The sequence below is a fragment of the Capricornis sumatraensis genome, chromosome 18 (genome assembly GCF_032405125.1).
Source record: "Capricornis sumatraensis isolate serow.1 chromosome 18, serow.2, whole genome shotgun sequence".
NCBI lineage: Eukaryota > Metazoa > Chordata > Mammalia > Artiodactyla > Bovidae > Capricornis > Capricornis sumatraensis.
In genome coordinates, this window is record NC_091086.1 from 42495049 (window position 1) to 42621944 (window position 126896).

A 126896-nucleotide genomic window follows, 5' to 3' on the forward strand; every position below is an offset into this window, starting at 1 on the left:
AAATCCTTCTAGGAGAACTTGCTTTTCTCTCTCAGTGCCTTGAAAGCAGGGCTCTCAGAAACATTTATCTTATCTAGATCATCTCTAAGTCTTGAGATTGAAGGGGGAAATGAGGAGAGGAGCCTTTTAAACTTTAACTTATTCCATCTGTTATTTATAAACTGTGAGTTTTATATTATACTACCTGATTCATGACTAAGTTTAGAAAATGCAGCTATGAGATCTCTGGTTGTGTCTATTTATATGTCTATGTGTAAACTATCTTTATATGGTATTATCAAAATTAATTTGTCAATAGACTCTACTTCACTTGCTTAAAGGAAATTCAGTGCTTATATAAGTTTACCTGAGGCTTCCCTGAAAGCTCAGATGGTAAAGAATCTCCCTGCAATGCAGGAAACCCAGGTTCGATCCCTGAGTCAGGGAGATGGAGAAGGGAATGGCTACTCACTCCAGTATTTTTGCCTCGAGAATTCAATGGACAGAGGAGCCTGGCAGGCTGTAGTACATGGGGTCACAAAGAGTAAGACACAACTGAGTGACTAAGACTTTCACACATATAAGTTTAACTAGGATTATTTATGTTAAATTATATGGAGTACATTATTACCTGAGTGATAAGCCTTGTGGTATATGGATGCTATTAATAGAAACATTCTGGAAATGATATAAAGTTTCTAAAATTTGGATATGTCATGGTATAATGTTATAATTTTATTTGTTATCTTAGTTAAATATTTCTTTCTGGGAGGCCTCAGGGATCCTCTAAAGCATCCCACAGTTAGTGGGAGATTTAAAAAAACTTCAAATAAATTGGATATTTGGGAAGTTTGTCAAAAGCTTCAAAACATTTAGTCAAATAAAATCAAAGGTCACCGTGAGACAATCATTATTCCTTGAACTAAAGTGACAAAAGATATTAAAAGCAAATTCAGATGACTGAAAGGCCCTCACAGCACAACTACTGAGCCTCCAAACCACAGCTACAACTAGAGGGTCTGTGCACGATGAAAGATGCCGTGTGGTGCGACAAAGATCCCACACATCATAACTAAGACCCGAGCAGCAGCTCGCTTCCCAGGTAGCTCCTTGCTGTTATGTTAGATTATTGCAATGTTTAATTGAATTGTTAAAGGAATACTCCAAGTATTCTGAAGCTTATCTGGTAATCTATCTTTGGATGGAGATCAGATGCCCCATGACTTGCAACCAGGAGATTAGGCATACTGTGTGCATGCTAAGTCGATTCCGTCATGTCTGACTCTCTGCGACACCATAGCCTCCTCTGTCCATGGGATTCTCCAAGCATGAATACTGGAGTGGGTTGCGATTTCCTCCTCCAAGGGATCTTCCCCCGACCCAGGGATCGAGCCTGTTTCTCTTACATCTCCTCCATGGGCAGGCGGGTTCTTTACCACTAACACTACCTGGAAAGCCCTATGCATGCTAGGAAAGACATAATGTAAAGGACTGACACCAACCTTGATGAAAAGACCTTTATTCAATACTATTAACTAGCTCATGGGCTTCCCTTGTGGTTCAGTGGTAAAGAAACCGCCTGCCAATGCAGGAGATGTGGGTTCGATCCCTGGAACCAGAAGATCCCCTGGAGAAGGAAATGGCAACCCATTCTATTATTCTTGCTGGGAAATCCCATGGACAGAGGAGCCTGGGAGGCTACAGTCCGTGGGGTCACAAAGAATTGGACATGACTGAGGCACTAAGCAACAACAAACCAGCTCATGCAAGCAAAACTGAGGGGAATTGACTCCCATGTTAACATTTCCACTTAAAAGGGGCCCCTGCACTGGACTGGCCTATAGAGAGGACTGCCAACCTCAAAGTCATCTTAGAACAATGTTCAAACTGAGGGGAACCTACCAGACCAGGATGAGAAGATGGTGACATCTGAAGTGGACAGTTGATCCAAAATGCCAGATCAGGCCTGTGTACCAGTTACTCTGATAACTGCTTATACTTTGCTTATGAACCAAATGTATTTCACAATATTATGCAGAGTTAAAACAAATCCAGTTGTCAAGTTTATGGTCAATTACCTATATCCAGTACTTCTGGGTTACCTTGGTGAATTTCTCTACTCCAAGGCCCTTAAGAAATTTATTCTTGAAGAAAGAAATTATACCTCTGCTCAGATGACTATTGATATTATTACTAGATGAGATCCCCTCTCCTGACCAATTAATAATACCTTCTCTGACCTTGGCCATAACAAAGTCCTCTCACAGCTATGGGATGGGCTTATGTGGTTAACACCAGGCTATGGTCATTTAAGCTTAAAGGCTCCCTTATGTTGGGAATAATTAAGCCATAGTAAGGATAGCCAGTCTAGTAACATGGGGAAATTGGGCTGAGTGCCTTATGTACAATGCCAATACATAATTTCCCTTAAAGATTAGGATTGATACAGACAAGGCTAAATCAGATGGCTTAGGAATTGTACTGGACTATACCTGATGGAAGCTCTTGACTTAAATTCTTATTTATGATCTTACTAATACTACTAACTTTATTATTAATATATTGCCTGTTTTGTAAAATTGTTACTGCTTGTATCACCAGATGTGTGATTGGGCCTCTGACAAAAATAATGATGATTAGAAGACTTGAAGCATTTGGTCAGATAGGTAGTTCCATATGAGATCAGTGATTGCAGTAGTGTAACTCTAGATTTGGAAAGAAGAGACAGGAGGCAATATCTTTCCTGGACTATAACAGACTGGTAAGACAGGTGACCCAGAGACTTTTGGCCACTGTTACGGCCTCCTAGGTGGCACAGTGCTAAAGAACCTACCTGCCAATGCAGATGTGAAAGATGTGGGTTCGATACCCTGCAGTAAGAAATGGAAACCCAGTCCAGGATTCTTACCTGGAAAATTCCATGGACAGAGGAGCCTGGCAGATTACAGTCCATGTATTTGCACAGAGTCAGACATGACTGAGAGACTGAGCGCAAGCACATAAAAAGTCCTAGTCCTGACCTTGGAACAAGCATTCCAAACACCATGGTACAAAACGGTTATGAAATGCCTCCCGAGTCATGATTGAATTTATGACCATTTGGGGGCCCTGCCAACTAAAACTTGGCACTTGCCATCTACCTCTACGAGGATTAAGTCACAAATTACTGCAGTCGTTGACCTTCAACACACCCTGAAAGGAGTTCAGGATGGAGATCAGTGTGCTGAGAAAAACTCTCAGGATAGATCTTCAGATTGTTAGATATTTCCAAGAGATGTTATGGACCCAAATTCTTGCACCTCTTCCCCTAGAGAAGCACTGAAATCATTAACAGTGATATCAGTTTTGGTCATCAAAGAGAAAAATGCATTTGAAAGTCAAAGTCAGGTAGTGGTTCAGACATCCAAGGTAAAACTAGGTGGCCATTGTGGATATGCTTTCAGTACTTTCTGGGATCGCTGAGAACTTGAATTTTCTGAGCTGTATCAGACTCGGATGCTACCAGTAATCCTCAAAGCTGCACAACACAGGGAGCTCAACTCAGTACTGCGTGACAACCTCCCCAGGTGGGATGGGGTGTGGGATGGGATGGTCATTACTGTCTCCAGATGGCATTTCTGCCTGCCCCCCAAGGCTTCCATCTCCACTATTACTCCTCTGCCCAATGGACTCTGCACTTGGGCTGGTGAGCCTGTTAGTACTGGGGCCAGAACACTTACAGTCAAACTATGGGCCACTTTACCAAAAAATGCTTACCTTAGCTCTAAGATTTCAAGGCAATGATTTCAATGCACCTCTTAAGTGGCATGGCCCTTCGTGTCTCCTCTCAGTTCAGTTCAGTTCAGTTCAGTCGCTCAGTTGTGTCTGACTCTTCGTGACCCCGTGGACTGCAGCACACCAGGCTTCCCCATCTGTCCATCACCAAATCCCAGAGCTTGCTCCAACTCATGTCCATCGAGTCAGTGATGCCATCCAACCATCTCATCATCTGTTGTCCCTTTCTCCTTCTGCCTTCAGTCTTCCCCAGCATCAGGGTCTTTTCTGATGAGTCAGTTCTTTGCACCAGGTGGCCGAAGTATTGGAGTCTCAGGTGGCCGATGTATTTGTGTCTCCTCTAAAAGGAGTATTAAAAGGCTGTGACTTTGTAAAACTCCTACCCCTGACTCACTTTCTGTCCTTGTTCTTGGTTCTATCTGTGACCCATTTCTAAGTGATGCACTCTTGCTGGAAGCACAGCTCTGGAGAAGCCTGCCGTGCATCTCTGGACCAAAAGTGAAAGTGAAAGTTGCTCAGTCATGTCCAACTCTTTGCAACCCCATTGAGTGTAGCCTGCCAGGCTCCTCCGTCCATGGAATTCTCCAGACAAGAATAGTAGAGTGGGTAGCCATTCCCTTCTCCAGGGGATCTTCCCAACACAGGGATCAAGCCCAGGTTTACCACATTTCAGGCAGATTCTTCACCATCTGAGCCACCAGGGAAGCCCAGGAATAGTGGAGTGGGTAGCCTATCCCTTCTCTAGGAAATCTTCCCAACCCAGGAATAGAACCAGGGTCTCCTGCATTGCAGGCATATTCTTTACCAGCTGAGCTACCCGGGAAGCCCCTTCTTGGCCAAGGTCTAGGTGAAGCTGAGGACCCAGAAAGTGGCACGAAAGGGCACACCCGTTCCTTATCTGGGAAATCCAGATGCCACTCTGTTGGATGAGGATGGTCACTGCTGCCTCAAAGTGAGTAGTGAGCGCAAATTCTCTCGTGTTTTAACCAACAGGTTAAACAGGTTTGGAGGGTCCATGGGCTTGCAAGAGTTGGACATGACTTAGTGACTAAACAGAAAATTGAGGGGCCACTATGGACCAGGCATTGCGTTGGGTGCAAATGCCTGCCATTGAGGCAGTGAATTAGTACAATAAAGTGGAAACGATGCTGCAATAGGAGTAAAGTACTGTTCTTCCCTAGGGAAGCATGGAGAAGCGGCAAGCAGCCAAGGGTTGCGGGAGTTAGAGTTGCTGTCAGTCCTCTGTCCTTGGTGGAGGAGCTGGAGTTAGCCACTGAGAGATGCTCGGGGAAGGAGAGGAAAGGACCTGGGAGGGGCGAGCAGTGGACGAGTGATTCACTGTGGTTGAGACCAAGAGTGCTGGGTTTCGGTGTGGTGGGGCCTGGTGGAAAGCGTGCCTTCAAGCACAAGGCTCTTTATATTTTATCTCTAAAGCAAAAAGAAACCAATCTTCAGTCCTGGAGCCACTGCTGCCGATTCAGCTCTTAGTAAGATCCCACCACGTGATTCCTGGATGCAGCTGGAGAAAGCGTTTCAGTCTTGATTCTAATATAGACCAATGGCTCTCTGTCTCTCAATGTTTGTTTCATTATCATCTCCCTAAGGAGCCTTTTGAGACATTTTTTTTCCCAATCACTCTGCTGCCTCCTATGAAATTTTAATATCACAGAAAATATTCATGTGTTTAAGTGCCATGGACATATCTGTGCTTTATACATAAATGATTCTGTGTTTTGAACCAGTTTTCACCTGGGAAGTGATGACCTCAAGTTTCAGGTTTAATAAATGCTTGCCTACTCTTCCCACCCCTTCCTCCCTCCTGCCACCTCTTACCTCCTCTCACTTCTCATGCTCAGTATCCAGCTTGTCATTTATCAAGATCCTATTTGGAGTCCCTCGTAACCACCCCAGCACAGGTGTTCTCAAGTATTTTCATGCATGCGTGCATGCTCAGTTGCTCAGTTGTGTCTGACTCTTTGCCACCCCATGGATGTAGCCCCTCAAGCTCCTCTGCCCATGGAATTTCCTGGCAAGAATACTGGAGTGGGTTGCCATTTCCTCCTCCAGGGGATTTTCCTGACTTGGGGATCAAACCTGCATCTTCTGTAGGTTCTTTACCAGGTGGATTCTTTGCCACTGAGCCATCGGGGAAGCCCTCTCAAGCATTTGGAGCTGGATAATCCTTTGTTGGAAGTGGGAGTCTGTCTTGTGCATTGTATGATGCTGAGCATCTTCCCTGGCCTCTGCCCTTAGATGCTAATAGCACCCTGCCCCCACCAGTTGTGACAACCAAAAATGTCTCTGCTGCTGCTGCTGCTGCTAAGTCACTTCAGTTGTGTCCGACTCTGTGTGACCCCATAGACTGCAGCCCACTAGGCTCCTCTGTCTCTGGGATTCTCCAAGCAAGAACACTGGAGTGGGTTGCCATTTCCTTCTCCAATGCATGAAAGTGAAAAGTGAAAGTGAAGTCACTCAGTCGTGCCCGACTCTTAGCGACCCCATGGACTGCAGCCTACTCGGCTCCTCCGTCCAGGGAATTTTCCAGGCAAGAGTACTGGAGTGGGGTGCCATTGCCTTCTCCAAAAAATGTCTCTAGATACTGCTAATGTCCCCTGATTGAGAATCACTTCTTTAAGGCTTTAGCTTCTGGTTCTTCTGCTTCTTCGAAGCAGTGTTTGCAATCACACTACTTTTTCAGCCCAGGAGAGAGGGCATCCCTGGTCCAGCAGGTTCCAGGAAGGGAAAGACCCTGCCCCTTGCTTTGTCATCCTCTCACCCTACAAGCTACTTCTGTGTCTTTCCTTCGTGCAACACTGAACTCTCCAACTCAGACCTCCAGGTCCTGAGTTGATAATCTCATTACAACTAATCCTGTTTACAGCCACTCTCTTGGCAGAACAATCTTGCCAGGACCGAGGCGCTTTTCCTTGCCACCTACTGTTGTTGCTGTTCCATTGTTTCTGGGGATGGTGGCCTGGCTCCATATATGCTTTCATTGATAGAGCCTATCCTGTTTACGAGGAGTCTGCCGAAGGGCCCCATCAAATACTTCCATCCCTTCCTTCAGTAAATGGCTCTCTTTGATCTGTGAGAGGCCAAATAGTGCTTATCAGAAGCGGAGCTTCCTCTCGCTAATGATGGGGACATCCTGTCCCAGAAGACTCCCCAAAATAACACTTTATGAATTTCAGAATATTTTCAGGTTTCTCTTTTTTGTTTTTTCATAAGCGTTTTTTTTTTAATTTATTTTTTGTTTTGTTTTGTTTTGCAGCTTATCTCTTTATGGCAAGTAAAGAAAAGGATTGATCTGAGTTGCTGAAGTCCAGAATAACACAAAGCTGAGTGATTTTCTGCAGGTCTCCGCCAAACAGGAGGAAAGGACGGGGTTGGTGATAATATAAATATTTGGAAGCAGGACAAGAGACAAGATGAGGGCTGGCCAGGTGAGATCCCTTTTCATGTTGTCAGTTTACAGCTTCAAGTTATCTAACAAGGTGAGAAAGAGGTCATGGGTATTAGTCATCTGAATACCGAAGTGGTAGGAACTAGCTCAGCTATGCAGATGAATGATTAATGGAGTTTTATACTTTTCATAGCTTTTAAGAAATTTCCAGGTGAAGAGATTCTCTCTGTGTTGTAGTGGTTCTCAAAGTGCAGGCCCGAAAGCCGGCAGCATCACCTGGGAACTTGTTAGAAATGTTGATTCTCTAGCTCCATCCCAGATAGTGAATTTGGCACCTCTGGAGGTGGGGCCAGCATCTGCAGTACCCAGCCCTCCCGGTGATTTTAATGCAAACTGGGAAACATGTCTCTATCCGTACGTAACCCTCAAAATGCCCAGTACCTATAGGGACCTGATGAAAATGCAGGTGTCCAGAGCCCCATCCTTTAAGACACAGCTTCACTTGGTCCAGATTGGGCCCTGGGAAGCCTGCCTTGTTAATAAGTATCCCAGGGTGATTTGAATGCAGAGTCCAAAGCCCAAGCTTAGGGAAGCCCTGATCTCTCTTCCCAGGGGCAGTAGAAATTTTCTACAGTGCTCCAGTTCTCTTCCGGAGAGACTCCCCTGAGTCCTGTGAATGAAGTGGGTATCACAATTCAGCTTCCCTTCCCAGTCATTCCATGAAGCTGGCTGCTAGGGTTACCTATTGTGGCAGGTAGTTCTTTTCAGGATTACTCAAAATACTAGAAGGTCAGCCTGGCCCCATCATTTCCTTTCACTCTGCCATCTGAAGCACTTTGCTAACTCCTATCCTGCCCTGGGCTCACGCCGCTAGCCTGGAAGGAAAAGCTTTGTATCCCATTACTAGTTCCTTGAACCACAATCCAAGACACAGCTTGGTTTTCCCAGGAGTTTTGGTTTGCACAACTGATGCATTCCAGGCATTGTTGGGAAGCATTGTTTTCTCCTCTTTTCCTCCACCCCCCGGCTTATGCCATATGAGTAGTATATATAGCCTCCTGGAGTGACCATCCTCAAATCCTAACCCTTCTCAAAGTCATCTCTCCCACCAGATACCCTGCCTTTCACCGTGCAGAACTGCCAAGACCACTATCGGCTCTGAATTCCAGCTCCGAAAGGGAGCTGTGGCTGCTGCTGTATCTAGGCTTCCAGGTACAGTATTGCTGTGGTTGGGCTCCTGTCTTCCTGCTTTTGTTTCTCTCATCCTTTTTGACGTTTTACCACTCAACTTTTCTGCTGCTTCTGAATGTCAGGTTCTTTTTTTTTTTTTTTTCTTATGTGGTTTACTATGATCTCGTCTTGACAGACTCTTCCTTCAGTTTGGCACCCTAGACATAGGGTCCTCCTTTGTCCCCAGTCACTGTTTGGAACCCCATAATAGCAATGGCTGGGGTCCCCTAGAGCGCTGTGTACAGTTGTGCAGTTTGTGCACTGCACAAAGACACCCGAAGAAGGCAGCAAGTATGGACTTAAATCCAGCTCGTGCTCACCAAGATGAGTGCCTGACACTGTGCTGTGGAGAGTTGCAAGAAGGTACCCTCTTTTGTTTTCTTTCTATATGACAAGTATGTATATACATATATCTCTTTCTGTATGAACACATAATTACAATAGATTATCAGCTGAGACGAGGTTAATGTGTTTTATTGTCATCTCGTGTTTATATGTAAATGAAGACTTTGAGAGGGCTTGAAAATGTTTTAAGAGAAATAGTTAACTCATTAGTTTTATTTCTTAGGGCCATTTTAGGTTTACAGAAAAACTGAACAGAAAGTACAGAGCGTTCCAGCATGTTCCCACCCACCGCCTCCCACCCCACCTCCCATTTCCTCTATTATTAACATCTTACACTAGTCGGGGTGCATTTGTTATGATGGATGGGCCACTATTAATCCATTATTATGAACTGAAGTCCATAGTTTACATTAGGTTTCCCTCTTTGTAGTTGTACAGGTTTTGGCAAGTATACAATGTCTTGTAGTCACCACGTTTGTAACACACAGAAGAGTTTCACTGCTCTAAAAACCCCCTGTGTTTCACTTCCCATAACTCCCTCCCTTGCTTCTCTTCCCCAGGCCCTAGAAACTGTTGATCTTTTTACTGTTCCATAGTTTGGTTGAAGGTATACTTTTCTTTGTACAGAGGAATATCTACCAGCTAAAACCACAAGGTTGCTTCTGCCCAGAGACATACCTTAAAACAAAAAAATTAGTCAATGCCTTGAATCAGAGAGGAAATCTAGTTTAAGTTCTTTCTCTGGATCCATTCAGTGTATACCATTTCCCTCATTTCTTCTTATCTAGTACCACTCTTTTGAATTACTTTATGGTCCCCTTTCTCCATTTAGCCATCCCTCCCCTTCTACGATGCATCTTCTGTGTCAGTATTGTCCCAAAGACCTTTCGGCAGTGATGAAAATGCTCTACATCTCTGCCACCCAATACAGTAGCCACTAGTTTCATGTTACTTACTGAGCACTTGGAAGTGGCTAATGCAATTTTTTCATTCTATTTAATGTTAGTAGCTTCAACTTACATAACCCCTGTGGCCAATAGCTACTGTACTGGACAGCACAGATTGACGTTTTTGCATCAGCCAGATCACCCATCCTGATAGCATTCATTCAGAATTTCCCCTTCTTCATACTTGAATCCTCCCTGTCCTCTTGAATCCTCCCTGACAAATTAGAAAAGTAATTGAATTCTGCCTGACCCTATTATTATTTAATATTATTTAGTATTTTTGTCACTAAAATACACGGCTCTCACATCAGCCACATTTATCACCATCAAATATATTCTTTTCTTACCCAGAATATTAAGATGCCTTATAAAATGTACTTAATGTATGAGGCTCTCCCACATTCCTTGTCTATGCCTTTTTATGGCTCTCTCTGTTCAATGTTTTCTGTTCAAGATTCCATACCCCGAGAAGACAGAGTAGAATTACATAACTCATGCTTTAGATGGCAGTCACGATAAGCCATTGTAAGTGGGCTAATACATGCCATTTTAGAAGATTGTAACATAACTTTGAAGGGTTGAAAGGGAAGGAAGAGAAGAAACAACAACATCAATAAAGGGAATTAAGAGTTTCGTCTCGGTGTCAGCATGGTGTGAGTCAGGAGTTGTGGCTGGGGGTTCTCAGGAGGCTGGCTTTTTGTGCCACCAGCAGGCCTATGACCTTGGTCATCTTGGAGGCTCAGCTTTCTCCTTCACAGAATGAAGGGTCTGGACCAGAGGCTCTGGTTTGACCTGCCTCCCACATTAAGATGTTCCTTAGGTCAACAGCAGCCTGGGAATGACTAGGGCACTGGAAACAGGCTGTGATCACATGGAATATTTCACACAATCTCACCCCCACCTCTGCTTCCCCAACTAGCAGTGTCGGTGATGAACACGTTAACTGTGCTAAGGACAAGACTGAAATAATATTTTAAGAACCAACGGAACCCAGTTCAGAGTGAGTCATTGGTCCTGACTCTAGTGGCTCAACTGACCACAAAAGTTTGTGACTAGTCTATATGGTGTCCTTAAAACATCTGCACAGACCTTTTATTTCCAGTGCTTTGGACAGAGATAAACACAGTCTTTCATCCAAAGCCTACATTCCACAAAACAGATGAAAAGTTGCAGTATAAGCACGGCCTCCCTGGCTGAGTCTGCCTTGCCTGTATGCCCATGTGAGTGGTCAGTTAAATGCCTGGTCTCTGTTATATAAGCAGTAGGAAGTCTCTGCCTTTAAAAATAGGGTGAGTTGTGCTAAAGTAAAACTCATGTTCTGGAACTCTTAATGTGCATGTAATTACCATTTAGGATTCCAAGTTAAATGATTTGCTAATGGCCTCTAAATGTGACATACCCCTGAGTAAAATAATTGATTCCTAACTTGGGAGAGTTTGAGTCAATTGTCCCCAGCCAAGTGCTCAAGCATGTTTTCTTTCTCTCCCTAAACCTTGCTTCTGCGGTGAAGAATAGGAATAGCAGTGTCGTGATGACTACAGGAGACCAGGTCATAGCACTGTATAAACCCTTCAGAGGCTTCAGCGCCATTGCAGTGACCCATCTGTTGATATCACTTGCCTACTGTCTCTCCCTGCTAAAATGTAAGTTCCAAGAGAGCAGGGATTGTGTCAGCTTTGCTCAGAGCCTGGCCTGGGAGATGGAGTCAACACAAATCTTTTGAAGGAAACATGTAAATCATGAAGAGTCCCTGGAGTCAGGTCCCTGGGCTTGGCTCCTGGGTTCCTGGACAAGCAGCTTTCCTGCCTGTGTCTTTGTTTCTTCTTCTCTAAAGGAAGATAGTGATGGTATCTACTTGATTGAGTAATTGTGGGAATTAAGTGAGATGATATATGCAAAGATCTTAGAACAGTGTCTGGTATATAAGACCCAATAAATGTTAATAATTTTTAACAATGATGTGTAATAAGTACTTCATAAACGACATTTCTTCTTCCTATTTGCTATCATTATTGAAAGTGTTTTTCCCCTTTGGAGTAGCAGTTATATGCAGGGCCCCAGTTCTGTGTATTACTATAATAGGATGGCTGCTTTCCCTTTGTAAGCTATGCCCAGCACAAGGGTGGAGACATCATGTCAAAGGAACACCAAAATGCTGTTCACAATAGTACATGGGTCTTTAGGGTCCAAGGAAAAGTTACAAAATAATTCACCTCCCTACATCACATCATTCCTCTCTCACCTCCAATACCCTCCTCTCATCTCTATTTGACCAATTGTCCCAGAAAGTCCTGAGTTTGCAAATCAGCCTCCCCCACAGGATCTGTCTCTACCCATCAGAGTTAAAGGATCCTTTTTAGCAATCTGTTCTCTCATGGAAATAATTTATTGCCAGAAAGTAAGCGATAAAAGTCTGTATCTTTGTATTTAGGACAGAAAGGGAAAATAAGAAACAATACTTGAAACTAATTCTAGATCTTGCTTTTACTAAGTCACTTAGTAAAGTCACTTAATCATCCAGAAGGTAAGTTACTAGATGGAATGTGTCTCAGAATAATATCAGATGGTACTAATCAATATGTGATCCACCTCTGGGCTTCTGAAAATTAAATGAGAAAAACATGCAAAAGTTCTAATTAAGAGCAGAGAGTTTCTAAATTGTGAAAAGAACAAATTTTACCACCCCCACCATAGTTATTCTAAGTTTCCACAGTGATCTGGAAGATTTAGCTAAGGGCTTTTTCCTTTCCCTAGGGATCCCGTTTTTAAATGGTGGGGCTACATCCTGCCTGAGGACAAAGGAGGGGCGGGGAAGGACACAAACACACGCACACACACTTTCTTTTTCCTTCTGACTTCTATTGCAATTCGTAAGTAAAACTTGAATCATGCTGTAATTTCATTCCGATATTTTCTACATGGTGTTCTTTAATCAAATAAGGCAAATCATATCCTTACCCTCTCCCCTAATTTGCTAGATTTAATGACACCAGTTTTAGATTGTATAGCATTCCAAGAACAAGCTTTTTCCCATACAATGTGGGATTCAATTTCACTTATTTGAGAACTGATTGTTGTTAAAAATCTAATTATTTTTAATAAGCAAAATCATTTTGATCCATTTTATTCTATTTATGATTAAGGAGCATGCACTTTAAGATTTGTGGTTCTTTGAAGTGTAACACTATGCATTACTAGTTCAGGTTTAAACATGATCTAGCAAGATCAGTACTTGTAAAAAAAATGGGGGAGGGGTTAGCTCAACACTTTAAGAAGGCAGTATTCTAAAGAACATAATTGTGATAAATTACAGTCATATCATAGATCTCCTCAATTTAAATTAATACTAAGAAATATGTGCATAATCTGATCCATTTAATTCTGATAAATAGAGTATATAAAAATGTTGCTAACCTATAGACAGATGGTTTAGACTGGGTAAATAATCTGGAAAACAAAGTGAAAAGCTTGAAGCATTTTATAAAATTTGCCAAAGCAAACCTAGTTCTAAAGAAAAACATTCAGGCAAGTTCCCCAGTTCAGGTCTTAATATACCTTTTATCCTATTAGAAGCTATTCCTTTCTTGAGCTTTGAAAGACAAAATCTGAGAGGTGCTTGATTAATCCTCAGGGATCTAAGGCCTTTTTAAAAAGGTACTCAAAGACCTAAGCAAATATTACCTCTGAATTTTATATTTTATTCCTTATTTATCTGAGCAAAATCATATGTCCTACTAACAATTCTAAGTGGATACAACTTCTAACCTAAAAGAAAAAAAAATGGAAAGTTGAAAATGTATTTTGGGATTTAGCGAGAATTGAAAATCCATTTTTTTTCTATGAAGTAATGACTTTTATGGGGCTTTATAACAATAAGTTTGGTTAAAAATATTTAAAGCCAAGGGGACTAATTGGAGAGTCTCATATCATGCTTTGGCTTTCCTAGTGGCTCAAATGGTAAAGAATCTGCCTACAATACAAGGGTTCCATCCCTGGGTGGGGACGATTCCCTGGAAAAGGGAATGGCTACCCACTTCAGGATTCTTGCCTGGAGAATCCCATGGACAGTAGAGTCTGGCGGGCTACAGTCCATGGGGTCACAAAGAGTTGAACAAGACTGAGCAACTGAGCATGCACGCACCCTGACTGGCAGAGAGCTGGTGAAGTTAGAAGATGGTAGAGAATGATGGGTAAAGAGCAAAGGGTGGGAATCAAGCACACTGAGATCAGGTTCTAGCTTTGGAGTGACTTTGGACAAAGGTGGGAATTTCTCTGAATCTGCATTTAAATCTGATTATTCTTCTCCCTACTCACCGCACGGTCTTTACTCCCCCCTCTACACACATTCACACTCACACAAAACTGTGACAATTACCACTCTAGATGGCTTCACTTTGCCTTTAGGATAAGTCCCAAGCATGCTCCCACAAAGTAGTGTCCCTCTCACATCTGTCCCTGATTCCCTTAGATCCCCCAGCAGTGCCCCTTTTCAGTCCCCCAAAAGTGCTCCTGGCCCTTTCTTGAACCCGTGCTATCCAACCACGTCTTGTCTCATCTGCCTGGAAATAGTTCATCCCCAGTGCCAGTACCTCTTCTCCAGTTAAGTGAGTAACCCTGAATGTCTAGGTTTAAACATCATTTTCTCAGTAAGATTTTACCTCCTGTCCCCCTCTAAGTTAGGGCTTGTCATTATGCTCCTAGTTTCCCTCTTTCTTCCCTCTTGTTGCACTGGGATACCTCTTCCCCCAGCCCTCTGTTAGACTGCATGAGACATCTGTGTATATGCAGAAAGTGGGGCCCAGCATGGAGTGGGGAGCAGCAGGTTTGCCTTTTTCTCTACTGCGGTCCCAGAGTCCAGCCCAGAGGCTGCTTTTAACATGCACTGACTGGATGCATGAAGCACTTTGTATCGGTAGACTGAGATCTCCTCCCAGATGTGTGAGGGCCAGATGTCTGCACAGAGTTCAGAACCTCTCTCAGCACCTGGTAAATATCTCAGCCAATGGTGGCTATTATCATTAATAGAAATGTTTAAGTGATGAATTCGTTTCATTTCTAAATTCTTCAGTGGGCACCTCTCCAATTGGGAGAGTTAAGAGTAGATTAGCAAGTTGCCCATTTCTATCCATTTTTTCAATACTATTGCAGACTTTTGGAGCAGAACAAGATGAAACAACGTGCCAAACCAAAATTAGAGCCAGGATAGAAAATGGCTTTGATGTGATGGATCGAGTGTAATTGTATGTTTGCATGGGCCTGGCTGTACTCCAGGTGCACACATCCATAACCCAGGCCATCAACCAGATGTTACCAGTTTTTTTATATTAAAAAAATACAGAAATATGATCTATGCCTATAGAAACCTACATGTTAGCACTTGGAAAATGATGGCAGTGAATATCATATAAAAACATAATTTGCAAAAGATAATTATAGAATCCACATGAAAGTCTTATACCTGAATCTTACACTTGAGTAATAAAAGGGTAAATTCCCACTGGAATTTAAAGAGAGAATTTTCCTAAAAGAGATGTGATTATGTAAAATTTGATGGGATAAAGCCATATCTTCTTTTATTTAAAATTATAAATAAGTGTAAGACTTCTACTGTTTTCAATCAACTAAGCCTCTAAAGTTACAAACTCTGCTGAAATCTAAAAAGGAAGGATAGATGCTAATGATTCTTAGTACTGGAAGAAACTTTATGATTCAAAGCAATGAAGTCATAATATTGGTACATCATATATCAGGACTGATATTTTAAAATGGGAACTTTTAATTCCATCTTCTATGACTGGTCTGGGGCTTCCCAGGTGGCTCAGTAGTAAAGAATCCACCTGCCCATGCAGGAGATGCAGGAGATGTGGGTTCCCTCCCTGGGTCAGGAAGATTTCCTGGAGGAGGCAAGGGTAACCTACTCCAGAATTATTTCCTGTAAAAAAACCATGGACAGAGGAGCCTGATGGGCCTCAGTCCATAGTGTTGCAAAGAGTTAGACACCACTGAGCAACTAAGCACGAGCAAGATGACTGGTCCAAAATTTCATGAGGATGTTGCAGGGGAAATGAAGGGACATTTGGAAATGGAGAGTAAAATCTGACTAGCTTCTACCTCTTCTAAACTGTTATCTCTCTACTGCTAATAGCCTGAGACTGGCTTTCCTCTGAGAATCCTTAATTGAGCTCTGTTAATAGACTTGGTATATAAAGTTAAAGATATCTTAGACTGCAAATAATAGAAAACCCAAGCCATAGTAGCTTCAATGAATAGGGGATTCACTCATTACAAAAATCCAGAGTTAAGTGATTGCTGGAGTTGTTTATAGTTCACAATGCCATGAGGTACCCAGGTCATTGTATCTTTCTGCTCTGTTATCCTTAGAGCCTCATGTTTCAAGATGTTCCAAGATGTTTGCTGTAGTTGACATCATATGTGCTATGAAAGCAGGAAGAGAATGTTATCTCTGTCTCCTTCTAACAGGAAGGCAAAGGCTTTATCAGAACTCCCAGGCAAACATCTCCTTGTGTTTTATTGGCTGGAAAAGAGAATATTTAGCTGGACAAGTGTTAAGTGTGGAAAAAGAGGGAAGTGGATATTGGATAAGCAACTGAACATAATGCTTCCCTTGGTTTGGCCTCACACTATCCTGGTTGCTGATGGGAGGTAAGAAAAGGTTTTAATTGGCCTGTGTGATCTGTCCTTCTCTCTTGGTAGGGAGTGGGTGAATGAGTGAAGATTTGACAGGCCATTTCAGGGAGCTTCCAAATCTGAGCTTAGCTAGCAAAGGAAATCACTAATAATATTTTGCTCTTAACTTAGACTTCAAAAATCATAATGTTGTTTAGATTCAGGTAGATAGCAATTCTGAGTTGAACTAGATGCTTTCCTGTCTGGAAAAGGAGGAAGTAAGTAACTATTTGCAGTGGTTCCTAGGTGTCGCTATGGCTGTGTGCCCCTGTACTCTAGAAATAGCTGGGCCTTCCTGATGTCCAGACTGGCATCTCTTGCCAAGTCGGAAAGAGATCTGAAAATTCCCATTCCATTCCCTTTGCGGAAGACACCACAGCATTTCTTCTTCCGACCCTAATGGGAAGCACATGGAGATCGCTGAACATTGGGAACCCTTCTTTGCTCAAATTATGTTTTTTGAGCAAGGGCTATGATAAAGTAACCTCTAAACATGACCCTGGCAGAAGTCAGTAGCCTTGCTTATTCTGGCCACGTTCCTGGTGCAATCCAGGGTTCTGGGAAGATTTACTTTAATTACAACTTCTTTTGCCCTTTTTCTCTCCCTCTTATACTCATGATCTCTTACATAACATGTGTTAGAGGTACCAAAACTGAAAATTTCATTCTCGAGCTAAATTAGATAAACGTAATTTGCACTTGGCTTCTTTTCTTTCATGAGATCTGGCCAAATTAGCATGTCATACTGTTTTTCTAAGGCACACATAACTTAAATTCTCTTTCTTTCTTTAGTTTTTATATCTCAGTAAAAATTTCATTTTTTGTTTTCAGTGGCAAGGATAATAAAGAGGCATTGTATCTACTAAATTTTCCTTAGCCATACAAGGTTTTATGAAGGGTAATTTTTATAGACTTTTTTCTTAGTCTACTAAAATTCTCATGAGAATTAGTTCATTTCCAAAAAGTTTTGCACAGAGCTTATATATAAAAGTTAAAATTTATATAAATTAAAACATAAACACTGCATTCTTCATAAATCATGAAAATCACACATTAAAAGCCCAGATCAAAATCTCCTTTCAATTGTACTGTATTATTTAGCTCAAAATGTGTAAGCTGTAATTTTTGCCTTCAGTTCAACGGGACCTCAAGGTACCAAACATTAATTGAGCACCTTATGTGTGTTCAAAGGCACTTTGCTCTGATTAAGAGATGAATCTTACACCACAATACTTACTCTCAGAAAACTCTCATTCCATTAAGAGGAAACAGACATATAAACAAACTATTACAATGTGATGTGATAAAACATGATGATAAAAAGATATATAGGGAGAAGACAACCCTATTGGAGGACATGTAAACAGAGGGCTGATGTTGAAGCTGAAATATTTTGGCCACCTGATGCGAAGGGCTGACTCATTTGAAAAGACCCTGATGCTGGGAAAGATTGAGGGCAGGAGAAGGGGACGACAGAGGATGAGATGGTTGGATGGCATCACTGACTCAATGGACATGAGTTTGGGTAAACTCCAGGAGCTGGTGATGGACAGGGAGGCCTGGCATGCTGTGGTTCATGGCATCACAAAGAGTCGGACATGACTGAGCAACTGAACTGAACTGAACGGAAAGAGAGGGCATTGGAAAGAGTGTAGAAGGAAGGTGATGCCTAACAAAAATGCTTCCTTCATCAATTAAGTCATGCTTGATTAGAGGAGGGTATCCTGGGCAGAGAGAAACCAAGAAGGAGTTTGTAGTCAAAGTGCAGGTAAGGAGTGACGAGGGCTTCCCAGGTGGCTCAGTGGTAAAGAACCTGCCTGTCAGTACAAGAGACATATGAGATGCCAGTTCAATCCCCGGGCTGGGAAGATCCCCCGAAAGGGGGAATGGTAACCCACTCCAGTATTCTTGCTTGGAGAATCCCATAGACAGAGGCGCCTGATGGCCTATAGTCCATAGGGTTGCAAAGAGTCAGACATGACTGAAGCGACTTAGCACGCATGTGTGCAAGGAGTGATAAGAACCTGAACTAAGACGGTGCCAGAGAAGAGAGATGACAGAGAATGAGTCTGTAATACTTAGGAAGTAAAACTGAATACTTTGTCAGTTTGATTTAGTATCTTCCCAAAAAGCTGCCGAAGATAAGACTTATTGATAGTTCATCAAGACAGTTTTACTGGCACAGTCTTTTCAGTGGATAACTGGATTTGAAACAAAGTTTTAGCAAACTATATAGGCACAATCTGCTTTTGTTTGAATATTGCATGTGTATAAATTCCCAAGGCTACATGCACAGACAGTATATTGCCAAAGCATTTTGTCTTGGTACATAACCATGGAAAGGGCAAAATAAGAAAATGACATAATGTTTGGTGGGCATAGAGGGAAAAAAGCACATGTGTTTTTCACTGGTCTTTAAGTCTCCTTTCTGCCTGCATAAAGGAGTTACTTACTTACTTGGCCACCTCCAACTGCGTATTAGCAGAAAAGCTTAACCAACCTTGCCTATAAATGGCCAAGGAACAAACTGCCTCATTCATTCATTCTGTTGACATGTTCTGAGTCCTAGGATGTTTAGAGCCAGGGATAGAGAAATCGGGAAGTTGTAGCCTTTGCCCATGAGAGAAAAGGGGATGTAAACACATACTTTTAATAACAGCTTGACAAGCACTTTATTAAAAATGGGGCTGGAGTCCTGAGAGAATGATGAGAAATGAGCTAACTGTCTGGTGCCAACAGAAAAATTCCATAAGGGAAGTGATAACAAGGCTTAGAATATTTTGAAAAATGGGGAAAGCAGGGACATGTGAGGGTGTTTCAAATATAGGGAATGTTGGGAGACTATATTATTGCTTCTTTGTTAGTTTCTTCTTCCTAATATAGGGAGAGATATGTAGGGACCGGAGAGGTTGTATCTCCCCACCCTAATTAAGGTCATGCTTAGCCAAGTTACTTACTTTGGCCAATAAAATCTGCATAGAAGTGTTTTGTGCCATTTTTGAACAAAACCTTTAAGATCTGTCATAACATTCCAAGGCCACTCTTTCCTCTCTGCCACATGAAGAGCCACTTTCAGAAAGGGACTGCTTATTCAGTGTAGATCTTGGAGTAAAGGAGACTTCTGGAGTAGAGTTGAAGCTGCCCTGCAGACAGCCTATAATTTAAGTAAGAAGTAAATTTATGTTGTTGAAAACCATTGAGACCTGGGGATGGTCATTAAGGCAGCACAACTTAGGAAAGCTGACAAGCATGGAAGTAGCACATGCAAAGGCGCAGAAGTATCAATGGATATAGAGTGAGAAATGGTGGGACGTTTAGCGCAGACCCGGCATCTAAAGCCTCATGTGGCCAGAAATACACCCAAAAGGGCAGTTAAGAAGAGATTTTTGAAGGGTCTTACATGTCCTGCTAGGAAAGTTAACTTTATCCTTTAAATGGTAGAAAGTCAGCAGAAGGTAAGGAGTGACATGATGAGATTTATCTCTTAGGAAGGTGATTCTAATGAGAACAGAAAAATACTAGAACCGGTGAAATGAGCCAAGATGTTGTTATGATACTAGTAACTAACACTCAGTGTGCATTTATAATGTGCTAGACATTTCAGATATATTTACCAAAGTAATCCTCAAACAGCCCCAGTTAGTGACTAGAAGGATCCTTATGCTTCCCAGTGGAACAGTGGTAAAGAATCTGCCTGCCAATGCAGGAGATGCAGGTTTGATCCCTGAGTAGGGAAGATCCCCTGGAGTAGGAAACGGCAACTGATCTAGCATTCTTGCCTAGAAAATTCCATGGACAGAGGAGCCTAGCAAGGTACAGTCCATGAGGTCACAAAGAGTCAGACATGACTGAGCGGCTGAGCACAGCATGACATAATGATCCTTCTTTGTAGAAGAGGAAACTCAGGCCCAGAGAGGTTAAATAACTTGGCTTCATCAGTCTATAAGAAGTGGTTAGAGTCAGAATTCCATCCCAAGCTGTCTGGATGCCAGAACCCATACTTTATACCACGATACCACACTCTCAGTTTGCAAGCAGATGGGATCGGCATCTGAATCAAGACAGTACATGGAGAGGAAGTACATAGAGAGGAAGTCTCAAGTCTCATACTTCTAATATTGCACTGAAGATGGGCATGAGTTGGAGTCTTGGGTAGAAGAAATGGAAGGGTCAGAGATAATGTCCCATTCTTAATCAGGAGACTAAATAAGTAGTGAAACAATGAATGGGAAACGGAATATTAGAAAAAGTTTAGGAAGAAAAGGAAGAGTTTTGTTTGGGATACATTCACTTTGAGGCAGATATGCAGCACCAAGTGGAGATCATCTCTCTGCAATTAGAATATGATACCAAAGCTCAGAGAGGGAGGTATCTCCGGTCGTTCAGATGACAAAGAACCTGCCTGCCAATGCAGGATACGCAGGTTCAATCCCTGGGTCAGGAGGATCCTCTAGAGGAGGAAATGGCAACCCACTCCAGTATTCTTGCTTGGAGAATTCCATGGACAGAGGAGCCTGGTGGGTATAGTCCATGGGGTTGCAAAGAATCAGACATGACTGAACAACTGAGATAGATCCAGGTGGGGCCCAAGCCTAGAAAGTGGGCTCATTCACATTGGCAGGCATATGCAGAGTGAGTTGAGAAAAGGTCAAGGGACTAATCAGAAGAACTCCATTATGTGATGAACAGATCAGGGAGAGGAGCCAGGGAAAGACCGAGAGGCAGTGATAGAGCAGAGGAAAGCATCAGAGAACAGAGCATGGGTTTTCAAAAATGGTGTCACCAGCAGTGACTTAACCATGGAAAAACTGGGCAATGACCACAACCACCTCTGTCTGTGGCATGCTCTAGCCACATAGTAACTTGAGAAAAAACACCCTCTACTTACACAGCAGCAAAAACATTGTACATCACCAGCATCCCAGCAGGGATACAAGGATGTGTTGGGTGGAGGTAGAGAAAAAGTAGGAAATGACCTCCCCCATCATGATGCTGATAGATTTGAGTACTTTCATGTTTATTTGTAACTACAGAACTGCTGATCAACTTGTAAAATGACAAGTTCCCATAAATGGGGGGAAAAAAGTGCATTGCTTCAATTTACAGGAATTGCCTAATCCCAAACATGGTAATGGGGAAGATTTTAAAGTAAAATCTTTTCTGGAATACTCTCATCATACCTGGAAGAACCGGTTTATTAGATTTACTTCTTAAGTGCTCTCTAATAATGCTATTAAATTTCAACAGACTTTAACTAGTTAGAATAACAAGAAAGATATTTGCATAGAGTTCCCCAGGCTTTTTTGATGACTTAGTGGAATATCAGAATTTTTTTTAAACACATGAATAGCTTGAAGCTACACAAAATTTATGCAATATTCTACTAGGAACATCCCATATGCCTGCTTTGTAGTTGTAGAAGAAGAAAATATTATTTTGTCTACAGCACAAATGATGTCTTTGTCCAATGTCAAATTGTTGACATGTGTTGAGGTGGTGTTTGAAAAGACCATGGAAACAAACCTTGGAAACTTGGGGTTAATAAATTAGTTGTGTTCTATTGCAGGACTTCTGAGAGCCTTTAGTATGCTGGGTTACATTGTGCAGCTCCAGAAATGGCTAGAGTAAGCAGCAGTCCCCAAACTTATCTGACCATACACCCCCCCCATGTTTTTCAAGAGCGCATAACCTTCTTGATCGAATGTCCTATGCAGTAGATTTTATTTCCATTCAAAACGTTTGCTGCTCTTCCCTTTAGTATCCTATTCTATAGGATTATCCCTCCCTACTCCACTGAACCGGAGGGCGATGGCACCCCACTCCAGTGTTCTTGCCGGGAGAATCCCAGGGATGGGGGAGCCTGGTGGGCTGCCGTCTATGGGGTCACACAGTCGGACACGACTGAAGCGACTTAGCAGCAGCAGCAGCAGCAGCACTGTTGCTGAACACAAGAACAGTGATGTGACCTGCTTTGGTCAATGGAATATGGCTGCAAGTAACATGTATCACTTCTGAGCAGAGACTTTAAGAGCCAGCCTGAGGTCCCCCTATTCCCTTTACCCTCCATTACAGGACCAGCTATGTCCCAGAGAAAGATGGTTCCAATAGTCATGAGTTCTGGAGTGTTCTGTGATGGATATGTAGATACATAAAAAGTCAACCTTTGATGTTGTAAGCCATTAATACTTTAGGCCGCTTGTCACCACAGAGATTTTCAAAAATGACAGAATGATCTCTGTTTGTTTCCAAGGCAAACCATTCAATATCACGATAATCCAATTCTATGCCCCGACTAGTAACACTGAAGAAGCTGAAATTGAACAGTTCTATGAAGACCTACAAGACCTTTTAGAACTAACACCCAGAAAAGATGCTCTTTTCATTTGGGGGACTGGAATGCAAAAGTAGGAAGTCAAGAAACACCTGGAATAACAGGCAAATTTGGCCTTGGAGTACAAAATGAAGCAGGGCAAAAGCTAATAGAGTTCTGCCAAGAGAACACACTGGTCATAGCAAGCACCCTCTTCCAACAAGACAAGAGAAGACTCTACACAGGGACATCACCAGATGGCCAACACTGAAATCAGATTAACTATATTCTTTGCAGCCAGATGGAGAAGCTCTATACAGTCAGCAAACACAAGACCAGAAGCTGACTGTGGCTCAGATCATGAACTCCTTATTGCCAAATTCAGACTTAAATTGAAGAAAGTGGGGAAAACCACTAGACCATTCAGGTATGACCTCAATCAAATCCCTTCTGATTATACAGTGGAAGTGAGAAATAGATTTAAGGGACTATATCTGATAGACAGAGTGCCTGATGAACTATGGACAGAGGTTTGTGATATTGTACACAAGACAGGGATCAAGACCATCCCCATGGAAAAGAAATGCAAAAAAGCAAAATGGCTGTCTGGGGAGGCCTTACAACTAGCTGTGAAAAGAAGAGAAGCGAAAAGCAAAGGAGGAAAGGAAAGATATACCCATTTGAATGTGGCGTTCCAAAGAATAGCAAGGAGAGATAAGAAAGTCTTCCTCAGCAATCAGTGCAAAGAAATAGAGAAAAATAATAGAATGGGAAAGACTAGAGACCTCTTCAAGAAAATTAGAGATACAAAGGGAACATTTCATGCAAAGATGGGCTTGATAAAGGACAGAAATGGTAGGGACCTAACAGAAGCAGAAGATATTAAGAAGAGGTGGCAAGAATACACACAAGAACTATACAAAAAAGATCTTCACGAACCAGATAATCATGATGGTGTGATCACTCAACTAGAGCCAGACATCCTGGAATGTGAAGTCTTTAGGAATTGGAGTGGAGTCCTTAAGAATGTAAAATGGGCCTTAGTAAGTATCACTACAAACAAAGCTAGTGGAGCTGATGGAATTCCAGGTGAGCTGTTTCAAATCCTGGAAGATGATGCTGTGAAAATGCTGCACTCAACATGTTAGCAAATTTGGAAAACTCACCAGTGGCCACAGGACTGGAAAAGGTCAGTTTTCATTCCAATCCCAAGGAAAGACAATGCCAAAGAACGTTCAAACTACCACACAATTGCACTCATCTCACACGCTAGTAAAGTAATGCTCAAAATTCTCCAAGCCAGGCTTCAGCAATACGTGAGCCGTGAACTTCCAGATGTTCAAGCTGGTTTTAGAAAAGGCAGAGGAACCAGAGATCAAATTGCCAACATCTGCTGGATGATGGAAAAAGCAAGAAAGTTCCAGAAAAACATCTATTTCTGCTTTATTGACTATGCCAAAGCCTTTGACTGTGTGGATCACAACAACTGTGGAAAATTCTGAAAGAGATGGGAATACCAGACCACCTGACCTGACTCTTGAGAAACCTGTATGCTGGTCAGGAAGCAACAGTTAGAACTGGACATGGAACAACAGACTGGTTCCAAATAGGAAAAGGAGTACATCAAGGCTGTATATTGTCACTCTGCATTGTAATTTATATGCAGAGTACATCATGAGAAACGCTGGGCTGGAAGAAACACAAGCTGGAATCAAGATTGCCAGGAGAAATATCAATAACCTCAGATAAGCAGATGACACCACCCTTATGGCAGAAAGCAAAGAAGAACTAAAGAGCCTCTCGGTGAAAACAAAAGAGAAGAGTGAAAAAGTTGGCTTAAAGTTCAACATTCAGAAAACTAAGATCATGGCATCTGGTCCCATCACTTCATGGCAAATAGATAGGGAAACAGTGGAAACAATGGCTGACTATTTTTCTGGGCTCCAAAATCACTGCAAATGGTGACTGCAGCCACAAAATTAAAAGATGCCTGCTACTTGGAAGGAAAGTTATGACCAACCTGGGCATCATATTAAAAAGCAGAGACATTACTTTGCCAACAAAGGTCCATCTAGTCAAGGCTATGGTTTTTCCACTAGTTATGTATGGATGTGAGAGTTGGGCTATACAGAAGGTTGAGTGCTGAAGAATTGATGCTTTTGAACTGTTGGAGAAGACTCTTGAGAGTGCCTTGGACTGCAAGGAGATCCAACCAGTCCATCCTAAAGGAGATCAGTCCTGGGCGTTCATCAGAAGGACAGATGTTGAAGCTGAGACTCCAGTACTTCGGCCACCTCATGCGAAGAGCTGACTCATTTGAAAAGACTCTGATGGTGGGAAAGATTGAGGGCAGGAGGAGAAGGGGACGACAGAGGATGAGATGGTTGGATGGCATCACCGACTCAATGGACATGAGCTAGGGTAAACTGCGGGAGTTGGTGATGGACAGGGAGGCCTGGCATGTTGCAGTTCATTGGGTCGCAAAGAAAGACACGACTGAGCGACTGAACTGAACTGAACTGAACAGAGAACTTAGCCTGAGCTGACTATATCCTGCCTCTAAGCCTTTATAAGTTACCTGAACCTTACTGCTTTTTATAGGTGTGCCAATTCAGCTTCACTCTTATCAATAATGAGATGTTCTTAAAAGTATTCTTTAGATTCAGACAGTGACACTTGAAGGTTTACCAAAATATATATATATATGAAGCAGGACTTAGAAACAAATTGTGCTCAAACTCTTGTAAGCCTAGAAAATGCCCTGGAATTTTATCCAAAATGAACATTCTCACATCCAGTTCCCAGAGATGCTGATTCAATGAGTTTGGAATGGGTCCAAGAAATCTGAATATTAAACCATCCTCCCAAGAAATTAGCAGTGCAGGTGGCCTGTCAGCCATATTTGAGTGTGTTACTCTAAAGCTATTCACTTATTTACCAATCTTATGATAATATGTATTTAAATACCATTTCAATTTATAGAGGCACCATGGAGACTCCTCTTTGGAATTACTAGAAGCATGTATAATCAGTTTCACATTTTAGTTCATATTAATTATATTTTCTTATATTTGACCGCAAAATTTTTCATGCACACAATGGTACTCTCTGCTTGAATGCCTATCACATTCAAAAAACCTGATTTTCGATGACCCTTGACTCTTCCAAAATAACCAACATGCTTGAAAAAAATTATCTGCTATCTATGATGATTAAGGACGTTCAGTTGCAAGTGACAGAAACTGAATTTGAGCCACCCAAAGCAAAATAGATTTATTGGTTACAGAATTAAATGTGCGTGGTTTTGAGGGAATGAGTTTAGTTGCTGGTTGAACAAGCTGGACATGTTAAAACTGGAGGCCAGACCTATCTATGGGATGGTTGGGAGTGGGGGAGGTTGTACGTGAGAGGGCAAAATGAGGGTGGTGTGCAGGTTCTCATGGGAGGAAGACTCTGGAGGTGGGTCTCCAGGGTGCTACCTGGAGTATCGGGGGCCGGGAGTGGAGTCTAGGCAGGTAATTTGTACCAAAGAAGTTTGACAGGATGGGATCAAGTAGAAGTCCCAAACCCGAGCAGGTAAGGAACAGAGTTAAGAACGTCAGTTAGCCAGAATCAAGGCTTCACCTATAGCTGGATGTAGATGCTCAGAAGACAACTTCAAGGGACTTCCCCGGTGGTCCAGTAGTTAAAAGTCCAGGCTTCCAATGCAGGGGTGCGGATTCGATCTCTGGTCTGGGAAATTATATCCCATATGTCTCATGGCAGGGCCAAAATATTTTCTACAAGATGGTTTCAAGTATATTTTGTTTTGTTTTGTTTTCCATCTCTCAGCTCTGCTTTCTTCTGTGTTAGCTTTCCTCTCAGGAAGATTCTCCTATGAGAAGCAAGATGGCAGTCACCAGTTTAGTTATCCCCAAACTGGAGAGGCATCATCGGCCTGGCTTGGGTCAGGGCCAATCTTTGACTCAATCGCCGAGGGCAGAGATTGATCTTTTGAGCCCTGTGTTCATCTCTGGAGACAGGAATGGGTTACAGCTACTGAATCACAAAGGTTTCCCAAAAGGAAAAAGGTTCATGTTATTCCCAGCAGAAAGAGGCCGCTGAAGACATGGCAGGGAAAATTCAGTCTGTCTACTGTAGCTGATGCCACTTCTGCTCTGGATCAGCAATCTGACAGGGGAGGAAACTCACACACTGGATTCTCCTTTCCCGAAAAGAGGATCTTTTTTTTTCTTCCTAAAATGAACAAAGCAAGCAATTATATTCCAAAGTGTTTAAATTAAGCAAAGTGCCTATTCTTTCTTGGAAAATATCTGCAAGGAACCCAATGTTATAGATTTCAGTTAGGTCTAATGGCAGTCATAGGAACCTGTTTTTTCTACTTCAAGGTTGCATGTTAATGAATATTTTTTTCCCACTAGATATGTTGAGCCTGCATACCTATTAATTTTGCTTGAAATTCATAATTATTTAGTTTCCATGGGGGCCAGATTGTCTATAGATGCATAAAGTTAAGGGTCAAAAAGTGCTGGCAACCTTTTGTCTCTTAAGTCAATTATTTAAAGGCTGAAATCAGAGCTGTTTGCTACAGAGTTCTCAAAATATCACAGAGAAAAGCAATTCGGTCTTCATTATGGCCTTTACTGACTCACTTATGAGTGTTAGCCAAGAGGCTTCACATCAAATTTCTTGACAAAAACAGGTTTGGAGTTTGCTGTGTCTATTTATAGTTCATTTTTTCACTTATTTATTATCAGGAAACAATGTTAAGGTAAGGAGTTTCATATATAAAGTTGTTTCTCCATTATCCTATTCCTTTTATCTAAAAAAAGGCAGCCTTTGCTTATTGCCTTAGTATAATTAGACTCCCTTTCTCATATTTTTGTTTGTATATTGCATTAATATGATGCCTTGTATACAATGAGTGTTCAATAAATGTCACTAATTAATGACTCAACACAGGCTCAACATGTTTTGCATTATGCCACCATTCACTGAAGTACTGTGGAGTCATTTCTGAGATGACTTGGAACTCTGCCAAGATTTAGATATTTGGGCATTTTAGCAGAGACTTGGGAAATTCCAAACCTGAGATTTTTTTAAAAATATGGCTTCCTTTTTTTTAGAAAAAGAAAAATGTAACTGTCACTTTTATTTCTTAAAGTTCAAATGTAAAGGGAGTGCAATTAATAAAATGAGGTATATTTAGGAAGACTATTAAACTCTATGCAGATCTTGACAACCTTGGCACTCAATATTTCAACATCTGACTGTAGAGAAATAGATCTGGTGCATACAATCCATACATAACTTGTGTGATCACGCAGATTGAGCTATTTCTGCCCTTTCCCATGTCACATTTCCTCCTCGGCAGGGCTGATATGATAACAAGTGTATTTATCATTTTCAGACCATTGTAGAAAACAGAACCAACCAGGAAGCCAGACTCCTGTCCTGTCCCTGCAGCCTCCTGGCCATTGTGAAGGTGATAAATGGCTGTCTTCCTCCATAGCACTCAGGCATTGAAAAGTTCAAGGGCATGGAGGACTTATCTGTCAGCTCCTTCCTTGGTAGCTCATAGGAAAACTGTTAGAAGTCAGCATGGGAAGACAGAGGAGGGAGGAGAGAGGAGGGTTGGCTGGATCCCATGGCCAGATGTCCAGAAACCAAATCATAATCATCTTTTCAACTAGTGTCCTTGAATTCCTTGAGCTAGCCATGAAATTCTCAAAATCTTGATTATCTGTTTATGCCATCAGTGTCAGTTCAAATCACGGATTCTGTGGACAGTTTGATAAATGATCTTCAGTTTTAACACAAGCAAATGCATTATGGTTCAATCAGTTGTTTTGTTTATTGAGCACTTTGGGATTATGTCCACAGATGTATTTCTAGGTAAAAATTGAAAGTGTTGCTTTGCCAATTTTTCTAGGTTTGTGCATTGGGTGTATCTGGATTTTGGCCCAAATGCCTTCCCACAACAGGCATACAAACAAACCTTATGTAGAAAGATCATGTGTCTGGTTATATGATTCTTACTTATCACAGGCAACTAACTACCATATCTAGAGAAGTCCCTGCTGACATTATTGTGATGTCTGCTAAAGAAACTGTCTATTGTCACATTAATGCAACAAAAATGATGACCAACCTTGACTCCAAGTTCCCCTTCACTTGAGGCATCTCGACTCTTGGCTTTTACAGCTGCTTGCTTATTGAACAGTGTCAGGTTTCTGTGGCTCTGAACACTGGCTCATATTATAGTCAAGTGGAAGCAAGAAAACTCAGGCAGCCTTTCATGGAAAGACAAGCCAGCCACAATTTCAGGTTTCATGGTAAATGAACAGAGGAAAAAGAGAGACATCATGTCTTGGAAGTTATAGAGTTGGGGACGTAAGTAGGTTGTGTTAGAGCTGGAGATCAGAACTGTGTCCACTTCTGGGACGGTGGTGCAGGGTGAGGGTTTTCTGGGACAAGAGGAGGGATGGGGACAGTGTGCAGGGGCAGGGAGGGAAGGAGAGAAACCAAAGGATCACAGCCCTGGGAGACTCTAGGGACAGGAAGGTGGTGGTCCAGACAGGTAGCTGCACTAGGGCGGTGGAGGTGAGGGAGGGACAGGTGAACCTCCTGGAAGGTGGGCTAAGCATGACCAGAGGAGGTGGGGAGGAAGGAAGTGGTCACAATCAAGAGTGCTAGTCGACCAAAGTCACAGTGCCATGTGGAGGTAAGGAGTAGACCCTAATCTTGGGGGGATGACGGTTACAAGAACAGTAAGACAGTGGTTAAATCTTAAATTAATCTGAATGTCATATGTATGTCAGACATTGAACTGGGCTCTCGACTGTATTCATTCATTTATTCAACAAATTTTAATTGAGCATCTGCTATGTGTCAAGCACTAGTTGTAGGCATAGGGGACAGAACAGTGAAGAAAACAAAATTTTTGCCCCTTTGGATCTTATATTTTCTTAAGGGAGACAGATATCAAATGAAATAAGTTTTATGCTAGATGATCAGGTTATAAGTGCTCTGGATAGAAATAAAGCAAGCTAGACAGATAGAGAGGACAGAGGATTCAAATTTTACAGAAGGAGGCCAGGGAAAGCCTCACTGAGAAGGTGACCTCTCAGCAGATCCTTGAAGGAGGTGAGGGGGTGAGACCCCCAGATACCTGGAGGGGAATGTTACAGGCAGAGGAAACAGCTGGTGCAGAAGGGAGGTGAGAACGTGTCTGGTGTATTCAGAGGATACCAAGGAGACCAGGTGGCTGGATTTGACAGGTCAGGGGCAGAAAGTGGGTGAGAGAGGAAGCTGGCAAGGGATACAGGTGGGGAAATCATTTAAGCCCTATTAGGCCAGTGGTTGGAGAAGGCAATGGCACCCCATTCCAGTACTCTTGCCTGGAAAATCCCATGGACAGAGGAGCCTGGTGGGCTGCAGTTCATGGGGTCGGTAAGAGTCAGACATGACTGAGCGACTTCACTTTCACTTTTCACTTTCATGTACTGGAGAAGGAAATGGCAACCCACTCCAGTGTTCTTGCCTGGAGAATCCCGGGGACGGGGGAGCCTGGTGGGCTGCCGTCTATGGGGTCGCACAGAGTCGGACATGACTGAAGCGACTTAGCAGCAGCAGCAGCAGCAGGCCAGTGGTTCTCAACTGAGGTCAGTTTGTTTCCTGGGAACATTTTTGTTGTCACCATTAGCAGCTTTTTTTTTCAAGTGAGATTTTGAGCAGTTCAAAGGAGCCTCTTTGCATGCACAGGAAGCTCCCACTTGGGACAAAAGCAGGCAGCATGTTGGACAGTAGCATTAGATTTCAAACTGGCCTCTGTAAATTGAAGTTGTCAGAAGCAACCAGATACGAAGTCATTTCATAAAACCTATTATTAAAGTCTAATATACATAAAGAATGGTATACACACTATGAATGCACATACTGATGTATCTTTGCAAGCAAAGCACTGATACCTGAGTAGCACACAGATCAAGAAACAGAACATCAGCGGTGCCCTGAAAATCTTTGTCATCTCCTCTAATTGCTATTCTTCCAAGAGTAGCCACTATCTTGACTTGTAATATTATAGTTTGCCAATTTTTGAACTTCTTAAGTGTTGAACTTTTATTTATTTTTGGCTGCCCTGGCCTTCACCACTTTGTGGGCTTTTCTCTAATTGCAGTGAGCAGGAGCTACCCTCTGGTTGCCGTGCACAGACTTCTCATTGCAGCGGCTTCTCTTGTTGCAGAGCACAGGCTCTAGGGAACACGGCCTTCACTAGTTGGGGCATGAAGGCTCCCAGCCTCTAGAGTACAGGCTCAGTAGATGTGGCGCCCGCTGCTCTGCAGCATGTGTGATCTTCCCAGACCAGGGATCAAACTCATGTCTCCTGAGTTGGGAGGTAGACTCTTTACCACTGAACTGCCCAGGAAGCCTTTGAACATTTTATGAAGAGAATTATTTATTAATACCATGTACTTGACATTTTCCCCCTCAACATTACATTTGTAAGACTCACCCATGTTGTCATGTAAAGTTGTAAATCATTCATTCTCATTGTCACATTATATGACATTATATTATATGCCATTGCATGGATACAAAAGAGTCGGTCTATTCTACTTGGATGGGCATTTGGATAACTTCTTGTTTGGGATTATTATGAGCAGTGCTTTATGAAAATTACAGTGCATGACTTTTGGTGACACACACATTTCTGGTCGGTATACATCTAAGAGTGGAATTGCAAGGTTGTCGGAGAGAAAAGAGGTCTGAGCAAAATGAAATGTAGCATATGCTAGAGCAGTACGTTGTATAAATATGACGGGGAAGATCTGAATTGGTTCAAGAATGAAAGTAAAAGTCCAGAGCCCAGATGAAAAACACTGCGACAGCAAGGATGCAAAGTGGAGTGTAGTTAAGGCTGTGGAGCATAACTGCGTGCAGATAGGCAGGCAGTGTGCAGAAATCAAGGGGCAGTTGTGTGGGGTAATAAGGAGCTTAGATAAGAATCAGAAAGACCCGACTGTGTGACTTGGGCGTATCGCTTGGCAGCTCCAATCTTTGACTTTTCCATTGCAGGAAATTCAGATTGTTGAGAAGACTAAATTCATTCATTCAACACCTATTGATTGAATATCTACCTATGTCCAGGGTATTGGGGACTCAGTGGTGAACAGCAGAAAATGGTCCTGTCCTCATTGATTTTACTGGGAATGATACAGTAAACAATGATCAGTTAATTACAATCACGGTTAAGTGCAATGAAGGGATCTAACCTAGTCTGGGCACCAGGGAAGCTTTTCTGGGGCCAAGCAGACAGGGGCCGGGACAAGAGTTGGAGGTGAGAAATTCCAGGCAGATGAAACAGCATGAGGGAATTCTACGGAGGGAAGGAGCTTGGCACGTGTGAGGAAAAGAGACAGTGAGAGTGCAGAAAGAGGGCACGTGGAGGAGGGGGAAGATGGGTGAAGGGGCAGACAGGGTTTTAAAGTGATGAAACTGACATCAGTTGATTTTTAAAAATGTTAAACAGAAGGTAAGGAGAGTTTGGGGTCAGGAAATGGACAAAATTAGTTAAGTGCAAAAATATAGATTAATTTGTGCATTTGCATTTCCATATCTATCAAAGAATTTATTTACATTTATGGGATGTGGGACTACCAAGTGAATCTGGTAGTATCTGAGATTACTCAGGTATCAATAGCTATTAAACGGATGAATACAGAAATAGTAAGATACAAGGTTAATGCAACTTGAAACAAATCTCTTTAACATTATTTCATTCCTTTTGCTATGATATTAACTTAGTTTAGCTAGATCTCCACTCTAGGAACAACAAGTATTTATTATGTTACTATGCTCCAACCTCTGCCCTAAGCAGAATGTAACAAGTGTATGTGTGCAGCGGAATGTAACAAGTGTATGTGTGTGTGTGCTCATTCTTGTCTGACTGTTTCTGACCTCAGGGACTGTACACCAGGGTCCTCTGTCCATGGGATTCTCCAGGCAAGAATACTGAACAGGTTGTCATTTTCTCCTCCAGAGGGCTCTTCCGACCCAAGGATCCAACCTGCATCTCTGCATCGGTAGGCAGATTCTTTACCACTGCATCACCTGGGAAGCCCAACAAGTATATAATCTCGTTTAATCCTCATCATAACAATCCAGGCAGGTACATTTTTATTCTTATGCTCATTTTACTGATAGGGAGATAGACTCTGAAGACACACTAACTCACTTGCCTGAAATGACCATTAGTAAGCACAGAGGCAGGATTCACGCTCGGGTAGTCTGACTCCAGCCCACAAGCTCTCAGGGACTACTCTTTATAGCCTCCAGAAAGAGGTGACAAACATGCCAACACAAACTTCCGGTTGGTCGGGTTGCTCCACTTCTCACTGTGAATTAATAAACTAGCGTGTGTGGTGCACATTTACCTCTAGTGAGTGGCTTAGCATGATTTGATTTCCTAATAGTGTACTGAGATGGCTGAGCTTCCAGACCTGCCAGTCCAGCTGTGGTTCCATGACAGCATCTCAGGAGAGTGATAAAAGTAGAGACAGGGTAGCGGACAGTAGGCAGGGTTCAAATCCTGCAGGCCTTGGAGACCATGGAAGTGGTTCAGATCATCCTCTTAGTGCAAAAGGAAGCAGTGTGATTGGTTAGGAGGTGATGGAAATAGTTTGGATGTGAGATGCTACCAGTCCAAATGGAGGTGAAGTGAGAGATTCTCAGTAGGAAAACTTGCAAAATACTTGGTACATAGTAGGTACCTTGTCATGAGTGGATACTGTTAACAATGAAGGCAAGATCAATTCGATCCAGCAGCCTAAATTTCATGGACTGGAAACTCTTGTCTAAAGCATGGCTTTGAGAAAGATTCTGAGCCTTCTTTCAGACCCGATTGGAACTTCACTTGGGTGAAGAGTTCTGTGATGGATTGGAGATGTCTGCCATGGGAGCTGCCTCAGCAGCTAGTAGCACAATGGCGAGGGGTACTTTCATAATGATCTTCAAGTACAGATAAGATTCTCACACAGATGACTGTGAGTCATTTTTCTCTATAAAAATATTAAAATGCAGCATGAAATATAAAAGTATAAAAGTAGGCTTTAACTATACAAGAATATTTTTAATTAGGAAAAAGAAATTACCTGATGGATGGTGGATTGTAGAAACTGACTAAACTGACCTTGGGCTTGGACATATTCATGGACAATGTACTGCAAACACTGGGTTCCACGGGGAAGTTAGTTTGACTTAGGTCAAATCTTTATTCTCCTCGTAGAGATCCATAATGCATATCAGCATGTTAAAGGTTCAGGAAATAAAGCACACTGCAAGGAACCTCTTTAATTTTATGCACCCAGAATTTTCCAAGTTGAGGTGACCATGGAATTTTTTTCACCTAACATTATTATCATAGGAACATAATAATATCTGCATTGATAATTGTGTTATAATAACATGATGCTGTACTACAAAGTTTATAATACCATCTTTTTTGGTCCTGGTGTTTGTGGAGCTCCATCAGTGAGAAAAAGAGAGAGAGAGAGAGGTAGGCAGAGACCAGTCCATGGTATTTGTTTTTTTTTTTTAAGAGAACAATTCTTACTTAATGAGAATTGGTTGTATATATATGGCAGAAAGTGAAGAGGAACTAAAAAGCCTCTTGATGAAAGTGAAAGAGGAGAGCAAAAAAGTTGGCTTAAAGCTCAACATTCAGAAAATGAAGATCATGGCATCCGGTCCCATCACTTCATGGGAAATAGATGGGGAAACAGTGGAAACAGTGTCAGACTTTATTTTTTTGGGCTCCAAAATCACTGCAGATGGTGACTGCAGCCATGAAATTAAAAGATGCTTACTCCTTGGAAGAAAAGTTATGACCAACCTAGATAGCATATTCAAAAGCAGAGACATTACTTTGCCGACTAAGGTCCATCTAGTCAAGGCTATGGTTTTTCCAGTAGTCATGTATGGATGTGAGAGTTGGACAGTGAAGAAGACTGAGTGCCGAAGAATTGATGCTTTTGAACTGTGGTGTTGGAGAAGACTCTTGAGAGTCCCTTGGACTGCAAGGAGATCCAACCAGTCCATTCTGAAGAAGATCAACCCTGGGATTTCTTTGGAAGGAATGATGCTAAAGCTGAAACTCCAGTACTTTGGCCACCTCATGCAAAGAGTTGACTCGTTGGAAAAGACTTTGATGCTGGGCGGGATTAGGGGCAGGAGGAGAAGGGCATGACAGAGGATGAGATGGCTGGATGGCATCACCGACTCGATGGACGTGAGTCTGAGTGAACTCCGGGAGTTGGTGATGGACAGGGAGGTCTGGTGTGCTGCGATTCATGGGGTCGCAAAGAGTCGGACACGACTGAGCGACTGAACTAAACTGATGGCAACTTTGCTCTGAGTTCAATCACTGGCTTTGTGACTGACAATAGTTAATCTTTGGCTGATGACAATCAATTCTGAGCCTGAACACATGTTCTGAAGTTGCTTGAATCTGAATGACCCAGCAGACACACAGATCCCACAGATGTGGGCCAGTCACAGAACACTAAGGCTCATTCATTTTCAAAGTTTCCAACTTTCAGTTGATTGCTTGGTACATAAAAGACCCTTCACAAATAACTTTTGAGTAAATGAATGAATACATAACTGAAAGAATGATAATGGTTACTATTTGTCCACACAAGAAAAGCTAATTATGAAACCATTAGGTATTGCACCAAATCAAGGAGAAATTTTTAATTAAACAGTAAGTCTGAGACATAAATGAGATTTCTTTTTTGTTTTATGAGAATTAGCAAGTTAGGTCTACATTTGTTTGAATTATACATACTAAAGAAAATAGCATCTTTAGGCAGAAACTGGATAATGTTATTGAGTAACTTTGTCCTTTAATAACTTGGATACATTTGTATGAATTAGACAAGTCACATAATTTCCTTGTTTTCTTGACTCCAGGACTAGGTGATCTCTAAAGTTCTTCTCAGGTCAAAAGTGTCTGAATCTATTCACTTATAAATGTGATGCTTTGTTGCTTTTTTTTTTTTTCATTGCAACATTGGAGAAGTGCATAATCTTCATTATAAAACCAGGTCAGAGTCCAGACTGAAAGGGCCCCAGGAAAGCAGAGAATTCCAGGACATTTTGCAAGAATTTCTTCACTCATTAAAGGAATGTTCATAAGAGAAAAACAAGAGCTCTGTTAACAGATTTCCCTGCAGAAGAGCTGTGTGAAAGCCTTTTCACTAAATATATATTGCTTAGAGAGGGCAGTGGTCTCCTCTGTGGCCATCTTGATGACCACAGGTGAGCATGGGTCAACAAGGGGACTGGTGTGGCACAGGCCCTAATAGGGGCCAACACTTACATGTGCTCATTAAGTAGGAGCCACTGTTCTAAATGCTCTAGTTATACTAGTTTATTCCTGACAACAATCATACGAAGTAGGCGTTATGATTATGAAAGTGAGGATTTCACTGATGCATAACTTGGGGTGTGTATGCATGCTCAGTTGTGTACGACTATAGCCCACCAGGCTCCTCTGTTCATGGGATTCTCCAGGCAAGAATACTGGAGTGGTTGCCATGCTCTCCTCCAGGGGATCTTCCCAACCCAGGGACTGAACCCACGTCTCCTGCGTTACAGGCATATTCTTTGCCTCTGAGCCACCAGGAAAGCCCAAACTGGGGCATAAAAAGTTAAATTTGCCCAGGATTATGGACCTAGTAAGTGATGGAGGTAAATTGGAACCCACGTGGTAGAGATCCAGAAGTTCTGCCTGATCTTTCATTCTGCTGCCCTCTGTTCAGGGTATCATTTAGCCACTGATGAAAGCAAAGTCACTCCACACTTATGAGGAACGCCCTGGGCTAATGCTGCTGGGGATGGAGGAGAGGTGAAACGATGAGAAATTCATCGCTCTGCTAACCCAGCTAAAAAACAAGCAACTTGCTCCCAGCAGAATGGAATGATGACTAGATTAGAAATTCTGGGGGAAGAGCAGGTGGAATTTGAGTGAGCCCTGAGGGATGGATTTTAACAGATAAAGTGGGAGGAGAGCATTGCAGGTTCAAGCCACAGTGAGGATTTTGTTGTTGTGTTGTTTACTCGCTAAGTCCGGACCAACTCTTTTGCGACTCCATGGACTGTAGCCCCCAGGCTCCTCTGTCCACCGGATTTCCCAGGAGAGAATACCAGAGCAGGGTTGCCATTTCTTTCTCCAGGGGATCTTTCTGACCCAGGGATTGAACCTGTATCTCCTGCATTGGCAGACAGATTCTTTACCACTGAGCCACCTAGGTGACAGATGTAAAAAGGGATGGGTTGGTGGATATTGTGATATGGTATGCAGACCCCCTTTCAGGAATAAAAGTCTTACCCTCCTAGTCACTGAGAATGATGCCATCAGAGAGCCCTCAGCTGTGAAGCCCCCTTACCTAGGGTCATGCCTTCCTCCTGGCATGACTGGCATCCAGTGACTGACTACTGTGAGGGTATAAAGGCCCTCATCTGTCACTCCAGCTGGGAACAGCTCTGAAGGATCATCCCAGCTTCAGAACTCCTTACTCTGCTGTTGAAATTTTTTCTCTGCCCAGTCCCACCCCCTTCCTTTTCTCTTTGAAAGGTCATTATCCCAAGAGCTCTCCCTAATTCACCTCCTCCTTCATACCTTAAAGTCTGCATTCTGGGAACCTCCACCTAGTTCCAATGACTGCTGGTGTTCGGTAGGAATAAAACCCACAGTTGGGCATGTAGCAAGTGAAAGAGAAGGCAAGTCAAAGAAGATGCCTGAACAAGGTAGCTAGAGGTTTGACAGTCTAAGCTAGCATGCTGTCTCCACTGTGTACTAAGTCACTTCAGTCATGTCCAACTCTCTGTGGTCTGTCCATGGGATTCTTTACCACTAGGGCCACCTGGGAAGCCTGATGCCTTCCTTGGACAACTGTAAAGTACCCTTTAATGACCTGGCCCCCTCTTCATGCGTACACCAGAGGGATCATATACAGAAGAAAATGAAAATTCCTTATCCTTCCTGCAGTGTTCTACCTAATCTGACCCCAATGCTTCTCCAATCTCTCCATGCTCCACCACCCTGGCTTCTGTTCATTTCTGAAACATGGCAACCATATCCCACTGTCCCCAGATATTCCCAAGGTTACATTTCTCATTTATCCCTCATTTATACCTCTTTCCCTCAAAATCTCCTTCTCTGGGAGGAAGCCCAATTACCCCATTTAGAATATCAACCTCTGTCATTTTCTATCCCTGAAACTCATTTTTCCCCCCAAAGCAGTTATTTCAAGTTGACATTGACTTTGTATTATTTAACCTGTTTGTTGGTGTGTTTTTTCCTCTCTAGCATGAGTGCTCCGTAAGGACAAGAACACTGTGTTCTTCTCTGTTGTATCCCTAGTCAGGAACATAATTTGTGCAGAAGTTAGTGAAAATCAGAGACATATAAGGAGTGTACTTCCAGTAGAAAACATGAGTCTCATTTTGAATATCTCGCGTCTGAACAGTCTTTAGAACAGTTACACCAGAAGTTTAGAAGATAGTTACCAATTTAGGTTTCTAGATAAAGACAGAGACAAGGGAGTCCCTCAGAGTGTCCAGGACCCTGTAAAGTGAACGGGGGCGGGGAATGAACCTGAAGAGCAGTTCCCTGGTTGCTCTGGGAAATGTTAATCTCAGGAGAGACTAATGAGTCTCTCTTTGAAAATAAGAATAGAACTCAATTCAGAAAAGTGAAAGTGAAAGCCACTCAGTCATGTCCAACTCTTTGTGACACCATGGACTGTATAGTGGAATTCTCCAGGCCAGAATACTGCAGTGGGCAGCCTTTCCCTTCTCTAGAGGATCTTCCCAATCCAGGTATCGAACCCAGGTCTCTCGCATTGCAGGCAGATTCTTTACCAGCTGAGCCACATGGGAAGCCCAATGCAAACAGATGTACTAAAAGAAAAATAAGCAAAGAGAGAGGCAGAGGGAGACAGAGAGACAAAGAAAGGAAGGCCGGAAAGGGGGATTTGTTGACTCATGTGACTGCGAAGTCCAGAGGCTCAGGCTGGTACAGATCCAGGGACTCAGAGTGACACCAGAACTTGGTCTCTCTTCACCTCTCTCCCCTTCTCTTCTCTGCATTGACTGCTCTCAGCTAGCTTCCTTTGAAGTGGACCACACGGCATGCAGATCACCAGAATCAGTTCCAGTCCCTTCAGTCAGCAAACCTAGCTAAAGACAGTACGCCTTCCACAACAATTTTCTGCCACCAAAAACTTTCAAGGAACCGGGCCTAAGGGGCTGGTCTGGCTTGAATCATGGGCCCGGAGGGCTAAGTGTTGTGATTCTGAGTCTCAGTGTATCTGATATGGTGTGCTAGAGGCTTCCACAACTCAACTGCGTGCCTCTCTTTTCAACTCCGCATTCAGTGATTTCACTTGGTAGCCTGACATTGGCCATGGTGGGAGTATTTACGCCGTGGAAACTGGCAAGTGCTGTCAATCAAGGAAGGCTCTTTTTCTTTGGAGAATGAGTTGTTAAATACCCAGGGACACCTCACTTGTCTTATGATCACTTGTAAAGCCAAGGAATGGAAAACGGACCCCCAGAACTGAAAGAGTAAGAATGGTGGAGGAGTGGCTCCCTAACCAGAAATCGGGATACTGTTACTGAAAGATGAGAGAATGAATGTTGGGCAGTGTCCTCTACACTGTATATTATGTTATATTGTATTATTACATCACATCATATCACGTTATATAACTCCTTGCACCCAAACTTCTGTGATTCAGGAGTCCCTTGTTTTCATGAAGCTCTAATGAACTTCCTAACATCTTTGGTAACTACTGAACCAGACTTTAGAGACAGACCATGAGAGAATTACGAAGAAAAATAATATGTAGACCTATTGTGTGTTAGTGGCTGGGGTGGGGGGAAAGTCCACAATTATTTTCTGGTTCACTGTTTCTTGAACAGAAACTGGAAAATATCTAAAGTGAAGAAAGTGTTGACTTTATGCCAACTGAGTATACATATTTTAACTTTTAACCAGTAAAAAAAGGTTTAAAATCAAAGGAATAACAAATTCCCTATATATTTTAGGCTAGATAGTATATGCTAATTTCTAGTACTTTTATGAGCTATAACTAACCTTGGGCCTTTGAGAAATCAAATGTTAAGGCTTTAAACATTTAGATATGAAACTCAGTCTAATTAGGTAATGTACTCTGTGCTCAGGTTTTCAGCTGTATCTCACTCTTCTCGACCCTTGGACTGTAGCCCACCTTGCTCCTCTGTCCACGGGATTTCCCAGGCAAGAATACTGGAGTGGGTTGCCGTAACTTCCTCTAGGGGATCTTCTCAACCCAGGGATAGAACCCACATCTCTTACCTCTCCTGCATTGGCTAGTGGTTCTTTACCACTAGCATCACCTGGAAAGCCCAAACAAAGCAATAGAAAACTGCAGTGCTGAGTTGCTCAGTCATGTCCAACTCTTTGAGACCCCATGGACTATAGCCCACCAGGCTCCTCTAGCAGACTGTGGGTAGATTCTTTACCAGCTGAGCCACCAGGGGAAGCCCAAGAATACTGGAGTGGGTAGCCTATCCCTTCTCCAGCAGATCTTCCCAACCTAGGAGTTGAACTTAGCTCCTGCAATGCAGGTGGATTCTTAACCAGCTGAACTACCAGCAAAGTAATTTCTATTAGTTAATACTTAACTAATAGGAAATTAATTACATTCTGTGTTTTGAAAGAGTCTTACAATGCAAATTTCATGAAGATAAGGGCTTTGTTTCGCTCACTGCTGTACCCTTCACATTTGTATGTAGTAAGCGTTCAATGAGTAAGTGTTGAATATTGAGTTTAAAAATCTAAAAATGACAATCAGTTCAGTTCAGTCATTCAGTTGTGTCTGAATTTTGCTACCCCATGGACTGCAGCATGTCAGCCTTGCCTGTCCATCACCAACTCCCGGAGCTTGTTCAAACTGATATCCTTCAAGTCAGTGAAGCCATCCAATCATTTCATTCTCTCTTCATGGATGTCTATTATACTTAAAACTGTATCTGTGAATTACTGATCTTTGTTCTTTAACTGAAATTTCTTATTTTCTAAAGATGGAAACATGTATTGAAAATTTAGGATTCAACATATATAATTATATGGTAATTCTAAGAAACTCCTAACAAAACTGCTCTATGTGAAGCAAAAATACAGTTAGAAGGCATAGGCAAAAGCGACACTCCCTCTAAATCCATTGGAAGTATCTGGGGTGCTCCTGGCTGTTGGGGTTCTGAGTATAGAGACACTTTCACTTTGAGGAAGCAGTAACCCCACAGAGGTAGATGCTAGTGTGAAAATCTGATCATGAGGTCTCAATGAAGAGGGGAGAAACTTGGGGATGTTGGGATGGGCCAGGCCCTGTAGACACAGTCCTGCATGAGATGGCAGAATGCAAACAATACCCAGAAGAAATAGCAATTCATCTCTCTCACTGAGTAAGAAAATCTGAAACAGGGGTATATGAGAGAAAGAGGTCCGTGCCGACAGCGGCAAAGGAGAGGAACAAATTGGACTCAGGAGAGATGGGAGAACACTCAGAGTGTGGCTTCAGACTGAAAAGGGCTTTGCAAAGCACTGGGTCAAAACAACGGCGGCGGCAGCGAACTGGAAGCAATGCAGGGGTGAGCATCCAGGCTGGCACTGATGGTGGAACACAGAGCCCAGTAATCAGGAGTGTGGGTTTTGGAGGCACACTGCAGTGGTTTGAAATAAACTGTTGTCAAATGCAGCCTCATTTGTAAATGTGAATGACAGCCCTCCTTGAAACTCACTAGGTTGCAGGGAGCATGGAGCAACTCGGTATAACCTGGAACTCTGTTAAGTGCTCAATAAATGTTCATTGCTGGTATCTAGCAAGTAAGTGTTCTGAACCCTACTTTTAGTTAATGTCTTTTAATTTAGAATAATGAAGCTTTTGAGTTAGCCTGGAATTCAGACCTTTGTTATTTTCCTTCTTTTGCTATTGAGCTTTGGTTTTGTCGTCTGTTAGTGGGACTGATACATATATCACAAAGAAAGTGCCCTGCAGTGAGACTATTCATGCTGATAATCAATTAATAGTCATCTCCCAGCTTGAGGGTCACATGTACACCTTTCTCTTTCCTAGAGTTAAGAAAAAAACATCTAGTGAGACTAGATTAATTGATGTAGTCCATGTTAGGCCTATCGAGGTGGGTAGAACAAAATTCAAAATGCACTTGAGTTTGATTTGGATATCTTAATTTCAGCAGTGTGAAGATTTCTGTCAGCTCTTTAAATGTAAGAAAGATTCTGTAATGAAACAAAATAGAAACTTCAGATTTCTTGGGCATGTCACAGAAGAGAACCTGAGAGCTGTGGACTTCTCCTTTGAGAGTGTTGTCCTCAGTTACCTTAAGTTCCAGCACGGAAATCATCAACAGCAACGTCCCTATTGGCCGGAGCTTCCATAGTGACGGCCACTTTTGTTTTCCGATGTGAGACCCAGGCGGTATACCAGGTGAGGTGCCCAAAGGAAACCCCAGGGACACTGCAGTTATTAAAATTAATTATATAACTGACTCGTTATTTTTCGGCTACCTGATGTGTTAGAGACCTTGAGTTAGCTCTGCTGGCAAATGTGTAACCATTAAAAATTCTCCACAGTCAGAAACTGGAAACAAAAACTCACTCTTTCGGTTTTAGATTTTTTTGGTCTTGTAAAGAACATCGAAGGCTGTGGATTAAGTGCATTAGTTAGAATAATATATCCAAGGATTTAAGGAATTTGGGTCCAATTTCGAACCACTCCACTACCTCTGGCTTGACCTCAGCTCAATTCCTTAATCTTTTGGCTTCTTTCTCCATCTGTGCAAGATGCCTCTGGCAACACACTGAGTGCAGTAACTGTAGGAACAAATTAAATAATGGGCTTAATATCACCACCAAGATTGGAGTAAATAGCTCTTTTGCGGGATCCATTAGCTCAGCTGAGAGTAACAGCACAGGATTCTGGGTCTATGATGGACTATGCGGAATAGCATTGCGTCAATCTGAATGTCCTGCTTTGCCCCTCAATAACTCTATAGACAACAGATGAAGAATATTGGGAAAGAAAGAGACAAGCAAGGAGAGAGGAGGGAGCTTGGTAAGTCAAAAGAAGAGCTACAAGTTGAAGGGATGGAGGACCAAAAGATAAGATGTGTGGTGTGATCGGAGACAGAAGCAGAAATGAGAAGACGGAAGAGGCAGGAAGAAAAACAAGAAAATGAGGGCGATCAAGGGAAGGCTGTGAAGTGAAGTGACGTTTCGGACCGTAGCTTACTGGTATCCAGCCGGAGGGAAGGAGATTGCAGCAGAGCAGAGCAGGGCAGTGGGGCAGGGTTCATTCCACGTGAGGCTTTGCCGCTGGTGGTGTCTTCAGTGGCTCCTTCTACCTTCCTGGTACCCCAGCCCTAGGCTCCGGTTCAGGGTAACCTCAACAGCTGAAGATGCTTAACCTCTCAGAAGTGTAAGAATTTTAATAGGATTCTGGAAGTGACAGATCTTGTGCTCATTCGCTTCAGCGGTGTCTGACTCTTTTCGACCCCACTGACTGGGGCCCACCAGGCTTCTCTGACCACGGGATTCTCCAGGGAATAATACTGGAGTGGGTTGCCATGCCCTCCTCCAGGGAATAATCCCTATGTAGGGATTGAACCTGTGGCTCCTGGGGCTCCTGCACTGCAGGCAGAATCTTTACCACTGAGCCACCTGGGAAGCCTGGGTCTACCAGGGAATTAACTAAATGTTAGTCTGTTGGTGGAAAGGACCCTCCTTACTCAGTGCTCGTCAAATCAATTTCAAAGCTTTACTCACTGAGGATAACAGGATTTATAACCACCTAAGTACCACAGGTAGTCCCAAAGAGACTCATCTACCTGCTTTGATTGACTTAGAAGTGATAGTAGATGTGGTAATAAGGATACAATTTGTAGCTAATATTCATTGCTTACTTTGTGCCAGTCATATACTCCATGCAGTCTTCCAAAAGGAATCTGAGGGGATTTACCATAATAGACATTGTAAGAGAGGAGGAAAAATTATACACACACACCTTATCTGAGGAAAACTGCAGCGTGTTCAACACAGTGCAATAAGAGGCTTTATAGAAATTCATTCATTCGTCTTCTCTGCCACCTTTTGATAGGTATTTTAAATAAGCCCTTTTCATAAAGAAACTGGGGAAACCAAGATTTGATATTATGTCCTTGGTTTGCTTCATGGGGCAGTATTAAAAAAAAGAAAACAACCCTGTATGAATCTCTCCATTTAATGACAATAGCAATTTCAAAGGTTTCCACCAGGAAAAAAAAAAAGTCACCTCCAAGATTTGATATTATGTCTTTGGTTTGCCTTCACGGGGCAGTTTTAAAAAAAAGAAAATAACCCTGAATGAGTCTCTCCACTTACGACAATAGCAATTTCAAAGGTTTCCACTAGGAAAAAAAAAAAAATGTCGGTTCTGCCTGTCATCAAAGGATGGCTGAAACCATTGAAATGGATTGTGATGCCCTGTTAAGACTCTGGAATATCCATCATATAAGGACCCTTATGACAAATTTCTCTCCCAGAATGAGCCAGGAAAGACTTTCTTCAAAATAAACTCTACTTTGCCATTCCTTGCACTTAACAATAAGAGTTACAAAAATCTTCATTTCCCCCTACTTCATCTGGCTGTGAGGAAGCCTGGAGCTAAATTTTGTGCTCAAATGCTGTTGTTTGTCTTAGCCAGTTTTTTTTTTCCTTTTTTTTTTTTAATTTTAAATATTTGTTTTTCATTGTAAACCACCTGAAGTCTCCTTGGAAGAAGACTTTGGTAAAAATAAGCAAGAGACAAAATACAATCTTGTTGGGGCCGTGATGAGGACATAAACCAAAATAGTTTACATAACACCCCCCAAATTTTTCTATTTGAAAGAGAATATTTTAAACAGAATCCCAGGAAGATAATATCTTTCATAGTGTTTATTGCATTTTTCATGCCCCTCACACTACATTTCAAACTACTTTGGTTACTCAGAACATAACATGGAGAGAAAATTAGCTGATTATTCTCACGTATCTTCTTGTCATATATCTAATTAAAGTTTTGTACCTTGTCCAAAACTACTTTCTAAAATAAACCAATTTAAGTCTACATTTATCAGTCAGGCTTAAAATGAAGAATGGCTTCACTCATTTCAACTATTCTCTGGCTAATAACTACGCTTAATTTGTAGTTTTATTTGGTTCCAAAATTTCTTCCAGGAAGAAAGCCTTTTCTTGTCCCACTGATTGATAACAGCACACGTGTTAGATCACATATCCCAAGAAGCCTGCATGTGAGCCAAGATATGAGTAATTTAATAACAAAACCCCATCATCTCACATTTGCTGCTTTTGTGAGTGATGGATCCCTTCAAAGAACAATGCCTTTCATCTCCAAAATTTTCATTACAGGTGTGATGATGATTTTTATTTCACTTAAAGATTATTCTTATGTTTAAACATTTCAAATGAAATCTTATTTATGAAAAAAAAAAAAAGAAAGACATGAACAAAATAGAAAAGCCGGGAGAATAGCTAGAAAGAAGAACACAAATCTTGGGCGTAAAATAATTAACAAGGAAATTAATTCTAGCTATCCAATAAGTACTTTATGCTCAACATTTTGCTGCTTTATTCCCACTCAATTTTAGCTTATTATATGCCTTACTTTCTTGCTTCTAATTATGTAGTCATTTCCATTTCCTTCTTTATTTGTTCAACACAAACACTGAATAAGAACTACTGTCAGACTCTTCATATTATACAACATAAGCATCAAACAAAACAAATTTTGTTTTGATATTTATTTTGCAATATCTGTTTTTGGTTTACAAACTTAATTATTATATAAAATAGTATTTACAAAACAGACTTGTCTATGACAAGGGAAATAACAACGTCAATCCGTGACACTTTAAGTTAAATTCTTTTAAGAATCCAAAGTGGTTAATCCACCTTTTATACAATCATTAAGGAAAATTTCCTACTACCAACTCAGCAGGACCATACGAAGTGCTGCAAAAACGGAGTTTCTGGTCATAATCAGAAAATTGCTAAGATATTTTTAAAGTCCCTGCTTTCTTATGGAAATATAAAATCTACTTTTTCTCATGAAAAGTGTGTGTAACATGGCTCTTCAAACCAGACCTCGGTATCGTGTGGGTCCTGGGGTGCTCCTTGAAAACTGTGGCAACTTCCTGAGTTCCCTGACTAGTGATACCGGGGTGTGCACTGGAGGCAAGTTTTCTGAATCTAATTAAAGGTTTAAGGCATTGTTCCAGCCCCACATCCAAGTCCCTGGCAGGAGACAAGGCAATACATCCACATAGTCGTGTTTTTGTACAATTGGCAAAAGTAAGATATTTTAACCACCATCAGCTGAGACTGAGATCTCTTTCCCTTTCAGTTTCCCCCTTGTCACTTTCCCTCGGGTTGGGTGGTGCTGGAGCAGCTTGGGTGTGCTGTATTGTTTTGTTTTTCCTTTTCCTTTGGGAGGACCACCCAAATTGCATAAATTTCTCATAAAATCTGCATCAACGCGCCCCTCTGTGTGATAACAGTACCTGTTTTACAGGTATTTGTGCAGGTTAAAAGAGCTGACGGATGGTGCCAGGCACAGAGTGTATCCAATAGTTGCTAGGCATTATTATTCCCCCAAGAGTTTCTATGTCTAAGTCACAAAAGTAAGCATTCTATGTAATATGCTTTAAAAACTATGATTTTTCCCCACAAAAGGAATTTCTCCACCTCATGTAGGGGCTACATCACAATTTTCTTAGACTCTAGGCACTTGTGCCTCTTTGTTGAACCCCTTCATCCATTAAAATCCTTTTAAATGAGATAAATGTCCCAACCCACCAAGGACTCAAGAACCAGGGTAACACAAGAAGCAGCATCTTAAACAGGGGTTCAGGCACACATCCTGGAAGCCTGTTTTGCAAATAAGGTCTCAGAGATAATAGGAAGCATTAGTTTGGGCGTTTAAAATACATATGAATGAAGCTGGCCGTTAGAACACAAGTGGGGTCCATGTCTTACTGTGAAACACACACTTTCATTTAGGGAGACTACTTTTCAGTGTACCTGATGGTGTTTTTCGTGCCCATTCTAGTTACATTATCAACAGGGAAATATTGCCTCAGAAAATAAGGTTCGTTTTGCCAATTTAGAAATTGCTTTGGAATTTCATCCAAAGGTCTCTTATAAAAACACGTTGGCCTTTGTGCTGGTGCATCAAATAAATCACAAATGAAACAAACAAGTTGGCTTCCTATTGAAGGTGTGTCTGCAGAGCCCTGAGACTCTGCGTGCCAGGGGCTCCATCTGGCACATTTCTGAACTTTGCAAAATTAATTGTGCTGAAGAGAACATCATCAAACGTGTCCGGCATAGAGGGTAAACATCTTCAAACCATGATTCTGCGCCATCAAACGCTCTCCAGCTAATTACATTTGGTGCATTACTCTGGACGAAAACCGAGGCCAAGTGAAACTGCGGAAATGGGAACAATGCAAGGAGGAAAAATCTCACCCCATTAAGAGATCCGTTTTTTCTCAGCACAAATAAGCCCACCACGCCTTGGAGGCAAGACTAGATGACTCCGAATGCCCCCGCAGGCCCTCTCTGGCCGAGCGAGCCCTGCGTGGGCAGGAGGAAAGTGACCGGAGTGGCAGCGCCCCAGCCCTTGGAGCATTATAAGTTATTCATAAAATCTAAGCAATCGCTCCCCGTGTCGTTCCCCCCGCCCCCAACCATCCGCGCCCCGGCATAGAGGCTAGTTTTCGAGTGTATTTACAGAGGAAGCTAAAACACGGCCGCAGGTCGTCCTCTCCTCCATGCAGTGTTTGCAATGCGCTTTGACAGCGTCTCGGGAGCCGCTCTCCTTGCAGGGCAGCCGCGCGCTAGGCCGGCCTTCCCGACCATTTGCACGGGCCAGGCCGCTCCTCTCCCCGACTCTTCCGTGACCTTCCGAGATGGGCCTCGCGACGGGACTCTCCGCGGAAGCACCACCCTCGGCCCTGGAGCCCCGCGCGCGGCCGCTCTCCTCCGGCTCCAGGGGGCGGCCCCGCGAAAAGCGCCGGACGCGCGCGGCCCCGCCGAGGGGCGACGGCGGGGGCGCGCGGGCGGCTTCCGGCGGGGGTGCGCGGGGCGGGGCCGGGGGCGGGGCCGGGACCCGGGTAGCGGCGCCCCCCGCCGAGCGGCGTGCAGGCACCGCCCCCGCGCGCCGCAGTCGGGGCTGGAGCGTCTCGCCAGTAGTGGTGGCCGTTACTGTTGCCTCCGCGCGTCCGTGGCGGCGGCGGCGTCCCCCGGAGCTCGCGGAGGGCAGCGGGCCGCCCTTCGCCCGCGGCCGCCTGCAGCAGCCCTGCTCTGGGACTGGGGGAGGCGAGACGGCGGAGGCGGCGGGTGGTGCCCGGCCCCCCTCCTCTACGCCTCCAGCCCACGGGCGACTGCGAACTCCGGCAGCCCCCGGGCGGCGGCCGAGGATGGCTAGATAGCGGCGCGCAAGCGGCCCGTGAGTACTGGGAGCGGGTGGGCGCGGCGCGAGGCGTGGGGAGTGGGAGCCGCGGACCCCGGAGCCGGGTCCCCTGGGCGCATCGTCGCCGGCGCCGGGCGGCCGGCGCGGGGCTGGGGGCAGCGCTTCGGCCGGCTTTGGCCCCTGGGTCCGGGAGCGCTTGAGAGGAGTGACCCGGGCGGGGGATGGGGCGCCCCAGGTCTCGCCGCTCTCCGCGCCCTTGGGCCACCCGGGCTCCAGGAGGACGCCGACTCCCCGGCCGCGAACTTCTGCCGCACGTAGGGCAGTAAGTTCTGAGACCACAGGCTACCTGGGGGATGGGAAGGAGCTTTAATTTTTATTTTTCTTAAGTGATGTAATCAACCAAGTGACCCCCGTGCCTTATCTCTTCATTAAAGCCAGTTCGCTGTCCCTTCTGTATTCATGGTGTATTTGATTTACCTTTGTTTTATGTGCTTGTATCCGAAGGTGCTATACTGATTGAATCCAGAGTTTAAGGAGTTGACCGTCAAACTTAGGCTTCATAATAGATTCCAGTTTTAAATGGATCGTTTCAAAAGACAGAGCTGGAATCATGAGTTCTGACCGACAGAAAATTCTGCACTTCACATGTTGTGAATTTACACCTTGAATAATGTGATTCTGGTTTCCACCTTCTGCATCCCCACCTTTGGCTACCAAAAATATATGAGGTGTTTTATTTGCGGTTGGGTACCTCTGTGCTCCTTTTTGTATGGGTGTGTTATTGCACTCAAATATTGATATAGCATATATGCTGCTACTGAATAGCATTTGTATGGAAATGAATTTCTCTGCATTTTTTACTGTGTTCATTTAAGATACGTTTTTTGACAGAAAGGTTTCAGCTTAAAGTTTGCCTTCTGATTTGTTTGTTTTCAGTTTCAGATTTGTATTTAATTAAAAAAATTTGCTTGGGGTAAAATGAAGTGACTTAGTAGTATCATTTGGTCAGGGGTCCAAAAATGATTCCTAAATTAAATTTAAAGCAAATTCCTCTTCCTAGAAAAGTGAAAGCGTATGTTTAGTGAAATGATGCTTGTCCCTTCCCTTAAATGCTGATTTTGCCACAGATCTGAAATCACATTTCACTAATATCAGAGGGTTCCTTGTCTTAGCCTGGCTGGGGAAAGGAAACCTAAGTATAGAGCATGTTTTTAAAAACACTGTCCTCTTACTTGTTTCACAGGTTGACTTTCTGTTTTATAGCCAAGGGGAAACTGTTGATTTGGAGACTTCATTAGGTAGTTACAAGCTCGATTTAAATTTCCCTTCCAAGAATTGAATTGAGGTTTATTTGCTTTGTAATAGGTGAGATCACAAGCTCGCCTCTCTAATTGCTGGAGAGTTGGATTCTTTTCTGGGAAATAAGGATCAAGAACTTTGCTGTCAAAGAGAACAAACTTCTGTGATTTTTGAAACCTTTCGCTTATTGATGGTCATTGTTCAATAATATGTTGGCAGTGATATAAATTATTATAACATTAAAATTTACCACCATTATTTGTGGGACCAGCTGCTTATGCATCCTCTAGAAGATTCAGCATGTATAAAAAGCTATGGAGTGAAAAGTGTATCTCCTCTCCCCAACCCCCCGACCCCTACTGCACCCTGTTCTCCCCAGGACCCTGTGTATATCTTTCCAGATAAAGCCTATGCTAGTATAAACATTTTGTATGTGTTCTTTTTATTTGTCTTTCCACAATTGAGGACACATTGTATACTCTGTTCTGCACCAGCTCCTCGCCCTCCCCTTCCCTCCCGGCAGAGTACTAAATCTTGGCAGCCTCTACATCAGTACCTAAGAGCTGTCTCATTCTCCAACAGCTGCGGAGTACTCCATTAAGGATGAGCCATCATTTATTTAACCTCTGCTTTATTGAGGTATGTGTAGTAGATGGTTTCTGCTATTTTCCTATAGAACTGTTGTAAAACATTAGTTTCTGAGGTTTTTAAGTGAATTTCAATTATTCCCAAAGGCAGTGGTAACTTATTTCTTTGCATCATATTCCAGGAAATGAATGCCCCTTCTCTTCAGTGTACACTCTTTCCTTTTATATAATTTCCAAGTGATCCATAAGGGTCTCTGGTGTCTTTGTGGTGAAGCATGAGCCACCAGGGCCAATTACTAAGGTGGCATTCCTTGATTAACACCTTAGTTCTTTGTCTCAACAAAAGAAATAGAAGAACAGATATAAAATTTTAAGAATAATCTGTAAGAAAAATTCTTAGGAGTTTAAATATTTTGAACATAGAGAAGAGGCTTATACCTTTGGTTAGGTTGGAGATAAAGGCAGGTTGTGTTTCGTAAAACTTGTTTGCCATTAGGCACCAACACCCCTGCCTTCTGCAAATGATCACTGGTATCTCATATTTTAATGTTGCTATAATATGTTTATAAATTGTACACTTTGGGAGAAGGTTGCTCGTAACTCTTAAGGAGGAGTATGCTTTTAGAAAATATTTCGCCCTTTTAAATTAAAAATTGAGGTCTTTTAGAGTGCTTTTAAAACAGTAAATTATAGAAGTAAGACTAATGCTAGCTAGCAGTTGAACCAAATACATTACAAAAATTTGAGTATTATTCAGTGTTGAGCTTTATATTTCCATTATGCTTATTTTAGAGCTAATGTAAGAAGCTATAATAATCCTTTTTTTAAAATGACCAAGGAAACCTTTTCATGTTTAAGGTGTTTTGTTTTTTCTTTGTTATTTAGTACCTGTCATTGTACGAAACTGCTAATATTGGCTGTATTTGCTCTTCTTAAGTAAGTATTTACTGAGCATGTGTTACATCTCAGGCAATTTCTAGAGACTAAGAATGTTGTAATGCACAGGATAGAGACCCCATTCTAATGAGTTCACCTGTTAGTGAGGGAGATGGATAAAAAGCAGAGAAGCAATAAAGACAGTAAGGTCTGAGTGAGACATGCTGGCAAAGTGATAAAAGAGGGTTGCTGGGATAAAGAGGGGCAGGGTGGGGCCACTGTTTTAGACCGAGCAGCTCTGGAAGCCTTTCTGAGGTGAAGAAGTTTAAACCGAGAGTTGAGTGTGTTCTTGGAGATCTGGAGGAGTGGTGGTTCAGGCAGAGGGCATGGCTTGTGCAAAGGCCAGGCGGTGGGACTGAGCCTCGCACACCAGAGGAACAGACGGCTGCCAGTGTGGCTGGAGTTTCTTATCGAAAAGTGGCTGGTGGGAGAGAGCAGGCGCTGCGATGGGTGTCCTGGGCATTTGCAAATGGCAAGGAAGGTTCAATGGCGTGGGAGACAGACCTTGGATGGCGGGGTTCCTCCACCTGCTGGACGCTCCAGGAGAGCAGTTGTGGACCTGCTGCTTCTTCATTGCTTAGCCTGGGTCATAATGTGCTGTGAATATTTAGAGAATTAACTAATAATTAGAGAGTTTAAGAAATAATCTTGTCTGGTTTTACTCAAAATACTTAGATTTAGGAGTATTTAAGCTGAGTCTTCTGCATCTTGGCTGTGGCCCTTGGCATTACCAGATCCATCCCACTGTTAAAGCATCTTCTCAGATTGTTGCTTTACGTGAGTTGCATTTTGTTTCTGTTTCTGAAATTAAACTATGAAGCCTTAAAAATGTGTGTATTTTCCAGGACATTATAGTGATTTCTGAGTAATTCAGTCAGAAGTTCCATCTTTGATTTCAGTGTATTAGCCCTTTGCTTAAGTGTAAAAATTTCAGAGAGGCCTTTTTTAGTATAGTGAATGTTTGAATTCTTTGGAGGCAGATTACAGACTAATGAGCCCATAAAATATATGTACTTTCTGCAGGTACTTTTATTCTCACAGGAAGAATGTGTGCCTGTTCTATTTTAGGGAGTATCAGGAACTGTGGTATTTCCTCTTCCCAACTTCTAATCTGTGTGTCATTCTAAATATATGTTCCTTTAGATTAATTGAAATCTTGGGAATTGAGTGTTGTGCCAAGCAATTGTTGTAGATGCCTAATTAGAATCTGTTGTCTTTTTCTTAACTGTGACTTTTGAGGTCCTGTCCAACATCAGGAGCTGTGATCTTGCAGAATGAGGGGATTTGATATTTTTATTTCCTGTTTGAATTGGTTGATACCTGAACCCAATAAGCTGCTCCCATGTAAGATAATTATATCTTCCAGCATTGTCGCATAAGCTCTGTGCACAAGCTATGTGAAGGATGGATTCTGTGACTTTGAAATCTTAAATCAAGTTCCTTTTGTCTTTTGTCAGTCTCCTTGCAGCAAAAACCCTTCAAGCAAACTAGCAGACGCCCGTAAGCATCTGTTTTGTAGGTCACTGGAACATGTACCGGCCTAGGTGCTTGAGTCAAAGTGCAGGTGCTACTACCTTTACATTTCCTTGGTGAACTGTAGAGATGCAGGACTTCAGGTTGACTTTACACTGTCTACAGTTGACAACACATACATGCTTACCCGTCCTGGCTGCTCCTGTTTGCTTCTGTGGGCAGAGGTTGTATATACCAGTTACTGTCTTATGCTTTTATGTTGGAAGTTGAAGAAAACCTTTTAGTAGGTGAGTTTTTCCCATACTTTTGCAGAAATGTGAGAAAACCTTGCCTCTACACATCCTTCTGGTTTGTAGGGCAGGTACAGAGGAAGACTTGGAGTCACACACCCAAAGCTGAGAATCTGCACCTGTCTTATTAAGTGGTAGTATCCTGCAAGACCCCAGAAAGGTGCTAATGCTTGTAGAAAGTGTGTGGTTCTTCTCTAAGGGTGACTTGGGATACTGAGGCCCCTTGCCTTCCTCTCACAGCCCGCAGAAGCAGGCTTCTCCAAGGAGACCCTGGATTGGAGGGCAGTTGAAATGGTGGTGGTGGGAACATGTGGTGGAAAGTAACAAGTGGTGGCAGACGGCATGCCCCCATTTCTCCTGTTAGAAATGCTGGGGGGGCAGTGAGCTGTAGACATTCTGTAGACGGAACGTGCCTGTGACTTGGGGGTGAGAGTAAGCTGGAGCGAGATGAGACTCCACCACCACAACCCCAGTGCTGCAGCTGCCAGCACACCACCTTAAAGCTGGGTGCCGGCCTTCCCAGCCACAGGCTTGGAGACCAGCCGCCACACCTCTGGCTCCTGTTTCATGTTTCATGCTGTGGTATTTATAGTGCAGTGCAAAAGCGAAGGACACAAGAACATTTAGGATCCTTTTCAGAGAAACAGTTAAATTGGGAGCATAAATCTTCATCTGAGTGAAACCTGATCCTGTATTATCCCTTGAAGTTACCTGGATCACCAGAGTTTTACTGTACATGTAAAATTTGGGAGGAAGGGACTGACAGTCTGGTTCTGATTTCTAAGGAAGGACTATATGTAGTCCTATATATGGCTTAAAATCCAAAGTACTGACAGCAATAGGAGCTTAAGCATTCAAACAAAACCAAAGAAGGTATAGAATTTAAGAGCCAGAAAGGGCCTTGGATCTTCTGGTCAACTGTAAGTTTACTGCTAAAGAAACCAAGCCCCAGAGGTGTTTTCATTTGCCTAAGAATCCAGTAGTTCCAGACTGGCATTGTAACTATGATTTGCTAATTCCTAACTGCAGGGCTCTGCACTCCACTCTGGAACAGCAGGGGATCCGTGGGATTCACTGCTGTGTCTCCACAGAACAGTGCCCAGCCCACAGTAGACATTCAGATATTTATTGACTCAGTGAATATACAAGAGTTTTGAGAACTTAAGATTGCACCTTAACTATAAGATGGTACTTATAAAATTTGGGAGAATATACAATAATTGTGAGTTTCTTTTTTTGTAAACAATAGAGCATGTTACTATTAGAGCCCAACAGTGAAGCCTGATGTTAACCAGGTGGGCAAACAAAGATGTGGAGTCCTACTAGCTTGGGATTTTTCAGAGCCCAGTGTCACTAGATTTTTTTTTTTTTTAACATTGATTCTGTTCATTCTGCTGGGATCTGCTGTCAGAGTTTTATATTTTGTATTTGAAAACATGTGTAATGTAAAATCCAACATTTATTGTCCACGTTGTTTGCTATTTTTCTCGATATGTTTTATCAGTAGTTTCACTGTTTTTAAAACTTAGAGCTGTATAGGGATTTGACTGTTCAAAAACAAACCTTGCTAACTATTAGGTTTGGGGGATTGTCACTTTCGAATGCTGCTGGTGGGTATATTCAATTGTTACAACTTTCCAGGAGGGTAATTTTGCATTACTCATCGAAAGCCTCAAAAATGTGCCATGTCCCTTAGTCAGGCATTTCCACCACTAGGAATTTAAACTAAGGGGAAAAAAAAATAAAGCCTGTGTATGGAGACCAATCTATAGCAGTGGTTCTCGCCTACATAGGCATGTGGGCCCCATGTTCCTGTCAGTCGCTTTCTCCTGGCACAGTGATTCTTCCCTTGATGGGAAGCCCACGTAGTGGGGTATCTCAGAATTGGGCGGGGGAGTCCTCTCCCAAATTAGGAAAAACCTCATCTCCAAATTCTGGTGACCTCCATGAAAAGTATACCAAAAAACCCAACCTCTAATTTGCAAAAATGACTTTTGCAGCTTCATTTATGATAGTTATAAATTAGAAACAAATGCTCAATAATAGAGATATTGATTACATAAATTGTGGCATACACGTGTAATGGAAAACCCTTTCTTCATTGACACTGAGGTAGGGAAGTATTTATTGATATAGAAAGATATTCTGAGTTTGTAAACTGAAAAAGCAAATTGCAAAACAGTATGTATAACTTGATCTAAGAGTGGTTTTTTTTTGGTGTTGGAGAAAGAGGCAGAGAGAGAGCTCAAGCAAGCGAGTCAGAGCCTCAGTTTTCTACCTGTTATGTAGGAAAATGCCAGGAAGACTATACACCAAATGCTATGTGTTTGTGTTGAAAGTACAGGTGACTCCTATTTTTAGAGTCTAGAGGGCTACAGTCCATAGGGGTCGCCAAAGAGTCAGATAAGACTTAACGACTAAACAACAACCATTTTTGGTTTCCTGGATTTCCAACATTTAAAGCATATTTTATAGTGAAGGGAATGAGAACAGATTCCCTTTTTGATCTACTGGTTGTATGAACTTGAGCACTTTCTGTGTCTGATTTCTTACCTGTAAAAGGGAATAATAATATCCAGCTCATGGTGCCCACAGCTAGTATGTGTTAGATAAATGCTACCTTGCCTTCACAATTCTGTTATGATTAAGGCCAGTATTCCTACTAAGATAGATTTCTAAGCAGAATAACTTATATCAACTCTTGTAAGAAGCATTTTAAGGCATTCTGATGAAATATTTCATTACTTCTGGTCACTGGGAAGTACTTTGTTATTATTTACTTTAAAACTGCAATGCTTTCCATTGCCAAGAGATTTTGAGTCAAAAGTTTTTTTTTCCCCTTTTGTTATCGACTTTAACAATCCTGTATGATAAGTTCTTGAATGTCAGGGTCCAATCTTTTGTGCTCATAGAGTTGTTAAAATGAAATGTGATTCATTCATTCAACAACTGTTGAGGGCTTTTTTCCCCCCAGTCAGTGGGTAGGCATCAAATAGCAGCAGTGCCCAGGGAAGACACACCCTCACTACTTGAATGCCGTGGCAGGTGACCAGGGCAGTCCAAGGCGAGGAGGCATAGCTACTCAGTAAACCTGTGTTACCACGGCTGACAGTCAAGTGGGCCTCATTTCCTCTCCTGCAATTTTGAAAGAAACTATGTTGTGATGTTACTTTTCAGTGAACACAGCCATTGCCTCCTGCTTGATCCACGAAGTACAAGAGGTGCTGACTAGGTTATTTCACCTTGACATTCTCTGATGATTTAGTGATGACTTGTGTGAAGAAGGCTGAGTGCCAAAGAATTGATGCTTTTGAACTGTGGTGTTGGAGAAGACTCTTGAGAGTCCCTTGGACTGCCAGGAGATCTAACCAGTCCATTCTGAAGAAGATCAACCCTGGGATTTCTTTGGAAGGAATGATGCTAAAGCTGAAACTTCAGTACTTTGGCCACCTCATGTGAAGAGTTGACTCATTGGAAAAGACCCTGATGCTGGGAGGTATTGGGGGCAGGAGGAGAAGGGGACGACAGGATGAGATGGGTGGATGGCATCACTGACTCAATGGACGTGAGTCTGAGTGAACTCTGGGAGATGGTGATGGACAGGGAGGCCTGGCATGCTGTGATTCATGGGGTCGCAAAGAGTCGGACACGACTGAGCGACTGAACTGAACTGAACTGTGTTACACATCTGTTAGAATATCCTGGGCTAACAGTCTTAAAATTGCTACTATGTATCTTCTGTGAAGGACATGCCTTCTTGAGATTATTTTATGTAAAATTACTGAAATAGGTTCCTATTCATGAATTTAGGATGGATGGATATCCATGGATATAGCATTTGAAAAATTCTAGCACATGGTCTCACTGAGGATGAGGCAGTAAAACCTGCAGTTTAAAGTGAGGTTTCCATTTGACAGTCATATCAAAATACATTAATTCTGTAATTTATTTTTTGAGTCGAGACAGTTCTTTTAAAGTTGGCAGCAGCTGTAAATATTTTGATATAAAATAAACCCTCAGTGTTCATGAAAAACGTCTCAGGACCTTTATGACAGATATTGACCTCGCATGTTATTTTTCTCATATAGCCTAATTAGATAAAATGGTATCATAAATCATTTTTTTCTTATTCCTGTGGAAAATGCATGTAGAAGTCATGTCACAGATTGGAGCCACTCGCAAAGCCAACGTTTTATTCCTTCTTTATCTCACATTTTTTCTGATCTATACCTCTGCTTTCCATGGTCCACTCTGCTCCCCTGGCCTCTGCTGGAACCAGCAATTGGCCTTCTTGTTTCTATTCGGGTGGGGGGTTCCCTGGTCACAAATACTCTTTCCCTGTCTTGAGATACACTGAGTATGGAATAGTAAATGGAGGGCAACAAAGCTGTGTTGACCTGTAGACATTAGACTGTTGGCTCTGTTGGCTGGGTGTAGAGTTTATCCAACTCACTGTTTTCTCAAATGCCAGCTTCAATGAAATTACAGACAACTGTGTTTTGGAACTTTTCAATTCACAAATCGTCAAAATTGTGATTGCTGTACTCATGCATTCCATGGGCTGCATTGCTGGGATCATACTCTAATGCTTACAGCGACAAAAGAGGTCACAGATGTTGCTAAGTGGGTGTGATGTGCCTTTTGTCTTTATGCTTTTGAAAAAAGCCATAAGAAATATTTGATATATTTACTTTCTTCTTAATTCTGCTGCATGGTAGACAACACTGGATGCTTGGCGACTGAAATTTGTCTCAGTTTGGGGAATCCATAAGGAAAGACACTGAGGAGGGTTGGATCAGGAGTAGTGTGAGCTGAGTTTTGAAGGACAAGTTGGTGTTCGTTAAGTGGATAAGAACGAGTGGAGTGGGAAAGACATTCTGGGTAGAGGGTAAGGTGTTCAATGACACACAGGACAGCAGAGCCTGGTGCTTTTGTTGGAACTTGAATACAGGGCCAGTGCGGGCAAAGGCCTGAAGTTAGCTTGGAACAGCAGAGAGCCTCCTGCTGTGATGACAGCTGGCACCTTCTCCATAGGCCAGGGAGAGCCAGGGGAAATTTCAGGCATGTGAGACCAATGGTTCAGAGGGTAACTCCAGGTTGTGTCAGGGAGGCCTGGGAATCCAACAACCTGGAATCCAGGAATCCAGCAACCTGGCAGGAGTGTAGACCAAAGGGGAGGTGCCCCAACAGAGCCCCAGCCAGGCCTGGCCCTAAAAATTTGTCTTTATTTTCCTAATAATGTTGGGGCAGTGTTTCCTAATAATGACATGTGCAGCAGTAATGACTCTCTTCTTCCCATGCTCGATCCATCACACCCTTTTCTTAAAACATAAGCTTCTATTCAGTGACTAAGTCGTGTCTGACTCTTCGCGACCCCGGGGAGTGCAGCACACCAGCTTTCCCTGTCCTTCACTCTCTCCAAGTTTGCTAGTCAGTGAAGGCATTCAGTGTGTTTAAAGCTCTCAGATCTGCTGATGCCTTACCCTTACACGTTTAAAAGCTCAAGTGATCCTCAGTGTGGGTGGTTATAAAACGGAGTAGGTGAAGTGGAAGTGAGGAGGTCGCCACTTAAGCTGAAGGTGTTGGTCAGAAGGCAGAAGCTTTCAGTTATAAGATGAAGTCTGGGAATTGCTAGTTAATACCACTGTACAGTGTCGTATACCTGAAATGTGTTGTGAGAGTAAAGCCTAAGCGTTTTTACCACACCCAGAAGAGAAGACTGCTGTGAGGTGACGTGAGCTTGGTCGTGGTAATCATTTCACATTGCACACATGTACATATCGAATCATCACGTTGTGTACTTCACATCCAGACAGTTTTGCTTGTCAAATTATATCCCAGTAAGGCTGGGGAAAAAATAGGGAGTAGATTGCACCAGTGGAGAGAAAAGATACAAATACTTGAGTATGGTTTATATTGAAGTAAGAATTTATAATAGTTTGGACAGTAATAAAGGTAACAGTGTAATAGCTTATGATTTTTATATTAATAATAATTTAATGTTAGGTTATCTACTAATTTTTTAGACTAAAAATGAATCCCTCAATTTTAATACCACAAGAGGACAAGATTTCAGACAGTATGATAAAATAAGTAGGCGGTAGAGTTGTCCCTCTTCTTGTTATTTTGGCGGTTTTATTACGTTATTGGCCCACTTCATCAACCAGTGGGTTTTTTTTTCCCCCCACACGTTGCTGTTAAGTCACATCTCCTCTAAACTGTACAATTTTTTATGTGTTATTGTTATCATCGCCATCATTTTATTTGAGACCCTGAAATTATTAATGCTAAATTTATCGTATTGAATTAGTTTGTTAAATTAATTATACGAATCTTCATTATTACATCCAGTATATTTGTTATTTTGCCCATCTTTTGGTCCACAAATTTGATGAATATGATTCCTGTATCATCTTCCATTTCATTAATGAAAATGTCAAGGAAAACAGAACTCTGCCACATCTTTCCATAATCTTCATCTAGCTTGGCATCACAGATTAATTAGCACCCCTTGGGTAGGATTGATCACTTTGGGAAAGAGCCCTCGTCCCTCTTTTTATACAACCGGTATCCCTCCATCTTGCTTATAAACCCCTTTCAGATATCAGGAAAGGTCTTTTCAGAGCCAGACCCTTCGTGTCTGATTCTGACACTGGCTTTTCCAACTCATTGGCCTCGTCAAGTGAGGGGTTAGGTGGGGCTGGGTTACGTTGAATTAGGGTTCCTTGCCTAATGCGTTCTGTAACCTTATCCAGGATCAATGTCAGGCTCAGGTGTCTCTGGTCGATAGTATCTGCTGTCCTGATTGAATGCCCCTTTCCAGGATAGTTTCGACAAATGCCAATTATTTCAGGTTCTGTTTTGTCATCCTCTGTCCCACCTTATGCAGAAGACTCAAGTATAACGTTAGGTAAGTGCTGTGCTTCCTCATACTTAGAAGACCTTATAACCCTGGTCAGATGCTCAAGGTTTTATTTCAGCTTTCATTTGTTTTTTTTGATAAGCATTCATATTCTAAAATGATGCCTAGGCTATTAAGATCTGGAATTAAAGAATACAACCAATTGAAAAGGTATTTGAATTCTTTTGGAGAAGGGAATCTTCAAATTCCAACTCTGAAGAATATTAAGAAAACATGTAGGCACATTTTGGTCAATATCTGTGCCCTGAAATATATGTCTTCAGTTTATATTTTAGGGTTATTCCACAGCAAGACAAGAATTTTTTTCATGCTGATGCATTCTGAAACAGGTTGCTAAATGGTGCCTTAAGAATTGTAGTTGGCCTGCAAATGTGTTTTGTTTGGCTTACCTACTGATTTTTGAAGAAGGAATTAGTTGCCAACATTTAAAAATAAAGATTTCACATTAAAGGCGGGGGGGGGGGGGGGACACCAAAACCCCTGCTTTCTGCCTCTTTGTGAAAACCTTGAAGATCTGTGACTCTGCCAGACTCTCCTGCCTGGTGGTAATATGGAAGTAAGGTGCTAACTGGGGGCTGCCCACCACAGCTTTCCCATCCTCACTGCACTCCTGGGGCCAGTGTCGCCCCCTTCATCAGCCTGGCCCTTGTGGTATGTCTCAGCACCTGCTGAGTCATAGCTGACCAATTGGAAATGTACTTTGAGCCGGAAGGAGAATAGTAGGATGGTAGCTGTTTGCTGTGTTGCCCCCTGACATTGACTGCCTGACCCTTGGCCTGCTGTGATGGTTGGAAGGGCTTGGTAGAGTGAGGGGTGTTTCCACCAGGAACAGCGCTCAGCTGACCAGGGTTGGGGGGCAGCATTGCTGTTCACATTCTAGATCTCCCAGTTCACAGACGTGACAGGGAAGGTATCCCATGAGGAAAACGGCTGTAGGGCCCTGGGTCGTAGCTGTGTGATTTTAGAGATAGGAGGGGCTTTGTCCAAGGCCCCATGCCTGCTGCCTAGTGAGTGGAATGGGGACTGGAGCCCTGGACCCACTGCCCCACTTCAGTGAATTCTGCTCCACGGTTAGTGGAATGGTCTAGACATGAGATTTGTAATCAGCTGCTGCTGCTGCTGCTGCTAAGTCGCTTCAGTCGTGTCCGACTCTGTGCGATCCCATAGACGGCAGCCCACCAGGCTTCCCTCTCCCTGGGATTCTCCAGGCAAGAATACTGGAGTGGGTTGCCACTGCCTCCTCCAATGTGGGAAAGTGAAAAGTGAAAGGGAAGTCGCTCAGTCGTGTTCGACTCTTCGCGACCCCATGGACTGCAGCCCACCAGGCTCCTCCGTCGATGGGATTTTCCAGGCAAGAGTGCTGGGGTGGGGTGCCATCACCTTCTCCATTTGTAAGCAGACCTGGATCTAAATCTAAGTTCTCCTCCTGACTAGCTATGTGACCTCAAGCAAATGTCAGAAACCTCTCTGTGCCTCATTTTTCTTGTTATATAAAGGACAGTCATGATACGACCTCCATAATGTTGTTAATGGGATTAAATCCACTTTTGGATTTGAAGAACTTAAAACAGTGCCTTGCCTATTATAAATAATACATAAACAATGCATGATATCTGAAAAATAGTAGTTATGAATTACATACTAAGGTTGACTCAGCTAAACCCACCATTTCACCAGCTCAAAAGTATGATATAATTATCAACTTTTTTCCTTTTAGAGTTTAGAAAGAGCCTTAAGGATAGTTTTATTTCATCTGTTTTTTAAAAACTCCTCCAGCAGTGTGAGCCAATATTGGTTTTTTTAATTCATAAATGTATCTATAGCAGATAGATGCATTCAAAAGCATAGCATTCAGCTTTCTTTTCAGAATGTAAAGAAATAATTGGGTATCATCAAAATATTGTAAGTCTTTACCCAGGATGCCATTTGGGTGGATTTATTCAGTTCGCTCAATAAACGTGTATTGCATATAAAGCTCTCTTAGATGCAGGAGTGTTGTTAAGAGGAATCTCTGCTCTTAGGTAACTTTTAATGGGGGTGGGAAGAGGGGCAAGAATAATCTTTGAGATACCTGTACGATGTGATAAATGACCAAAGTGGAAATGCAGCATCAATGCAGCAGGAACATCAGGAGACCGCAGTATCTGGGCTTGCCGTTCTTAGAAAGAGCCAGGAGGCAGAGACACCCCAGGGACAGGAGTAGAAGGGCGGTAGATGTGACAGCCTCCAGGCATTCAGCCTAAAGTGTGGATGAATGATGAAACTTAGATGGTCATGCTGTTCAGAGCTAGGTGAGTCACTGTGGAAGATGGAGTGTGGGAAGCCCCTGCCCAAGACCATGGGATTAGTCAGGTAGTGATGTGGGTGACCTTTGGCAGAGATTCTGATGAGGGTATACCAGAGCAGTGGGGGTGGAAGTAGGGGTAGGTTCTAGGGCAAAGAGTCAAGGCATGTTTGGGAGGTAAAACTGGTGAATAGGTGGAAGGAGTGGGGAGAAGTTGAGCATGACCCAGGAGAGGCTGGTGCTGTGCATGGGAATAGGGCTTGGCAGGGGGTAGGTTTGGAAGGGGAAGTGAGTTTAATTCTGCACATGTGGAGTTTTTGAGGAATCTGTGAAATATCTAAGTGGGTATGTAGCATCAAAATATTTTGTCATTCCTCAAAGACCTCATTTGCATGGGTTTCTGTAGATAGAAGTTGTCCAGTCGATGCTTAATCTGTAACTGGGAAGATAACAATTCTGGAAATGCATATTTAAAAGTCATTAGTTACGCCATGCCATGCCAGGTTGCGTCCACCTCTGCTGCCCGCCAGGCTCCTTCTGTCCATGGCATTTCCCAGGCAAGAACACTGGAGTGGGTTGTTATGCCCTCCTTCAGGGGAACTTCCTGACCCAGGAATAGAACCCACATCTCTCACGTCTCCTGCACTGGCAGGTGGGTTCTTTACCATTAGCACATTAGTTATGAGTGATGGTTAAAGCCACAAGAATAGAGTATGCTGTTCAGTGAAAGAATGTGTGATGAAGGAACAGTGGGTTAAAGGAGTTCCACGAAGGAAAGTGAGAAGGAATGGAGTCCTAATTGCATCCCAAGTCAGTGGAGGAAGGATTGTGTTATTTAATAACCAGCATTGGGACAAGTAGTAACCTTGATGGGGAGAGGGGAGAGCTGGGTCCCTGGCCCTTACTGTTCACCACAGTTAATTTCATATGGATTCAAGTCTAAAATGTTAAAAGTCTTAATTGTACTTGAAGACAGTGACAAAGATTAGACATTTCACAGATTTCTCAAAGGTGACGAGTTATAGAATCTTTGCATGAGAAAGAAGTTTACAGTCAAAAACGATAAAGAACAGAATTGAGAAGTCTGAAAGTCAAACAGAAACTTCACTGGAAAGTAAGAAAGCAAACTGGGATATATATTTGCAATGTATATAACAGAGTTAATGTGCATATTGTGATATTTCTTTCTAACTGAGCAGTAAGGAATAATGCCTAATTAGAAAGAGAGGCAAAAGATAGAACAAGCAGTTTGCAAATAAAGCATTGTACATCACCAGAAAACATACGAAAATGTATTTTGATTACATAAGCAAGGAAATAAAATTTTTGGCTAACAGTTGGAAGAGATTAAAATTTTTTAAAAAAGAAGAGAGTGATACAGCAAGGGTATCAAGATACCCTTGATACAGCAAGAGTGTGGGCAAGCATGGACTGGGGAATGGAGCTGCTCCTGGTTCTTCCTGAAGGTGAGCTTGTATCATGCTTTCTTGCATGTTGAAGATCTCTTGACATGTTTTTGAACAGGAAGGAATGTGCTTCAGGTTGTTTCTTTACTGTGGTAGTAGAGTGTTTCAGGGAAGAACAAGTTTATTTGTCTGATAGATGCTCGTTGACATTTCTTGAAGGCTGTTGAAGTCACTCCTGTTACGGCTGAGCTGAGGTGAGATTTGAGTGGATGCATGTCTCTCTTCAGTGGGGTGGAGCTTCCAGGGGCCTCTGAAGCTTGGGAAGCGTTGGGGTGTGGAGACTGTCGGTGGGTGGAAGGGGCCATTCCCTAGAGTCACGGTTTGGGAGGAGACCTGAGGCCTGTGGAAGGGTGGAGGTTCATTCTGCCAGGCAGAACAAGGCCCTGCCTGATGCTGGAGCACTGGGAACCTTCAAAGCATTTTAGGCACTGGAATGATGTGCTCAAATTTATTGTGCTGAAGTTGATAAGGAACAGGCTGTTGAATTAACAGGGAAGTTCTTGCTGGAATGAAGATGACCAGAAGTGACAGGAATGTCAGGATCTGCAGAAATGAAACATCAGGATGAGAGTGTATTAAAAAATTCCTAGGAAATTCAGAAAAACAGCAGCTAGATTCTTATACACCATAGCAAAGCTTGAATTTCAGCATTACTCTCCCACACACAGAAGGCCAGCTAAAATCAGATACTGGACTTTCCTGAGCACTTCAGCTGTCCTCTAATGCAGATTCCAAGTTTTCTTGGTCCATAGTGTCCTCAGTGTTACAGTGATGTTTTTATAGTGCCCCAGGTCAAAAGAAATACCTTGCAGTTCTTTTTATGAATTTGTTAGGTCCTGACAACTTAGTAAGTATGTATGACCTGACACTTTAAGTAGCAGCTTGAAAAAATAATGCATATTAACCTAAAAGAAATAAGATCTTTATTCTTTAAAAGTCATGTGTACGAATCTGCTGTGTATTCCATAACTTCTCAAAGTTTGGGAATAGATTGGGCGCTGCCAGCCTCGTCTCCACGCCTCTCCACTGATCTTTGGGTGGTGCTTAAGCTTCCTCACAGCATCCAACAAGCCTTGCCTCTGGCTCTACAAAGACAGGACGCCACTGAGAAGACTGTGGCATGACCTAGTGTTCAGACCGAAATACACTGAACTGAAGGTCCTCACAGTGTTGGACAGATGTCACTTTGTTACCTCCAAAAAGTTAAACTGTAACGTCGTACCCGAGTTCTTGGGGCACCTGAGTGCCTGGTGTGGGAACTACAGCTCCAGCTTATGTTCCCAGTGTTGGTAGTACGTGAGTTAGTATGGAGCCAGCAGCCAGAGCATAGTGTGCAGACATATACGTGTTCACGCACCCCTTGGTGTTCCTTCACCGATCGGCCGGCTGGAATTTTGAGTGTCTGCTCAGTGCCAGGCACTGTGCTCGGCCAAGGCGGGGGTAAGGGGCCGTGGCTTACAGTGAAGAGAGACAGTGTTTTCTCTCAAGGAGCTTGTAGTCTGTGGGAAGAATTACGGAATGGGGAAGGGGTCAGCAGATTTTCTAGAAGGGGCCAGGTGGTCATTATTTTAGGCTTGGCCATGCAGTCTGTGTGGGGGCCGTTCAGTCCCAGTGCAGCGATGTGATGTGATGGGCGCTGTGTACACAAATGGGCTTGGCTCTGTCTAGTGAAACTTTATTTCTAAAAGCGGAGGTGGGTCCTGTCTGGCCCACAGGCCAGAGTTTGTGCAGCCCCTGTCGTAGAGATGGAATCACGGTGTCATGGAAGCAGAAGAAGGAGCAGCAGGCCTTCAGGGAATCCCAGGAGCGGTCACAGAGGTGATGGTGAGCTCATCCTGCTGCTCACCAGTGGGCTCCCAGGTGAGCTGAGCGGAGGGTGTCAGAGAGGAGTACAGAGGGAACACCAGGCAGAAGGGGAAACGCACAAATAGTGTCATGAAGGGGTCCGGGCAGCTAGGAGAACGGAATCCATCTTAGTGTGACCTGGAAAGAGATCAGAGGGTAAATTCCATCTGCTAATGCAGGAGACATTGGTTTGATCCCTGGGAGGGGAAGATTCCCCTGTAGAAGGGAATGGCAACCCACTCCAGTATTCTTGCCTGGAGAGTCCCATAGACAGACGAGCCTGACGGGCTGCAATCCATAGGGTGCCAAAGGGTCAGACACGACTTAGTGACTAAACAACAGCAATAGACAGCATCCTCTAAGAGCCTCCAAAGAATGGTCGCAAGGAAGGATCTTCTGAGATCTGGTATGTCTTTCTAAAATGTATTTTATTCTCTCAGTTAGGGTTTGAGTATAGAATTCAAGTGTGGAAATAACTTTCAGTCAGCTTTTGGAAGATGACCTCTAAGCTCTCAGTGTTGAGAAGTCTGTGTTTTCCTCTCCTCACTGCTTGCCCCCTCCCAGTTCAGCCAGGCTGAGGTTTTCCATGGGTACATCTCGTTCTACTTAAATCCCTGCACTTGACTCTACTAATACAGGAGAGTCTACCTAGCTGCAGTTTCTGTTCCTGGGGAGCCTTCTCCAGAGGGCTGAGCTTGCGGAACTGAGATCTTGTGAGTAGGGGGTACTAGCGAGAAGTGGAATTAGGAAAGTGGATGATGATCAGAGGGTTGTTTTTTTTTCCTAATGATTTTTATCTTCCCTAATAGAAAACAGTAAGAAAAAGGACATTGGGAGGATGGGACCCAGCAGTAGGACACTGTCTGCTTTGCATCGAGTTTCCCTTGCGTGGGGTGACCATCCAGACATCTCCTCTCCTGCAGACTCAGCCACCTGCTTGCACATTTGTTTTGCTGTCTTACAGTTAAGCGGCTTTCTCCTTCAAGTGTCTCATGCCTTTGACAAGTTAATGACAGGAGAGTTATCTCACTGTGATGACAAGGATAGGGGCTCAGGAGAAAGATGCTTTGGGTTTTTACTCACCTCCCCCCACCTAAGCAGGTGTTTCTCAAGCTCTGTCTCAGGGCAGGATAGACTTGCGTCAGCCAAATGCGCTCAGTCACTCTCTGTCACATTCCCACCCCCTCTCTGCCTTCCTGTCTCCCCTTCACCCCCTGAAAAGAAAAAAAAAAACAAAAAACAAGCTATCACAACTAAACAGAGTTTATCAGGACTGCAGTTCCTGGTGCTCTTCTGCCTTTAGCTTTGCTTTTCTCCATTTTTTTCTCTGACTGTCCTCAGCAGAAAGATCTGGGACCTCACGCATGCTGGAGGCAGAGCTCTCAGAGCCTAGCAGAATGAAGACAGCACCTGTGTGGAGCTTTTGTGGGAGGGGCCGCAACCTGCATCCCGGCTTTCAGGATACACTCTCAGGGCCGATATATTCAAAGACATGGCAACAAACAAGCAAAGGATAGATCTTTTTTTTTTTTTTCAGGTCAGCAGTTTTATAAATTGATTCTGCGTGATCAGTTTTCCTAAACAGAGGATTTATTGACATTTTTGAATCCTTTAAGGTAATTACATCACTCAGGAGACACACTGGTAGCCCTTGGGCAGCCCAAAGACATACCTCATTTGGCCTTTCGTTATTGTTCAGTCAGTAAGTCATATCTGACTCTTTGCAACCCCATGGACTGCAGCACTCCAGGCTTCCCTGTCCTTCACTGTCTCCCAGAGTTTGCTCAAACCTATGTGCATTGAGTCAGTGATACCATCCAGCCATCTCATCTTCTGTTGCCCCCTTCTCCTGCTGCCCTCAATCTTTCCTAGCATCAGGGCCTTTTCTAATGAGTCCACTGTTTGGCCTTTAGGATGTTTGAAAAATATGAATGAGCTGCTTTATGCTTAAAAGTTTGAGTTTTTCATGTAAAATCCCAGATTTCTACCTACTCTTGAAAAAGAAGAAAATCTGGTAAAACAAGGCCCGTAGCTGCCACTTTCCAAGCAGGTGGCTCTCCCCCATGCGAGGACACAGGGCTCTAGTTGGCACCTGCCTGTGTGATTTCTTCCCTCTTACCCCTCTGGCATTTACATTTGTGTTCTTCTATGTGTTGAGAGACAGCTCACCTAGTTTTGAAAATTAGCTCCTGAAATTCAATAAAAGGTATGCTTTCCTCTAAGGAATAAGGCATTGGTGGAAAAAAGTAAGTTCTGACAGTGTTATCTGTCGGGAGGGAGTAGAGACAAGTTTCCTGCGTCCTCATTTTCTGTTCACTGGAAAGCTCTGTTCATGTGTTGCTCCAGCCTCCAGTCAGTCCTTTTGGTAGAGAAGTCAGATACTTGATGAGCATATTGATACTGTATGGCCTCAGTGTCTTACTGAAGGTTTTCTGTGTAAATGTTGTAACAAAAAAGTCCTTTTTATCATCTTGGCTATTTTCAGCTAAGCCAGCCTTGGTGACAGTGACGTTGATTCTTCTGTTCCTGAGCACCCCGACCCTGACCCTCACAGACCTGCTCAGTGGAGTCCCTAATGGGATTGTTGGCACAGTGTGCTGTGCCTGCCCACTGGAACGGAATAGCCCCGCCTGCTTGGGGGAACCTCTCACAGAGACCTTGGGCGGAGCTTGCCTCCCTGCCGCCCTGGTTGAGGCTGAAGCCAGGAGGGATCGAGTGATTTGCATTCAGTCACACCATCACTAGTAATGGAGCCAGGGTGAAAGTCTTAAATCCACAGCATCCCCGTCCGGAGCCATCCTCAGGCGCCTCCATCCCCCACATGCCACTTCATGGGACACTCTCCTCTTTTCTAGAGCAAATGTTATCTTGTAGTGAGGAATCGATTTATTTCAAGATAATGTACAGACACTCTGTGAATATGGGCTGTGATTGTTTCAGTCATGGTATGGTCATGTTTGGTCTCTTTACTCAGCTGTTCCTGTGCACGCCACCTAACTTTAGCAGTTGGCATTTTAGACATTCCATGAATACATTTTCATTCTAATAAGTAAACTCAGCAACCCTGTGATTGATTAGGAAGTTATTCATCCAGAAACGAATGGCGAACACTTGAATTGTATGCTTGTCCCTCGTATTTGTTTGGTTAAGACTGTGTGTGACAGTGCTCAGCAGTTAACAGGTGGCCATCTCGTCATTTGCTTTCACTAAGAAATGTGTTTTTTGAATTCTCTTGTTAGTAGGCTCCAGTTTCTCAGATGTTCAATCACTGTGTTTTTTCCCCCAATTTCCTGTTGCTCATATCTCTTCTCACATTTTTCTGTCTTTTGTTTATTCTGAAAGATTACTCAGTGTTTTAACTTTCATTCAGTTCAGTTCAGTCGCTCAGTCATGTCCGACTCTGCGACCCCATGAATTGCAGCACGCCAGGCCTCCCTGTCCATCACCATCTCCCGAAATTCACTCAGACTCACGTCCATCGGGTCAGTGATGCCATCCAGCCATCTCATCCTCGGTCGTCCCCTTCTCCTCCTGCCCCCAATCCCTCCCAGCATCAGAGTCTTTTCCGATGAGTCAACTCTTCACATGAGGTGGCCAGAGTACTGGAGTTTCAGCTTTAGCATCATTCCTTCCAAAGAAATCCCAGGGCTGATCTCCTTCAGAATGGACTGGTTGGATCTCCTTGCAGTCCAAGGGACCTCAAGAGTCTTCTCCAACACCACAGTTCAAAAGAAACAATTCTCCGGCACTCAGCTTTCTTTACAGTCCAACTCCCACATCCATACATGACCACTGGAAAGCCACATTAGAAGTCTTTTAATATCAGCCATTGTATGTAATGTGTAAGAGCTGTTTTTGTTTCTGATTATTCCTTTTTTATTGCATCCTCTTCTTGTTTTTATGACTGTGCCATGCGTACGTAGAGAAGACTATTTAGAGGTGGTTTTCTGTTTGTTTTGTGTATGTTTCTAGTTTTCCTGTTTCTCATATTATCCCTATTTCCTCTGGCAGTAATTTTTATTTTCCTCTTGGTGACACTTTTTATCCTGAATTTCTCTTTAACGATTTAGTCTTTGCTTATATGTTTTATGATCCTTAGTTGTCTATTCCAATATACAAATGAGGTAATATTAGGTCTGACAAGGAATTTTCAGCACACTTTGAGGACTTGTTGCTGGCAAGTTTCTTTCAGTAACAGTGGACGGGAACATCGTTACTCAGAGGAATGCATCAGGGTCAGTTGTGAAAGGCTTTCCTCTGACGGCCATGACTTTATTAGTGCTCTGTGTCCTCAACGTTTTTTTGATGTTCTGCAGGGGGGACACTTCTGTTGTGAGTGGAGCGTAGGAGCATGTCAAAGTTGACTTATGCAACCGATTTTGGAATCCTTGAGCTTAGGCTCCATGAATCACTGCCCCCATCTTCATGCAGGCAGAGAGAACGTAAATGGTACCACTATCCATCCAAGAGGGCTTCCCTGGTATCTCAGCTGGTAAAGAATCCACCTGTAATACAGGAGACCACGGTTCGATTCCTGGGTTGGGAAGATTCCCTGGAGAAGGGATAGGCTACCCACTCCAGTATTCTTGGGCTTCCTAGGTAGCTCAGTTGGTAAAGAATCTGCCTTCAATGTGGGAGACCTGGGTTCAATCCCTGGGTCGGGGAGATCCCCTGGAGTAGGACATGGTAACCCATTTCAGTATTCTTGCCTGGAAAATCCCCATGGACAGAGGAGCCTGGCAGGCTACAGGTCATGGGGTCATGAAGAGTCAGATGTGACTGAGCGACTAAGCACAGCACATCATCCAGGGACTTCCCAGGTGGCTCAGTGGTAGAGAATTTGCCTGCCAGTCCAGGAGACATGGGTTCGATCCCTGGGCTGGAAAGATCCCCTGGAGTAGAACATTGCAACGCACTCCAGTATTCTTGCCTGGGAAGTCCCATGGATGGAGGAGCCTGGCAGGCTGCAGTCCATGGGGTCACAAAGAATCACACGTGACTGAGTGACTGAGCATGCACTATCCATCCAGTGTTATTTTTCCACCAAATATAGTAGTCCTTTTTGACTTCTCTCTTCACCTTACATAATATACAAAATATGCTTATAGCACTTATATGTCTTTTAAATTTACAATTTAATCTTCACAACAGACTTAAGAGAAAGATGCAGTTATCATCCCTACTTCACTGATGGGGAAACTGAAGCATGGAGTGGTTCAAGTTACATAGTAGGTACAGAAGCTGCGATTCAGAACCTGTCTGTTTTTAACCACCACCCTGCCCTGCCTATAATGGCTTGTAAGGTCCCCCATCTCTAGAACAGATCCTGAATCTGATGGCCTCTCACCATCTCCTCTTAGAACCCTAGTCCTCACTGCTGATTATCTTATTTGGACGTTGGTTCCTCAGCCTCCATTCTCCCGTAGAGTCTGTGCTCCATATAGAAGCGAGAGAAATCTTCCCAAAGTGCAGATGGAATCGTGGACCTCCCCTGATGAAAACACTCCAGTGGCTTATATCTCGACCCCATGAAAGCACGTGTCCTTTAGATGACCTCAGGCTCTCTGTGGCCTGACTGGCCCACGTCCTCTCAGCCCCTCTTCCTGACTTTTGAACCTGGTGAGCGGTCTTCATCTTAGGGTCCTTGTATTTGCTCTTGCCACTCTTTCCCTGATCTTATCATGGCAGGCTTCTGGTCAGTCACATCCCAGCCCAGAGAATAGACCATGGCTCACATACTTCCATGCACATCGACCTACTCTGGTTTTTAAAGTTTGTATCAGGACCTTAAATTTCTTCTTGTTTACTTATGTATCTCCAGAACTAGCATCTAAGGTCCTCGATGGCAGGGACTTTGTCTGGCTCAGTTTCTGGTGTCTAGAGGGGGACCTGGTGCTGGGTAGGCTGACAGGTACCTCTGGGAGCTCTGGGGTTGAACAGCGCCTGCTTCTGATGCAGCCCCTCTATGCTGTTCACCAGGGCCAGTCACTGCTCGTCCTGTGCTTTCAGTTTTCAGCAGCTTCGGGTTGAAGCCTCGTTCACCAGTGGGCCCTTCCCGGCTAGAGCTGTTGGGGTGTTCGTTACGTCTCAGTCATTTGCGTGTCATTGGCAGTATCTTTGTCGCATCTGCAGTCCTCCGTGTGTGACTCGTGACCCTGCTATTTTCCTTAAACTGTCTAAAAGTACGTGAAATAGAAACAACGTCACAGTGTACATGGAAAAGAAAACCAGTATTCTTGTACATAAGTGACTGTAAAAGTCTAATATATACTAATTAAAAATGCCATCGCATGTATCACTTAAAATTGTCAAGACCTCGGTTTTAGGCACTGCTTTTCTCTGTTCTGGCAGTACTGAGGGGTTGATAAATATGTGTTCTGTTGTAATCTTGAACTTGAAGCCTATCATTTGAAAACTGACCCTGTAACAGCTCCGGGAGCAGCAGCTGTGTCCAATTGGCACGTCCCCCAAAGCCAGGCCAGCTGAGTCTAGTTGTCTCTCCATGGCTTTAATGCGCAGCAGGTTTTGGTATTTGTCAGTATCCATTTTCAGTGTTGATGTGCACAGGATAAGGAGTGTCTTGAACCAGTTTGAGCACCATTTGAAATTCTTTTCTCCTTATGCAGAACTGATTGCAGCGCACAGATGATGGACATTTCTTTATGTTTGAAACGACCATCCTGGTTGGTGGACAGCAAAAGAGTGAGGATGACTTCACATTTCCAGTGGCTCTTATTAACAGCTGTGCTTCTGTATTTAACAAATCAAGTAAACAGCCAGAAAAAACGTAAGTGCATCAGAGTCAGAGAAGATGAACTGATTGCAGCGTCATTACTGTTTAGATTAGGAAGTGATCTTGAGTCTATATTGAACCCTTCAGGTTGTGGTTAAACTTTATTTCTTTGTCATGTTTTAAAACATACTTTTGGTTTCTTTTAAAAAGGCCCGTAAAGAGATAGTTCTAAGTATTCTTTCCCCTTTAAAAAAGTAAGGTATGACTTCCTGTTGGAATAAAATAAAATTCACTCTTCTAGGATAAAGTTCTATTAGTTTTGACAAATGCATACAGTCATGTAACCACCTGCACAATCAAGACTCAGGGCAGATCCATCATTCCAGAAAATGCCCCTGTTCCTCTGCCGTGAGCCCCTCCCTGCCCCACCTCCAGCCGACACTGGCCTATTTTCTGTCTGTAATCTTGCCTTTCAGAATGTCACACAAGTGAAATCCAAATATCTACTTTAAATTTTATATTATTCATTTTTATCTTATTTAAAAGCGTTAAGAATGTTTGTAGGTGTTACCTCGCTTACTGTACAAAGAACATTTTCATCCTCTGCCTCTGAGCTTAGTTTTTATGTTATTTTCATAAACATACCTTTTTTCCCCCAAAATTACTATTCAATAACATTGTTACGTTACTGATGACTTATAATGTGTTTCTGATGTTTTTGTTTTCTATCTTATAGCTTTATAATTTATTGCTATAGTGAATATCTTACCAATAATGTGTAAAAATTAGGGAGGAAGCCTTTTTAATAGATATTTATATAGAGAATCTGAGATAGAGTACCTTTTTTCACACTCTGATTGCTTTCCCTCCTTCTCTTTTCTCCCTGCTTCCATTTTTTCCTCCCTATTTCCCTCCTTCTGTCCTCTCCTTTCTTTCTTTTCCATTGTCTTTTTAGAATGAGTTCTTCACTGCATAGTGTTTATGTGCTCCATGAGCCCATGTTGTGTCAGTCAGTACTATTAGTGCTAGAATCTTCTGAATTGCTTGTCACCGTTTAGTTGTTTAGGCCTACACAAAATGTCTATTTTCCAGAGACTCATGTGAGTCTATTACCATGTATATGATACGCTTCATAAAAACCTAAAGATTGGCTATGGGGTTTCTGTATAGGTGGCAGTCCGGTAACAAGCTATGAAGCAGTAGTAGTTAGGAGTGCTTAGAAGCTATGTTTGTGGTAGAAGAGATACACAGTTTTTATTTTTACTTAGAGTCTTAGAGTTACTTTAAAAAAAATTTTTTTTGTTTTTTTGCAAATGGGGTCACTGTAGATTAAAATTCTCCCAGGCCCTTTCTTGGTCCCTTCATTGAATCAGTACAGTCACTCCCTCTATTTATATTAGTTGCCTGGAAGTGGAATTTTTGAGGGAGGCCTAACCCCTCAGTGGTCTAGTGGTTGGCCCACTTTCATCAGTTTACTTGCTAGCTTCTTTAAACCAAAGCTACAAAAAAGAAATAGAAAACCAGTCACTTCCTGTGACTGCAGGTTCATCTCTGCATAAAGAACTTGGGCCCTCTGCAGACACATAGCTTGTACTTATATCTGGGGATGGTTTTGACTTGTTGACCTTTACAGTGCAGTTAAATTAATATGCATTGTGTGTGTATGTGTGTTGTTTCTCCTTCTCCAGGTACTCCTCATGATTTGAAGTGTGTAACTAACAATTTACAAGTGTGGGACTGTTCTTGGAGAGCACCTTCTGGAGCAGGTCGTGGTGCTTCTTATGAAGTTTGCATTGAGAACCGGTAATGGAAATACTTTGGTTAATTTAAAGTTATAACCTAAAGGTTCCTTGTGTTTAATTTTAGAATATAAAGATTTTATTCTGGAAATTTTTTAAAGAAATTTAAAATCCTAGCTCTCTGTTTCCTAAAAAGGTGACTCTTAACTTCAGTCAGGGTGGAAACAAACCCTTCCCTTGGCCATGACTTTGATTCTTTTGTCGTGGGCATTTTGAGTATGGGACACACTTCTCATGGGCTATGGGTTCTGATAAGCTGTGGGAAAGCTTGACTGGTCTGTCCTAGACTAATGCCTGCCTGTATCAGAGAGGTTCAAGTTCAGATTCCAATAGAACATGTCAGTAGTGGCAGTTTAGTAGACAGGCATTTACTCTCACGTAAAAGGTCCGGGGTGAACAGTTCAAGGCTGACATGGGTGCACGTGGCCACCAGAGACCCAGTCTCCTATTTCCCGTGGTGCTCGGCCGTCCTCAGCGTGTGGTCTCCTGGTTCAAGGTGCTGCTCCGGGGTGGCTGTCGTGTCTGCATTCCAGGAAGCAGGAAGGACAGGAAGGATGATTTTCTTCAGAGACTCCCTGAAGAAGTGTCTGCCTCCGTCTCACTGGCAGAACTTCATCCAGTGGCCAAACCTATTTGCGTGAGAGGCTTGGTGATGTGTTCTCAGAGCTGATGGCAATGTGCCTGAGTAAACCTGGGGTAATGTCACTCAGGGGAGCGGGGAGGTGGGTGCTAGGAGGCAAGCGGCAGGTTCTGTCACACCACCTTACCCTCTCTTGCAGTAGCTACAAGTCCCGGGGCCTGCAATGGAAGCCCTCAGGGTGTCTGCAGGCCGGAACACTCTGCGTGCGCCTCCCTGACCCCGGCAGACCTCAGAGCTGTTTCACAATGCCAGAGAAGTTCGGTGCCGAGCTCCAGGCACCAGTGTGCTGATGAGCGGTCCTGCTGTAAAGAGACATAAATGTGGATTTAAGTACACTTGGGTTTTTTCCCAGTGCATGTAGATTTATCGAGCATTAGTTGTGTTGTGCTCGTTCATCAGCCAAGTTGAGCTTGGTTTTGTTGCAGAGACAGCCCTCTGGTTTTATATCGTTGTTTTCTGCAGTGAAAATAAAGGATTACTCTTGCTTGTGTCTTGTGTCTATCATGGGGTCATCTGGCATCTCTGCCCCTCGTCCTGCCCTCAGGGACCCAGGCCAGGGGACCCTCATCTTTTAATGCACTGGGACGGGGCAGAAGGGGATCACGGCCTTTCAGAGCTTCCTTCCTGACATGAGAGATGTGACTTCCACTCAGTTTCTCCATGAACAGCGTCACATGGCCGTGCCTCGCTTCAGAGGAGCAGGGAAGGGCCATCCTCCTTTGAACCCAGAAGGGGAGAATCTGAAAAATCTGGTAAATCACACTAATAACCACTGCAGGCCCTACAGAGAGGAAGTTATCCTGGCCCCAGGAGTTCACAGGAAGCAGATCATAACGATGCTGTGGATTAAGTGCCGATGGAAATTGTCTGTGACGGTCTGAGGGAGCACTGACTAAGGAGTATGAGGTCCAGGGAGGCTGTCAGAAGCATGGTTGTGGAGTGGGAATACTCAATTTGCTCAGCAGAAATAGGACGGAAAGCCATTCCAGCCGGGGAGGATATTGGGTACAATGGTATCAAAGTGTGAAAAGCCTGATTTATAGAATTCAGGTGGTTTTGTGTTGCTGGCACATAAAGAAACCTCACAAGTGAGGCTGCGAGGAGGCGAGCCGACCCTTTCAAGTCCTCAGCCCTAAGTGAGTAATGTGAGGAAGCCTGTGCGGAGCAGGGCGGGGATGCAGGAGGCACGCAAAGTCCTTTTGCTTGAATTAAAGTTTTTATGCGAAGTTAAAAATGTATGTGAATAACAGAGCATGTAAACATGCCCTGTAAAGATACAAAAGCCCATGGAGCCACAGAGGAAAAACTCACTTTTGTCTGAGAGGTAATGGGTGGGAACTAGAAGCTCTTTGAAAGCAGAGCTGATGAGAACATTTTGTATGACTGAACCGTGAGCCAAGACAGCGGAGCAGACAGGCTGAGTTGAAGTCGCAGTGATGGGAACCCTGTGATGCTGTGGTCCACAAGTGGGCGACAGGTGTGTGAGGTGGGGGACAAGCCTGCCCAGAGAAAGCTGGGGTGGGGCTTTGAAGGGCATGCTGAAATCCTAAGATTCTGGAGAGAATCATCTCTGCTTACTCTGTTTACTTTCTGATTCAATCTGGTTAGTTTTACTACCACTACATTGATGGACTGACCACTTTCCTCTCTTTTTTCAGTCTTGAAATGCAATATGACCTGTCATATTTTTGTACACAAAAGAACATGAAGTATTTTTCAGTGCGTCTTTTGTCAATCAAGTTTTTATGAAAATTGCACTCAAGTTTATCTGCTAATTGAATTTTGATTTCTTATATTTCAGGTCCCGTTCTTGTTATCAATTGGAGAAAAATAGTAAAATCCCACCTCTTTTACCTGGTGATTATGAATTAACAGTAAACCCTTTATATGAGTTTGGAAGTTCCAAAAGTAAATTCATACTAAATGAAAAAAACGTTTGTAAGTATTTGAAAAGAAAATTGATTTGAAAATATCTCAGAAGGGTGACTTTGTTAGTATTGTAACGCGCTGTAGCTGACAGAAATGTACCGTTCTTTGATATCTGTTGTTATACTAATACTCCCATGTGCCCAGTGATCTCACTTCCAACTCTGGAACACAGGCAAGATCACGGTGAAAGCAAACTCTTCCTCTGGTCAAGCAGATAGGTGCTACAGAGGCTAAGGTCCTTCCCGCAGTTGGAAACTTTCCTCCTCCCCGTCTCCTTTGTTGATTTCTGCACGCCTTTCAGAATTCTTCAGCCGTCTCAAGGAACTAGTCTTTGACCATCCTTGCCCAGAGGAGACCCCATTCCTTTTGGCAGTCTGTATTTCTCTTTTGTGGCATTTCTCACAATTGCGTAAATAATTTATTATGTAAGTAGGTGCTCCCTGTGTGTTTCCCTTACAAGAAAATAGGCTCCCCGAGGGCAGAAACTCTGTCTTCTGCCGCTAGTGTCTGGTCCAGTGCCTTGCACTTCACTGGTATCTTTTACAGATGTGTTGACCAAATACCTAGGATATAATGCTTCGAGCTGGGTGGAAACATGAATAAACCCAGGCTGATGGAAATGGAAATTTTTCTGTGTAGTGAGATCTTAAAAACCCTAGTTGTCTTGACTCTTTTAATGGTTGGCTAAACACATGTGTTGCCTTCTGACAACTATTATGGGATGGTGTTATAATGATATTATAGAGAGTCTTACAAGGATGACTTAACGCTGAAGCAGGGGAAAGAAAATACAAGTGATCTGGCCAGTTTTACAGACAGAATGCATGTTTGGAGTGGTCTCTGTCTGAGATAGCACAGATTTTGAAATGATAATAACAAAAAAAAAAAAAAAAGAAACGATAATAACAAGCATGCTGTCCAGGAATTTAGAACCTGTCTCATTTTCTCTTCTGGCTGGTCTGGGGAAAGTGCTATTTAAGGCTGTCTTCAAGATAAAAGAGAGAAGAGCCATGTTTGTTATTTTCTTTCTGTAGTTATACATGAGATCCATGTGAGATTATTTTGTATAGATCAGCCATGATGCCAGTACCTGCAGAGAAATATTGTTAATACTTGTATTTTGTTAAATAGTGTTAATTACATGTATTTTCTCTCTGTGTGTGTATATATATATATATAAACAGTAAAGTTTATATTACTTTATAATAGGCTTACCAGACTATATAGAGTTTCAAGTTATTATGTAAATCTTCATTTTTATAGGTTGCATAGTATTCCATTGAATGGAGGTACCATAATTACTTTGTCATTGATTTTTTTTTAGCAAATTATATTTTAAATTTAGCAAGTTATATTTTATTTTTTAGCTTATTATACTACTTATTATAATCAAATGTGTGTGTGTATTAGTCAGTTGCGTCTGACTCTGCAACCCCATGGACTGAAGACCACCAGGATCCTCTGTTCATGGGATTCTGTAGGCAAAAATACTGGAATGCGTAGACATTCCCTTCTCCAGGGGATCTTCCTGACCCAGAGATTGAACCCAGATCCCTTGCATTGCTGGCAGATTCTTTACCATCTGAGCCACTAGGGAAGCCTCATTTTCTCGTTTTAAATAGAGGCTTTGTAAAGCTGAACTAGATTGATGTCTTTTTTTTTTTTTTTCCATTTATACATATACATGTATCTGTTCTTTTCAGATTCTTTTCCCATTTAGGCTGTTACCTAATACTGAGCAGAGTTCCCTGTTCTATACAGTTACTATTATTGTTCAATCACTTAAGTCCTAGCCGACTCTTCATGACCCCATGGACTCCAGCACACCAGGCTTCCTTGTCCTTCACTATCTCCCAGAGTTTGCTCAAACTCAGGTCCACTGAGTTGGTGATGCCATCCAGCCATCTCATCCTCTGCCACCCCCTTCTCTTGCATCCTCAATCTTTTCTAACATCAGGGTCTTTTCCACTGAGTTGGCTCTTCCCATTGGGTGGCCAAAGTATTGGAGTTTCAGCTTCAGCCTCGGTCCTTCGAATGAATATTCAGGGTTGATTTCCTTTAGGATTGATTGGTTTGATCTCCTTGCTGTGCAAGGGATTCTGAAGAGTCTTCTCCAGAACCGCAGTTCAAAAGCATCAGTTCTTTGGCACTCAGTCTTCTTTATAGTTTGACTGTCACATTCATACATGACTACTGGAAAAACCATAGCTTTGATTATATGAACAGTAGGTCCTTATTAGTTGTGCATTTGAAATATAGTACTCTGTGCATACCAGTTCCAGACCAGGTGGGGAGGGTAGCAGGAAGGGATAGTTAGGGAGTTTGGGATTGTCAGTGGTTATTATCATTGAGATTTTTACTTCTAGTTTTTCAATATTATATCCAATGCTTTAATGAACATTTTTTGCACATCTACGTTGCTGAATTTGTGTGATGATTTTCTTAAGCTAAAGTCATAGAATTGGGAATGCTGTGTTGGAAACATTTCCTTTTTATGACTTGATATCCATTACCACTTGTTCCTCCAAAATTTTGAATCTTTTTGCATTCTCGCAGACATCAAATGAGAGCATGCCTGCTTGTCTACATCCTAGCCAGGACTACGTATTGTCCTTCTCCCTTAATTTGGCCCCTGTAATCTGATGGCCCCCCAAATTACAGCATTGTTGTTTTTATATTTCTGTGTTTACTTTTTAAAAATTACCTATCATTTTTATTCTTTTTCTGAGCTATTTGTGTCCTTTGTAAATTTTCTCTCATGTTGAAAATTCATATTTCCTTCTCAGTTCACAAGCACTCCCTGTATAGTATGATTATTGATTATGTCCTATTTGTTATAAATCTTTTCCCATAAATATTTTCCTAAATTTAAACTCGGTGGTGTTTTTCACACCACAAGTTTTCATTTTTATATAATAGAATTGCATGATATTTGGGGGATTTTGGTTTTGTTATCATGCTTAAATCTTTCATCCATCTGGAATTATTTTGTAGTGAGGTATGAGGAATCTAACTTAATTTTATTCCAGATTTAAAAAAATTTCCCCAGGACTCCGTCAAAGAGCCAATTTGTGTTGTCTGCTTTTTTAGTAGGAAGTAAGAACATTCCATCTGGAAAACTACTTGAAGATAACAGTGTTAGAAAAGCAAATCAGGACGGACTCTAGGTAACATTTGATTAATAGACCAAATCTTAAAAAGAGTTATTAAGAGATTAAAAATCTTGCAAAGACTTATTTTTGTGCTTGTCCTTGTCAATTAGAAGTTTATTGTGCATGCTAAGTCGCTTCAGTCATGTCTGATTCTTTGTACCCTGCAGTCTGCCAGCTCCTCTGTCCCTGGGATTTCCCAGGCAAGAATACTGGAATGGGTTGCAATTTCCTCCTCCAGGGGACCTTCCCGACCCAGGGATCAAACCCACATCTCCTACATTGGCAAACATGTTCTTTACCACTGAGCCAGATAGCATTTTTAATAATAATGGTTCTCATATGATTAGAATATTAGCTAAACAGTATCCCGATGCTAAGTTATTACTACCACTACTCAAGAAAACAAATAGCAAATTACATGAATATAAGAGAGGGAGGCAGGTCCATCAGTAAACCTTTGAACATCTGTCATGTGGAAGAGATGCTGTGAAATGGTATGGAGCTGTACATCAGAAGATTTGGGTACTTTGGCAATTTGCTACTAAATAAAGCTATGAGAAATTAAGTTTTTTCCAGATCTTAAGATCCTTTCAAAAGTATATATACAGAGCGAAGAAGAGATTTAAAGTATATATATCTGATAAACTTCTGGTCTTCCCAAGTGGCACCAGTGGTAAAGAGCCTGCCTGCCAGTGCAGGAGAGGAGAAGGCGATGGCACCCCACTCCAGTACTCTTGCCTGGAAAATCCCATGGGCGGAGGAGCCTGGTGGGCTGCAGTCCATGGGGTCACAAAGAGTCGTACACGACTGAGCAACTTCACTTTCACTTTTCACTTTCATGCATTGGAGAAGGAAATGGCAACCCACTCCAGTGTTCTTGCCTGGAGAATCCCAGGGACGGGGGAGCCTGGTGGGCTGCCGTCTGTGGAGTCGCACAGAGTCAGACACGACTGAAGTGATTTAGCAGTAGCAGTAACAGCCAGTGCAGGAGACAGAAGAGATGTGTGTTTGATCCCTGGGTCAGGAAGATCCCCTGGAGGAGGGCATGGCAACCCCCTCCAATATACTTGCCTGGAGAATCCCCATGGACAGGGAGCCTGGCGGTTTCCAGTTCATAGCATCACAAAGAGTCGGACACAATTGAAGTGACTTAGCATGTACAATACACTTCTAATTGACAAGGACAAGGGAAAAAATAAGTCTTTGTAAGATTTTTAATCTCTTAAGTTTCTTAAAAATTTGGATCTGTCTGAGGCAGAATAAATACTGTGGATCCTTTTAGAAAGACCTGGGAAAGCTCCCATCTTCTGATGTCCTAAGGTGGAAGGGACATGGAGGTTACGGGCAAAGATATACCAGCTTCACAAATAAGACTGATGATATTTTTTTTCTAGCTGGAAAGTTTCTAGAAAGCAAGTTAACATTGTCCTCAAGTGCATTTTAGCTGGAGAGAAAGGCAGATGACAGTTCATGGGCGCTTAAGGGAGCTTCCCAGGTACACGAAAGCAGTTTACTATGAAATCGTGAAAAGAGGTATGTTTAATCTTTTCACCTGTAATTATGACTGCTTCTGTTTTTAGCTTGAAATATTAGCTATGAAGATTTGAAGATTAGACTACTGCTGTTTCGATAAAATGTTAATTATGTGTACTTTTCAGAGAGGGAAGCATTTTAATAGAGGAGTGTTGCCTTAATAAAATACTCTCATGTTGCATAATTTTAAATCATTATATTGTAACTTCTTGAAACATTTGAAGGATCCAAGTTCTTGGCAGCCTCTGCTGTCTGTGGTTGCCCTGCCACCTTGAACTTGGCCCTTCTGGCTCTGAATCAGCTTGTTGCTCCTCATTTGCTCCTTCTTTTTTTAAAAGCGATTTCCCACTTAAACTTCTCCTATAAAGAATCTTCCACTGTCTTTATGTAGCTATATAACAGTTGTAGTTCAGTTGCTAAGTCATGTCTAACTCTTTGCGACCCCATGGACTGCAGCATGCCAGGCTTCCCTGTCCTTTACTATCTGAAGGTTCACTCAGATTCATGTCCCTTGAGTTGGTGATGCCATCCTACCATCTCGTCCTCTGTTGCCCCTTTCTCTTCCTGCCCTCAATCCTTTCCGGCATCAGGGTCTTTTGCAGTGAGTCAGCTCTTCACATCCGGTGGCCAAAGTGTTGGAACTTCAGCTTCAGCATTGGTGCTTCCAATGAATATTCAGGGTTGATTTCCTTTAGGATCGACTGGTTTGATCTCCTTGCTGTTCAAGGGACTCTTGAAGAGTCTTCTCCAGCACCACGGTCTGAAAGTGTCAGTTCTTCCACACTTGCCTTTCTAATGGTCCAGCTCTCATCTGTACATGGAAAAACTATAGGTTTGACTGTACAGACCTTTGTCAGCAAAGTGATGTCTCTGGTTTTAATGTATATGCTGTCTAGCTTTGTCGTAGCTTTTCTTCCAACAAGCAAGCATCTTTTTAATTTCATGGCCACAGTCACCATCTGCAGTGATTTTGAAGTTACCTTCACCTTTACTGTCATTTGAGGAGAGCACAGGCAAGAAAGAGCCCTACCTACTAGAAAGCCTGAATTTTATAGAACAGGTTCATACCGTGCGTGTTTTCCATTGACCCCCTAAGTTTTTCCATACGATACTCATCCCTTGTAGGTGCAAAGAATTTTTGAATTTAAGAATTTTAAGAACTCCTTACTCTTGCTGCCTTTTTTTTTTCCTTTTTAGTTTACCAGTTTTCTCCCTGTGAGAGGCCCTATGCTTGAGCATGATTTTTCTCGTTACCTTTTGTAATGCAGCTTCAGAGCCAACTGCCCTGCCAGCATTGTTTCTTAAGAATTGATGGTACCCTCACCACCATCAGTGGTCTTTTCTCAGACCTTCTGAACTTCTGAACTCTTTTCCTGGGCCCGGGTGACAGCCCATTTCTTTTGATCTTAGCGATTCCAGATTTTCTCTGCCTTCTGCTGCTTCCACATCTTTTGCTCTCAGGATTCTTGCTGGGCTCTCTGGTTTCTTGAAAGTGTGACTGTGGGTCACTAACTCTTAAGCTTTGGCTGTTTTGTATCTGTGTGTTAGGTTCATCTCTTGAGCTGCACTCAGTGAGTTCCTCTTGAGTCTGTGTGCATGCTCTCACTGGTCCCCATTCTTACTGTCTGCTCCCTGCTTCAGTGATGGTCTGTTCTTCCTTGATGCTTAGTCATGGCCTGGCTCCCACGTCTCTTCACAATGGTCCATGGTTCCTTTTGCCTTTCCTCTTGCTTTCTGAGCTGGTGACTTGAGGAAATCTTAGATGTTTTCATGTCTTATTAATACGAATTCTTCATTTGTTTGAAATGTCCATTAGATTTGTCCTTTCTTTTCCATATATGGCATCCTGAGTGGTATCCTTTTTACCATAGCCTGGCTGTCTCCTGCTGGGTCACGTTATCTCTTTCTCAGTTCCCTACAGGCCTTTTGCCCCCCACTGCAAACTAACCTTTCTGAAGACTTCCCACATCCTGACAAGTGCTTCTTAGATCTGCATGGAATCCCATTGGCCTCCTCATCTCATTACCACCATCCTGCTGCTATTTACTGCTGCCTATGCCAGTTGCGGGCTTCCCTGGTGTCTCAGTGGTAAAGAATCTGCCTACCAATGCAAGAGACTTGGGTTCAATCTCTGGATTGGGAAGATAGCCTGGAGAAGGAAATGGGAACCCACTCCTGTATTCTTGCCTGGGAAATCCCATGGACAGAGGAGCCTGGTGGGCTCTGGGGTCACTAACAGACACAACTGAGTGACAACAATGTGCCAATGCCAGCTGCAGTTCACTGCATCCAGAAGTGGGTGACTTTCCCTAGTGTGCAGACTGTGACATTGAAGATGAGTGGGGAGGGAGCCAAGGACGCAGATGGAAGGCTTTGCCAAGGCCAGCTTTACATAATCCACACACTGGAAGCTCTTTCACTTCCCTCTGATTTTGCCTGTTTGGAGATCCCAGACCCAGTGACACCAGAGTGTTGTGGGAATCCAGTTGCTGTTTGTATTATGGATTTGAAACAGCTGGCTGGTAAATAATTTCCTCAGATTTGACTGATGAATCACTGGGAGCTGCTTGTACAAATAAATACATACATTTATTCTCTTTTCAGTACTAGATATAAGAATATGCTTTACTCCTTAATTATTTTTAGATCAAGAAGGAATAGAGTCTAAAATTAGTTGATTAATGGAATTTCAATATGAAGACCATTGCTTCTTTTACTAAATTTTATATTTTGTCTCCTTTTTTAAGCCTTAATTCCAGAAACTCCAGAGATCTTGAATTTGTCTGCTGATTTCTCAACTTCTACGTTACACCTAAAGTGGGATGACAAAGGTTCTGTTTTTCCACATTACTCAAATGTCATCTGGGAAATTAAAGTTCTACGTAAAAAGAATATGGAAATTGTAAAATTAGTAAGTTTAAGCAAAAACAGATTTTTTCCTATGACAATAAAGAAACTGAATAATTTTTTTAAATTTTAAAGAATCTTTTGATTATTAAAGAAGTAGATCAGATATCTCTTTGGAATTCCTTAAAAACTGTATGCTATGACTATAAAAAATCACTAAATTAATGAAATAATGTGTAACAATTATAGGAAGTTTAGGAAATTAGCATAAGTTTAATCCATGATTCTGCCACTTGAATATAGTAAACAATATATTTGTGTATTCCTGTCTAGCCTTTTTATATGCACATTTTTGCATAAATGGAATAAAAATATACATAATTTCATTTAATTATTATAAATATCTAGCATTATAAATATAAACATAAATGTTTTGAAACATATTTAGGCATAGTAATTGTTGAGAAATTTTGCATAAATATGTAAGTTTGAATTTATCTCAATCCAAAATAACATTCTTATATTAGTAGTACTGCTTTTTTTTTTATACTGTTTATGAATAGTTACTTTATGGTCTGTCTTCAGTTTGTTCTTTGTCTGAGGAATAGTGAGTAAAACAGGTTGACAGCTAGTATGTGGGAATTCCCTCTTTATCCTTTTACTCTTTAATGTACTTGATATATGCTTAGTTATAGAGTTAAGAATTAGAAGAACATGATTTTACAATTTTTTTGCCAAAGTTTATAGGTAAGATAGTACAGATAATAAATGGAATTACTCTGTGTTTCATAGTCATGATCTTATTTTTCCTTATAAACAACCTATATATTACACCCTTGAAACAACAGCAGCCATAATTGTGGTCATCATGTATCCAGTGCTTCTGGTGATACTGACATTGATGTAAAAGCTCTCTATATGTTAATAATTTGCATCTTCACAACAGGCCTCTGGGGGAGGCACTGTTAGTATCATCCCCATGTTACAGATTCAGATATAAAGTCTCAGGAAGATACAAATAAAGGAGCCAGGACTCAAACCCCAACTGACAGTTGATTGCAGAGTCTGTGCTTTCCCTTAACCAGTAAAGTTTATATTACATAATCAGTATTGTTATCTTCATCTAAGATGCCCTCCCTCTCCTTTTCACCTGTGTAAACTGAATACACATTTCATGACCCAGGTCAAATCCTTATTTTGAAGCCCATTCTAATTACCTTGATCTAAAATGCTCTCTCTTTTCTTCAGTTTTAATGTCAGTCTGATTTGCAGCCAACTTTGATGTCATCTAGCATTGTTGTCTTAGAACTATGGCTTCTTTAAAATTGTATTGTGTAGCTTTTTATTATGGTCTAACATTTGTATTCTGGGTTACTAATTACCAGCTTAGGATGACTTCTCAAAACCTTTTTCTTATTTGTAAAGTAGTGCTAATATTTGCTACTGTAAATGATATGATATTTATAAAGCTATTAACAGCTCTTCATTGTCATTACTTCCTTTGGGGAATAGGTGTTTTTTCCCTAACTTAGGGATGCTAGAATAAGAGGGATACTGTTTGATATGTAAGTGAAATCAGGCAGAAATGAATGGAGATATTATTCTAAGGTTGTGTACCTCAGTGCCACAAGATGCATATCAAGATAGCAATGTCAAAATAGTAATTCCCTACTTTGGGGAATATGGTCTTTGAAGAAGAATAGCAAGAAGCAAGAAAAATAGCAATAGAACAAATTAATTTTAAAATGTTATTCCTTTGCATAGTAAAATGTGACATTTTTATTTATAATTATATTGTTAGGATTAGTATTTAAGGCAGAATTGCTTATAATCAGTCATTCTATGACAGATGATAATGCTATTATTTTGTAATAGTTTAAAGATCACTAAAGATCATGAAACACTACTAATATAAATGTTTCATTTATAAGTTTCTTTTATAATGTTTCACTTACAACCTGAAGATTTCTGCCCACAGCCTCACAAACAGCTGTGGAAGCTGTGCTCTGCATAGACCAGAATGTGTGTGACACTTGGTAGTTATGCAGGCCTGTTTCTTCCTCTTGTTTTTCTCGCCTATAAACAATGCATTTCAGTTCTTTTAGCTGGTTATTTATTGTCTCCATTTTTCCAGTTAGCACATTTATGTTACTCTTCTTTTTTTTTTTTAATTTTCAATTCAGTTCAGTCGCTCAGTCGTGTCCGACTCTTTGCAACCCCATGAATCTCAGCACACCAGGCCTCCCGGTCCACCACCAACTCCTGGAGTTCACCGAAACTCACACCCATCGAGTCAGTGTTGTCATCCAGCCATCTCATCCTCTGTCTTCCCCTACTGCTCCTGCCCCCAATCCCTCCCAGAATCAGAGTCTTTTCCAGTGAGTCACCTCTTCCCATGAGGTGGCCAAAGTATTGAAGTTTCAGCTTTATGATTAGTCCTTCCAATTAACACCCAGGACTGATCTCCTTTAGATTGGACTGGTTGGATCTCCTTGCAGTCCAAGGGACTCTCAAGAGTCTTCTCCCAACACCACAGTTCAAAAGCATCAGTTCTTCGGTGCTCAGCTTTCTTCACAGTCCAACTCTCACATCCATACATGACTACTGGAAAAATCATAGGTTTGACTAGACGGACCTTTGTTGGCAAAGTAATATCTCTGCTTTTTAATATGCTCTCTAGGTTGGTCATAACTTTCCTTCCAAGGAGTAAGTGTATTTTAATTTCATGGCTGCAGTCACCATCTGCAGTAATTTTGGAGCCCCAAAAAATAAAAGTCTGACACTGTTTCCCCTGTTTCCCCATCTATTTCCCATGAAGTGATGGGACCTGATGCCATGACCTTAGTTTTCTGAACGTTGAGCTTTAAGCCAACTTTTTTACTCTCCTCTTTGACTTTCATCAAGAGGCTCTTCACTTTCTGCCATACGGGTGGTGTCATCTCCATATCTGAGGTTATTGATATTTCTCCCGGCAATCTTGATTCCAGCTTGTGCTTCTTCCAGCCGAGCGTTTTTCATTTTAAGTTTTAAGCACTGTTTATTAACTTCCCACGATGAAAGATAAGAATTTAATCCCGTCTCACTTCCCAGCTGCAGACACACTCTCCCATGCATATGCACTTACACGTGTGCTCATGCTCTTTCCACTTCCTGTTTTTCCAATATCATTCCATTATAATTTTTGGTAGGCCAGTAATCGTTATTTGTGTTATGATTATATAAACCCTGTTCAAGCTGAACCAAGTACTGTATACTGTTCTTACATTTTCCTTTTTTGGAGGGGGTACATCCTTTCATATTGTCTTATGCTTTTAGTTTTACTTGTCTGCTTCATTAATTCAAATCCAAATTCTTTCTAGGTTGTATAAATCTAACGAAATGTTCAAGCATATTAATATTTTATCAGTTTTGCCTTTGTGAATAAATCTCTCTGAGGGCCTTCTGACTTACTTCCCAGCCTTTGTCGTATAAGAGTTCACATGGATGCTGCCAATATTTGAAAAGCACAGAGTGTGATAAATAGCTAAGTATTCTCATGGCCAGAGTTTTCTCAGAAGCTCCAGAAGCCTCCACCTATAGTAGCCAACCCTTGGTTTGAAGAGATTAATACCTGAGCATGCCTGTAACCCATTCAGGACAAACCTCTACGTGTTTCAACACATTTGTTAGAAAGCTGTGGTTCATCCTCATCCAGACGATTCCTTTTTTATTTTTCTTATGGTGGACTCTCTTTTTCCTGAATTCCTTGTCTTCATCTTACTTTCTCATTTTGGTAGAAGCTTAAATTTATTTGCTATTTATTGTTGATACCCTGCTAACTGCAGGTAGCTTGCCAATATATTTTATTAAAAAAATTTAAATTAGTTATCAACAAAATTAAAAGACTGCCAATTCCAGATGTTGAAAAGATCCAGAACAGTCGAAATTTTCATACCCTTCTGGTAGGAATGTAAAGTGCTACTTGGTAAAAACATTGAGACTCGACATTTCTGACAATGTCTTTATTCTACATTCACTCATGATTGCTAGTTTAGCTGGGTATAGAATTCTAGGTTGGGAAATTTTTTCAAGATTTTGAAGCCATTGTTCTACTCTGTGTGTGTGAAGTCGCTCAGTCATGTCCAACTGTTTGCAACCCTGTGGACTGTATCCCGCCAGGCTCCTCTGTCCATGGGATTCTCCAGGCAAGAATACTGGAGTGGGTTGCCATTTCCTTCTCCAGGGGATCTTCCCAACCCAGGGATCGAGCCCGGGTCTCCTGCTTTGCAGGCAGACACTTTATCCTCTCAGCCACCAGGGAAGCCTGGTGTTCTACTATTTGTTTCTTATTATGGATTTATCTTCATCTGTTGCAGTGGACATTCATTAGGCCCCTTTCAGTCTGAAAACACATGCCTGTCAGCTTGGGACATTTTCATATTTTAAGTCTTTGATTTCCTCTGTTTTCTCTTTTTTTCCTTAGAATTTCTGTTTTTTAGAGATGGACCTTTCTAACCTTTTCTCTAATTCTCTTAGTATTCTTACATTAGTATTTTAAGACTTCTTAGCATCCTTAGCATCAATATTTTATTTTCTGAGCAGTTTTTCCTAAACTTTATCTTGTGGTTTTGAAGTTTTTATTAATGTACTTTTTAATATACAAGAGATCCCATTTTTATTCTTAGTCATTTAAAAAAATTTTTCTGTCATGTTCTTTCATAGATGTAGTAACTCTTCTTTGAGGCTATCAGATTTCAATTTTTTATTTTTCTTTCTATGCAGTCTGTTTTTTCAAGCTGCTTTTTTCTTTATTTTGAGTTTTGACTTTCATATTGTAACTTTTTCTCACTTTCTGGTCATTCTGATTGCTGCTCTTATTTAAGTGAGAGTCTTAAAAAATAAAGCAAGTCTAACTGGACTTTTTGCCTGGGTGGGACTTGTTGACTAGTGCTTCATTATACTTGTTTAGGATGGACTATCAAGCTGTAAAAATCTTAATATTATTTTAGGTTTTTATCTTGACCTGTTCATATACTCCTTAGAAGAGTTTGTTTAGACTCCTAACCTAGTGAATATGTACTTGGCTGTCAGTATCCTGGGTGCTGAGTAGGGTAGAAAGGGAGGAGTGCCCCAGCCTTTAGAATGCATAGTTAGCAGTCTCCCTGTTTTTAGTATGGTATTCCCCATTGTTAGCTCTTCCTAGGGCTATTAAATTCAGAGGAATTCTATTTCACTTTTACAAAAAGGGTTAATCTCCATTCTTCAGCCACGGTGAAGAATAGTCCTTTGGTAGAACAAAATGTGGATGGGGATTTGAGTGCCTAATATATCTTCAAGTAACTTTTAGTCAGGCTACCAGTTTGGCACCTTACCTGCACTGTGCATTTCCAGGATAACCTAGTACAACCAGTTCCTGAGCCCTGTGACCTTTTTATGATCGAAATTATGTTGTTTCTGACTTTCTCACTGGCGGCTTAAGATTTGCTCTTCTCAAGTCTTCTGAGTCAGTTACCTTTGCCCATCTGTTTTCCAGTGTCCAAAATTTTACTGGTGTCGTTTTTTCAATTTTTTGCCCATATGCATCTGTACCTTTTTTTTTTTTAATCTTTTACTGTTGTTAGAGGAATTTCATGAAATAAAGAGAAGGAAATACATTCATTTAATCTGTTATTTTTAACCTCAAGTCCCAAGGTCACTTTTAGTATATCTTCACATATTTGATTAAAATCTTCCCCATTTTCCACAACTGAAATTAACATTTTTATATTATTATAAATTGCATATTTAAAAGTAAAGTTTGAAATGTATGGTGCTTTTATAAAAAAATATGTCTAATCTAAAGTAATAGTTTATTTTGTAGAAATGCTCTTCTCTTTCTGAGTTTAACTCTTGGAGATAAAAATCTATTAAAAAATTTTTTCTATGACAAATGGAGACCATTTTAGGCAATGGTGTGTTTTCTCATGAAGTGTATTGAGTGTTTTATAATATGAACATCAGTGTAAAAAGAAGTAGGCCCTAAAGTTGAAGAAGTAAACATAAGTGAATCATAGTTATTGTTACTCCAACTCTCCTTAATATGTTATAGAAAACAGTTTTACTTACTTTGCTGGTAATTGTATACAGTCTGTTTTTTAACCCTAAAGGAAAGCAGAACATACTACTTGAAAATAGAGTTTTGTGTTTGTGTTTACTTTGTAGGTGACCTACAGTACAACTCTGAATGGCAAAGATACATTTCATCATTGGAACTGGACTTCAGACATGCCCCTGGAGTGTGCCATTCACTATGTGGGGATTAGATGCTACATTGACGATCCTCAGTTCTCTGGTCACAAAGAGTGGAGTGACTGGAGCCTACTGAAGAACATCTCTTGTAAGTGCCTATTTAAAAAATTTTGTTTCAGATGAATTAGTTTGGTCTTGCTTAAGGGTAGGGCTGAGTTCAAGCTTTTAGTTCTCAGAACCCCATTTGGATGCAGAAGGGTCACCTAGGGATCTTCCATGTCTTCCATCCCAGAACATTTTGATTCAGAAACTCTGAGGCTTCAGAAATCTGTTTTTTTAAATGAACATTCTAAGGGATTGGATAAATGTCTAGGTTTAAAAATCAGTTTGAATCAGCATTAAAGAACATTTAAGATTTTTATGTAATGATATCAAGTCTGTATTTTTAAAAATTAGCTCTCAATTTCTTGCTGATAGAGCAGACCCCTGTGAGCTGCAGAGTTATTGCAGAGAACATTGCAGGAATCTGCAGGTTTACCCCCAAATCGTCTGTACATTGACCACAACTCATATGCAGGTATAATGTTGGCAGTGTGAGAAAGGGCCTGGAATACTGTTGACAGTAAAATGAAGCCCTTAAAAAGGCTGGGGATCATTATGGATTATTCACTCTAGTGACTATATGGAGAAATGGCCAGAGGAAGGAGGGACTAGGAGCAGGCAGACTAATAAGAATCTTGTAGTTCAGCAAAAGACAAGTATGAAGGAGGACAGCTGGGTTTAGAAATAAAAAGGAGGAGAGGTGTGAAAACGCTGAAAAGATAGAATCAGTGACTGTGTATTTGGTGGGGGAGAAACAGAGCCAACAAAGGTTATTGGTTTGGGCATCTGGGAATCTGGTGATTCTGTCCAATGAGACAGAACAATATGAGCAAACTGGGTAGGAAAGAAAAATTTAATTTTAATGTGTTGAGTATTAAGTTTGAGGTAGCTGTGAAGTGTCTGGGAGCAACTTCTTAATTGTCAGTTGGGAATACGAGTTCAGCATCCAGGTGATTAGTTGGAACTGGAATTATCTAGTTGATCTCTGAACAACTGGAGGTAAGGGGCTCTGACCCTCTGTGTAGTGGAAAGTCCATATATAATTTATAGTTGGCCTCTGCACCCGAGGAACCCCCATATCTGTGGTTTCACACCCAAAGATTCAACCAACCACAAATCCTGTCCTATTTACTATTGAAAAAAATCCATGTAAAAGTGAACCTAGGCAGTTCAAACCTGTATTGTTCAAGGGTCAACTGTGTATTTGAGAATCATTAATATATGTGATATGAAATTTTTTAAATCTTGGAGGCTAACATAACTCAAGGAAAGGGGCATGAAGACCAAGGACAGATCCCTTAGAAGCTGGTATGAGGAGGGATGATGGAAGAAAGAGGCCAGCAAAGCAAATAGCAGCCAGAGTGTTAAGAGTAGCAAAAGTCAGTAGTCTACACCCCAAGAGAGAAGGGAATTTTGAAAAGGAAGACTTTAGGCAACATACCAGATGCTCTGGAAGTTGAAGGAAAGATTACTAAGAAGTGGCCATTTGATTGAGCAGTTGGGCCATGGAACCATTTTAATAAGTATCAGAGTACAAGCCAGATTGCAGGAGATTAAAGAATGAGTAGGTAGAAAGGAGACTAGAGATACTTTTCTTAAATTGGCTACTTAGGAAAATAAAAACAAAGGGGTGGCTTCCATTAACATATAGAGAGTTGGGCTTTTTTTTTTAAGTGCTTTTTCGGATATGGAATACTTAACCATATATGTAGGTTAATGGAAAGTAAGACATCTGATCTAAACACATAGAGTAATTTCAAAGAAGTGGAATTCTTTAACATACAGGTTTTTTTGGTGTGGATTTTTCACATGGTAGATATAAACCTGCTTAATATCAACCTTTGGACTTCTTAGATATTCATATTAACCTGTAACCATATACATTGATCCGCAATCCCTTCCACTCCCCCCTATCACCCCATCATAAATAAAACCACACACATTTTTATTTCTTGTGTATGTCTTGCTCCTTTGAAACCTGGAGGGACTTTTTCTTTGAGTCACCATTATTTCAAAGTACCTAACTGTGGTTTATGTACACTGGGCTAATTTATGTAAAAGACTTCTAAAGTATTTATAATTCCTTTTGCTCTTTCTAGTGCCTCCTGATTCTCAGACTAAGGTTTTTCCTCAAGACAAAGTGATACTTGCAGGCTCAGATCTAACAGTATGTTGTGTGACTCAAGAAAAAGTGTTATCAGCACAGATTGGCAGTACACATTGTCCCCTTATCCATCTTGATGGGGAAAATGTTGCAATCAAGATTCGCAACATTTCTGCTTCTGCAAGTAGTGGAACAAATGTGGTTTTCTCAGTAGAAGATAACATATTTGGAACAGTTGTTTTTGCGGGATGTAAGTATATTACTTTTTTTTTTAAGAGTTCCTATTAATGTTTTTTTGGGTCTTCTTGGAAAGCCTTAATGTTTTTTTCTGGGGGATGATTTTCTTTTTTTTTAAATTCTTTGATAAATAACCTAAGAAGGTACCAGCATTTTTGCTTGTTTTCAAGCAAGTTCAGGTGAGTTCTAAGCTTGTTTTTTACATAATCGTATCTGTATAATTTGTGAAAGTGAAAGTTACTCAGTTGCATCCAACCCTTTGCAACCCCATGGACTATAGCCTGCTAGGCCTCTCTGTCCATAGAATTCTACAGGCAGGAATACTGGAGTGGGTAGCCATTCCCTTCTCCAGGGGATCTTCCCAACCCAGGGATTGAACCCAGGTCTCCCACATTGCAGGAGGATTCTTTACCATCTGAGCCACCAGAGAAGCCCCATATAAGAATATATGTGGTGGTGGTTTAATCGCTAAGTCATGTCCGATTCTTGTGACCCCGTGGACTATAGCCTGCCAGGCTCCTCTGTCCATGGGGTTCTCCAGGCAAGAATACTAGAATGGGTTGCCATTTCATTCTCCAGTGGATCTTCCTGACTCGGGGATCGAACCTGGATCTCCTGCATTGTAGGCAGATTCTTTACTGACTGAACTACAAGGGAAGCCCTATAAGAATATATATATAAATAATTTGCAGATTTTATAATTAGATTTGAGACATTCAACTGCTAATTTTTAGTTTAAATTCTTAGTTTAAAAATAAAATTCTTAGCTGACAGCTTTGTTGAGTCAGGGGCAGTTAGTATGTAATAATTAATCTTCCATTGTTTAGGAATTTTTTCATATAAATTAATTTCTCACCTGATTAAAGTGTGCCTTTTTATTTAAAGTACCTAAATTAAAGAAATTGTAAGGATTTTGCTCAAAATCTTTCAAAAGCATAACCTGCACTTCTCTGATGAGAGGAGGGTGGCTGGAGGACATGAGAGGAAGAGTTCCCCATCACGGTGCTCTGTGTACCGTGGACTCTCTGGAATGCAGGGATGTCTTTTAACATGCTTATACCTCTGTCCCATGATGCTTCCAAAAGTTGTCGGTGGGCTGCCCTGCCTAGATGGCTTGTGTTACCCGTCCACAGATAATATTGTGTGTAGTTTTTCTCTCCCCTCCCTAATGGTAGCTGTAATGTTCGGAGCACTGATGGTGCCTCCAGCAGTGCTTCTCTTCCACCTCACATTCTGAACTTAAAAGTTCTGAGTGGTCTGAGGATCTCATGAGTAAAGTGTGTAAAATGTAGTGAATAGATTTTGTGAATTTCTTTTGATCACTTGGGCTTCCCGGGTGGCACAGAATGACTTTTCTTATGCCTTTTTTTTTTTTTTTTAATGATTCTCAGTGGTGCTCTACATCAGCTGCTTTCAGCCATTTTTTACACTTCCATAGAAACTTATGATGAATTACATTCAGTTGCTCATAGATTTCCAAGGGAATGACCAGCATTAGGTGCCCTTCTCAGACTGATGGCTCTAACCTTAATTGCTTCTTGCCTTCCCAGTAAACATTTTGGAATTCAAGTGAGAGTGAGGATACATTTAAATTTTACAAATTTAAAAAATTAAATTTTCTTTCCTAAATGGAATTTTAGGAAATGATTTGCAACATCCCTCATAAATGATCATGAAGTCTAAAGTTAAGAACCAATGAAGGGAAACTACTTGATAAGTGATACCAAACAGTGAAATATTCATGTAAAAGAATGAGATAAAAATTAAAACTTAAAAGATGATAAGATTCACTATTATTTCTGACAATTTTCTAATTTTTATTACAGTGGTAGGGAAAACATACTTAATTCATAATTTAGCTTTCATTTTTAATATTTGGAGGTTGAAATATTGATCAATATTTGTTAATTGAGGACCAGCAGTAACCTTCACTTCAGAGAGAGTCTTTAGAAACCTGTAACAAGGGCTATGGTGTGAGTTAGGGATCAAGAGTCACTTTTCTATCCCTTATGGGTATCCTGTTAACCCATTATTTACTGAAAAAGCTGAAAATAATTTTAGAGTCAGCTTGTTCATTTTCCCTTACACACACATACAGATTCAAACCTGCCAGGATTTTGATTGATATTACATTAAATCTGTCAATTTAGGAAGATTTTTATTGTTACAATATTGAGTCTTCCAATCTATGAACATGGTATAGCCTTTCATTTATTTAGATTTTGTCTCATTTATTTTAGTGAGATGAGGTCTTAAATGCCTTTTTGTAAATTTATTTCTGGGTGTTTGATGTTTTCTGGTGCTATTAAAAATTGATTTTTCAAATTGCATTTTCTATATGTTGCTATATAGAAAGACAGTTGATTTATACCAAGCTTTTACCTAGCTTCAGTTGGTTTTTTTGAAAAGCATTACATTTTAAATACTGCCCTTTCATATTTTTTTCTCCTTCAATTTTTCCTTCCACTTCTGTCTAGTTTGCTGCTGTTATTTTGGATTTTAAGTATTTCAACTTAAAAAAATCTGCCAAATCCTAAAATAATCAGCATTTTAAATATCCTCAAAATTTTGGGTATTTGAGCTAAATAAAATGACTAAAAGTTTGGCCTTAAGTTTAAAATGGTTTTCAAAATATATAAGTCAATGTTAGTTTTATTTACCAGTTGTTAAACTTTCATATAAATACTCATTATTTCTCAATGTTATCCCAAATACTTTGAAGGATGCAATGCTTATCTCTGGGGAAAGTATGTGAAATTTTCTAAATCTTGTTTGATAAACTGAGAACTATTTTTAAAATACAGGTTTTTAAAAATGTATCTTTTAGAGTTTTTCAACAAGTAGATAATTGTTTACAAAACCGTAACCTCCTTGGAAGATGGTTTAGATACATATGACAGTAAGGGACCTCTCTGGTGGCTAAGATATGAGGCTAAGAATCAGTCTGCCAGTTCAGGGGATGCAGGTTTGATCCCTGGTCTGGGAAGATTCCACGTGCCAAGGAGCAGCTAGGCCCCCTGCGCTACAGCCTCTGAGCCCATGTGCTGTGCCTACTGAAGACCATGGGCCTAGAGCCTCTGCTCCCCAGTGGGAGAGGCCATTGCCATGAGAAGCCTGTGCACCGCAAATGAAGACAGCCACAGGTGGAGGAAGCCCACACAGCAACAAAGACCCAGTGCAGCTAAAAATAAATAAATATTTTTTAATTCTTAAAAAAAATGACAGTAGGAAATATCAGTTTCTGTGTATGCTTGGTTAGGTAAGATAGAAATATCACTTTCTGTAATCATTGTCACACTGTAGAATTTTAGTTTATCACACTAAGGTCTGTCAAAACAAGGACAACTGTTTTTCTTTTTCTTGTCTTGCCCCTACAAAAACAGAATCGTTTCATTAAAAAACAAAAGAGCAGTAGTCACTTTGAATATAGGGAGATGCAGAATTTTACCAAGAATTACTTTGTAAATATCAGTCCTTGTAAGTCCTTGTAAGAACAGTCCTTATATAAGAACTCTGGAACTTGTAACATGACTTATATTGACTTATAATATGATTTGGTACTTCTTTTCAAGTTACAATATAAAGATGATAGATGATAATACTTTTAACCTGTAGATTTTTCTGATTGAACTAGTTGCACACAGGTTCCTTTGAGAGATTTGATGGACTCTGAAATGGGATTAAGGGAAAAACATGATAGTTGATCTCTTAAGGTTGCTAGGAGGAAGTTTCCAAATGAGCTAATAGTCACTCTTAGGTATATTTAAATCCATCATTCCTAATGTAATATGAACTCTAACACAACATGCTATACAAAAAATGGTAATTGTTGCATCATTCAAAATGTAATAAGCAAATTATTTTATTTTTTAAGAAAATTGTCCAAAATGTAATTAACATTTATAAAATGCAACATTTTTTAGGGAAGGTATATGTAATGAAAGTAACTGCTTTTTTTTTTCCTCTCATTTTTAAATTAGATCCACCAGACATTCCTCAAAAACTGAACTGTGAGACATATGATTTAAAAGAAATCATTTGCACTTGGAATCCAGGAAGACCGACATCCTTGGAGGGCCCACGCAGTACAAGTTACACTTTATTTGAAAGGTGAAGGTCTTTGGGAGAGGTTGTCAGACAGTAAGGAGCACACTGGAAGGATGTTAAATGACATAAGGAGATGTTCTATTTCATTTATATAAAAGATATAAAACAAAATATGCTGTAGAAAATTGGGTATATTATAAACTCTAACTTAAGCACATCGCAGACTCAATATCTTGTCATCTTTTTTTAAAAAGCCTAGAAAGAAGAACCCTCAAATATGAACAGAGACTCTCTGGGTAGTGGGAATATGGCTGATTATTTTCTTCTGTTTTTTGCATTGTATGTATTTTCTTCCCTGAGTAGGTAATATATCTACACTTGGAAATATAAGCCTTTTTGAAAAAACTACTTGAAATTTACTCATCCATTTTTTTCTGTAATATATCTCTTACCATTTTGAAATTAATATTCCTTAATATTCTCTTTTTAAGTTTTTCAGGAAAATATGTTAGATTTAACAGAGATGAAGTGTCCACAAATGAAAACTACCAGTTATTCTTTCAAATACTTTCAAATCAAGAAGTATACAATTTTACATTGAATGCTCAAAATCTTCTGGGTCAGACAGAATCAATACTTTTAGTTAACATAACTGAAAAAGGTAAGTTGCTGCATAAACCAGTGTCTTAAAAATAACTTTAGAAGTGGTAGAATGTCTTGAGGTTAATGAAAAGTGCTTCTAGGGATTTTTTTTTAATTACTGATTATTTCCTTTATAGTTACTTAGTATTCATTTTTAAAATTTTGTTTAAAAATCTTTAAAATTTAAATTTCAAATTTCACTATGTTATTGAATTCAAATAAAAATTTGAATTAGTTTCATAGAAATTGTAAGTGGCTTTATCTAATAATTTTGATTTCTGAAAATATCTTTGCCCAATATTTTAAAAACTTTTTATTTTCAAATAATTGTAGACTCAAGGGTGGTTGCAAAAATAATAGAGTCCTCCTTCCAGCTTTCTCAGTAGTATCATCTTATGGACCTACTTCAGTTAGGCAATTGACCCTCCTGGTTCAGTACTGAACCTGACTACTGACCGTGCTCCATTTTCACCAGTTTTTATGCATTTGATTGTGTGTGGTATGTGTGTAGCTTTGTGCAGTCAGATCCATGTATAGATTCATGTAACCCACCAGATACAGTTAAGATACAGAACTGTTCTGTCACCCCAAAGGAACTGCCTCTTGCTGTCACTTTAGCAACCCCACCAACACACACACACACACATGAATCTCTGTCCCTGGAAAACAGCTAATCAGTTCCTCATGTCTGTTGTTTTGTCATATGGGGAATGTGTGTAAATGGAGCCATACACTGTGTGACCTTTGGCATTCGTGTGTTCCTTTGTGCTTGTTTCTGCCTCTTTGCAACCCTGTGAACTCTATCTAGCCTGCCAGGCTCCTCTGTCCATGGGATTCTCCAAGCAAGAATACTGGAGTGGGTTGCCGTTTTCTCTTCCTGGGGATCTTCCTCACCCAGGGATCGAACTGTGTCTTTTGCATCTCCTGCCTTGGCAGACATTCTTTACCACTGCGCCACAGGAAGTTGGCATTTTTACTAAGAATGATGTCTTTGATATCCATCCACGTAGTTTTATGTATCAGTAGTTTGTTCCGTTTTACTACTGATGATTTCTGAATTTTTACCAACCCTATTAATGTAGAGATCAAAATAGAAATAAAAGAGGTCATTCTTTTTGGCGTTCATTCCTGTGGTCTTTCCACATGTATCAACTGAGACCAGCTCTGCAATATACGGAGCAGTAGCCCAGAAGCCTTCTCTTAGAGATAGTCGGGGGCTAAGGGCTTAAACCATTTGCATTAGAAGACAGCGTACAAGTGATTAGTAGATGGTCCTGTTGCCTTACTTCGTTATTTCTTGATTTTTTTTCCCTAAGATCAGAAAGGCTACATTTTATATTTGAGTGGCAGTCTTGTATGTATTTATCTGCCCTTTGCCATTTCAACCCTGTCTTTCCCATGATTCTTTCCTGTCACTCAAATTGGTTTATGCAGTATATCCAATATAGTGTGTAGTTTGCTTCAATGTGCCTTTGTTCTTGCCAGGACTCCAGCCTGAAATGCTTTTCTGCAATAGTTTTGCCAGTTTCCTTTGGTTTGTCCTCTAAGGCTCATCTTAAGTCCCATCTTCACTGTACATCTACACTTACTTACAGCCAAATTCCAGTATCTGTTAATATCTATACCACACATTAGGACTTACTGTATATACTCTTGTTGATTTTCTTTCTTTCTGTTTGTTATTCCTCAAGTAAAGGAGGGGTTCCTTAAAGGTAGAGACTACCTTTTAGTATTTTTAGGGCTAACTGAGCAACCTTGAGCATGAATGGTTCTTAAGTAATGCTGGCCTGGTGTCAGGCCATAAATGTGAGGTTTGTCTTCCACAAACACTGGGTGGAACATTGTTGATCAGCACTAATAACACATCTCCTGTTTTTTGTTTTCTTTGGCTCTCATTTGTCATATTAGAAAAGAACTTTTAAAGTAATTTTTGAAAATTATATTTACAGTTCATCCCCGTATTCCTACTTCACTCAAAGTGAAGGATATTAATTCAACAGCTGTGACACTTTCCTGGCATTTACCGGGCAACTTTACAAAAATTAAACTGTTATGTCAAATTGAAATTAATAAAACTAACTCAGAGCATGAATTGGTGAGTAAGATTCTCCTCTAAACTTCTTTTGACATTATTTTGGATAAAAAACGTAGTTTTCAGAAAGAATTAAGTAAATTCACATGTATAAGCTCTCAGATTACTTATTATAGAGGTTTCCTAAGAGCCATTGTGTGTGTGTGTGTGTGTGTGTGTGTGTACATACTTTAGATGGTCTAAACATTTAGCACTTAAAAACAATTGTGGTAGTAGGTGTTATAGAATATAAGTATGACTTCTGCTACTCAGAATGTGTCTAGATCTAGTATAGTCCTTGGCATGTAACGGGCGCTCAATAAATTTGTGAATGAATGAGTAGTTTTTGCTGTAGCCTTTGTGTTAGTTAATGGACTAATCAGCAGCAGAGAGATGATGTGATATTTAAAACTGCTAAGTGCAGCAATAGGAGCAAGTTATAATTGGTCATTATAAGTCAAAACATGACTTTTTAATACATTTTAAATGCTTAAGTTGACTTTTATGCTGCACCATCTTGTAATTTGGGGTAGATCTAAAATAAATGACATTCTACTTAAATAGTTATTTGGAAATGTACTGATAATTTCTAAAAAATCGGTCAAACTACAAAGTGTAATACAGAAAGTTCCTTTGCAATAAGTAATTGGGAACTCAGAGACTTTCCGGAGACATGCAAATCCTCAAATTTGTTTCAGATTGCTTCATCTTAATTTTATTTGGTTTAAATATTTGTTGGATATTCTACATGTTTAGCACTGCACTAGGGGTTCTAAGTGCCATGTAAAAAATAATGCATAAATGATGCTTGCCTCCAATAAGCTTCCAAATATCTGAATAATGTATTTAATACTCAAGGTCATCTTGGATTACTAAATTATGTTAAGGCATATTGCATCACCATTAACCATAGACAGAATATCATCGTCTCTGCATAATTTAATTGACCATTATTACTTAGATTCAACATGTGGATTAAAAATATACTTTAATTTTTTTGCTATTGCAGAACATAATTTCACTGATTTTGAATTTTATATAAGAATTAAAATATAGTAGATGACCTGTCTTTGGTTTTATAGAGGTAAAGTCTTAGGACATTCAGTCAATTTATGTTGCAAATTTGGGAGGGTTTCTTCTGAAAAATAAATGTATATGTATATTTATTCATATACACATGATATTACATATGTAATATATATGTTTGTTTTCTAATAGCGGAATGTCACAATGAGGGGGGTAGAAAGTTCAAATTATCTTACTACTGTGGAGAAGTTAAATCCATATACCATATATACTTTTCGGATTCGTTGTTCTACTGACCCTTTTTGGAAATGGAGCAAATGGAGCAATGAAAAACAGTGTTTAACCACAGAAGCCAGTAAGTTAACTGAATGATTTATGGCAAATTGTTACTATGGATCCTGAAATTTTATACCTTTTTTTTTTTTAACAAAAATGTCACCAGAGTGACTAAAAGTAGGAGAATGTTTAGATAAATTGTGTAATTATTTAATACCTACTAGTAAAATACCATAGAAAGATTTTAAATGATGGGTTTTAGTTTCGTGATAATATGAAAAAATGCTTGGCTTATGTTACGTGAAACAGCTAAGCTGCCTTATCCACAATATGATTATAACTATATTATACACAGGATGATACACAGGAAACCAAACTTGAAATTTAGTAAGATTATGGGGTGGTTTTTCTCATACTTTTTCTTCCTATTCCTGGTATTTTAATTATAATAATCTATTTATAGTGTTTCTTTCTTGAAAGCAATTATTAATAAAGCTAATTTGGTAAAATATTGTGACTTAGGCCTAAGGATGGTTGGGACTACAAGTTCTTGAACTTTATAGTTTCTGTGGTACACCCAGATCAAAATATCTTTAAAATCAGGTAACTGGTTTTCTGAGTATGATAATTTCTAAAGACAGAATGAGATTCTATTCTTGATTAATCCAGATATCAACTTTCAAACAAACAGCAAAAATTTAGAAATAGGTGTAGTTTTCAGAAATTATTCAATAAAAGATAGCAAAAGATTTATTTGCACTATATAATACAGGGAATATCAAACTTCTTCCGAAAAATGTAATGTGTGTTAGTCACTCAGTCGTGTCCAAGTCTTTGCGACCCCATGAACTATAGCTGGCCAGGCTCCTCTATCCATATTCCCAGGCAAGAATACCAGAGTGGGTTGTCATTCCCTTCTCCAGGGGATCTTCCTGACCCAGAGGTTGAACCCAGGTCCCTGGCATGACAGGCAGGTTCTTTATTGTTTGAACCATGGGGGAAGCAATAAGCAGAGAAACAGTAAGACAAAAACTAATAGGTATTAACCCAGATTTTGTCTCTTCACATGAAGACGAAAGAGATGAGAGGATCTTTACAACGCATCCAAGAGTTATTTGGATCATGCTTGAGTCCCGAGAGAGAGTGTACTAGTTATTTGTTGCTGTGACAAATTACCCCAGAGCTCAGTGGCTTAAAACTGCAAGCATTTGTTATCTCACAGTGTCTTTGGATCAGAAGTATAGGAGCAGCTTAGCTGAGTGGCTCCGACTTAGAGTTTCTTAGGAGGCTACCGTCAGGATGTGAGTGGGGGCTGCGGGCTTGAGTGGGGGCTGTGGGCTTGAGTGGGTCTAGAGGGTTGGCTTGCAGCATGGTTCACTCACATGGCTGTTGGCACGAGGTCTGTATTCCTCACTGTGCAGGCCTCTCCATAGGGCTGCTGGAGTGTCCTCACATGGCAGCCAGCAGCACCCAGATTTAGTGGTCAAAGAGAAAACAAGGCAGCTTCTACAATGTCTTCATGTCCTAGTCTCAGAAGGAACATACATCACGTCTACTGTACCCTACTGGCCACACAGGCCAACCCTGATACAGTGGAGGAGGGACCACCACCCTCAATGTCAGGGGCCATGACCAGCATCATTGGTCCTTTTGGAAACTAGTTACCACAGGAGCTTTTGCCTTAGTTGATGAGCTGTTATTGCCAAGAGGAAACACTTTATTTACACCTCATTGAGTAAAGGCATTTAATTCACTTAAGAAATACCTATAAGCATCCACCATGTGTCAGGAATCATCTAGTTACAGGAATATAGCAATGAATAAAACAGCACTCTCTTGCCCATGGGGTGTAGAGGTTAGAGTACTAGAAATGAGTTTTTAAACTACATATATAATAGTGTATTTTGGGTGGCAATGAGTGCCATGGAAAAAAATAAAAACTAGAGAGAGGGCTAGGAAATGAAGGCCAAGTGGTTGGGGAGAGGGGGTGCAACTTTAAGTAAGGTAGCTGGGGAAGACTTCACTAATAAGGTGACACTTGACCTGAGATACAAAGGAGGCAGGGAAGGAAGCTACTAGTTAATCCGGAGGAGGAAAGTTGTAGTCAGAGGAAGAGAGAACACAGAAAGTGCAGAAGGACTGGAGTGCGTGTCCTCCTCATGTTTTAGGAACAGTCAGGAAGCCGACCTGTAGCCAGAGCCAGCTTGAAGAAGAAGGGGTTGGAGGGTGTGAGATGGAGAGGCAGCCCCAATCCGTCTGAGGGATGTGAGGGTGATGTTAACCCATTGTAAGGGACCTTGCGCTTTGCAGATGTTCAGAGCTCGGCTTTTCCATTGCTCCATTTTCTAAGTGGAAAATGACTTAGAAGCAGTAACTGCTTCACATTTTTATTGAGAATTTCAATTTTAAACCCTGCCATCCCAATTACTGATCTTATCAACTGACATAGTATGCATCTTCAAATATTAACTTTTAAATCTCTTTTCTAGTTCCTTCAAAGGGACCAGATATTTGGAGGGAGTGGAGTTCTGATGGAAAAAATCTAATAATATATTGGAAGGTAAATGTCTTATTTTTCCTTGAATATTTAAGTAACTTTAGTATGCTAAACTACTTAAATTACATGTGGTTCTTGGGTTATTAGGGAGCCAGGACTTCCCAGACTGGCTTAGTTGACAGTATTGCTGAGAATGTAGCCTGGCTTCTAAAACTCCCAGATTCCTCATCACTGCAGACGTCCCACAGTCTTTGTAGTGAGGACCTCTGTCTCAGGTCTAGGCATTCTTCAGTTTGATTTTACGAGACTTATAAAGGACCGAGGATTTCATGAATTCCATCTACCTCACTTTAGTCAGAAATGCAGCCGGAAACCACAAGTTAGAATTGTAAGTGTTAATGTTGTATTTTCTCTTCAGTGAATAGGAAACCAACTTTTTATATCTTATCAGTCAGCATAATTTGTTTTTCCCTAAATAAATTGTGTTACAATATAAGAATTATAAAGTTTTACAAAGGCGTTCTAAAATTTTAGCTAAAATATGAATTGCATTATGTTTTACTAGAGCATAAACCTTATTGGAGCAAATGTTTTCACTGCTGATTTATGAAAATCAAAATCACAAACAGTTGTTTTCTACATCAGATTTCATAGGAACAGTTATAACCAGATTCTTTTAAGTAGTGCATTTTGTTATTTAAAGTAAACTTTTACAAAAACTTGACATCAGTATGGCTTTGATTAAAATGGATTTTTGAAGTCTGCGAGCATGTTATGTACACATTCCATCACTTGGAGGTCGTCTGTATGTGACTCTGCATCCCCTCTTATTCTTAACTGGAAAAATCCCTTAGCTACTCTCAGTTGTCTGTCAGATGGTGCAGTCATATAGGAATGATCGTACAGATGACTTCAATGTAGAGAGTTTAGGATATTTTTCAGACTAGATGAATGTTTAACCAAGGATTAACAATATTGAAGCAATTCAGATTCTAACTTCAGTGACTAGTTTATGGTTCTGCCATATTTGGGTGGAAAGTTAAGTTGTTTTGGACATGTTGATTATACACATCATGACCACTAGGATGATTGAGTATTGTTCAGTAGGCAGTAGTTTGGTGTAAGGCTCTGGAGCTCCGGAGAGGTCTGAGCTAAAGACATAGCTTTGAGTAGCATGTAAATTGATCACTCAGAGCACACAGCATAGAAAGAGGCCCGGTGTGGCATGGTGGGTGGTGGCAGCATCTGAAGAACCAGCAGAGGAGATTGGGAAGGTTAGAAGGGCAAGAAGACCAGAGAAAATAGTGTGCAGAAACCAAGGGAATGGGGGTGATATGTGAAGGAATGGGCTGTATCAAATGAAATCCAGTTCTTGGGATGGTAGCATGTTCACTGGACCAGGCCGTCAGAGAGCTGTCGGGGACCTCTGTGTCTTCAGCAGAGTATTAGTGGCTGGATCAGAGGGTCCTATGCACTGCTGTATAAATTGGAGAGATTGTTTTGAAAAGCAGTTTAGATATATAAATAAAGACATTTGAATGTTTATTTCCTTTCCATCCCAGATTTGGGATGCCACATTAAGGAATTAATCCTAACTGGGGAAAAAAGTGTGGCACCAAAAGGTTCATTTTATTGTGGAAAAAAAATGGCAACAACTTAAAATCTACTTTTTAAAGAAATATTCAGGTAAACTAATAAAAATGCTATATGAAATATAAACCTGTTAGAAATATATATAATTGTATTATCCAAAAAGAGAGTGTATTGTAGAAAAGTGAAAAAAAAATAGACGATTGTATAGTATGATTGAAACAATTTTAATAAAAGTCTCCATCTAGAAAAACAGCTTGAAGGAAATACCAGAATGTAAGAATATTTAAGAAATGGGAATATGGGAGATTTTTCTTCCAACTTTTTAATATTTTCCACATTTTCTGTAATGAGCAAGTACTACTTTAAAATGAAAAAACAATAACTGTTTTAAAAACATGATGCCATACTTTTTAATATTTTATTTAAGTAGAGCACTGCTTCTCATCTCTTGGTTTCCTTCTGAAAAATATGAAGCTAAATATTGTTTTGTTACTTAATTTTTATATTTTTATGTACTCTACTGCTTACAGCAAGGGTAGTTTTTGTTCAGCACCGCTTCCCTGATTTATCCAGATCTCAGTGGGTTTAAAGTCTGTGCTGTGCACTGTTAATGACTCATGTTTCCTAACATTACTTTGTTAGGATTAGTGAAGTATCCAGTTTAGACTCAGTGGCCTTGCCTTGTCACATCACCTTTGCCAGTTTTTATAACAGAATTTATTTTTCTTTTTTTAATAGCCTTTACCCATTAATGAAGCTAATGGAAAAATAGTTTCTTATAATGTATCATATTCGTCAGATGAGGAAACAAAATCCCTTTCTGAGATTCCTGATACTCAACACAAGGCAGAATTACAACTTGATAAAAATGACTACATAATCAGTGTGGTGGCAAAAAATTCTGCCGGCTCATCACCACCTTCTAAAATAGCTAGTATGGAAATTCCCAATGGTGAGTACTTAAGGTAAAAGTAGTATATAAGGACAGGAAACCAAGGTGAAACATTTCGATGGTGTTGCTTGCTCTCATAATGTCAGCTTTCTTCTCATACCCTCTGCTGCTGCTAATGAGTAAGGAGGAACAGGCAGATTACTGTCAAATATTCATGGAAAGGCAGTAGCCTTCAGTATTGACTGGAAGCGTCTATACTGATAGATAAAATAATTACAAAACCCAATTACTTTAACACATAATGTTGTAGAGTTATGGTGGTAGATACTACTCTTAGGAAGAAATATTTTAACAGTTTATTCAGAACTGCTTTTACACATCTTCCCAAGACCATGACAGTTGACACATCAGCTAGGCTATTTTTAAACAGGAAGGAAGAAATACTTGTTTTAAATGACAGCTTCATTGATAAGACAATTCTTTATTAATAGGAATCCTTTACTGATAAATTCTTCTTAAAGTCTAAATTTCATCTTCAGTATAAGCTTTAGAAAAGAATTTTTATGTGATTTTAAAATTCTTCAGTTGCCCCTTTAAATTTGATGAGTTACAATGACTGTCAGTTTTCATTCCAATCCCAGAGAAAGGCAATGAGAAAGAATGCTCAAACTACCACACAGTTACAGTCATCTCACACACTAGCAAAGTAATGCTCAAACTTCTCCAAGCCAGGCTTCAACAGTATGTGAACTGTGAATTTCCAGATGTTCAAGCTGGATGTAGAAAAGGCAGAGGGACCAGAGATCAAATTGCCAACATGCCCTGAATCATCGAAAAAGCAAGAGAGTTCCAGAAAAATATCTACTTCTGCTTTATTGACTAGGCCAAAGCCTTTCACTGTGTGGATCACAACAAACTGGAGAATTCTTCAAGAGATAGGAATACCAGACCACCTAACCTGCCTCCTGAGAAATCTGTATGCAGGTCAAGAAGCAACAGTTAGAACTAGACATGGAATAACAGACTGGTTCCAGATTGGAAAAGGAATGCATCAAGGCTGTATATTGTCACTCTCCTTATTTAACTTATATGCAGAGTACATCATGAGAAACGCTGGGCTGGATGAAGCACAAGCTGGAATCAAGATTGCCGAGAGATATATCAATAACTTCAGATATGCAGATAACACCACCCTTATGACAGAAAACAAAAAAGAACTAAAGAGCCTCTTGACGAAAGTGAAAGAGGAGAGTTTAAATGCTGGCTTAAAACAACATTCAGAAAACTAAGATCATGGCATCTGGTTCCATCACTTCATGGCAGATGGAGAAACAGTGGAAACAGTGGCAGACTTTATTTTTGGGGGCTCCACAATCACTGCAGATGGTGACTGCAGCCATGAAATTAAAGGTGCTTGCTCCTTGGAAGAAAAACTATGACCAACCTAGACAGCATATTAAAAAACAAAGACATTACTTTGCCAACAAAGGTCCGTCTGGTCAAGGCTATGGTTTTTCCAGTAATCACATATGGATGTGAGAGTTGGACTGTAAAGAAAGCTGAGCACCGAAGAATTGATGCTTTTGAACTGTGGTGTTGAAGAAGACTCTTGAGAGTCCCTTGGACAGCAAGGAGATCCAACCAGTCCATCCTAAAGGAAATCAGTCCTGAATATTCATTAGAAGGACTGATACTGAAGCTGAAACTCCAATACTTTGGCTACCTGATGTGAAGAACTGACTCATTTGAAAAGGCCCTGATGCTGGGAATGATTGAAGGCGGGAGGAGAGGGGGATGACAGAAGATGGGATGGTTGGATGGCATCACACACTGACTCAATGGACAGGAATTTGAGTAAACTCAGAGTTGGTGATGGACCTGGAATCCTGGTGTGCTGCAGTCCATGGGGTCGAAGAGAGTCGGACATGACTGAGCGACTGAACTGAACAGTGACTGTCCATTCTTCCTTGACAACTTTTTGAGTCACAAGCTCTCAGTGGCCATTCCTGCCTCCTCGCCCGGTTAGCTCCTCTTCTGAGTCATTCCCTGATCCCCCCTACTTGCTGTCCCACCCTAGTATGGGGTCACCTTTCTATGATCACCCACTCCTGAAGGAAGAAAAATTGGTCCAGTTTGGGTCCTCAGTACCTTTTCAGTTCTTGTTTGAGGGCACTGGGCAGTGTCTGACTGCTTGTTACATAACTGTTTCTTTGTTCCACTCAGTTGTGGGCGCATTAGGAGGAAGGAATAGGGACACACAGTATGTTTCTAGACACACAGCAGCAGCCAGAGCCCAGATAGCAGTGCATGCTAGAGCGGAGAGGTCTGCAGGCAGCGCTGCGGAGGCGAAAACAGGACAGGGAAAGACATATGGACACCCGTGGCAAGACAAGCTGCCGATTTAGGTTAGGTGTTTCGTGGCTCTCAGAATAATAGGCAATATCTATTTATCTTTTATAATTCAGAAGCTATATTCCTACCTTTTCTGTGTGTCTCTCAGGAGGTAGTAATGTACAGAACTAACAGTGGTCTGGCCATCAGCTTTCAGACAGTTACTGCAACTCAGAACAAATCATGGTTCCTTGAGGATTCCCCAGTTGGAGGCCTTCCTGCCTCAGCACAGGCTGACAGTGTGGATTTTTTAGTCACATTGAGCCAGGAAGCTGTTGTATCAAGTCTTCTGTATTCCAAGCCAAATTGTTGTCTTGTATCTAGTAGTAGTTGCTTATGAATGCAAATTTTGTTCAAAAAAACCGTTCCATGGCTTTTTACTGAGCCCTTAAATATGCATCAGTTAGAGAAATTACTTCTTTCCCCTGTTTCTCTGGAAAATTTCCCTCTTGGCGACGCTGTTCTAACCCACACTAATTACTTACTCCCAACCTTGGGCCTCCCTTATCGCTGAGGCTGAGATCCGGCAGGTGGGGAAAACAAACCTCATCATGGCCCCCAGCGCCCTCTGTCAGCCTCTGCACCTCACACATCCGTACTGCTCTCTGCCCACACTGGCCACCCCATCCCATAGCTTTCATCCCTGTCCTGTCTCCAGAATCCCTTCCGCCCACCCATGGGACAGCAGTCTCCCTTGAAGGGAAGCGAGGGGCTGGCACAACCATTCATTCACTCACTGTGTGGGGTTGTGCTCCTGCTTGCCGTGGTCTGTGCCCAGAGTGGAGCTGCAGGCACAGGCCCCCGTCTGCTCTCATGGAGCTCACATCCATAGTGGATGATGAGAGAGGAGATTCTGGCCACCCAGGCCTGCTCTTCTCCAGCCTCCCGCCCCCGCTGTGCCGTGACCTCTGCCCCATTCATCATGGCTCTTGAGCTTCATGTCCCGGCCCAGCTATGTCACTGCCTGATCCTTGGTTCTTTGTTATTATTTTTTTTTTTTTTTTCCAGCTGCAGAGTTGATCTGTATGACCAAGTAATTGCCATAGAGCAGCATTTCTAAACTTGGCTAAAGGTTTATCTAGTTTAGCACCATTTTGCAGTATATGTACAATGAAATGATGTGTATAACTCTGGCTCATTTTCATGAGGTTTACTGTAAAACATTATTTTTAACACTAGTAAAAATCCTTCTTTCTTGAAGATGATCTCAAAATAGAGCAGGCTGTTGGAATGGGAAATAGGATCCTCCTCACTTGGAATTACGACCCCAACATGACCTGCAATTATGTAATTAAGTGGTGTAACTCATCTCAGTCTGGACCCTGCCTCATGGACTGGAAAAAAATCCCTTCAAACAGCACTGAAACTGTAATAGAATCTGGTAGGTGTCTCTCAGAGTTCTTTAAAGATATTTTTTAAATTTACTTTTTATTGAGGTGACATTGGTTCAGAATAACATCATGCAGGTTTCGTGTGTACACCATTATGTTTCTATTTCTGTATACACTAGAGCAGCTAACCACCAAAAAAAAAATGATTTTTAAGAGCAGCACACGGAGTTACTGTTTGCAGTGCAGTGACTGCTCCCCTCACCACTGGGCTGGTTATGGATTCGTTTACCTTTTTTGGAAAGCAGTTTGTGGCAGTATGTGTGTGAAACAGTTCATAGACTTTGATCTCGTCGTTACTTGTCTAGGAATGTATTCTAAGGGAAGAGAATCCAAGAGCAGCACAGCTGTACATCTAAGAATGTTCAGCACAGCATTGTTTATAATTAGAAGGACCTCATTTGCCACCTTTTTGCCCTTGTTTGCCCACAAGCCGGGTTACTGAGCACAAAGGACTTGCACCCATTAGCACTTTCCCGATGCAGGTCAGGGGCGCAGTGAGGGCCGGGGGGACAGCTCAGGAGCTGCAAGCCTAGGACGATGCAGCCAAGACGGGTGTGCAGTTGCCTCAGGCCGAGCCAGCCTTGGCCTTGGGAGCTCTAGCCTCTCTGCGCCGTCACTGTTCCTTCTGAGCCCCTGGCATGAGTGAGTGTGTCTCTACCTGTGGGAACTGTGGAAGCTCTTGGTAGTGAAGCTTCTGACGTCGCCACCACCACCCCCCCCCCCCCACCAGCCCCATTCTCCCTCACGTGTGAGTGAAGTGCAGGAGAGCGAGCAGCTGCTGAGCCTTCTCTCCCAGGAATCAGGTTCTGCTCGTTTACTTTGCTCACTGTCAGATGGTCAGGGTGAGCCCCATGCATTGGATTCCTACATGGAGCTTCAGATTTTTTTTTCCATTTCTACTTGGAATACAGCCAGATTCTTTCATGTGCATAACTGGCCAAGGCCTCGATGGTTGCCTTTCTTTTTCCTTGACGAGTACGTCGTCCCTTACCAGTGAAGTACGGCCCCAACCTTACACGGCCGTAGTGTGCTCTGTATAAATTATGACCCCTCTTCCCTCCTTTCTCACTTTGGCCTTGAGAATGATCAGAATGGACTGAGGCAGGGTGGAATGATGCGGGAAGGTGAGAAATGTCTCTTTAGCTGGAATATCTGGGATATAAGATGAAGTTGAAACCTGTAGGGTGAGAAGGAGGACCTTCGATGCAGAGGCCCCGCATAGCATCTTATTGTTAGCTGTTCACATCTGTCCTGCCAGCTGCTGCAGGCCAGGAGTCCTGTTACGTCCACCCTGCTTTGCATTGTATTGAGGAGACAGTTGAAAGTGATTAACTTGGATCGAAGTTAAAATGCTTTTCTTGTATGTCTTGTGGAATTAATAGCGCTAAATGCTGATGCCGTAAAGAGGAATAGACTCTTAAGTCCCATTTCCTTTTAACTCCTAGGTGTCCTGTACAGTGGAAATTTTAGTATCTGCTTCTTGGAACAAGGGAAGAGCAATGGGTTCTTTCCAACCCACAAATAACCCTAGTTAGGGAAGAGCTTTTCAGAGGTGTGATACAGACCTGGGGCTGTTTCAGAAACTGACCCAGGACCAAATCTAGGAAGAAGTTGTCATTGCTTAATTTGAAGGAACAAAATGAAAACCTTGATTACCATTTTTTCCCCCTTCAAGATGATGTCATGTTATAATACTAAATTTTTCGTTGCAACAGATCTGAATTTAATTTTTGTCAAGTCACTTTTCACTCTGAATGTTTACTAGTTTTGGAAACGCAAATGTATTTTCTGTAACCTTTGTAAAATTAGCTTTGGAAATTTCAAAGTGAGTTATTTTCAGTTTGATATTTCTAAAATAGATATTCATAGCCGTATGTACTTAGGAAAGTTTACTGATTGTGTTCGTCCTGTAGATCAGTTTCGACCAGGTGTAAGATATAATTTTTCCGTGTATGGGTGCAGAAATCAAGGATATCAATTATTACATTCTATAATTGGATATGTAGAAGAATTGGGTAAGTTAAATGGGTAAGTTTTCTTAAGAGTTGAAGATAACATGAGAAATTTTAAGTAGATATCAATTTTAAGATTGAATTCTACAAATAGATTGAATTGAGATGTGTATTAGTTCAAGGAAGAAAAATAAGTTAGATGATAACTGTAAAATTATTGATAATTACTTATTCTTACTTCATTTGTTTAATGTTTACATTTGACAGTTTTACTCTTGTCATAGAGAAAACTAAGTCTTATTTTGGATGTCAAAAAGATTTACTATGTACTTTTACAGATTTTAAAAACTGTTTATTTAAGACTATCACTAAAAAGGGGAAATAGAAATAGTCTATTGGAGTAGCCACTTAAAGATTTTGCATAGGTTTTGCAAACCCCCCTAGATATGTTTTACACCTGAAAGTTGTAGGTTCTACCCTTGTATCTTCATAGTAAAAGTGCTGTGATAATATATGTGAAAGTTTATGATTAAATAAAGAATAATGTTCTAATTCCAGATTCAGCTATTTTTGAGGCTAGAAATCTCATTAAACCTTAATGTCTTGCTCTGTATTAGTAAACTCTCCTTTAAGTGTGGGCTTCTTTTCTTTTACAGCTCCAGCTATTGCTCCAAATTTTACTGTTGAGGATACATCTGCAGATTCTATATTAGTGAAATGGGAAGAAATTCCTGTGGAAGAGCTTAGAGGATTTTTAAGAGGATATTTATTTTACTTTGAAAAAGGAGAGAGAGACACATCTAAGATAATGGGTTTGGAATCAGGTGAGTAAATTACTAGAATAAGTATATACTGTTTCTAAGAAGTTCTATATTAATTACAAAAAATGGAGAGAAAGAAGAAAGGTAAAAGAAAATGCTACTGAATAGTTCTCCAAAACTGAACAATAAGGAAGTGAAAATGAAGTCATTTGATGAATATGAGATTTTTCAAGATTTTAGTATGTAATAAATGGCATGTGGTCTTTAAGAAATCATTTAAATCATTTATTCTGAGGCCTTTGATTATGATCCCCACAGGACAGAGAAAATCTCTTACTAATCTTGCATGATGCATAACAAAGCATCTTATGAAGGTTACCTTAAGAAAAAAAAAAAAGTCTTCCTGTATTTATGCCGATGGAAGTGAAAACTCAGGAACCTAAAAAATGGCTTCAGAGCCTCCTTTTATTTGACAAAGAGCTATCCCCACAGTTAGGCAAGGCCTTAATGAGTTGGGAAACTTAATTGGCTTGATAGAGCATGTGTGTGTCCCTTAAATCTTAAAAACTTAGAGTCAGTCTTGACAATTGGTAAGTGTATGCACAGAGACCTTTGAGAATCCTCAAATTTACAAATACAGAAATGTTTATGCAGACTTTTGGCTTTAAACCCTCAATGACATTTCTGTTCAAAGTCAGAAGCTTCTTATTTATGACTGAATAACACAAGCATGTATCATCTCTTCAGTTTGAGAGCTTTTGTTTTCCTTAATGACCTTTTCTTGGAAAGAAATCGTTTTAGTTATTTAATGACTGTCTGACAAGTGGAGAACAAACAGTGCCACAGGGACATGCTGCCCACCTGGGCATTAGTCTAGTCACCTCTGGAGAACAGCTGCATAAACGTGTGCCTGCCCCAAATCACGGAGTTCTGCATTTCCTAAACCTTCAGAGTTGAGGCAAACCCTAACTATCAGATTCTGCAAATATCCAGAAAAAAAAAGTGCTCAGTCATGTCCAACTCTTGGCAACCCCATGGACTGTAGCCCACCAGGCTCCTCTGTCCATGGGATTGTCCAGGCAAGAATACTGGAGTGGGTTGCCATTCCCTTCTCCAGGGGATCTTCCCAACCCAGGGACTGGACCCGGGTCTCCTGCATTGCAGGTGATTCTTTACCATCTGAGCCGCCAGGGAAGTCCAGACATTACACCAGAGCCTGGTGTAATTTCCCTCAGGAGCTCAGAAATTTTGCACTTGAACCTCAGGTTCTCAGAAATTTTGCACTTGAATCAGTTAAAATTATAGCATGTAGACTTCTGGTTAGAGTGGGTTGGTCCCTAAAATTAGAGTTAAACAGAGGAAAAAAACAAAAAACAAAAAACCCATAAAGCCAATAAAGACAAAGAACCGGAGAGGCAAAAAAGAGGACATAGAAACAGTAGAACGTGGAAGTGGGCTGAGTGAACTAGAGGAGTGGATGGTGGGACAGTCTAGGTGGACAGTCGGGCGAGCATCAGTTAGGAATAGTCTGGTTTGTCCTGACGGGCCAGCGGTGGATGCCAGTGGTTAGGATGAATCCGGGCTGAACAGCAGGAGTTGACTGAAGGCGTGTAAGCATCAGTTAGAACGCCCAAGTCCTACAGCATGTCATGTAGCTCATGTGAGTGCCCTCTTCCCTGAATGAGAACAGATTTATTCTGAACCAGAGAGCCTCCAGGCAGGGGAGACCACAGCGGACAGTGTGACCTTCCTTCTTCCTCCTTTCCACACGGTTAATAGATCTTCAGCTAGGCATGTTTCCCGGACAAGAGGTGAGAGGATTAAATGGTTCCTGAGAAAAGACATAAAACATACTGAGATTCAGGGGATTACCCCAATGAAAAGCCAGGAACCCAGCTGGTCATTTCCTGTCAGTAACAGACATGAAGCCCACCCACCTCTAAACCCCACCTGTGCACACCAGGCTTCCAGTGAGCCTTTTAGTGGCTCACTCTCAAACATGAGGAGTAGCCAGGGATAACCAGATGATTGAGAAAGCTTCTAACCTGCAAGACAGACAGCAGGAGAAATCAGAGGAAACAAATGTTACGTGGGAAAGCAAAGAAAAAAAAAAAAACAAAACTATTCTTGGACAGTTGAAGTACAACTATTTATTGAAAAGACATGATGTTCTAAAAAGGAACAAACAGAAGATGGTTATGAATTCCTCCAAATTAAAACTGTGATTGAGGAAATTTTTAAGGAGTTAAATAGAAGTAGAAATATTAAAAGGAAAATGGGGGAATTCTTCTGAAAATGAGACACAGGCAAAAGAGACTTGGAGGCAAAAGAAAGTTGCAGCTTGAGTCAAAGACCTTCCCTGTCCTCCTTTATAAGAGTTCTGTAAGAGAGGAGAGTGCAGTGGAGGGGAGGAAATTATCAAAGAAATAGCGCAAGAAAATTTCCCCAAACCAAAAGACCTCAGTGTATGCAGTAAAAGGTGCCATTAAATACACCAGTAAAATGGAGAAATAGATCTGTGCTGAATATGTCATGGTGAATTTTCAGAGCACCTAATATATAAAGAAAAAGTCCTAGAAACAAAGAAAAGCAGTTATGGTGCCCGGATCAGGAATAAGAATGGCAGTTCTCAACAACATACCAGATACTAGAAGATATTAGGGCTAAAATACTGAGTAAAAAATTGTTTCAGCCTAAAATAATACTGTAGTCAAGCCAGTTTATCTACAGATACAGTAGTATCTGTACTACTTCTGTGAGACTAGAAGAAGACATTTTTAGACAGGCGAGGCTACACATATTACTTCCCCCAGCTATCCCTTCTCCAACATCTACTAGAAAAGTGGGCCTCCACACAAGGAAATAAGTGGGGCAGGGAGTCCCGGGACAAGGGCCCCTGGAAGGCTTTCAGTCCAGAGAAGACGCCCTGGGAAGTAACCTGATGAAGAGCAGACAGAGGCTGGGAGAGGCCACAGCACTGGGACTTAGTTGTGTTGGATCACATGGAAAATTGTGTTGAATATTCATTGAAGGATGTGGGGAGAATTAGTAACTGGTACATCAAACAAATAAGGAAGAACGGCAATTAAAACAACAGAAAAGAAAGGAAACATGATCATCTCAAGCAGTTTGTCTTAGCAGTACTTCATGTTTATATAATCGTGATAATATAAACACTGAATTTACCAAATTTTTTTATGTTTTTCTGCCAGTGATGTGGGGTTGAGGGGAGAAGGGCTAGTGGTTGTGTGTTAGAGCTAACATCTAAAATTTAAAAGTCAAGCACTACCAATTTAGGTTTCCCTGGTGGCTCAGTCAATAAAGAAGATGCTCCTGCAGTGCAGGAGACTGCCTTGCAGTACAGTAGACCCAGGTTCAATGCCTGGGTCAGAAAGATTCCCTGGAGAAGGAAATGGCAACCCACTCCAGTGTTCTTGCCTGGGAAATCCCATAGACAGAGGAGTTTCATGGGCTGTAGTCCACGGGATTGCAAGAGTCAGACATGACGTAGTGACTAAACCAGCACCAGTCTAAGTTTATTTCAGAAATGGAAGTGAACACCCACAGAAACTGATAACTTGATTTTGAAGTGATTGGTTGGGGGGAGGGAGATGCAGGCAGGCAACTGCTGCTTTTTATTAGCCATATGCTATTGAACTGCACTATTTTGGTTAAAATTTAAAAAAACAGTAGTTTAAACAATTCTTCTCATTTCTTTTTAAAACAGTTCCAAGGCGTCCTCACTGGTGTCTTACTTGAGACCTCGGTTTCCTGAGTCATTTGGAGTGATCTCCATTGATTCGTGCTCCCGCTCCCTTGAGTTTCTCACTTCACTCACAGACAGATGGTCAGCTCAAGTGACAGTGTCCCTGCCCCCATGGGTTTGGGTTGCAGTGGGTTTTCATGCTCTTAGTAACAGAAAGAAAAGAGACTTATTGATTGCCTGCTGTATGCCAGGCATTATTCTAGAGAATGTGCATGGAAATTTCTGAGAGCTTCAAAACAGCTCTGAGAGCTAAGTCATGATATGGGATTTCACAGTTAGAGAAACTCAGGTTCAGAGTGGTTCAAATAATAGATCCAGATAACCCAGCTGCTAACTGGTAGAGGTGGAATTGAACATGGTGCTGACTGGCAGTACAGGCCGTGGCCCTGGAGGCGACTAGCATTCAGACTCACTTAAAAATGATATGTGACAAGTTTGGGTAACCAGGTGTTTAAAAATAGTATAGAGATCAGTAATAATCTTTTTTTTTTAATTTTTATTTTTACTTTATTTTGCTTTACAATACTGTATTGGTTTTGCCATACCTTGACATGAATCAGCCACGGGTGTACATGAGTTCCCAATCCTGAACCCCCTGAAAGCTGTGGTACATATACACAATGGAGTATTACTCAGCCATTAAAAAGAATACATTTGAATCAGTTCTAATGAGGTGGATGAAACTGGAGCCTATTATACAGAGTGAAGTAAGCCAGAAAGAAAAACACCAATCCAGTATACTAACACATATATATGGAATTTAGAAAGATGGGAATGATAACCCTGTATGCGAGACAGCAAAAGAGACACAGATGTATAGAACAGACTTTTGGACTCTGTGGGAGAGGGAGAGGGTGGAATGATTTGAGAGAATGGCATTGAAACATGTATACTATCATGTAAGAAACAAATCGCCAGTCTATGTTTGATACAGGATACAGTAATAATCTTCACTTGCAAAACAGGTCGTTTTGACACAAAGGTTAAAAATATTACTGACATATCCCAGAAGACACTGAGGATTGCTGATCTTCAAGGTAAAACAAGTTACCACCTGGTCTTGCGAGCCTACACAGGTGGAGGAATGGGCCCAGAGAGGAGCATGTTTGTGGTGACAAAGGAGAACTGTGAGTTAAATGTTGTGACTGAGTTGCTTTCCATACGCAAGGGCATTGGTTTTCTAGTGACATTTGTTTATATAGAAACCCCCTCTTTGAATTTCACATTTTGTTATACTTTTAAAGTAGGTGGAGGGCAGTGTTGAAAGGCCTGAAATGACTTCATATTTATTCTTACCAGTTATCTGAACCTATTGTCTAATGCATACTTGAGAAATTAAGGGATTGAGAATATATCTGAAGTTTCGAGTTCTAAATTCATGTTAAACTTATGGTCAACTGGTTTAAAATTTTTTGCCCGAAATATTCTGAGATTTTTAACATATCCTGGGAAGAATGTAAGAAACAGGTTTAAAAAAGTGTAAAGCACAACACTTATAAATTTGAGACGGAAAGTAGAGGAGATAGGCTTGATCAGTTGGTCAACAGCAAAGAACTTTCATTGATCACAGGCTTGTTCTCTAGCCCTGGGTTGAAGGTCATACATGCCTTTAAATAAAGGAGGGCCATGTGGAGTTAGCTCTCACCTGGGGGTGATTTTGCCTCTTAGGGACACTTGGCATTGTATGGTGCCGTTTTGATTGTGCTACTGGTATCTGGTGGTTAGAGGCTGAAGGATGCTGTTAATCTTCCAGTGCATGGAACAGCCTCTTCCCCACCAGCACATGTCAAAGAAATATCTGCCCTAAAATGTTAGGAGTGCCGAAGTAGGGAAACCCTGCTCTAAAGAACTTATGTGCTAGTATAAAATTACAGTACTTTTTAAGGTTATGTTTTAATAATTTTTCAGTTTCTCTGGAGCAGTTGGGATTTTTTCTTCAGATAATCTACTGACTTAAATGTCTTATGAATTTATTGAATTCATATATAAGAATGATGATTTTAACCTCTGCAATGTTCTCTTTTCAGCTGAGGGTTTGATTATTGCCATTCTCATCCCAGTGGCAGTGGCTGTCATCATTGGAGTGGTAACAAGTATCCTTTGCTATCGGAAACGAGAATGGTAATGATTGACTCTCACTGTTTTGTTCTTAAGGGCATGATTGATTAGTTCATGTGTTGAGAGTCTGGCACAACTTGCGACTGAACGAAATAACAGGTACACCTTTTTGGTGGAAACTAGGTAATACATATTTATATTGGTCAGAATTAATGTTGGAGATAATATTAGACAAGAACATGGCATATTATTTACAGGTTTTAAAACTTAACAAAGGAAAAGTGTAAATTTTCCCTGCTGTGCACAGGGAGGTCTGGCAGGCTGCAGTCCATGAGGTCACAGAAAGTTAGACATGACTGAGCATGCACAAAAGCATGTTTACTAATTAAAGTAGAAGCCATTGTACTAAAAAAAATATATTTACAGGCGTAAATACGGCAGTAGCTATACGCAGGGTTAAATGTAGTTTAATGATTGAGCTCTCCCTTGTCCTGGTGATCTATTTAGAAAATCTGGTCATTTATTTAACAGATGTGAATGGCCCTCCCATGTGAAGGGAGGTACAGTGGTAGACTAAATAAGTATGATCCTTTTGGAATAGTGGGGAGGATGGACTTGAACCCATAATCATTTAATAAATACATGTGGAGAAGTGTGAGTGGGTGCTGGAAAGAGCATGGGCGCGTGAGAGAACAGTGGGGAAACGTGTCTCTGTGGGCGGGCGGGTTTCCCTGTGGAGGTCCCTGGAACAGGGGAAGAGGAGAGGATGTGCCAGGCAGAGAGAAAGGCTTCTCTGAGGGCCCACAAGTTGGAAAGAGCTTGATCTTCTGGAGAGAGCAGTGTGTGTTTGGATGCAGTGACCGCGTGAGTGGTGTGAGCTGAGGTGAGCGGGCTGAGCAAATCGCCCCTCGTGCTCAGCCAGCAGGAGCTGTCCTGGGCTGGGCTTCAGGCAAACGGCTGTCTTCATTTGGTCCTCACTGGCCTTCAAAATGCCATCATTCATGGTAAAGAAGAGAATGTGTTCTAACAATCCTGGCTTATAAATCAGTATAGTAACAGTTTAAAACTATAGAATACCCTGTTTGATAACCACATTCTCATTACCAAAAATCACATTTTTAAGACAGTTTCCATTCAGAAAAAATATAAGGAGATAGATTGGAAGTTAGAGCATTTTGGACATACATTGACAACATTTTTTTTTCCTATAGGAATTTCAAACGATAAAAAAAAATTTTAACAGCTGTAACTATGATAGGGCACTAAGCAAATTTCGTTTTTGTGTTTAGTTTTTGCGTAAGATTAATAGCCTTCCTTTTTCTGATAGTCCAGGAAAAGTCTTTTTTGAGTAGTAGAGAATGGAAAATGCAAATATGTTCTCAAGTAGTTAATGGTACTGAATCCAGTCTACAGTATGAACATTTTGGTTATATGAGTAATGCCTGTATCTTTTGACTTGACAGCACAGTCAGCATCTTAACTCTTTTCTTTCCATTTTCATTAGATACATAAGATGTTATAGTTCTAGAAACAGAAGCACTGTTTGTAGTTTTCGGATAGGAACCTCTGAATGCACTGTGTGAAAGCTCTAGCAACCGATCAAACTGAAAATGATTTTCCCTTTTTATCTCATGTGTTCATTAGCATATTCATATGAAACGTCAAAATAAACCTGATAACTTACTAACTCGTTGTCTAACTGATAATCCTATAATTATTAAATGTATTTAATCTTTATTTAAAGGATTAAAGAAACCTTCTATCCTGATATTCCAAATCCAGAAAATTGTAAAGCTTTACAGTTTCAAAAGAGTGTCTGTGAGGTAATCCTTTATTTTCTTACATTTACCTTTGAAGTACTGACTTCCTTTTTTTAGTCTTCTGTGAAAAGTTTTTAACATGCCAGTGTCATGAACAGTAAAATGTACTAAGAAAACAGCAGTGCTTGACCATCTGCTGAACTTGCAAAATTATTAATTTTAAATTGTTTGTGCATGCTCTTTTTTCTTTTCACTGCTATTAAGAGCAAGGAAGATACTGATACGTAGAAAAAAGTAGCTTTGCTCTAGGATGAGTAGTAGAGATGCAATTTTATAAGCATCTGTGAAAAATATATAAAATAATGCTTCTTTTTGTAGGAGGAGCATCGCAGCAGGTTTTCATGGTATCCCTAATCCCTATTTTAAAATTTATTCCTAGGGAAACAGTGCTCTTAAAACATTGGAAATGAATCCTTGTACTCCAAATAATGTCGAGGTTCTGGAAACTCGGTCAGTGGCTCCCAAAATAGAAGATACAGAAATAATTTCTCCGGTGGCTGAGCGTCCAGAAGATCGCTCTGACGCAGAACCCGAGAACCACGTGGTTGTATCCTATTGCCCACCGGTCATCGAGGAAGAGCTAGCGAACCCAGGAGCAGAAGGCGGCGGGGGCTCACAAGTCATCTACATTGACATCCAGTCCATGTACCAGCCTCAGGCAAAACCAGAGGGGGAGCTGGACAGTGACCCTGTAGGGGGGGCAGGCTATAAGCCGCAGATGCACCTCCCCATTACTTCCACTGTAGACGACCTGGATGCAGATGATGACTTAGATAAAACTGCAGGTTACAGACCTCAGGCAAACGTAAATACTTGGAACTTGGTATCTCCAGACTCTCCTCGGTCCACAGACAGCAACAGTGAGATTGTGTCTTTTGGAAGTCCATGCTCCATTAACTCCCGACAATTTTTGATTCCACCTAAAGATGAAGATTCTCCTAAATCAAGTGGAGGAGGATGGTCCTTTACAAACTTTTTTCAGAACAAACCAAATGATTAAGTGTCCCCATTACTTCAGTCCACCATCTCAATAAGCCCCCATTGCTAGAGCTGCCACATCAACCGAAGGCACCTTGGAGGGATCCTGTGAAGTGTTGCTAGTGGGGTGGACTTCACTCTCACAAGTTACACTAAAAAGTGTTAATGTGCTTTTCATACAGTCTCAAAGCCACAGTACAGTAACTCAGAAATTGGATCCACACAACTCAAAATTTGGAGCTATTTGGGATTCGAGCCAAAGAATTCTCACACTACTCTGCCTTCAAGAAGTTTTTCAAGAACAAGCAGTGCCAGGCCCATTCATGCAAAACAAACCCTGCAGCAGCTGTATTCTGTTCTGTCGTTCATCTGGTTTTCTCACACACATAATTTATGGAATTGCACGCAGATTTGCAGGCAGGGGGGTAAAATGTCAAAGTAACAGGTGATGTTACTTGCCTGACATTTGCTCCATTCCAGGTGAAAACCAAGCACAGATTTGGAAACTTTTGACATTATTCTTTATCCACAGCATTTAAGAAAATTAATATAATTTTTAATGTAGCAGCAGCTATTTAGTGTTTTGTTTGATAAAGTATGCTGATTTCTGTGCCTACTGTATAATGGTTATCAAACAGTTTTCTCAGGGGTACAAACTTGGAAAACGAGCGTGAAACTGACCAGCCAAAATCAGAATCATGTCTCCTTGCTTTGGTAGGCGTTTTACGTTGTTCCATTATTTTTTAGTGTTTGTGCTAGCTTCCCTTATTAGGTTGCCCTAATATTTAAAAGTAAATTTCTAAGACTGTAGATTTTGTTTTTTTTAATTGTGTTTTTTTATGACAGTGTCAGTTTTATAAATATATGAGCAAATTCAATATTATTCATAAACACGGGATTCCAGTGACTTACTATTTGAGACGACTACTAAGCAATATCTGGCAGCATCAGCTGTCTGTATACGTGGGATTGGCCTCAGTTCCTCCTGAGAAGACCACGCTTTGAGCCCTGGTTGCCTGGGCAGCGTGAGCATCTCTGACACCTGCTAACAGGTGTTCTTTCTCATCGCACATCTTAGCAGTTCCTTCCTCTTCATCAGTCCAAACTAGTTGTTTCAGTCCTCAAACTTTTCAATATAAAACTAAAAAAGATAATGCTTCCTAACAGGGACAGTTGCTCAAGGGCTCTTTCATATAGAATGTCATTACAGAAGATTTGAATCCATGGGCATACCTGTATTAAAGGTGCTCTGGGAGACGTCTAGAGTGGGGTCCTCACAGCATTCTCTGTCCACCCCTGATCTTCACAAGTGATGTCTGGAATGAGTGTGGTTCTTGGAGAAGCAGATTGAAGAACTAAAAACTGTATCTTATATTTTCCCTGCCCTCAGGTTGTCTGTGTATTTTATCTTTTGACAGTTAAGGCCAGAGTACCTGAAAATTTGGAAGATCTGAAAAAGTCACGATAAGTCCCTTTTTATTTATCATTTGAGATTCTGTAGTGTATGTGCACATAATGAATCAGGTTTTTTTCTTTTCTAGCCCATGATGTATCATTATAAAAACCATGTTGTAGAAAAAAGCCTCAACAAGGACAAAAATCTACTTAGGTAGTACTCTGCTTTATGAATCCTGATTTTAATTGCTAGGATTCAATTAAATCCCAGAGCTTCCTGGTAGATGAACATGTGGAGTGAAATGCAATTAATTATGTATACACATAGTACAGTAAAACCACATAATAGCTCATAGGTATTTTCAACAATGAAAGTTGTATCAAACCAGAGTCACCTCTAAACAGTTTGCTCTGTCCTGTTATTTCTCCTGTTGGGCTCCTTCCCTTTGCTTCCACCCCAGACACTGAGCCCTGGAGCTGCTTTCTCTCCCTGCAGAAGCTTGTTGTGACCACACCCTTCTTTCCCCCAGTTCATGCCTCTTTTCCGGTCAAAACTCGCCAGTCCTGTGCCTCATCTCTTTAGGATAAGTGTTTAGGCCTCTAAAGTGTCTCTTTAGGCCAAGGTAGAAGTTTATTGATCTTCACTCCACTAACCTGAGATAATGGAAAAAGAGATTGTTTTGATTTCCATCATGTGTGTTGCAGCTGCTACCATCTACCTACATAACGACTCCTTTGTTCAGCTCATGGTGCATTTCACCGGGGCTCTCAAGTCCTCTCACTCCGTCCAAGGCTTCATAGCTTGTTCTGTATGAAGATTCAGAGTGCAGCTCACCTCTCCCCTGCCCCTGGGAATCCACACACAGGATCGCTGGGTTAATGAGCAGCAGAATGTCTCTCTGTTAAGTCTGGGCAGGCTCCTTATTACTTGTGACAGGCTTAGAAGAATGTGGCTTAGGTCTGAAGTCAGAACAGATTTCTCCATCTTTCCCCTGTTGAAGACTGCCAGACCTGAGCTGCAGGTGGGAAGTGATTACCACCCAGCCTCTGGGCACCTGGGCACAGGGAGAGGGGAAGAAGACACCCTCTGTCCCATATCCGGTTGTCTGTGTCACTGCAGACCCTGGTAAATGCTCAGTGCCAGGACCCTGCACATGGCTGAGAGGTGGTCTAATAAGACCTTGCTCTGTGCAGTCAGATTAGCTCCTGTTCTGAGGGAGGGCTTCCCTCCAGCCCTTCCTGATTGGGAAACCCACCTTTCCTGCCAAAGTTTCCAGTTAAGCCCAATCATTGGTTAGAAAATTCTAAATGTCTGAAATATATCCCAGTATGTCTTGATTAGTGCCGTGTAAAGGATACATTTTCACATCTCTTCCAAGCCAGCAAACCAAACTTCCCTTGTGAGGAATGGAGATTCTGATGGTCATTGTGACTACATTTCTCCTAATGAGTGGCCATCTGAAATAATATTTAACATAAAAATATTCTTGGAAGATTTAGCCAGGCTTTTGACACTAGATAGGCCTTATAAATTGCGTACTGCATGGACTAGCATCCATATACAATTGAAGTCTTCAGTGTGCTAAACCTGTAGGAGCCTGAGTTTGACATTGTGGCCCAGGTATGTGGATAGTTGGGTGTTTATGTGCTTCAGTGATAGAGGTGCTCCAGCCCTGCAGTTTACACAGAGTGGCAGCCATTCCCAGAAAAATTTAAAGGCAGAAGTTTCAGCCTCATTTTCCATACCAGCATTGCTTTCATGGCTCATGGATCTGAAGGATTGCATTGAGAACATCTAGTCCTTTTGCACTCTCAGAAACTGTGGTAAAAGTCACTTTCTTAAACCTTCATGCAACTTGTATTCTTATTGGAAATTAGTCCTGTAATTTCTTAGTTGTCTTCATACTGTCCATATTTAAAGAACATCACAGTCCTTTTTTGTACTTGAATAATTAGATGTAGTTTAGTGAAGGAGACATGTGAATGTTTTCTTCCGAAAGGAATTTGGAATTAGTTTTAGCGATAGTTTGAAATAAAAGTGCTCCCTAACGTGTTAATATCCAGAAAATATTATCTCAAATTTTTCTACTGCTCAGGCACATAATCTGATAAAAAATTTTTTTTCTATTTAAGGTAGTTTTTACTGTTTTCTGTTCTGAACCATGTTAAAATTTGTGTATCTTTTATAACATACATTTCCCCCCTTATTTTGAAAGTATAAAATTGGGCATCTCAAAAGTGAAATGTGAGATCATTAGTTAATCACTACGACTAGGCACGTAATGGAAATTCAGTCAGGTTTTTTATTGACTGAGTCCCATCCCAGAATGTGTTGATTCAACAGAGTTCTCCTGCGGGACGGTGCATGCCAAGATCTAGCGTGTACAGATCTGAGACCATTGGCTCCCAGACTCAGATCTACTGTAGAAGTGACTCCACAGGTTGAGTGAAAACTTGGGTCTCACACAGATATCTTATTCTAATCTAATTTTAAATATTCACAGTAACTTTTATATGATGGGTTTACAATGCGGGACATGTTTGTACCAACCAATTAAGTTGGTTCTAGCAAATCAACACATTGATGTGTGAGTTTTACTGATGAGAATGAGCACTCATTCTCCTGATAAAAGCGTTTATTTTAAACTGATACTTCCTGCTAAAACAAAGTTTCATGGTACCATGGCCATTTTACTTTTTATATCCAGAAGAAAATCTTTGACAAAAGAAAATGATTTGTGGCTAAACTTACTGGCAATGTAGCTTTTAGTCATGACCTTAGAATATCATTGGAAATGACTTGTTTTGAATTTGGTCTATTTATACCTCCGCGGATTATGTGCCAAGGCTATTAATATTTAAACCTCTTACTTCAATTAGGTGGTGAGATTCTTATTCCTTTTCCGTTAGTACTTTTTTGTCTTTTAACTATTACATGATCATATTCATGCTGATTTTAACACAAATGAACTATCTTTAATTCTGGTAATAGATTAAAGAACAACATTCTGTTAATTGAGATGTCAGACTCTGTTGTATATGGTAAAGTTTCATGGGATGTGATTTGAATATATCCAAATCCTTATAATTATGATACTGGATTATAATGAATTCTATTATTTTTAATCATGAATAGCATTTCTTTCTCCCTACATTAAGAATGTTAATATTTTGGATTATAAATCATGTTATCAAGAGAATTTACATGTGTGAGACAAATTCTAACTGTGGGACATTTTTATGAAAATTAAAAGTAGTATTTTTAGAGAGAAACCCTCTGAATGTTTTTTTAATGTGCAAGTACGTAGTTGAAGAAATACAGAAACAATAAATTTGAAAGCTTTTAAATAAGTAAACTGTCACTGATTGAATATTAACCAAATAGAAAAAGTAAATTTTGGTTGCTGTAACTGAATACCCAAAAACTTAAAAGATGAGTTGGGGAAAAAATGAATGCTCAATTAATAAGGAATTAATTTTTATTACATGTATTAATGCATATATCGTCTAAAATTGCCTTTGCAGTAGCCAATCAGAACTTTAAAAAATTTTCTAACAATATAGACCTTACACTGCACAGAATCCAAAAATAATTTGTATACCTGATTGAATTTCACTTGTGTATTGAATTTCTTTATACATTTAAAATGTACTTCCCTTTAGAATTATCCCATTTTAAATAGGTAGCTTTCAGTTTCTGAACTTACTGTTTTTTCCTAAGCATTCTAGTGGTATATTATAAAAGATCAAAAGATTTCTAGGTGGTAAAGCAATTTTATTTACAAAATATGGACAAGTTAACTGTTAGGTTTAACCTTAGCATTAGTATTTTTGTAGTTGATTATAGAAAATAATACTGAATAATTCTCATAAAAATTTTTTTCAAATCTCCCCAGTTTGATGTTCAATACTTTTCCCCATTATTTATGATATATCCTTCAATTCCAATTTTTCCCTCCAGCATAATGTTTCAGAAAAATGTGACTGTTATGAATAAAACAAAAAAGAAACCCTCTTCCACTCATGGTTGTGGAAGGGTAGATATTCCTGCGATTGGGATTTATCCAATTATTTCCTCCAAAAGGGACAAGGCTTTTTTTTTCACATTTCAATTCAGAATTGCTTGAAAAAATTTGGCCTGGATAGAGAGACATCCTCAGTTTGAGATGGTGCCACCTTAAAGTTATGTCCAAAGGTTGAGTTGTTTTAAAGTGCTCATCTTTGCTCATAGAAGTGTGTTCCCTTTCCTTCTGTTTTGTCAGCCAGCTACAAGTCAGAGGTCCTTACAATGCTAGACAGTCACCATTTTTTACTTTCAAAATTGCATTACAGTGAATTACTGTTTACAAAATACACATACTGTGAACAGATACAAGTTTTTGTCTTTTATAAGGTTGTTTGTAGAATGAGTGTTTTTTTTAAAGGGGATGTTATATGTTAAATATTTTCAGTTTTTTTATAAATACTAGTTAACTGTTTACTAATTTTTGTTTGGTCAGGTGTGTGCAAATGTAGCTGAAAGATAGGGAGAAACTGCAAATCCAAAACTGTTTAATTTCTTGAAATGTTACCACTACAGACTTTTTTTTTTTTTTTAATCCTGAATGATCAGTTGTGATGTTCTGCACCTAAAAATTGTGCTTAATCATGTCTGGAAACATTTAAATACACATATGCAGGAAGCAAACTGTATAGATTGC

General features: G+C 41.1%; 1 protein-coding gene across 1 annotated transcript; it reads left to right on the forward strand.

Moving 5' to 3' along the window:
• The first annotated feature begins 51832 nt into the window (after positions 1-51832).
• Positions 51833-121654, forward strand: LIFR (LIF receptor subunit alpha). The gene is made up of 20 exons (XM_068990485.1): positions 51833-51854; positions 71984-72144; positions 73779-73893; positions 76331-76467; positions 83891-84054; positions 90171-90345; positions 92399-92653; positions 96621-96750; positions 97179-97348; positions 99279-99424; positions 100619-100781; positions 103192-103262; positions 105531-105744; positions 109277-109456; positions 111380-111481; positions 112075-112242; positions 116911-117072; positions 117973-118066; positions 119748-119826; positions 120203-121654. Exons 2-20 carry the CDS (start codon positions 72003-72005, stop codon positions 120821-120823), a joined length of 3288 nt encoding a protein of 1095 aa, XP_068846586.1. The 5' UTR covers positions 51833-51854; positions 71984-72002; the 3' UTR covers positions 120824-121654.
• The last annotated feature ends 5242 nt before the right edge of the window (positions 121655-126896 follow it).

Coding starts and splice junctions, on each gene's coding strand:
- LIFR (XM_068990485.1), top strand. CDS start 72,003: ATGATGGACATTTCTTTATGTTTGAAACGACCATCCTGGTTGGTGGAC. Junction 96,751..97,178: donor AGTTACACTTTATTTGAAAG/GTGAAGGTCTTT, acceptor TCTCTTTTTAAG/TTTTTCAGGAAAATATGTTA. Junction 100,782..103,191: donor GTGTTTAACCACAGAAGCCA/GTAAGTTAACTG, acceptor TCTCTTTTCTAG/TTCCTTCAAAGGGACCAGAT.